The sequence below is a fragment of the Aedes aegypti genome, chromosome 2 (assembly GCF_002204515.2).
Source record: "Aedes aegypti strain LVP_AGWG chromosome 2, AaegL5.0 Primary Assembly, whole genome shotgun sequence".
Lineage (NCBI taxonomy): Eukaryota > Metazoa > Arthropoda > Insecta > Diptera > Culicidae > Aedes > Aedes aegypti.
Genome location: NC_035108.1, coordinates 454701081 through 454837100, shown reverse-complemented (window position 1 = coordinate 454837100; position 136020 = coordinate 454701081). Strand labels below are relative to the sequence as shown.

The 136020-nt window shown below is 38.3% G+C and overlaps 4 protein-coding genes and 1 long non-coding RNA gene across 10 annotated transcripts; 3 read left to right on the top strand and 2 right to left on the bottom strand.

Moving 5' to 3' along the window:
* Positions 1 to 17828: 17828 nt before the first annotated feature.
* Positions 17829 to 19317, bottom strand: LOC5570855 (cyclin-dependent kinase 1). The gene is made up of 3 exons (XM_001653317.2): positions 19159 to 19317; positions 18857 to 19021; positions 17829 to 18792 (listed from the first exon to the last, which is right to left on the bottom strand). Exons 2-3 carry the CDS (start codon positions 19003 to 19005, stop codon positions 18045 to 18047), a joined length of 897 nt encoding a protein of 298 aa, XP_001653367.1. The 5' UTR covers positions 19006 to 19021; positions 19159 to 19317; the 3' UTR covers positions 17829 to 18044.
* A 2438-nt stretch (positions 19318 to 21755) lies between these two features.
* Positions 21756 to 23111, top strand: LOC110675247. The gene is made up of 2 exons (XM_021839697.1): positions 21756 to 21892; positions 21953 to 23111. Exon 2 carries the CDS (start codon positions 21963 to 21965, stop codon positions 23109 to 23111), a length of 1149 nt encoding a protein of 382 aa, XP_021695389.1. The 5' UTR covers positions 21756 to 21892; positions 21953 to 21962.
* Positions 23112 to 23938: 827 nt separating this feature from the next.
* On the top strand, positions 23939 to 24738 carry LOC110676082. 2 transcript variants are annotated; one of them, XR_002500055.1, is made up of 4 exons: positions 23939 to 24101; positions 24165 to 24252; positions 24326 to 24459; positions 24528 to 24738. It is a non-coding gene; the product is annotated as an uncharacterized LOC110676082 (long non-coding RNA). The 2 variants fall into 2 exon arrangements; XR_002500054.1 differs by having other exon boundaries at positions 24323 to 24459; positions 24528 to 24737.
* Positions 24739 to 29199: 4461 nt separating this feature from the next.
* On the top strand, positions 29200 to 30752 carry LOC5570854 (eRF1 methyltransferase catalytic subunit MTQ2). Its single transcript, XM_001653318.2, has one exon. It carries the CDS (start codon positions 29252 to 29254, stop codon positions 29927 to 29929), a length of 678 nt encoding a protein of 225 aa, XP_001653368.2. The 5' UTR covers positions 29200 to 29251; the 3' UTR covers positions 29930 to 30752.
* An 11187-nt stretch (positions 30753 to 41939) lies between these two features.
* LOC5570853 (guanine nucleotide-binding protein subunit alpha homolog) lies at positions 41940 to 96832 on the bottom strand. 5 transcript variants are annotated; one of them, XM_001653319.2, is made up of 7 exons: positions 96395 to 96832; positions 95920 to 96304; positions 66861 to 66999; positions 56330 to 56535; positions 43099 to 43230; positions 42880 to 43019; positions 41940 to 42824 (listed from the first exon to the last, which is right to left on the bottom strand). In XM_001653319.2, the coding sequence occupies exons 2-7, from the start codon at positions 96118 to 96120 to the stop codon at positions 42467 to 42469; spliced, it is 1176 nt and encodes a 391-aa protein (XP_001653369.1). In that variant the 5' UTR covers positions 96121 to 96304; positions 96395 to 96832; the 3' UTR covers positions 41940 to 42466. The 5 variants fall into 5 exon arrangements, with proteins under 5 accessions (XP_001653369.1, XP_021703771.1, XP_021703772.1 ...); XM_021848079.1 differs by having other exon boundaries at positions 96455 to 96832; XM_021848080.1 differs by having other exon boundaries at positions 96510 to 96832.
* Between the last annotated feature and the right edge of the window lie 39188 nt (positions 96833 to 136020).

The window sequence follows — 136020 nt, the reverse complement described above, 5'->3', positions numbered from 1 at the left end:
CGGGAGAACGGAACCAGGAAAAGTTACACGAAACGAGGCTGACGGCGAAAACACTTTTTTATTTCCTTCCATGGAAACTGATTGTAATTGTTTACAATCCAGTATAGCCACATCAGGAATGGACCGGTTCTCAAAAACACCTTTGCCAGTCTTAATGTCTTCGCATGTCAGACTCGCGTCGATAATTTTCCCTTCCACCTCGACCTCTCTGGCAGGTATGTAGATAAAATACTCCACAGTAAAAGCCTCATGCTGAGCAATCTCATTCGCTGCTTTGTAACTAGGTGCAGTTACACGCAGCTTGGATTGCTTCACTTGGTGAATAACGGTCCCAGGATATTTACGCGTCAGCTCTCTAGAGATCGAGAGCACATTCAAAATCTTATTTTTGCGCCGGAAATAGACAACCCAAGGCCCAGCCGAAGACGGTTGATAAAACCGCGTTCGAGCAACGAGATCTTTAGGAGGCGTATCGCCTCCATCCGATTCGTCCATGCGGGATAAAAATCAACCGCAACCAAATAATTAAAAAAAAAAACAATAAGGTAAAAAAAAAAAAAGGTACAAAAAAAAACAAAAAAAAAATGCTTAAAGTTAACTTATCAGTGGACTATTTTGTACACACCTCCCCTATACGGGCAAAAAAAAAATAATACCAAAAAAAAAAAAATATCGAAAAAAAAAAACTTAACCGGTTAGGGCTGCTTTGTACAAGCCTCCCCTATTCGGGAAAAACTGGCACCGGGAGAGAGACAGAAGTGAACCGAAAAACAACCTTGAACTCAACCTTGTTTGTTCGGAGATGCGAAAGCAATTCAAAAGGATGTGGAGTAGGTATACAATTGATACTTATCCGTTCCCGTTCGATGACCGCAGCTGGTCTTCTACACCGTAGGTAGGCAGAAAAAACCGTGTCGTCGTTTTCGCTGCTGATGCAAACGGGGGATCCAATCACCGGGGGATGATGGTGACAATATCTTCTCGTGGCACGATACCAGTTGACCCTTGCCAATCTGGTTCGCTTCCTTCACGATGCGCGGTTTAAAGCACTACGGTACAATACTGCACTGGTAAAAACCACACGGGCGGTGGAAGAAAAAACCAAAAAACTACCGACTGCCAAAAACTGAACTGGCTTGTTCAAGCGCACAGCAAGGAATGAGCGGAAAAGCATAACTAATCGCTTTCTGCTGAAACGCCAGTTGCTTTCAATGAGGTTCGATGAGAGCAACCGCCTGTAAGACCACTTCCTGAAATTTGATCAGCTGGTCCGGGAGATCAAAGGTGCTGGTGCAAAGATGGAGGAGGAGGACGTCATATGCCATTTGATGCTCACCATGCCGTCGTCGTATGATGCGGTCACGACAGCCATGGAGGCGGTGTCGGACAATCTGACGATGGATCTTGTGCGGAAAAAGTACCTGGATGTGGAGGCCAAACAGCGTGGCCAGAAGATGGATGAAGTGGTGGAAGAAACAGCTTTTGCTGGCGGCAAGTCGAAGCCAAAGTTCAAGTGTTTTTCTTGTGGTGAAGTGGGGCACAAAAAGTCACAGTGTTCGAAAAGTAGTGCTAGTGGGGCCGGTAAACAACCCGGGAAGAAGCAGATGCAGAAGGCAAATGTGTCTAAGTCGGTTGCGTTTGTCGCGGCGGATGGTTCCGTTGCTGCTTCGAGTGCGGCGGTTGGAGAAAAGTGGTTCCTGGATAGCGGAGCATCGGAACATATGTGCAATGAGAAGAGTCTGTTTGAGAGTCTGGAAGTGCTTGAAAAACCAGTGATTGTTCAAACCGCAAAGACTGGCGTAAATCTTTTTGCTCACAAGAAAGGTCGTGTGAATGCTCTATCCGTAGTGGGGGATGAAGTAATAAACAAAAATATGGACAGTGTGCTGTACATTCCGGAACTTTCGTTCAACCTGCTGTCATTGCGGCGACTGGAAAACACAGGTAAGAAAGTCATTTTCTTTGGGGGCTGTGTTACCGTCGAAAGTGAGGGGGAGGTCGTTGCGACGGGCAGGCAGTATGGGCAGCTTTACAGTATGGATTTTGAGTGCAAACGGAGGGGTGACTGTAGTGCTATGGTTGGTATGGTTAGTCGAAAATTAGAACTGTGGCACCACCGGTTTGGGCACCTAGGGGAAGAAAATCTGAGGAAGCTGTTGAAGAACGATATGGTGCTGGGGATGAACATTGACAGTGTTGATCGGGATAATTCGAAGTTTTTTTTTTTTTTTTTCCTTGTCTGTAGAGCCTTTTACCCACTGCGTCCAATAATTAGGAATATTGTGGTATGACCCATATTTAATTTTGTGCTCATCAAATATCCTCTCACAATGGGCTCCCAAGACGACAATTCGTCCGGTGGGGTGTGCTGCTGTCGTCATGATGATGGTTGACGAGAGCAATGTCAAACCCATACATGGTTTCAAAACATTCGGAACAAAATATTTATTTTCACCGCTCAAGTGAAGTTATGCACGAAATTGAATGAGATCCAATGGTAGAGAATTCATTTATCTACCCAATGATATTTTTAGGGTCAGCGGGGAATGTCCCGAAACGTGTTTTATTCAAGCGCAAAAATCGCTCAGGCGAAAGTTCCAATGAAACTAACCTCACATATCCTGGTTTTCCAACCTCAAACTAGTGCTCCTACCAGCCGGATCTCAATTTTTAAGAAAGTAGTGCAATAATACAAAAAACAAACGTATGTAGAACATAGAGAATGGATATTCCTACCTTTTCCGCCTAACTATTTCACTGTTAACCGTCTTTAATCAGGAAAATAAAACATTTTTCCCCACAGCGGCATGTGATGGATGCGTGAAAAATCAAATCTCTCATCATCTGACTAGTTGCGCTACCAAAGTATAGATGGCTAACAGTATGTTGCGTTTCGCGATTGGGAGCGTATTGAGATGTGGTGGACAATGGTTGATGGAGCACGTTATCCCAACTAGGCTCAACTCGTTTTATAAAGTTTATTACCCTGTTTGGATTGCATTGCCAAACTTCGGAGGGCTCCAATAACCCTTTTCCAAATATTGACAACCTTTGATTGAACAATGCTCCACAGCTGCAAAGCAAGTGTTCAGCGGTTTCGTTTTCGTTCAAACAAAATCGACATTCTGAGAATTGGATTTTTCCAATCTTGTAAAGGTAATACCTGCTCGGGCAGTGACCAGTCATCAGACCGGTTATTACCCTGGTATTCTTTTTATTAAGATTTAATATGGCCCGGGCTTTTGACAGACTGGGTCTAATAAATCTTTTCGCTTGCTTGGCTGTATCCGTGGCATTCAAATTAGTTTCTACCATGGACATTTCCCAAGTTCTTAGTTTCATCCTAAGAGTACTCTCAGGAACTCCACAAAAAGGTTCAGGGCCGACGAAGCTCGAAGCTGCACCCTGTCTTGCTAGATTGTCGGCGATTTCATTCCCTTCAATACCACAATGGCCGGGAACCCAGTACAACGTTACTTCGTTCCTACTGGCCAATTGCTTCAAAGAGAGAATACATTCCCACACTAACTTCGATTGACATGTAAATGCCTTTAGCGCATTTAATGCTGCTTGACTGTCCGAGAAAATACAGATCTTAGCAAACCTGTAATTCCTTTTGAGACAAACATTTGTGCATTCTAAAATTGCTTGAATTTCAGCCTGAAATACAGTGGGGCTGCATCCCATAGCTATAGACTTACTAATACCGGGACCAAAAACTCCAGCCCCGGTATTTTCGCCCATCTTTCGAAGTTTCTGTGCGAGCCGTGTGTTACGGGGAGACAAACTCGCGGACCATTCCAATGTCGCACGGAAAAGCGCGCAAGCAGGCCATTAGAAATCGTCCACAGTGATGTTTGTGGACCTGTTACACCGAAGTCATGGGATGGGTTCCAATATTTTGTGTCCTTTACGGATGATTACACGCATATGGCAGTGGTGTATTTGATGCGGTCGAAAGACGAGGTCCTCGACCGGCTTACAGAGTATGAGGCCATGGCTACCGCACATTTCGGTGCGAAGATCTCTCGTTTAAGGTGTGACAATGGGGGAGAGTACACGGGCCGTGCTGTCATGACTTTTTGTAAGAAGAAGGGGATACGCTTGGAAACAACCGTTGCTTACACACCGGAACAGAACGGTGTGAGCGAAAGGCTTAACCGCACAGTGGTTGAAAAGGTGCGCGCTATGCTAGCGGCCAGCGGTGTGGGTAAGCAATTTTGGGGGGAAGCGTTGTATACGGCAGTGTATGTGTTGAACCGAAGCCCAAGTGTTGCAGTGCAGGGGGATGTAACGCCTTTCGAGGCTTGGTACGGCAGAAAGCCGGACGTTTCCAACTTGCGGGTTTTTGGTAGTGAGTGTTTCGCACACATACCGAAGCAATTACGGAAGAAACTGGACTCAAAGAGTGAAAAGGTTATGTTCGTTGGGTATGCACCGGGAGGGTACCGGGTTTGGAACGGGAAAAGAGTGTTTGTGGCTCGGGATTTGGTTTTCAATGAAACGGTTAACCCAAACTGTGTGGTGCGTGATGCCAAAAACGACCTGAAGACTGGACATGAGAACATTGTGATCATTGAGCAAAGAGATGAGCCAAAGACTGATGCGGGACATTGCGGGCAAGATTGTGACTCTGAAGACTACTTCTTTGAGTGCGAAAGTGTGACTGGAAGTGAAGAAGCTGAGGGTGCTGTGGGAGGTGAACAGCCTGGCGGCGTTCCTGGCGACACTGTGTCCAGCAACAGAGCACGAAGAAGCGGAAAGTGGTGATGCCTCCTGCATGGCAGAAGGACTACGATATGGATGTGTCGGCGTTTGCATTGTGCGCGGAGGAGTTCATAGACAACATTCCGTCGGACGTCAGTGAACTGAGGAAGAGGAGTGATTGGTCTTCCTGGGAGGAAGCAATAAAAGAAGAACTCAGATCGCTGGAAAAGAACAAAACGTGGACATTGGTGGAATTACCTGCTGGGAAGAAACTGGTTGGCAATAAGTGGGTATTCAAAATGAAGAAGAATAGTGATGGTGTTGTCGAACGGTACAAAGCAAGGCTGGTTGCTCGCGGTTTCACGCAGCGGCCGGGGTTCGACTTCACAGAAACATATTCGCCGGTGGCGAAGATGTCAACCCTGAGGATCTTGTTGGCATTGGCGAATCACGAGAATTGGAGTGTTCATCAAATGGATGTGAAGTGTGCGTTTCTCAACGGCGGCTTATAGGAGGAAATCTACATGCGGCAACCTGCTGGCTTTGAGAAGGGGAAGCACCTTGTCTGTAAGTTGAACAAAGCCATTTACGGCCTGAAACAGGCGTCAAGGAACTGGAATCAGAGGTTCCACGATTTCATCGTCAAGCTGGGGTATAAGCGGAGCGAACATGATTTCTGCCTCTACTATCGATCATCGAAGGGCGTCGTGACGTACGTTGTTATTTACGTTGACGACATTTTGTTGATGAGCAATTCGGACAAGGCGATTAAGGAGATCAAAGGTAAGCTATCTGCTGAGTTTGAGATGAAGGACCTTAAAGAGGTGAAGAGCTTCTTGGGGCTGAACATTCAACGGGATCGACAAAAGCGGATCATGACGATCGAACAGAAGGTGTACGTCGAGAGTGTTCTGGAGCGGTTTGGAATGGAAAATTGCAAGGTGTCAGCCATTCCGATGGATCCCAATCTCAGGCTGGAGAAAGAGCAGGATCCGAAGATGTTCACCGACAAGCCATACCGTGAGTTGATTGGCTGCTTGATGTACCTGATGGTCACATCACGACCAGACATTTGCGCGGCAGTCAACTACTTCGCCGGATTCCAATGCGGAGCAAGCGAGCAACATTGGGTGCATCTCAAGCGTATCCTCAGATACTTAAGAGGCACAAGTGATTTCAAGCTGGTGTATGGATGTGAGAATTCGGCGGAAGTATTGGAGGCGTTCACAGACGCTGACTGGGGAAACGATCCCAACGATCGGCGATCGGTTTCCGGGTTCGTTATCAAACTTCACGGTTCAACGGTAACATGGGCAACAAGAAAGCAATCGTCCGTGGCGCTGTCGAGTACCGAAGCGGAGCTGATGGCGCTGTGCCAGGGTAGCTGTGAGCTGATGTGGGCCATGAATCTGCTGGACTCCATTGGTGTTGCTGTACCGAAACCTGTCACGATTTACGAAGATAATCAATCGTGCATTTCGGTAACTGTCGAGCCTCGAAAGCACAAGAGGATGAAACACATCGAAATACAACATTTCTTCGTGCGGGAGCTGATTGAACGAGGACGTGTCCAACTGAAATATTTGCAGACTGGAGATCAAGTTGCTGATTTAATGACAAAAGGATTAGCGCAAATACGTTTTCGAAAGCTGCGCGACATGCTAGGAGTAAGCAATTGAGGCGGGGTGTTAACCATGAATTGGCACTGTTTGAATTTCCGTGTATTATCAATTGACTTACTTTGTTTTACCGTGTATGATGAGAGAGATGAATAAAGCTGTCATTAGTGTTTAGTATTCCAACTGGAACGAACGTGTTTGTTTTTCTTTCTCGAGAAGTCCGATTGTTACAGAGTGTCTACTCGTTCACTGAAATGAAATTCCCTGATATTTCCAGGTTTTATCCAGGTCTTAAGAAATAATTCCAGGCTCAAGAAAAACTCTTAACCCAAGATCGGTCGCATGCGTGTACTGAGTACACGCACCTCGAAAACAGCTCGCTCTTCATATACAACTCGAGCGAGGCGGTGCCGGCATTGGCTGAAAGCGCGACCGCTCTTGAGTTAAATACAAATGATTATCGAATTATTAATTTTGAATGAATTTGAATTTATTTCTAACAGAAGGTTTTAAATGGCTTCAAAACACTTGAACAAAAAACAATGATTTCTTTAGTTCTTTAGTGATTATTTCCCAAAGAATTCCCCCTACAATTTCATTTTAGAAACCTTAAGAATACAATATGGATTTTTCGAAGGAGAACCACAGAAAACACCTCAGAGACTTCATTAGGAATTCATCCAAAGATTCTCGTACAAAGTCTTAAGTCCTCTAGACTTTTATGCAATGATTTTTCCATTGCTTCCTTTGGGCACTCTCAAAAATACCCGTTTAGAACATCTAAAAAAACACCTCTGGGTCTTACTTAGAATCTTATTCAACATTGTTTTTCAGGATATCTTTAACATTTCAACTTGAAATTTCTCTATGGATACTTTCTGGATGTACCCTAGATATATCTTCTATGATTTCTTCTTAGATTACTCCAGTAATTATTTGAGATATTTCCAAAGTGAGTCTTCGAATATTTTTTTCTGACATTTTTAGAAGAATATCTCCGAAGAAATTTCATAAAAAAATTTCAGAAATTATTAAATAAATCTTTGATAAAAACCTGGACGAGTAATACTTTAGAAGTGAACTCTGATGAAGCTTGTGTAAGGTTAAAAGTACATAGCTCTTGATGAACAAGGATCCCTGAAAGAACTCCTGGACACTTGAGTAAGTTTTTGAAGATTATCTAGATCAAATTTTGAAATATTGAAAACAAAAATCAATCGAATAGCTTATCCCGTAGGATTTTCTGAATTATGATTCCTTGAGTAACATCGGTCGGAATCCCCAAAGAAGTTGAATTGCATAACCTTTAGAAGAGGGTATTTTATTCGAGTTATTCATTGGAAAACGTTTAAATGAAATGGTGAAGAAACTACTAGAAAAAAATCTATAGGAGCATTATGATGGATCGACGATAGAGTTTATTGGGAAATCCTTCCTTCCTAATAGATTTCCTCGAAAAACTGTTTGAGCGATTCCAGGAAGTAACCATGGATGAACTCTAAAGGAATTTACTTGAAAACCCGTAGGAGTTCTTGTGGGGTTTCTTGGTAAAATACCTAAGCGAATTTCTTCAAACTGTGGAATAAATCTTTGTGTGGTTTCTTGAAGAAATTTCTGTATATGAATCTTTGGAAAATTCTTTAGAACAACAACTGGAGGAATCGATTGAAGAATTAGTGCATAGTTTGAGATAGTTCTCAAAAAAAAATCGAAGAAATAAATGAAGAAATTACGGGAGCACAATCTGGAGAAACTCCTCTAAGCATCCTTCAAAAAGTCGCTGGATGAATTTCTGGGATAATTGGTAGAGAGAACTCTTTAAAAAAATATAATTCCTCGAAGGATCTGAGAAAAAATCTAGATGAGCCTGTTGAATTGTCGGAATACAGTCTCTGAATGTTACTGTGAATAATTTTGCATCGGGATTAACTGCAAGCAATATAATGAGTATAGTGACTTAAGAGGCCATTTTTTTCAAAACAAAGACTTTAGAGATTTTCCGTCAAAAATAGAAACTTTTTCAATACTTGCATTGAAATAGACACCACGTATCTTAAAAGAGACCTGCTACTAACTCTGCAAAGCACATGAAATGTTTTTTTTTGTATTTCATTAGAATTTCTACGAAAAACAGGAATGCTCAAAATACATTCTGAGAGCGGGCTCTAAACAGCCAGTCTGGTCTGACGAAAAAGGTCTATTCAGAAGCTCTATTAAAAATTATTCCTTTTAATAGGACCCATAGTTCAAAATTGTAATGTGCTGGAACATTTTCGAAACCAGCTTCAAATTCACCAACCCCAAATTTACTAGGAATTTGATTTGATCTTTGAAACATGCAGAAATGTAATCTTTGTTAAGCTGCGTAATATTATTGCTACCTTTGAAAATTTTAATCAAGCAGATTCATAATCTGCAACAAACAAGCATTTTTTCCGGAACTACGAATAATCGATGATTTTAGTACTTTCTGATAAATATATGGTGAATTGAAATTTGAAAGCATTTCACGGAAAACATCCAAGTTTACTCATGCAATGAATCGTTCAAGTAGCATTCTTAGGCGGCGCAGTCGAAATTTTTCATATTAAATAAAGTGTGCAAAAATAGTTTCGAAATAGTCAATCGTGACCATATTCAACCATGAATTATGTTTCAAAATTATTTCCCTGAGTGTGGCCAAAATTCCCTGAGAATTCCAGGTTTTTTCCAGGTTGAATAAAATTCCCTGAGAATTCCAGGTTTTCCAGGTTTTTCCAGGTAGTAGACACCCTGTGTTAGTTCCGTGGTGCGTGTACCACACCGTGTTCCAGTTGTCCAACCGTTTAGCCGACACGTCTGCTTGGTGCCCTCACCAAGACGTGTACCACCCGCCCGAGGAAGTGATCAACCACCAACGCCGCCGCTCATCGCGAGAATTTCCGGCACGTTTGCCTGGCTGTGCGCCCAAACGTGTATTTTCGAGAGGAGTTGGTTGTTCACTATTGCCGCCCAATCCGTAACGTTCCCGTGGTGCTCTGACCACAACGTGTACTGCAAGAGGAGCCAGCTATTCAATCAAGCCACCCATTTATCCGACACGTTTGCGCGGTACCCATACCGGGACGTGTTTCGCCGAGCAGAGTAGATTTGTCTCGCAGCCACCAATAATCCGACACGTCTGCACGGTACCCATACCGAGACGTGTGTCGCCCAGGAGGGAGACATTCGTTCCGCTGCCCAATACGAATCACTGACACGTTTTGTGACACTTTCCCAAAGCGTGTAGCAATAGGAGGAACCATAACCCGACCATCCGACACGTCTGCGTGCTGCTTGGACCAGGACGTGCATCCGCCACCGTGTTTGTTCGACACCCGCCAAACGCCGAAGAATCCCTGCTCAGAGTGACTGTTTCGACCCAACACAAATCCCAACGCCATGGAGTTCCGAATTTCATCAGGAGACGCTGTGCAGCACAATTGCATGCCGAAAATGAGATCCACTAAGCCGAACAACCAGGACGCCGCTCTGTTCGACCCAAACGCCGATTGGAAGGCAACCGTTGATCCGAACACGTTGAAGGAGTTTTCGTCGCTATCACGCCTCCGAACCCACGTGAGCCTGAAACTAGAGCGAGTACAAAGCGCACTTGCTGCCGCCACGAATCAGGTGAGCCTATCTCGACTTAGGACATATTTGAAGAACGTTGAGGACGCCTTTGCCGAGTTCACCGCCGTACACAACAAGGTGATTGCCATTGTTCCAGACACCGCTCTACAACGCCAGGAGGAAGTATTCGCCGATTTCGAAGACCGATACAATGTTGTACGCAAGACGATCGAAGACCTGACAGTCGCTCAAAGAATAAGTCCCGCCAGAGATCCGAATCCACAACACCAACCGTTCAACGACCCGATCCGTGCTGTCGATTTATATCGTGCCGACTGGACGAAGCTTTACTTCCTAGCGCCCGTAGTTAGGAGAAGCCAAAGAAGATGAATTGTGAAAACCCGCAGGACAACCACGAACTAGCGAACCACGTACAACCGAGGAGCCATTTGATTAAGCACACAATTCGAAAGTCATCCGATCAACACCCGAAGCACTTCCAAACAACAGCAGAGGATTGTTATCGATACCAGGTTCCAGATCCAAGTCCACCAATTAAGGAAAAGCACGAAACTCAATCCAACCCAACCGACCAACAGATACTGAAGCCAGCAAACACACTGCAGTCATCGAGCAAGAGTCCAGAATAGCAACAGTTCCAATCCAAGGCTATCCAGCTAGACTTCTGCCAATACGACCGACAGGAAGATGCACCACCTTCGAGCCATCAAGTTTCCGACAAATCGCCGTACACCATAGATCGTCCAACCATGAAGAAAATACCGATCGACTCCAAGAAACCCAGACCCAGTCGACAGGATGTGCACTCAGCTGACAACCTCTCCGAACGAAAATTCCGCTCACCGAATCCCGTCCAATATCCAACTAGTAAAAACGATGCGAAAGAGTTCCGACTTATCCGACCCAGATTCCGCCCGCCGAAGAGAATTACCATGGAGAACCACAAACCCGAAATCATATTGTTGAAACTTCGTGTCAACCGGGGGGAGTATGTTCCGTACGGATCGAGCCATAAACATGTCCGACTCAAAGTGTGTCCGAATGAGGCCCCTTCTCGACCCACCCTGACTACGTCACTGAGTGCAGAAGTATCAACAGTGAGCGTGAGTACCATGTGAAGTACCAACAGGAACTCAAGTACCGTGAGTTCCTTATGAGTGTATCCCCGACGAGAGTTCCAGTGAGTTCCGTCAGTGAGTGCTGTTCCATAAGCTTCGAGAATGAGCACCTTCGAGAATGAGAACCGTCGAAACTTCTAGAACAGGAATGCACTGATATAAATACGCGACCGCTCCACCATGGGAGTTAGTCTTGTTTTAACCCGCCGCGAGTATACATCGAGTGAATAGTAAAGTGAACAGTAAAAAGTAACAGTGAAGTACAGTGAACAGTAGTGTAGTGTAGTGTAAATAAAGTACAGTGGACTAGCAGAATCAGTGGTGTTGTTCCTTTCATTCCGAAAAATACAGTCCACCCCGACCCGACCGGAGTTGACCACGGTTAACGCGCCAACAGATATTAAGCATTTGCTATTCGGAAATTTTGCAGATTTTGTTATTATTGTTATTTTTTACGTGTCAATTTTTGTTGAATACCTTTTTTCACAAATGTTGGATTGCTTCGCGGTGTTAGGCAATATTTTTCATTGTATCATCAGAATCGTCGGACTATACCTTGATCAGGTCTCTCATCTGGCTCGGACGGATCGAGTAATTCATCAGCTGGTGTTTCTTCGAAATCTAGCCTGACAAAAGTACGTACCGGTGCTAGCTTCTTCGCTTGAACTGGTACTGAAGAGGATGCTTCTACATGAAACGGTTTGCTGATGGAAACGACATCTCGGAACTTGAACACCTTCCTTGTGGCAAGATCGTATAGGCGGTATGGCTTGGTGTTTTCGTCGAAACCCACAAGTATAGATTCCTTCGACTTAGCGTCTCACTTGCGAACCTTCTGCTTTGGAATGTATGCAATGACCCCGGCACCGAACACACGGATGTACGAATCCTGCTTGCGACCGCTCCAAGCTTCTTCTGTCGTCCGCTTGTGCCCTTTGGTTGGGAAACGATTCATACAGTATGTTGCTGCTGCCACCGCTTCGGCCCAGAACGCCTTCGGTAGATTCGCTTCAAACAGCAAACATCGAGCCCTCTCGACAATTGTTCGGTTTACGCGCTCTGACAAACCGTTTTGCTCTGGGGTATACTCCGTTGACGTCTGGTGCTGGATGCCTAGTTCCTTCAGCCGTTTCTGGAAAGATTTATTAACATACTCCTTACCACTGTCTGTTCGCAGATTTTTCAACTTGCATCCGGTTTGCCGCTAAGCCAGACTGTGGAATAGACCATTTCCATCAGATCTAATCCCTAGTTTTTGTATTTTTCTTCGAAAGACAATCATTTTTAATGAATATTAACACTTTCAGATTTTGTTTATATGTAATCCTGATTTTCTCACAAATTTTTGAAAACATGGATACTCGCCACATTTTGAAAAATAATTCGAGATGCGGCACAGTTTGTTCAACCCTATGGGTATCAGCGTGGTGATTTTGCAACAGTGTTTCGATTCCACCCCTGCATTGGGATGCTTGTTTACATTTGGAAACGTCAAATAAGGTGCGCGCTCAAACTGACCGTGATCCCGGTCAGGGCGCCTCGAACAGGAGCGCCAACGAAACTAAACTGAAATTACTCAAACAAACGTTTTTGAACCAGGTTGGAACTTGCGCAACTCGTTCTGAATCACAGTTTCAACCCCAACCCGATTCAGGTCTTCCTTTAGGAAAATATATTTTCCTCCACAGATTCAAAATTCAAAACCACCCCCTAACAACAAATCTCTCATCCACCCAACAGTTACCGTACCGCTAGTTCTATTCGCGATGACGGAGGCACAGTTGACCCTATGCGTGAAGCTCCGATTTCTTTACATGGCAAAGCATAACCGACCGATGCGGTGAAGGTGGTTTCCGCGGTGAATACGGAGACTTCAGGAACCGTGAAGTAAGGAGGGAGCAAAACCAGCGGAGCCCATTAGGGATCGCTCAAATATTACGTAACGCAACAGGGGGAGGGAGGGGGTCTGACATATGGTTACGCTCCATACAAAAATTTTAAATTGTTCATACAAAAGCTATTATGTGGAGGGAGGGGGTCTGAAAATGGCAAATTTTGCGTTACGTAATATTTGAATCACCCCTTATGATGAATGAAAACATAAACAAAAATCATCTGGTCATGCCAGCTGATCTTAAATTCACCACAATGTGGTGGCAAAACCATAGAGGAAAAAGGGGTCTGCATTTTTTCAAGGTGAAACAAATTGTAGGAGACCGAGGGGTGAACTAACGTGCCGCAAGTTTTTCATTGTTTTCTAATAGTTAAAGGCTCCAAAACATATCGGTTCCTTAGGAAAGTTTGTTAAGTAAATTGACAGAAAGCATATAAGCCAATACATTTTTTTCACGGAAATGGTCTAATTTGCTCAATCTCTTTTGTGATTGGGTCCGGGTTTCGGGTTCGAAAACCTGACCATCTCTACTATATTTCTGGGAGGGAGGCACCGATATTACACACGAAATATGACACAAAGTTATTTCGAACTGCAAGAAAACTCCAGCTTGCCAACGACAATCAAGGCAGACTTGATGAAAATCGCTAGTTTTCTTTTGTTGTGTTCCATCGATCGTTCTGGACAAAATGGAAAAACGGCTAAAATTTTCTATGCATTTCATGTTCGTTTTTATTAGAAAAAGTAAAATGAGTATTTGAATACTTTATATTCAATCAGAATAAAAGGTGTGACATTATACTTTTGAATAAGCATGAATAGCTTTTCAATCGATTTTTGTCACATTTGGCAAAATGCAAAAATATGTTTTAATCAGGCCCATGGCACGGGACGACTTTTAGCGTAGTCAACATCTCCATGTGTTTACTCATTTTCGGGTAATTTGAATCGAGAGTGCAATCAGAATGCGAAGTTTTGTTTAATGTTTATGATCCATAATCGAGCAAGTGTCGTAATCAAATCACTGATTGCTTGCTTGGAGGCTTGCAGGATGCCTATTAATGTTTGCTCTCCTTTTAAAACCATCGAAATGTTAAATGTGCTTCAACTATTTGGCACATTATCAGCTGATTTAACAATATCAAAAATTGATAATCAAACCATAGCAAACAATTAAACAAAACAATGGTCTTTATTTTCACAGTCCTTACAACTGACAGTGGGCGATATGAGCTTATGCATGCCATAAAACGTTTGACTTTTACTATGCGCCCTGTTTTCAAATTGCCCGTGAGATAGACCACGTTCTGATTGATGCTCGGCACTTCTCCGACATTATCGACGTCCGGACCTATCGTGGCGCTAACATCGACTCTGACCACTATCTGGTGATGGTCAAACTGCGCCCAAAACTCTCCGTCGTTAACAACGTACGGTACCGACGGCCGCCCCGGTATGACCTAGAGCGGCTCAAGCAACCGGATGTCGCAGCGGCATACGCGCAGCAACTCGAGGCTGCATTACCGGAAGAGGGTGAGCTGGACGAAGCCCCTCTTGAAGACTGCTGGAGAACAGTAAAAGCAGCCATCAACGATGCAGCTGAGAGCAACGTCGGGTACGTAGGACGGAGTCGACGGAACGATTGGTTCGACGAGGAGTGCCAGGAGGTTTTGGAGGAGAAGAATGCAGCGCGGGCGGTCATGCTGCAGCAAGGGACCCGGCAGAACGTGGAACGCTATAAACGGAAACGGCAACAGCAGACCCGCCTCTTTCGGGAGAAAAAACGCCGCCTGGAGGAGACGGAGTGCGAGGAGATGGAACAGCTGTGCCGGTCTCAGGAAACGCGTAGGTTCTATCAGAAGCTCAACGCATCCCGCAACGGCTTCGTGCCGCGAGCCGAGATGTGCAGGGATAAGGATGGGAGCATTCTGACGGACGAGCGTGAGGTGATCGAAAGGTGGAAGCAGCACTTCGACGAGCACCTGAATGCTGCTGAGAGCACAGGCAATGAAGGACGAGACAACGGAGGAAATGCCTTCGTCAGTACTGCGGAAGATGGAAACCAACCAGCCCCCACTTTGAGGGAGGTTAAGGATGCCATTCACCAGCTCAAGAACAATAAAGCTGCTGGTAAGGATGTTATCGGAGCTGAACTCATAAAGATGGGTCCGGAAAGGCTGGCCATTTGTCTGCACCGGCTGATAGGCACAATCTGGGAAACAGAACAGCTACCGGAGGAGTGGAAGGAAGGGATAATCTGCCCCATCTACAAGAAAGGCGACAAGTTAGATTGTGAGAACTTTCGAGCGATCACCATTCTAAATGCGGCCTACAAAGTATTATCCCAGATCATCTTCCGTCGTCTGTCACCCGTAGTAAACGAGTTCGTGGGAAGTTATCAAGCCGGCTTCGTTGACGGCCGATCGACAACGGACCAGATCTTTACTGTGCGACAAATCCTCTAAAAATGTCGTGAATACCAGGTCCCAAGGCGGCATACGACAGTATCGACCGCGTAGAGCTATGGAAAATTATGGACGAGAACAGCTTTCCCGGGAAGCTCACGAGACTGATAAGAGCGACAATGGAAGGTGTGCAAAATTGTGTGAAGGTTTCAGGCGAATATTCCAGTTCGTTTGGATCCCACCGGGGACTACGACAAGGTGATGGACTTTCGTGCCTGTTGTTCAACATTGCGCTAGAAGGTGTTATGCGGAGAGCCGGGCTTAACAGCCGGGGTACGATTTTTACGAGATCCAGTCAATTTGTTTGATTCGCGGATGATATGGACATCGTCGGCCGAACATTTGAAAAGGTGGCAGACCTGTACACCCGCCTGAAACGCGAGGCAGCAAAAGTTGGACTGGTGGTGAATGCGGCCAAGACAAAGTACATGCTAGCTGGTGGGGCCGAGCGCGACAGGGCTCGCCTAGGTAGCAGTGTTACGATAGACGGGGATACGTTCGAGGTGGTCGACGAGTTCGTCTACCTTGGATCCTTGCTGACGGCTGACAATAACGTTAGCCGTGAAATACGGAGGCGCATCATCAGTGGAAGTCAGGACTACTATGGCCTCCAGAAGAAGCTGCGGTCAAAAAAGATTCACGCCCGCACCAAATGTACCATGTACAAAACGCTCATAAGGCCGGTAGTCCTCTACGGGCATGAAACGTGGACGATGCTCGAGGAGGACCTGCAAGCACTTGGAGTCTTCGAACGTCGGGTGCTTAGGACGATCTTCGGCGGTGTGCAGGAGAACGGTGTGTGGCGGCGAAGGATGAACCACGAGCTCGCCCAACTCTACGGCGAACCCAGTATCCAGAAGGTGGCCAAAGCTGGAAGGATACGATGGGCAGGTCATGTTGCAAGAATGCCGGACAGCAACCCTGCAAAGATGGTATTCGCTTCGGATCCGGTTGGTACAAGAAGGCGTGGAGCGCAGCGAGCTAGGTGGGCGGATCAAGTGCGTATCGATTTGGCGACCGTGGGGCAGAACCGAGGATGGAGAGATGCGGCCACGAACCGAGTATTGTGGCGTGAAATTTTTGATTCAGTGTTATCTGTGTAGATGTTAACTTAATAAATGAATGAACGTCTCACGTTACTCGAGGTGAGAGCGCCGCACAGAATAAGCACATATGTCTCTATTCGTTTCTGACTTTAGTGACCATTTTACTGAAAAAGTGACTCACTCGCTTAGACCTTAAACCTAGTTCAACCACTATGGGTACACGTGATTTACGGCTTAAGCGAAGTTGAAGATCGACCATAAGTAACTTTTTCTCTTTAATGAATGTTCGAATCCTCTGAGCAGAATCTCAAATAGAGAAACTTAAAAGTAGATGGAGTACCGTGTACCTTTTTATTCCGCTCCGTTTAGGAGCGGAATTAAAAGGTACACGGTACTCCATCTACTTTTAAGTAACTTTTTGTTGAAAATGGTTGGGTTTGTTCTACGACTGGCGTAAGGTGAGAATTGTCGGTGTCGTATAGCGAGGTGACTACTCTCGACTCGAGTGAAGTGACTCTCCATTTGATTTACACGGCGAGTCACTTTACTCGAGTCGAGACTTGTCACCTCGCTATACGACACCGACAACTGTCACCTCACGCCAGTCGTAGAATAAGCTCAAGTGACTTCAGTGACCTTGTTGAAAATAGTGACTAAGTGTGCTTCTACTACAGGAACAGACAGTCAGTATTGTGTTGATTACTTGGCAACTGAAACAAGTGCTTGGCGACACTACCGATACTACTATTTAGACTGATCTGAAAAGGAAGTATGGTTGATAAATTTCTATGTACCCAACAGCTGATTATAGGCCCAATTTTATAAGTCGAGTCGACCAAAAGCGACTCGACTGGAGTGACTGTCACTCGAGTTTATCGACAGTTGTCACTCTATGTGACTGGATTACTATGGGAGTGGACGGGTGACTTCTGAAATATGCATGCTTACTTTGATCGACAATGACTTCAGACGAGTCACATGATTCTGCTCGATTTACAAAATAGACCCCTATGTATAAAACTAGGATCAAATACAGTTAACTCTCCCTAACTCGATATCAAAGTGACCTTTGAGTTAGAGAGGTATCAATACAAGGGACCATCGAGGTAGCCATGAAAACCAATTTCACTGGTTTCCATGGTCACATAAATAACACGGCACCGCTCAAAAGTCAAATAGTACACCTGTGCATCGATCCATAGTTCTCCAACTCAATATTAAGTAAGAGAGAGTTGCCTGTATATTTTTGATAGAAGACAAACAAGTTTACTTAAAAAATGTTTATTTTACGAGAAAATCTGCCATCGAAAACCCTTAACTACTAGCTCAGAAATTCGAAATGACAATTCACCACGGTAGAAGCCATATTCCGATCGAATCTGTTGTCTGTATTTACATCTAAAGGCGCGTTACAAACTAGAGGTGAAAAGATTCATAAAAGATAGCTCTTCGGCCTGGCGGAATATTTACATCCTCCTTAGTTTCTACTGGAAATGCGATCGCGGAATCATACAATCGTGAAAGGTTACGAAAATGAAATATCTCTAGGATTATAAATTAAAGTCACCGAATAAAATGCCCCCTCACTCGATTGGGGCCGCTCTCCGTTCGAATCCATCGAAATACTTGTGCTCGAGAATCTTCTTGGCCGAAATTCGATGAACCGGATCGTAGATCAAACACTTCTGCAACAGATCAAGCCCCGCTGAGTCGAGATTCTTCACCTGGCTGGTCAGATTGTTTTGCGTCCAGCACGGGAATGTCGGTTTGTAGTCGGGCAGCGAGGTCACTCCAGGCCAAATCTCCTCCGTCGGTGTTTTCAAGATACGGAACATCCGGAACAGTTGATCAATCTCCGAATCGCCTTGGAAGAGTGGCTTTCTGGTTGTCATTTCGGCGAAAATGCACCCAATAGACCAAATATCCACGGGGCATGCATATCGTGGCGATCCCAGCAGAACTTCCGGTGCCCGGTACCAAAGCGTAACAATCTCATGCGTATAGTTGCGAACCGGAATGTTAAACGAACGACCCAATCCAAAATCAGCCACTTTGATCAGTCCTTCCTTGTTGATAAGCAGATTCTGTGGTTTCAAATCTCGATGCAGAACCCTTCTCTTGTGGCAGAACAGCAAAGCGGCCGTTATCTGATACATGTAGCTCTTGACCAGATCCGAATCCATCATCTTCTCCGGCGGCAACGTGTCCATGTACTTCTTCAGATCCATCGACAAAAACTCGAAAATCAAATACAGTCGATTCTCTTCCATGAGGACATCTTCCAGCGAAACGATGTTCGGATGTTTCAATTCCTTCAAAAGAGATATCTCCCTAAAAAAAAAGTAAAAACCGTTATTTACCACCAACACATTCACGATTCCACAAATCGACTTACCGAATGGCAGTGGAAGGAATTCCCTCGTCCTCTGATTCCAAACGAATCTTCTTCATGGCCACTATCTGCCCGGTCAATTTGTTGCGGCCCTTGTACACCACCCCGTACGTTCCTTCACCGATCTTTTCTATCTTTTGGAAATCCTCCATCCTGAATCCAATCGACCTGCAATGGAAATCGGGACAGTGCAAACTAGGTTAAGGCCAAACCCTTCAAAATCGGACTAAAATACTGCATTTATATCACAATCTTAAACCGATTCCATTCCCCAAAACATAAATGAACAATTCGATAAAACTTACCTGTCTAACTTCACACAATTTCACCAATTTTAGTAAGAATTTTCACAGAAAACCATCGACAGTAAACAAAATTCGGGCGGGTTTTTGGCAGTTGTTCGTTATGCTGACGACTGATTTGAACGAAGAGGCAAACATTTAAACAGCCGCCTGGTGCAACATGACAAGCCGCCTTCGATGACGTTTTCTCGGACGGCTGTGCGATGTTTTTGAAGCGCGCGCGCACGTGATTCCCGGTAATGAAATTTGAATTGAATGATTCAAACACTCTAACAGAATTCAACTCAAATTCTGCATAGGGTAAGAGCGGTAGATATGTTTCAGGAAACACGCCATTGCTTGTTTCCTCATCAGGTTTGAAAACTAAAATGAATCTGTTTAAGGGTTTATTCACAAATTTCATAACGCTAAAAATGGCCATATTCGACACCCACCCACCCCCTCGTAATAATTTTTGTATGAATATTTCATAAATTTTGTATGAGCCGTAACATCGCGAAGTCACCCACCCACCCCCTTTAGCGTTATGAAATTTGTGAATGGGCCCTAAGTCCCAAGAATAGAATCCATCAACGCATATGCATAGTGAAATATTAATCACGGATATGCATTATAATGTATAAAATATAATAATCTGGTGCTTATTATGTATGCATCAGGCATTACAATGTCATCTGATCACTTACATCAAAAGATATTATAGTACAAGATAGAGATTGTCGCTGTCGTCGCTGTCGGTAACATGAATAGAAATATTAGTAGTAGAACGCTAGTGGCGTTGTTGTCACAAAATTGATTTTAATAATTATTGCCTTAAATTATGGGTTTTTATTGTTTGTTCAATACCATGTTATTGTTTTGGTTTTGAAAATTATTCTGACACTTTGAAGCCCGGTACTCACGCTGTCAATTCATGGCAAACTATATGTTGGTAACACGAACAGCAGCGACATTAGCATTCTTAGGTTAATGCTTCTACTGTAACATGCCGGGCGATAACTGTCAAACAAATTGTACTTTCACGCTAAACTTGCTCCGCTCAAAAATGAGTGACGAGAACACATTTTTATTTTGCTTCTGAACATCATAAACATGCTTCTAAAAAACTCCAATTTGATATATTGTTCAAATATTTTCTCATTCGAATTGTCGAAGCACTTCCCAACTTGGGGAAAATAATAGACCATTTCCGTCAGATCTAACCCCCAGTTTTTGTATTTTTCTTCGAAAGATAATCATTTTTAATGAATATTAACGCTTTCAGATTTTGTTTATATGCACTCCTGATTTTCTTACAAATTTTTGAAAACATGGATACTCACCACATTTTGAAAAATAATTCGAGATGCGGCACAGTTTGTTCAACCCTATGGGTATCAGCATGGTGATTTTGCAACAGTTTTTCGATTCCACCCCTGCATTGGGATGCTTGTTTACATTTGCAAACGTCAAATCAGGTGCGCGCTCAAACTGAGCGTGATCCCGGTCAGGGCGCCCCAAACAGGAGCGCCATCGAAACTACTCAAACAAACGTTTTTAAACCAGGATGGAACTGGCAAAACCCGTTCTGAATCACAGTTCCATCTCCAACCCGATCCAAGTCTTCCATTAGGAAAATATATTTTCCTCCACAGATTCAAAATTCAAAACCACCCCCTAACAACAAATCTCTCATCCACCCAGCAGTTACGGTACCGCTAGTTCTATTAGAGGCTATTTTTTACTATTCATGCCGACAAATGTCTTAATCTATCTGTTGGCTGTTGATCCGGAAGATTTCCGCCTTGAGGCAGCAACAGCGGCGCAAGGAAATTTTGAGCGGCTGTTGCTGCCTCTAGGCGGGAATCTTCCGGCATATTCAATCCCTTCAATCCTCGTCGGCACAAAGCAGAGACATCAGGCATCTGTCGACTACAATCCTTGCGTTACAGAACCGGCCGAAGCGGTGAAGGTGGTTTCCGCGGTGATTACGGAGACTTCAGGAGCCGTGAAGGAAGGAGGGAGTGAAACCGCAAATGAGCCCATTATGATGAATGAAAACATAAACAAAAATCATCTGGTCATGCCAGCTGATCTTAAATTCACCACAACGTGGGGGCAAAACCATAGGGGAAAAAGGGGTCTGCATTTTTTCGAGGTGAAACAAATTGTAGGGGACCGAGGGGTGAACTAACGTGCCGCAAGTTTTTCATTGTTTTCTAACAGTTAAAGGCTCCAAAACATATCGGTTCATTAGGAAAGTTTGTTCAGTAAATTGACAGAAAGCATATTGCCCTTTGCGGCTCTTATTGGACTTTTGCTGATATTCCATTGTCGCACTTATCGGAGGAAATTAACGGTTGCCAAAAATTAAAAAGTGTGATTGGAATTATTTGGAATTGATATACTAGATTTAAAAACCGATGAGTGTGAGTTGGAGAGATATAATTAGGATAATAGATGCATAAACAAACAAATAATATATTTTAGTACTCTTGTAACAATTTAAATAAAAAAAGAAACACGATTCCGTTGGTTTCAATAGGAATGAAAATCAACAATAAATATCGAATAAAAAATAAACCAATCTGGTAGCCCTTCCCACGGTATGACATCTCTCTCACCATCTTCATCAAAACAAATCGTTTGTTTTTATTCTTGTTCGCTATCGATTTCATATGCAAAAGAAAGAAAAGTGTTTTTTGCAATGATTCAGCTAGTTGTTTGTTTAAATATTGCTATGTTGTGAAACCTCCAGGTAAATACATTAATATAGAACTTATGGAACCGATTCCTTACTTGATTTTCTTACTACCAGCTCCTAAAGAATGAATTCTCCCGAGGGTAATGTATACTCGCCACCTTCAAGTGACGGAGCGGAAGAAGATGGATACATTGTGGAGGCCTTGGACGATTATACTGATCCTGAATATGTATACGATGGCGAGATGACTAGCGAGGATTTGAATCAGGAATCAGGACCTAACAATGCAGAGGGGGACAGTGGAATCGACCCGACATCAATCCCAGGCTGCTCGACCAAAACCAAGAAGATTAAGTTGAATGCATCAGCTGCTAACTTCACTCTTAACGGGCAGTTCTACAGACGCAGATTTGTTGGGGAAACATCTGGAGGATTAGTTGCAACCAGACAGATTTCGGGAAACACTGTTAACGAAATCTTAACAGGCATCTGGGAAACGTCTAAAACTGTTTTGTGTCGCGAAGTGATTTTTATTGAAAACAACGGAGTGCAAGTTCCAACATGGGCTGATGAAGAACCAGTGTTCGAGGACATGACCAAGTTCATTGTTCTTCAGGACCAAAGCCAGAAAAAGCGAGTGAACATTGAAAAGGTGAATAGCAAACTACTTGCTAGCTGGAGATCGAAACAAATACGCATCCACGTGCATGTTTATTCTACCTCAATTTCATGCAAGTCGCTGTGGGAAGTTGTCGAAAAGCAGCTGGTGCGTCATCAAAATGCGGATAGGTCAGGTGCGCCAAACACCCAGGCTTTAACTTCATTGGCTGAGGAACTTCGACGTAAACATGATCATCATTTTCAAGCCCAATCAAGTGCGTGGAGATTGTGGGCGAACTACATCCATGCAGGGCCGGCACACGAACGCGACCATAGGATGTCTCAAATGCCACCACAACATCTTCTAAAATTCTTTCGGAGCGTTCCGATTTCCGAAGCTGTCAAGTTAGAGTCTGTTCGGAGTGGCTTGACTGTGGCCAACACAATCAACCAAGGGTTTGTTTCGGCGTTGGAAGCACTGAAGGAAGATGCTGAACAGCTGCTGTTTATGGCACAGCGCCTGAAAAATCGTGTAGTGGATTTGCGCACTCGAACGTCAGTAAATTCAAGCCTTGTGGATGCTATGAGTTCTGCAGTAAGACCCGAAGAAAATGAGTTTAGTCGCATTATTTCTGGAAACGTTTCGGATATGTTAGATGTTGATCATATGTAAGCATCGGGGGGATACGCATCGGAACAGAATCGAAGGAAAACTTTTTTGATTTTTCCGTTTAGATCTGATCCGAAACAAATTTTTGCTTGTTTTGATCCGATTTGTGATAGTCCCGCATAGAAAAATCCAATTTGCCGTATTGTCAAAACTATAAACTTCTTCCAACTGAAAATGTTAATATACCGCAAACTGTTGTCATTTTGTTAAACAATACGTAACCAAAATCAGTATACAATTAAGAACAGCTTAATTAATCCATTTCAAATTGTGACAATATACTAAACTACTCATATACTGTTGAACAATATGGGGATGTAAATCTGTTGGAAATGGTGGAAACATTTACCGCCCATTTGTCAAATTGTTTTCGCATTTATTCGGAGAACCACACTTACACACCTGCATTTTACTATTTAATACCAAAACTTAACAGTTTGGCAAACTGTTACACAAATTGGTATTTGTAATAATTTGTCTCAGTTTTGGTAGCACGCTTAAATATTGTTATAGAGGATATATGGCTTTAACAAAATTATGAATTGAACATTATTTTATGCGTTCGTACATTTCGACAAACAATGTGAAATAACTTGTTTTTTTTTGTATTGCTGCTTATGTTTTAGTCCCGATAAGGGCCTGTTCACAAATTTCATAACGTTGAAGGGGGTGGGTGGGTATCTACAAAATGTTACAGCTCATACAAAATTTACAAAATTTTCATACAACAAGTGTTACGAGGGGATGGGTAGGTGTCAAAAATGGTAATTTTCGGCGTTATGCAATTTGTGAATAAACCCTAAGTAAAACGGAATCATTTGTTGTTTTTTTTTAAATTTAATTCGTAATGGTACTGTGTACGTTGTTTTTAGCGTCCGATTCGATTTTTGTTTTGACAAATCAAACCGGTGTGAAAAAAAATCCGTCACCGAAATTTCAGAATTCAGCTATCTGAATGGGTTTGCTTGACCTCTGCATAATCGTAATCCATTGGTAAGTGCTTGTATTAATTGCCTTAAATTCTTTCGATTTTGTAAATTCATTCTTCTTCCCCAGAGCATTGATGATGCAAAAGGAAAGCAACATACGGGCGGTTCCTGAACAATCGCTTTCAAGTCACGTTAACTTGGCAGCTGCAATTACGGTAAGTAAATAATTTTGTAATATTCGAAAAGATTCTCGAATAACAAGTATCGATTCAACAATATCCATAGAAGGCTACGGAAAGATGTCACGGATGAAACCAACGCTGTATTTGGTGTCTATTCCAAATGTCCATATACACGATGATGGCTGTTCCGGTGAAGTGTTGTAAGCGATAGGAACGAAGATAACGATATGCTTAATGAGGGTAGGTACTCCAAGATTAATTTGTAAACTTCTTATATATAAACAAAAGCTCATTTTCATTCCCTACAGTGGTTTGCGCGGAAGATTTACAATGTAGAGTCCAGTAAAAGCAGTTCAATACCAACCGAAAATCATCCGGTATTCGGATTCGATCATCGAACCCATCTACAAGCGCGAATTTCGAGCTACATATCATCAACATATTGGCGAAAATTTTTAAAAAGATTTTGAAAGTAGTGCAGGTAACTCTAAAAAAAACAAGTAATATTAAATTATTATTATCAGAAATGGACAAAAGTAAAAACATGGAATAAAACAAATAAAAAAAAAGAGTACCTAATTTCCTATTTTTTCGTTCCTCCGTCTATAGTTTTAATGTAAAGCAACAGTACAATATACAGTGTAAATACAATAACGCACCGTAAACATATTATTACACAAACGTTATTTCTCTTGATTCAAACTTATAGTTTAACTATTTTGAAACTGTTTCTATTACTGTAAATTTGTCGAAATATGGATAATATATCGACCATTACGCAAATTGTGATGGAAAAAAATTGTTCGAGAAAATCGGCGTTTTCAAATGGTTATTGCGACTTTTGCACCCATTTAGACTCACCCCGAATTTCTTATTATCACAGTCAAATCTCGCATACAATTCCGCAGTGCAAATGTATACAAGCAAGGTCTGTCATAAGATAGGTTGTTTCAGCTTTTTGACAGTTGGCCAGTTGGCCTACCTAGTTTAACAGATCTTGCTGTGCGCGATTATGTGATTTGTGCGCAATAAACCGTACTGTGATAATCGTTGAGTCTAATCGGGGGAAAATGTCGCAGCGAAATCATGCTTGGAGATATGTCAAAATTATCACAGAAATCTAAACACTCGTGCAAGACCCAATACATAACTTAACCGCCTATTTCCCATATTGTACTTTTTCCAAAAACCATTCACCGAACTGTCAAAACCGTTCATGGTAAGGTGGACATATTGTTTTTTTGGGTGTTATACGAAATTATTCAGATACTGTAACATATGGTATGGATAGTATTGGAAACAGTGCAAGTATGGTTCATATTTATGCGGGGTAGCACAACGACCACGAAGGCATACACGCTAAAAAAATTTTCGATAGGGCCGGTGCTAATTTATCTTTTTTTTTTTAATCTATCTTACTTCCTTCCCTTTACGGTCCGTAAATAGAGATCTTTTTATTAAATTACACAAAAATGCTCATTTTGTAAACAAATTTATCGAGCTGTGAGAAGAAAAAATAGAATGAAGTGTTTGGGAACTTGCGTAGTTCATGTTATTTTTTTGAAGTGTAGCCTACAAATACCAATGTATTCTACAGTTTGTCAAATTGTTCAATATCGGTTTCATATATTAAAATGCATGTGGACGACTATGGCGTTCAAATTTAGGCACAAACCGTTCGACAAAAGGTAATTTCACATTGTCACTATTTGTCACGAGCTAGCATTCCCAAATAGTTTTACAACACATGAACAGCATAATGTATTGTCAGCATTTGGCATGCATTACTCAAATAGCTTTTAACCGTTCTCAATTTAGGGTATTATAATGTTCAACAAAAAAGTAACCGTTTGTGATAGACTAACATTAATGGGTAAAAGATATTTAATGTTTGGATAATAAGGTGAATTGTATTTTACTATGCGGGTACCCACCAGATGCAAGGATGGTTCGGCAAGGCAAACACTAGCGACAATCTCTATCTTGTACTATAATATCTTTTCTTAGATCATTTTTGGATGGTGGAGATCAAACCAACGGAGGAATTCTCAAATGCAAATGCAAGTGGGACACCAACTGGCATCCGTGTTCTCCGTTGTTGACCACGAGGCGAAATCCTTGCGGTGCTCGCTATTTCCCCAGCTGAACGGCAATCAACATCAGATGCCTGAACAGTTCCGTATCACCGGTCGTTTCATCTTCCAGCATTGGGATTCTTCGTTTCGGAATCACCAGGAAATGCAAATTCGTCGTCAGTGTATGTTTATGCAAAATTTAAACATAAAAATGAAAACAATTAATCGCAAAATAAAGCGTATATGTTTATTTGGTGTACATATTGGTAATATAGTTTCTTGTTAAAAATATCAGAAATGAGATCATAGATACTACACGCAAACAAATGTTGTTGTATAAACTACCGAATCCATGGTAGAATTAAGAACTGCACCAACGATTTTCAACCGACTACATTAATCTGTTAACTCTACCAAAACATAGTCAACATCACTAAACAAGAAAATTTCTTCTGTTGATTTAACCAGAGTTGTAGTATTTTTGAATAAAAACATTCTAGATTTGAGAAGTTTAGCATCATACTTTTGACCACACTGTGTTATACGGTGGGTGTCACGGATGGAAATACAATACTTTGTAGTGTAGCTACTATGGACATTGTCAAATTTACTGCACTGCTCAGTGATTTTCACCAGATTATAGTAAACTTAACAGATTTTTGTAGTCGGTTGAAAATCTTTGGTGCAGTTTTTAATTTTACCATGGATTCGGTAGATTATACAACAAAATTTTTTTGCGTGTATGAAGGAATACAAGACAGCTGTTGATTTTACTACTTTCATAGTAAAACTTGTCGATTTGTAAGGTGACTAAAATACCAGAAACATGGTTAAATCTACAGAAAACCACAAGCATTTTGAAATAGTAAAAATTACAGTGGTTATAGTAAAATCATTGTATTGTCTGCTGAAAATTGCCGGTGCATTGCGCTTAATTTAGGGGGTAAATAGTAATTTAGACTGCAACCTTTATTTTGGCGTGTAAAGGCCCAAACGTAATGATAGCGGAACGGCAACGGAAAGCGGAACCGGTTCGCCAGCATGAACTACAACAAGCTTGTCGACTCAGCGTTGATTCAATTTCATTTGTTGTCAGCTCAGTCGAAATGGCGTGATTCATGCTGGCGAACCGGTTCCGCATTCCGTTGCCGTTCCGCTATCATTGCGTTTGGGCCTTAACTGATTGTCTTCCAGATTCAGAATGATCAAGGTCTTTGCCTTTTGATCCTCTTTCGACCACGCCGCAGTCACTGTCATTGTTGTTCATCCGAAACCGTATGTCACGGTTCCGGGTCATTTGGCCGAACGCCGTTTGGCCGAATGCCGTTTGGCCGAACGCCATTTGGCCGAAAGGGTCATTTGGCCGAATGCCATTTGGCCGAATGCCGTTTGGCCGAATTTGAAAAAAATAGTGAACTACAATTAGCATGCATTTTGTAATTAATTTCAAAGCTGATTTTCAAAGAACAGTTTAGAGAAACATCCTAGATGTAAGCAATTTTTCACTTCTTTGCTAGCGGAAATGACTGCCAGCATAGGTTTTCGCATGGCATTTGTAGTCAGTCAGCTTTCGACAGTTACTGCAACGGTTTACGACTTATTCGTCCTTCTGTAGCATCAGTTTGCTTCAATCATTCTGATCATACTTAGTAAATTAATTAATTTCTAGCAATCACAAGTTTGGTTTCTTCTCCACAACTGTGAAACAGTGAGCTATTTGATGTAAGTATTTTCCGACTCGTCCGGTTAACTGATATACGCAATCAACGGTGCAAAGTTCAGTTAACACTTTGTAATATTATTCTTGGTGGAGAATGACATCACATCATCCCTTGTGTTAAAAATTATATGTTTTTAATAAAACTCTTTCCTTAGACTGAATTCCAATAACTATGAAAAATATTCAAATATGAAAGAACAGCATATGATCAAAAGAAGGAAAAATCTCTTATAAATTTCAAGCAAGTGTAACGCAAATAACTGTTACATCAGTATAACTACAAAGAGCTGCCGATGATTTAAAGATGGTAAAATTCCCTTTGAAAATATAAGCTAAATTATTTCCAATAATAATGAAACCAGTACAAATCGAAAGAAAAGCCTATGTTTGAAAGAAGGAAAAAAACCTGATGAAAATATAAAAAAACCTCCAAACCCTAGCACACGGTTGGTAATCTACAGCTTAGTCTTGACGCGAGTTCACAACTTCGTCCGGAATGAACGGATCGTATTGATTATGCTCTTGGAGCACTTATATATCGACAAACATGATATCCCGCCTCATCGTAAAGATCAACAAATTAATTAGTTGATCAATTATTGGGCCACACTTATGATAATGCTACACATCAGTGTTGAAAAAAAGAGATATTTTTGTTCGTTATTCGGCCAAATGACCCGTTCGGCCAAATGGCATTCGGCCAAATGGCGTTCGGCCAAATGGCATTCGGCCAAACGGCGTTCGGCCAAATGGCCGGACACCGTATGTCACAGATCGACACTATTTAGCAACATTGCGATCTTCGCCTTTCACGTTTGATAATTTCGATTAGGGCTTGTTCACATATTTCATAACGCTGAAATTGGTCATTTTGGACACCCACCCACTCCCATGTAACGCTTTTTGTATGGATATTTTTCAGTTTGTGTATGAGCCGTAACATCACCAGGACACCCACCCACCCCCTCAAGCGTTATGAAATTTGTGAATGGGCCCTTATGGCTTTTAGGGTGAGATAATAAGTTATGCGAGAAATGTTATGTCGGTTTGTCCACGGCGAGTTCTTAATTTTTGAGTGGAATTTTCTAACCGTGTTTGTCGGCGTGCAAGTTATTTTCATGAACGGGACTTGTTGCAATGTTTTTACTTCTTGACAGTCATGGCGATGTTTTGCCCTAGCGGCGAAATGGATGCAGTGCAGCATAAGCATAACCAGACGTAAACAAAGAGCATAAAAATGCAAACACCGGCGTACAAATTCCAGCCGGAAGATTACGACAACGTTTACGAACCGGCCGAGGACAGTTTCCTGCTGCTCGACGCTCTGGAAGATGAGTTGGACGCGATCAAACTGCTGCAGCCGGCGATGTGCGTGGAAATCGGTCCCGGCAGCGGAATCGTCATCAGTGCCATAGCGAAAGCTTTGCGCTCCAGTGGAAGTTACTGCATGGGAGTGGACATAAATCCTCACGCTTGCCGGATGACTCAGAGAACAGGTCTGCTGAATGACTGCCGCCTGGAGGTGGTCAATATGGATCTGTTGGGAGGTTTGGCGGATGGATGCGTGGATCTTTTAGTGTTCAATCCGCCCTATGTTCCAACAGCTGAAGAAGACAGCCGGGAGCTAGAGGAACAGATAGGAGAGTTTAGGGAGGATGGACATAATCTGGTCAAGTCCTGGGCGGGCGGGTTCGACGGGATGGTAGTCACTAATAGGCTATTGAAGGATCTGGATAGGATTCTTTCTGAGCGTGGGGTATTTTATTTGCTTCTGCTCAAGGAAAACAAACCTATGGAAGTTATTAACTGTTTAGGGAAAAATGGTTTTTTAGGTAAAGTTGTTAAAGAGAGGAAAATAAGGGGCGAACATTTGTTCGTGATAAAAATAAGTAGGAAACAGAGCTTGATTTATTGAGTTTATTGTTTTTCATTTTGACTGTAAAGTATTTTTATTACATTATAGAAAGATTGTTTGTAACGTATTTGTATATACACTTAACATATAGCAAAATAAAAATAGCTTTTACACAAGAAAAGAACTTTCTGTTTTACCTTCTGGATTTTATACCATTTGTCTAAGATAATGATGTCGATTATTTTACATACTTTCGATTCGTATAACGGTTTTGTATGGACTTGTTCGATTTGTTAGATAATAATCATTCGAATGTACACATTTACTTGAGTTATACTTCCACAAATATACAAATATTATTTTCGGGGTTTTTTGTAACATTGAACAACAACTAATAAAACATAAATTAGCGTTAAAATTTGAAATCCTCTAAACTCGTATCTAATCAAAAAAATTAATGGTATAAATAAATTACATCCATTTCCCATCGCGCGCGCCGAACCAGTTCTGATTTTCTGTCTTTTTCCTCGATGAGAGCGATTTATACAAAGTAAAGCTCATGGCACGTTGGTTGTTTCTTCGCTTGCTGAACACCCGAATGGCGTTCTGTACTTGATATACCATTTAGATGTGCCACCAATGGAAAAGTTGTTATGAGAAAAGAGTGGGTGAGTCTTGTTGGAGTTTAGTATTTCTATTTTACGATTGTTTTTGTCAAGGTTTTTCAATCGGTTACGTTACGACCTTCTCCAACTGCCTGAGAGGACAGGTGAAACTATCGATTGGACAACTGGAGAATGCTGCGCTCTTCACAGGTCGCTGAAAGTAATATTCTACAGTCACTCAAATTCATATTCGTACAGGGCAATGAGTTGGAGGCATGCCAAATGTAATTTATGTTACGCTTTGTAATAGATGGACCTTCATAATTGATGTAGTGTTTTAAATTCGATACATCATTCGATAGTTTTTTATCAACTTGATCCGAAAACAGTTTCCTGAACAAATATGCAATTGAGTCTTCATAATATGAACTGTTTCGAATGGCATTTCCTCTCTACGATACTATCCTGTTTTAACATTAGTTCGTGCATACTTTTTTTTGTGTGTGAAGATATTGGTGTTTGCTGCTAATTTGGCATAAGCTACTTCCTAAACATAGAGGTGTGGCTAATAGGCGCCCACCGAACACGACACCGATCTACTAAAGTTCAATAGAGCTTCATCGAAAAGCAATGTATAAATTGTAGCAAAAAATCCTCACTATTAACTACAGTTGTTTCAAGGTATTCGTCTGTTCCGACTAAAATCGTTTCAAAAATTTTTCTCCACTCTGACCTCAACACATAACTAGCTGTATACAAAAGGGGTGAAAATCAAGTCTTATTCGGTATCGATCAATCTTTTACGCGTTGAAGCTTCTTATATGTATACTTCCAGTGAGATTACACCTGACAAAAAACGAGGAATCCTCAAAAACAATAGTAAAAGGCACAAAATTAGCCTTCACAATTGATTCCTAAAATATGGGCGCAGCTTGTTGTTTGACTTACACATATAGTTATACGATTATCGTTTATTTTATTTGTTTCTAGATTTACGGCAGAAATATCCTATAGCCGAAAGTTAGAACATGTGATTGTTGTAGGGGGCTTGTGTTTCTAGAGAGGAGGAGCAGGAGGGAATGCTGATGAGTATACTGTAGTTTTTCCTGTGTTACTTTTTTGTTCCTGTGCGTATCTAAATGCTGCTGTAAAATGTGTTCTTATCCCGTCAGTGGTAATACCATTCGGTTTAGGCGCGGTTTTATTATTCGAGTCTGGTGAGTTTTCGAAACTTTCTCACGCTAAGACTCACAGAATGAGTCCTTCTGGATTATTGATACTTCTGGTTCTACTTGTTTCATTCTGTTTATCGGATTACTTCCACTGTTCAGTAAACGCGATTCGGTTCATATGTACACTTCAGTTAGATATAGTTTGCAAATGTTGATGGTCTTGTACACTATTTTTATTGTATTGGAGATTTCTTCTATTCGATATTGATTTCATACACTTAGATAAAGCATTTCTGCCCTCGTGACGATTGCGTCGTTTCGCAGTGATGATGTTTATAGTTCGATTTCAGGTCAGTTAAAATTATTTTTTGGTTTCATTAGATTGTGAAGTTGTATGTCAATGTAATGCATTGATGTAGGGTTTTGTCATCTGCCTCAAATGAAAAAATAATTCGTTAAATGAGATAGGTACATTGCTAACTCGATGAACAAATAATGACTGGAGCAAACCGTTCCCAATTTCGAAAAATATTGTTCATGAAGAACGATGTAAAATGCATTCATCAAGAAGACCTTGAGAATCCGCTTTATTTTGAAAACCGACTAAGTTTATACATACATACAGTATCTAAACTTGGACATATATTCCTAGAAAAAATCTAATTTTGCCTATAGAATTTGATACAAATCAGTAGCCTGATGCTTGAAATACATATTTTTCCAATGTGTTATCCAAATTCCCAAGTATTTTCCGTGTTTTTCCCGGTCATTTTTAATTCACGTGTTTTTCCCGGACAGGTGGACACACTGCCAAAAAGGAACCAACGCTATAAACAGTTATCAAACTGGAACCAGAAGAAACAAGTTTTGATAAGAACTTCTCAGATAATCCGACAAAATATTTCTCTAAGTAAGAGATCTTTGGGATTCCGCGTGACATTTACAAGTATTTTTGCTCGAATCACTGCACTGCCCATAGCTGCAAAACAGTCACATTCGACATTTTTGACAAAATGGAGTTGATACCATGGAGAGTCATCAAATGACAAATACTTTCGATCAACTTAATCATCAATCAATCAGTCAATCAATGAATCAGTAAGTTGATCGAAAGTATTTGTCATTTGATGACTCTCCATGGTATTAACTCCAAATTGTCAAAAATGTCGAATGTGACTGTTTTGTAGTCATCGGAAGGCTGCACTGTAAGATTTTTTTTATGATTGTGTTCAAAAATTTCATCAGAAATAAAGTCCTTCTACGGCAATTTCTTCAACATTTTCTGAGGTTAATCCCCGAAATTACAAGCAAGTACGACATCAATACGGGCAATTCGCTTCCTGTAGTTCCTGTTGTTTCCAGAGTACACGAAGAATTGTCAGGCTTAGCTCGATGACTGACTCTAAAATTCGTCGTGTTCTAACAGACTTCCAACGCACTTCTGACGATGTTATGATCTACTACCAAAACGCTGGCGGAATGAATTGCGATATTAATGGTTACCTTTTGGCGACTTCCGTCGATTGTTTCGACATTATCGTTCTAACGGAAACATGGCTTGATTCCCGTACTGTTTCCAGTCAAGTTTTCGGATCTTCATTTGAGATGTTCCGATGTGATCGTAGCGCCAGAAATAGTACCAAATCTGTTGGTGGTGGCGTTCTTGCAGCGGTCAAGAAAAAAATGAAAGCTCAACCTATTGATAACGACTCTTGGGCTAGTACACTCAAAATAATCCAAACGTCATTGTTACGTGAAAACATACGTGGTTTTTTTCCATCGCACTTTCCACGTAGCTCTTACGTTAATCATAGGTAGCCCAGAATGAACGCATGAACTTTTGAACTTCGTCCATTCCACCGGTGCTATACGTAAGAGCTACGTGGATTTTCCGGTAGCCTTTACGAAGCGTTTCAATAGGACCTAGATGGTTTTGCATTAAATTTAACTGGAATAAAGACCAACCTTATCTCTAATAGGAAAACTAATTCCCAATTGGTAAATGTAAACAGACCTAAAAGATTGTGATATTTTTATATTCAATCTGAGCATTGTGAATCCTGTTTCCCAAATGTTGTGCGTTTGTTCTGTCTTGTTGTAGCCTTCGCCTTCGCGTGCTATAATTGATAGAGGTTATAAATCAGGTATAAAATATGAAGTAATGCAGGGATTCTTCGGTATTCAAAGCATATTTACCTTGAAATCAATCTAACTCAGGGTTTAAAGTTCAGCAGCTTCTGAAGTTCCTCAAAAATCAAGCGGGCGCCATCTTAGGATTTGTGCTCAACACCGAATGTACGTACAACATGCAGATGTCAAAATGAACTTAGGCCCCTACGTGAATTTCACGTAAGTGCGATAGGTAACCTCAGTAAAAATTACCGATTCACTATTTGATGGTTATGAATGGCTTAGTGATCTTTATCTTAGTCAGGTAAAGTGGAGGCAAAATGAATTTGGAGTGATCTACGTGATTTTTCACGTAGCAATGACGTTTGGATTTTTTTGAGTGTATCGAGCAAGTGTGGGTGAACATCGAGTTCTTCGGTCGTAACCTATTTTCGTGTGGGATTTACATTCCCCGGACCGAACGCGAGATATGGCAGTCCATAATTCATGTTTTTGCAGCCAAAGTCGAGATTGTTGTTGTTGGCGATTTTAATCTTCCCGGAATATTATGGCAAACTTACGGCAATGCAGCCAAATCCTGGCCGTTCTTCTATCCATACCGCTGCGGACGATTTCCTACAGCCTGGAAAACTGCTACTATGTTTCCTGTGCATAAAAAAGGCGATCGTAAGGATGTAAATATTTATCGAGGAATATCAGCACTTTGTTGTATTACTAAGCTCGTCGAATTGATAAGCATGAAACCAATGCTGTCCCACTGTAAACTTTCCATTAGTGAAGATAAACACGGATTCGTATCGGGGCATTCCACAACGACCAATCTGTTGTGCCTTACTTCACACATTGCTGACAGCTTTGCTGATCAAGCCCCGACAGAATGTGATCTGTCGCTGCGCTGTTCGACAAAATAAACCACGCAATAACTGTCGCTAATGTTGCGCTGGTTCAGCTCGTATCTGACTGATCATCGCTTGACTGTGGAGTTGGCAGGATTCTTTTCCGAAACTTTCACGGCAACTTCTGGAGTACCTCAAGGAAGCCATTTGGGACCCCTGATTTTTTTGCTGTACTTCAACGAGGTCAACACAGTAATTAAAGGACCTCGATTATCTTATGCAGATAATCGAAAACTGTTTCTGCGGGTCCGTACCATCGCCGACACTGTTGCTCTTCAACATGATTTAGATGTTTTTGTAGTTTGGTGCAACATGAATCGAATGACAGTTGATCCTGAGAAATGCTCTGTTATCTCATTCTCACGCAAACTGCAGCCCATCCTGTTCTGTTACCAGCTCAAGGGAAAGGTGCTTCAACGAGTACAAAATGTTAAAGATCTTGGCGTTATTCTGGATGCTCAGGTGACGCTCAAACACCATCTGTCCTACGTTACCGAGAAAGCCTCCAGTACATTGGGTTTCATCTTCCGTATTGCCAAGGATTTCACGAATTAATATCGCCTCAAATCCTTGTACTGCTCATTGGTTCGAGCTGGTTGTATTCTTCAAGGTACCCCAGGAACAAAAATCCTGAAGGAATCGCCTTTGAAAGATTATTAACAAATTGCTCTGTGGACACTACATTCGTCGGACGGAATAAAACGAATAAAACGCGATATTAATTACTAATAGTAAACCGAAAACTTTATTTTGTCTTCTTCGCAGTAGCAACAATTTCGAATGAACTGGCTCTTCGCTATGCCATGAATGTGTGTGTGTCAGAAACTAGTCGTCGAGGGGCGCATCAATAGTTTCGGCACGACCCCACAGAGCCCCCTCCAGTTACACCAGAAATCTGATGCGGTGACCAGATGGGGTAACTACTGTTTTCTGTGGATCTACTGTTCCTTCCTGAGCTACAAATGCTGGTTTGATTCTGTCGATCGTAACTCGTTGATTCTTACCCTTTATCAACAGATCGAAGAACTTCTCGGTACGGTCCAGTACTTTGTATGGTCCTTGATACGGTCGCTGCAACGGTTTTCTGACCATATCGATTCGTACATATACGTACTTGCAATCCTTGAGCTGTCGTTGAACAAATATATTGATGATGTGTTGGATTCTTCGGTTTCAAATAATCAAAGACACGATGAAGCTCTTTTGCGTATTCACTGCGGTCCAACTCCGTCTTCGGGGCATCAAAAAACTCACCTGGTATACGGAGCTGCTGCCCATAGACGAGCTCTGCTACTGAACAATCCAGATCTTCCTTAAGAGCAGCTCGGATGCCTAGCAAAACCATTGGTAGTCGATCTACCCAATGCTTTGAATCAACACACATTAAAGCACCCTTAAGCGTCCTGTGGAATCGTTCTACCAAGCCATTAGCCTGTGGATGATAGGCAGTAGTACGAAGATGCTCGGATCCCAGCAGATGGTTCAATTCTCGAAAAAGATCAGACTCAAATTGTCGACCGTGCAACCCACGTAGCAGTGAAGGCTCGTGCAACAGTTTCGGCTGTCATATCCGAAATAGGGACAGCTTCCGACCAGCGCGTGTAACGATCAACCATTGTCAACAGATATCGATAACCATTTGAAGGCGGAAGCGGACCCACTAGGTCCATGTGTATGTGCTGAAATCGGCTCTTTGGAAGATCGAATCGGCATATCGGAGACTTGGTGTGTCGTTGAATTTTCGATTGTTGACAATCCACGCAATGCTTGACGAATTCAGTGACGTCCTTGTTCATAGAATTCCAGAAGAAACGATCCGCTACAAGGCGACGGGTTGCCCGAACACCAGAATGTGATATGCCATGCATAACTTCAAGGACACGTTGACGGTGCTGTGAAGGAACGTATGGACGAAGCTTTCCATTCACGGATGTATCACAATACAAAGCAGGACCGCCAGAAGCAACAGATCGCTTTTCGAATTTCAAAGAAGGGGATTGAAGCAGGCTTTGAAGTTCACCGTCACCGATCTGATCAGCCGCAATGTCTTCGAAACAAATCGCAGCAGGAATGAAAATAGTATCAACGCGAGACAATGGGCCGTATGAATAAAATGTAGTAAAGTTGAGTTTACTACTTTCTCGGTAGTAAACGCTATATGTGGAACACGAGTGGAACATGTTTGTGTCATTTTCCTTTCTACACCTTTCGAACATACTACAAACAACGCATTGCTATGAATAAAGGTAGCATTTACTACAAAGCTACTGGTAGTTAGCTTCAGAGGTGGAATGGAATAATTTACTTTTGAGTAAAAATCATGGGAAAACGATATAAGTTTTGATATTTCGGAAGATATTTTGAGTTTTGCTTAGGAATTTTGAGGTTTCGAAAACATTCGCCCCGCCAATGCTGAGATTCCGGTATGATTACCGGCAGTAGCAATTTGTAATATCCGTGTGAATTCTGGCATTACGATAATTATGTTATTTTCTAGGAATTTTAGGATGTTGGTAGGAATTCAAATATTTATAATGTAATTCTGAATTTTACGTGTTAATACTGACATCTCAGATTCTCAGATATTCTTTGGAATTCCGGAATTCCTGTAGGAACTTTGGGATTCCGATAGGGATGTCGGATTTCCAGTTCCATTGGAATTTCAAAGCAAAGCTTTAATATAAACCTTTTGAATGTCGGTAAATATTTTAAAGATTTCAATGGGATTTTTTGTGAAATCGATAAGAATTTTAATTATTTCAAAGGTAACCCAGGTGTTTAGGGGAGATCCTCATTGAATTCTAACGACTACCAATGGAATCACTACAATTCCCATAAAAATCTCTACATTCTAAGTTCTAGAAATTTCAAGGATACTATCAGAAACCCCACCAAAATAACGAGAATATCACAGAAACACTTAGAACTTCCGAAATTCAACATGCTGTTAAGAACACAAACGGGGAGCATCAAAATTCCACCGCAATCTCACCAGAATCGCAGTACTGTTGCTAGAAAATATGTGGTTCCTAATTTGATAGCTGTAATCTCAAGATCTCCTCATAGATGTTAAGCTAATATCGAAAAAAAAAAAAAAAAATTGGCGTTGGCGAAGACCGAAAACCAACCAGAAAATTCTTTGATGTACCATCATCATAAAATCATAGACATGAGGAGAATACCAAACTAATCGCAAAATTACACTACAAATATTGTCAAATTACAGCACCTTCATGATTGTGTGCAAATTGTCGCTTAATCGATTAGATTCCATGCATTTCCTTCATATGCGTGATTGTATTAATTTTAAGCGTCACTCTGAATAGATTGTTCTTTACGTGCAGAATCACTCTGCATTCTGAATGGAAATTTCTTAACGTGCAGCTTCAGTCACCGCTCATGTTCGAAAGTAGTAAGTACAACATGTTCGAAAAGTTTTTTATTCATACCAAAAGTGTAGTAAACTTTGTGGATTTTGTTTTTGAGTAGATGCTACAAGTAGTAAAGTTCAATGTTTTTTATTCATATCACCCAATGTATCTGCTACAACATTATCTTTACCACTAATATGGCGAATGTCTTGAGTGAACTGCGAGATATACTGTAAATGTCGATCTTCATGTGGTAGCCGGGATGGCGAATTCGAAGTCATCGCGTGCGTCAATGGGTTGTGGTCGGTGAAGATCGTGAATTTTCTGCCTTCCAACAGATGACGGAAATATCTCACGGACATTTTCATTGCAGTCAACTCTCTGCCGAAAGTGGAATACTTTTGCTGTGATGACGAAAATTTCTCGGAGTAGAATCCAAGGGGTTTCCATCCTCCATCAACGAAATGCTGTAACACTGCACCTGCTGCAGTATTCGATGCATCTATCATCAACCCTATTGGCTTTTCCGGATCTGGATAACTCAGCAACGCAGCTTCTGCTATTGACGTTTTACAAAGTTCGAATGCGTGTTTTCCTTCTTCGGTCCACAATAACTTTTTTACCATCAATGCACGTAGCTCGGCTTGTTGGTCAGTTGCTTGTGGGATGAAGCGTTTGTAGACGTTGACCAATGCCAAAAACCGCCGAAGTTGTTTCACGGTCGTTGGAAGCTCGTACTGGCGCACCGCTTGTACTCGATCTGGAAGTGGTAGAATTCCGTCCTTATCAATTAGGTATCCCAAAAACTCAACCTGGCGTTGAGCGAACTTACATTTTGCTAGGTTTATGACGAGTCCATTCTCTTTAAGGTGTTGGAATACTATTTCGACGTGCTCTCGATGTTCTGTTGGGTTTGAAGATGCGATACATATGTCGTCGATAAAAACTACTACGAATTCAATATCGCCGAATATGCGATGCATGTATCGCTGAAACGTCTGACTAGCGTTACATAATCCATTTTGCATAGTAAGGAACTCAAAGAGTCCAAACGGGGTGATCACAGCGGTCTTGGGAATGTCCTCTTCCTGAATCGGAATTTGATGATATGCTCTCTCGAGATCTATTGTATATCTACATGCTCTTACCCTGAAATGCATTTAGTAAATCGTGTATATGTGGGACATGGTATCGATCCGGGATTGTTACCTTATTGAGGGCACGGTAATCACCCACAAAACGCCATTGTCCGTTCTTTTTCGGTACGCAGTGTAACGGACTTGCCCAAGCGCTAGCAGATGGACGACAGATACCTAAGTCGGACATGAGCTGGAATTCTTTTTTCGCGGCTTCAAGCTTGTCTGGAGCCAGTCTACGAGCTTTGGATGCGACTGGCCCCCCTTGGTTTTTTTTTTCCTCTGTGGGGACATGATACCACTGCGACCATTAAGTTGATCTATTGTGGTGTGATGTTTCACATCTCTTTCCTTTACAGCAGATCGCATAGTGGACGGGAGCGTTATCTCGCGGTATTCCAACAACAAATCCCTGAACGGATGATTCGAATCCACTGTCGTCACGGTGTGAATTTCAGCCGCCGATAGACCACCCAATGATTTCAAGTTGGTCTTCGCATCGATTAGACGTTTATTTTTGAGATCCACGAGCAGGCCGTAGAACGCGAGGAAATCCGCTCCAATGATTGGCACACCGACATCAGCAACAACAAAATTCCAGGGAAACTGCCGGCGGAGACCAAGATCCATGGTGATATAACGGGAATCATATGTTTTAATGACGGTTCCGTTTGCAGCGTGTAAGCGGAATGATGAGGGTCCCTTGTTCCGGTCTTTCTTTGAAGCCGGCACGATCGACACATCCGACCCTGTGTCGATCAGATATCGACAGGAAGTTGAACGATCATAAAGCAAAAGACGGCGACTTTCACAGATTCCGTCCACCTTCGCCGTTTCAGGTGAACTGCTGCTTAGTTTTTTGGGACATTGTAGGCACATGGCTCACGGCCGTCCGTACTTCCGATGATACCAGCAGATTGTTTCTGCTGGAGCTGTACCTTGTCGGACTCTAGATGACGATCGGCTCCTGGCGCCGGATGTTTTTAGCCGACGTACTTCGGCTGTAAGCGCTACTATCTGCTCCTTAAGGCCGAATCCAGACACAGTAGAAGTGGATGCGACGGATGGAGATGATATTTCAACCATCTTATCAGCCATTTGTGCCAACTGATCGGACACATGTGAAATTATGGATTGATCCATTTTACTGATAATGTGGTAGTACTTCGTTTCGTCTTGTACTACCCCAGCAAGCGCAAACTGGGCTTCCGCTTGGGCGAACCACATCGTAGGGTCGCCCTTCCAGAAGTCTGGAAGCTTCACTGCCACCGCCGCGGTAACAGCATTGTTTTGCTGATTCTGATTTCCGAACGACATTTCGTTCAAGATGGCGTCCAATGTTCGAGAACAAGAAAATCAGCTTTTTCATTGCACTAATTGTTTCCTACGGTCGTTTACGTTTTGTTTTCAGCGTCGCGGGTCACCAATGTGGACACTACATTCGTCGGACGGAATAAAACGAATAAAACGTGATATTAATTACTAATAGTAAACCGAGAACTTTATTTTGTCTTCTTCGCAGTAGCAACAATTTCGAATGAACTGGCTCTTCGCTATCAATGTGATGGATTTTACTAAGGTGGCGCAGATGATTGATGCGTACCACTAGTTCTCTCTTTTGTTCTCCCGCTGTTCTTATGCAGCGCAAATAGTGACGTCACTATTTGCGCTGCATAAGAACAGCGGGAGAATGAAAGAGAGAACTAGTGGCACGCATGAATCATCTGCGCCACCTTAGTAAAATCCATCACATTGCTTCGCTATGCCATGAATGTGTGTGTGTCAGAAACTAGTCGTCGAGGGGCGCATCAATAGTTTCGGCACGACACCACAGTTCAATCAATTCCGCTCAACGAAAATTGTGTGAAATTTGTCTTGTGGGAGTATCTGAGAAATCGCACTCCTATTTTGAAGGGTCTCCGAATCAGACTCAGCACTGTACCCCGAAAGCCCTAGCTACGCCACTGCTAAAAGTTAGAGTAGAATCTTCTTCAATTGAAGTTTCCTTGGGCATAAAGTAAGAATGCATTACCACACGTTTTACATGAATGCAAAAATGGCAACTTTGGTAAAGAAAGCGTTCACCTGATAGCTTTCGAAGTGCTTATTGGAAACTATGCAGATGAACTCTGCCTTTCTACGCATAGGTATTTGTCCCGCAGTCCAAAAGGTTTGCATAGAATTAGTAGGTCACTTTAGATTTGCCCAAACGGTGCCACGATTTTTACAGTGCGAAAATTTTCAATGACTCTCCCTTACTCGATATTTCGTATTTCGATATCGAGTTAGAGATCCATAGAAAAAGTTGGTTTTCAAGGCTAACTCGATGGTCCCTTTGATCGCAGTTGCACTGGTTTTGTGTTCTGTTACTCGATACCTCCCTAACTCGGTGGTCCCTTCAATATCGAGTAAGGGAGAGTTGACTGTACTAGTAAAGACTCAGACGTAATCAAGGATGAACTAGAAACTTCTCATCAAATAGCTTTTTTTTTTGCATGACCATATTTCTTTTTCAAATTGAAGTTGGAAAATGGAGAAAGAAGTTGGCACTATGAACCATAAATTTGGCTAAAAACAAGATTTTCATTTTTACAGAAAGCAATACCTATCGATTGTAAAACGAGCGTAAGATGAAATTTAAATATGGCAGTTCCATAGAAAAGAGAGGAGATTCGATACCTATGCTCTTGCATACATACGTGTCAGGGTCAGGGTCAGCTATCGTCTTAGTCGTCGTCAATTCAGTAACATACAACCCAATTTCCGCTTTATCTGTGCATACATTCTAAACTGTATTGTTCCTACTATTCAAATGCGTTCTACATACTAAGATCTATACGTTTTCACTTTTCTTCGATCGAATATTATTTCATTACCTTCGAGCTGAACAATATTACTACTGCTAGTTCAACTGTACTTTATTCGCTAACCTATTTAGCCTATTGAATACCGTGATGGAAATTCTGAATTTCCATTCTATTTGTGCATGTGCGTTTCTCGTTTGCGGAAGAAAAACAACTGAAATCTCTTCCAGAGGAAACAAAACGTAAAAACAATGATATACGAGGGGAAATAAATTACACCTTTTATGCGTCCATACCGCACTTACACGCCATTCCGCATCTAGGAAACATCTTTCTGCAGGTTACCAATAATTAACAAACAAAAAACTTGTGGCGAATACTTTGGGGAGTTCTCTACAGGACGAAACCTAACTCGCTAATAATAATAATCAACAGAAAGCACACCCGTTGTAAAGCGCAATGAAGCGTTCCGATAGACACGTTCTACTGCAACATCAGCGCCGACAGGTTCCGCTGCAGGATCGTGTCCTTGACCGAGCTGAACACGACCTGGATGTTCTGGGTGTCGACCGCGTTGGTGAAGTGATGATAGATGGGCGTTTTGGTATTCTTGCGCACGTTCATGAACATCTGCAGGATGAAGTTCTGCACGTCCAGGATCGAATGCGGGTTGCCGGTGAACTGCGGATAGTACCAGCGGATGTCCGTGTCCGGGTTCTTGACCTTCTGCGCTAGCAGGTCCGTTTTGTTCAGAAACAGGATGATCGAGATGCCCTGGAACGTGGTGTTATTTACAATCGTATCGAAGATGTTCCGGGACTCCTCCAGCCGATTGGTTTTCCTGTAAGTGGTTATAGAATTATGATACGTTCAAATCTTTTCCGTAGAATACTCACCTGTCCTCGGCTAGGACCTGATCGAACTCGGATGTGGAAACTAGAAAGAGAATCGACGTCACCGAACAGTCGAAGCATTTGGTCCACTTTTGTCGCTGCGTCCGCTGGCCGCCAACGTCGACAAACACGAACGGAATGTTCTGCACAAAAGATTATTCAAATTAAGAATCGGTGTTAGACGAGTTGGAATTGCGCCACACAACAGATGATATTTATTACCTGTATTCTAATTGTAAATTCAAATACGCCCTTGGTTGCCTTGCGACAGTGCAGTATATCACGATGGGTGGGAACGTAGTCTAACCTTGATATCCGGTCTAAATCGTCTAAGAAATAACTAACAGAATCACTCTGCGAAGTAGAAAAGAGAAAAAATAAAAATGTTTCGATTATTAAAATTGCATGAAACTACGCGACGACGCCGACGTTGAGGAGTCGCCATCAAGCCATCAAGTAAAACCACAGAATCATAAATCGAGACTGCGAGTAGAGGAACCAGTTCATTGACGGTGACGAAGTTGTGTAATTGGATCTGCATGTTAGCGCCCTTAATTAATCCTGCTGCTAGGGTGTTAAACTGTTTTCACGGATCAATTCCTCAACGCGCGTCGGGGTCTCTGTGTGGCATTTAAGCGTTCCGAGAAAACATAGATATAATTTCCACTTACTGGCTTGGGCGAGCAGTACTGCTTCAAAATATCATTCATAATCGATGCTCAAATAAGGTGCCCGTTTGTAACAGCCTGCAGCGTTTTAAGCCGTTGTCGCATTAGTGTACGGTGAACAAACCAATGCACAGCTCGTTATTTGCACCCATTCGCCAGATCAGGTAGGTTGTTTGTTATATGGATTTTTGCAGCTTAGCAGCTCTTGATCCCACTTGCAAGAATCTCCCACGCGGTAAAACATACCCTCTAATGGAGGAGATTTACTGGCTCGTTTAGGATGGTGGGTGCAATATAAACGTCTACTGAATGGGCTCATAAAATAATGCAAAAGTCACTCACATTAGATTAATTTAGTGCGACTTATATGCACCACGTTTATTTTCTTGGTGAAGTATAATTAAGGTCTATCAGGTATCAGGTATTAGAAGGCTGCAGGGTGTCCATTCAAAATCAGTTTTCCAATTCCCGGATTTTTCCCGGATGCCTAAAATTTCCAAACCGTACTCAAGATCCTTCAACTTGAAACTTTCCACCAAGTTTTACCTTTGTCAGGAAGAGCTGATATTCGATTTGACATTCAAAATATTTGTTTTCAAATTCAAAGGATTTTTTGTCGTCAAAAATCTTTATACTTTTTGGTCACATTAGAACATCATTCCATTTTTTTACATATAGATTTTCAAATAATCGAAAATATTAGCAATACCATTGCAGTTACATATAAGATTAAATAGAGTAGAGGATTCAATAGGTGTTGAAATCTAATCACTGGAGAGCTTTGTAAATTCCACAACTGTTTGCTTTAGGATGTTGAGTAGTACAGAATTAAGCGAAGCATATGCCACTTTTTTATTTTGTTTTCATACCAAATGTTCAAATTTGGAGAGCTTGCTCTTAGTTATTTAGGAATTATTTCAAAGGAACCCACACCATAGATTATTGGTTTAAATTCCGAAAGATTTTCGGACAGATATGTGTTAAAGATTTATTGGAAAATCCAATAGATCAACACTAAACAACTAAGAACTCTGGCTCAAATTATTTTTAGACTAAGTCATCGATTTTTTTTTTTAGATAAATCAATTCAAATTGTTGGTAAGTAATCACTACAAATTATTGGATCCGGTGAAAAACAGTATTTAGCATGGTGAAAATAACATTCCAGTATTTATTTTCAGTCGTGAGAATATCTAAATGTTGACTATAGTTCTACAAAAGAGAAAAGATCAATAGCCAATCCAATCTTTCCTAGGAAGGCCTTACAAATTATACGTTATTTCCAGAACCCATAACCGTAGAAAATTCATAATCTAGTGAAATTCTCAATTGATTCAAGGAAGTAGGGAAGTAGCTGAAACGATATCTCGCCATAAGAACATTTCAACATAGAATTTGCATAAGGGCTTATCTGCATTCATCGATTTTTCTTCCTTCATCATTGCTCTGTTTGTATTATTGCAGAAAACTGATTTATTTTTAGTAACATGTTTTTGTTCTGTAAGAGAAATAATCACTTTATCTAGTTTCCTTGTTCATATTGAAATATAAAAGATTTATTTTGGCGAAGTTATGAAAACAAAAAAAAATCGATGACGAGAAACCGCTCATATCAAATGAGCTTTTATGAAGGAAGAACAGTAAATCGTTGTTCCTCTATGAAGCTTATCAAAAAATGACATAAATTCATAACAGCATCCTTCAAGCAATCCATCTACCCAAGTATACCTAACCAAGCGGTTATCAAGAATAAGAATCTCCAAAAATCCACCATACAGAAAAAACAAATAATAATAAAATGTGGGCTTCGTGGCCTTGCGGTTAGCGGCGTATTGTGCCACGGGGTGTGGGTTCGATTCCCGCTCCAGTCGATGAAAACTTTTCGTCAAACTTAAAATTCATCGCTAGGCTACTGGGTGTTTCATGTTTTCCGTTGCCTAATGTTAGTGATCGTTCAGTCTGTGCAGCCTATGTGCTGAAGACGCACAGAGGAGTAACTAGAACAAATTCGTGGCCATAATTTCAAATTCACAAAGTTGAAGTATTTGATTCGAGTATATTTTTTGACATACCTGATAGATTCCTTCATCATGTGGCATGAATAATAAGTCGTCAAAATTGGTTGAATAAATGTGATAAATTTCGAAAATGTGACATCTTTTTGAACTATTTTGTGCCTTTTCGAAACATGTCTGACAATATCGCCTTTTGTAAATTATTCTCTTATAATTGCAAAAATATTTTACTGCTCTTCTTTTATATGACTATTGGAGCCACTTCTGAACATATTTTATAAAAACTAAAATATTTTTTCCGGATCTTTGAAGCAAGTCAATTAGGTGTTATTTTTTTCATTTTTAGACTACTTTGTAGATGAAAAAGTTACTTTATACGGCAAGATCCGGCAAATTTCTGTAGCAGGATAAAAGCTACATATGTTTACTCTTCATTTCATGTTAAAACCTTCCGCATCTGTCCGCACTTGAAATTTTAAGCGATTTGAAAAAGTGCATTTTTTATCAATTGTAAGCATTTTTTTTAGCGTGCATTACAACAACACTTCGATATGTTTCCACGTGAAAGCTATGTTTTTTTATTCAAAGCGCTCAAAATCATAAAACAACAACATAAAAGGGGGTCTTCATGAGCTACGTGAAGGGTCAAACAAGGATGGTCATCATTATACGCTTCCAATCGCAAACCGCAACATACTGTTAGCCATCTATACTTTGGTAGCGCAACTAGTCAGATGATGAGAGATTTGATTTTTCACGCATCCATCACATGCCGCTGTGGGGAAAAATGTTTTATTTTCCTGATATAAGACGGTTTACAGTGAAACAGTTAGGCGGAAAAGGTAGGAATATCCATTCTCTATGTTCTACATACGATTGTTTTTTTGTATTATTGCACTACTTTCATAAAAATTCAAATCCGGCTGGTATGAGCACTTGTTTGAGGTTGGAAAACCTGGATATGTGAGGTTAGTTTCATTGGAACTTTCGCCTGAGAGATTTTTGCGCTTGAATGAAACACGCTTCGGGACATTCTCCGCTGTCCCAAAAATACCATTGGGTAGATAAATGAATTCTCTACCATTGGATCTCATTCAATTTCATACATAAGTGAAGTAAGCGGTGAAAATAAATATTTTGTTCCGAATGTTTTGAAACCATGAATGAGTTTGACATTGCTCTCGTCAACCATCATCATGACGACAGCAGCACACCCCACCGGACGAATTGTCGTATTGGTAGCGAATTCATCGCGGCTTACGCAATCAATGAAAAACTCAATGAATATAACAACGCTTCTTGTATGTGTGTGTGATTTTGGTTTGAAGTGATCTGGGAAACCATTTTTGACAACTTTAGTCTATTGTGATTAAGCCCAGGGCTAAAAATCTCATTAATAAAGATAGAAAAAAAGCTTCAGAGATGAATAAAGAAGGTATGTAAATATATTTGAGCTTGACATCATACACTGAGCTTTTTCGTGTAGATGAATCGTATTAGTAGGAGTTTTGGTTTAATTGTTGAAATTAAATTATGATATGATGATCTTTTCATTCATAAACGATTTCTTACGTTCAACTTTATTGCTCTTTTAACATTCGTTAATGAATGAGTTTCAAATGAATGGAAACAAAATAAAATAGGATATGAATCTGCCATTGGTTGAAAATTCATTTCAATTTGTATTGTTGTATCGACAGGCTCTGTGGAGAACTACAAAACTGTCAAACGGCGGTACATGTACACCTTAATCAGGTCCGTCCAACTCGGGCTCAGATTGGGTACCACTTCTAGTACTGCATTTGGTCCCTCGGTAGTGCAAAAGGTACCCAAGTTTGACAGATCGCAGTACACTTTTCACGGCATTCTAGATTACCTTATGAGCCATAAAATTTAGGGCAACTACAAGGGACATGGAGGTCTTTAATTTGTCTTTGCCTTAATGCTCCAATGCAATGGAAAGCTTGATGAGATGTTTAAGTTTATGGAGGATGAACTTATAAAAGAACTCAAATGTTCCAAGAACGATATGCCCATTGCGAAGCAACATTTTAGAAGATTCACAGCAGATTTCAAACAGAGGTGGATTCAAGCTGCATATCACCAAAAACGTTTTCTTCAAATTCAATCTAATTGGTTAGACGGTTCTATGCATTTTCCATTTGAAAGAAGGGTAGTTAGCTCCGATGCTGGACGACCGAACATAGAATTTTCTGAGTCGAGTGAGCGAAGCAAGCGGCGTAAAACGCAAGAACTTCGTGAAAATGTACCTCTTGAAGAGTTAACATATGCTACACAGATGAGTTTGAGAGGGTCCGGGAATACCGCAGCTGCTGAAATTGTTAAAGATATCAGTAAGATTCCATCACAAGCAGGGGTACTTCAAAAAGCATTGAAAGAAATTGAAACTCCCTCAGCCAAAAAGCATTCTCCTTTGGAAGCCTTAGCTCTCTTCATTGAAGTCATTGGGGTCATGGTATGTTCAGTAATCCTTGAAAAGATTGATCTAGTGTAATTTCAGGAGATGTCTCTGGAAAATTTTCTAGAGGAATCTCTGAAAGAATACCAAAAGGAAACGCTTGAAAAATTCCAGAAAAAATCTCCGGAGTATTTTTGGAAGAATTCCTGAAACAAAGAATGGAGAAATTTCTAGAGGAAAGATTTGACTGAAGGAATCTATGAAGGAATCCAAACTGAAATGATATACATTGCTTGCTAAATCTCTAAAGGAATCGCTAATGATACTTTCTCCTGGAGGAATTGCTGAAGGTATTCATTGAGCCCTTTCTCATGGCGAATAAACTTTTTTTTATTTCTGAAGGAATCTATGGACAAATTGCTGTAGGGATTACAGTTGAGATTGTCTTGGAGGTTTCATGGAGAAATCTCTGGCAGTCTCTGGAGATATTTCGAGAGGAATTTTTGAAGGAATTTCTGGAGGTTTTCCTGAAGGAACTCCTAGATCCCCATTTAAACTGGAATCAAAATTGATTTTGCTGGCAAAAGTTATAATTCGTCAGCAATGAAATGTCGTTGGACTTATAGAAAAAAAAAACATTGTCGAAATATTCCTCATATTATAACTATTTTTTGTAATTTGGCAGTAAAGGCCGTGTTTTTCGAGTATGATAATTTTATGTTTGGGAGGCCCACCCAAGTAACATTTTTAGTTTTTTCATTTACTACAAGCTGTTGTTACCACCATATCGTTAAAACTCATTTTAGAACTTATTAGTCTTAATAACCTTAAAAAACCTTTGAAAAAACTCCGTTAAGCCCGAAAAGGCCCACACTACAGGAGGTTGTTAAGACTATACCTTAAAACCGTTTCTAAACTTCTTAGTTTTATATCGTATGAATACATCTACCCTTGTAGTATGCTATAAAACATTCATCAGAGCTATTGTATAGCCTTTTTGAGCTCAACTAGCGGTATTAAATCTTTTACGATATCCTAATACACGGAATAAAACCAATGTTAAGAGCTTATGATTGAACAAACATCAACCAATAATTTGTTTATAAACCATAATCTTTTTTTGATATTGAAACCATCATGATGTCTGCCGACTCATAATAATCAATTAAAATAATCATTTTTTGCGTGGCAGAAAATTTCCTTACGATCGCGTGAAATTCCTGCCAATAAAAATTTACTGGTGGAATGGCATAAAATTTTTCGATTTACAGCAACGCGCCACAATTACGACATCATTATTGGCTATCCAATATTTTACTCCATTCCATTTTCAGAATGATTTCATGCTCATCTCAATCATAAATTGAAATTTCCCACGCATATTGTAATTATCAATCCAAAACGGCGACAATAAAAATGGATTCCATCCAGTTAAATCTTGCTGGTCTTGTGTGGGATGGTTTAAGATCAATTGGTTATTATTCCGAACAATATAATCATTCATAAACGCTTTTGACCTTAAGAACCCGTGCGCAAAACCCTCACTGGCTAAAATATTCCTAAATCAGAATATTTGTTCTGCACTAAGACGAATTGGTTTTTTGGGAGCCTTGACATAAACTTAATGCACTCAGGAAAGCTGATGCTGTCAAAAAGGTAAACAAATCGGAAGATTCAATTTTGTGATGCGATTCATTTTATTAAATTTGTGTCGTTATGTGTCTAACTGTGTAATTGGAATGAATTGTTATAATAAAGCCCGTCGTGCTTGATCGGTTGTATTGATGCAGAAAACGGTAAATGATAAGTGCCTGAAAAATGAAACCTTTTTTCGTGTAGGTCAGCTGTTGTGTCCAGCATAGTTGTCCCACTAGAACGGGAAGTTCAGGCAAGTATGGGGAAAATATGCGGTAGTCTGTTAATTCTTTGAGAGGAATATTTGTCATTTCTATGTTTGCGTTCTGATAAATCCATAATTCACTACGTGATTATCATTATCAACATAATGATATTGATAACCACACGCAGACTGCATTCCAATAACATGCATCAGATAGTTGAGTTTTAAGAAGGATTTAACATGACTTAGCGTAGTCTTAGAAGTTTTACTTATGCCTTGACAAGACAAGCAAAATGAGGTTTTAAGTATAGGTTTTAATAGACACTACACAGCTCCTTCGAAATACAATTTATTATCAAAAAATGTGGCCAGCAAATAAGTTTTAACGGGAGCTCTTGTAGATATCTACAAAGCATTTTAAAGTGGGTTTTACCAAAAAGAACGTTTGGCACTTTGCAATGCTTTATTAAAACTGTTAGGAATGAATACATCTCTAATAAAACCTCCATAAATAACATCTAAGATCAAAAAGCACTGAAATTGTTACTTGGGCAATAACCGTAGCGGTTAACGCGCAACTTTTCAGCAAGACTATGCTGAGTGAAATGGGTTTAAATCCTACCGGTCGAGGATTTTTTTGGATTGGAAATGTTTTCGACTTACCAGAGTATAAAGTATCTTCGCACCTGTCACACGATATACACATACACATACACAAAAATGGTCAAAAAATAAAGGAAGCTCTCAGTAAATAACTGTGAAAGTTCTCATAAGAATACTAAGCTGAGAAGCAGTCTCTATCACGGTTGAGACGAAATGCTAGAAACAATGAGAAGAATAGTATGTTTGATTGTTGGCATGGTGACTTTCTAGATCTGGTTCAAAATCATAACTTTTGAGCTGTCGCATGAAGGAACAGGTTCCGGAATACTCCGACCAAATCCGGCCAAATCAAATTGTTGGTTCTCTTGGTGTTCTTGGTTATCGGAATGGAAACCATGACATTTGAACCGTCGTACATACATGCGTATGAACTTCTGAATATGATATGTGCCAGTTGAAACAGGTTCCAGGTGCCCTTGTGACCAGAATGGCCTTACTCACAAAAATACATAGTAGGGTTCCATACCTTTCATATAAAGCTAAAAGAATCGGTTTAAAAATGTATTTTTGAGAGCTTAGCTTAGCTTAGCTTAGACTGACTACACATATCAATGGTTGCTATTCCGTGATTGACCGAAGTCAGTGAAAATGCACAAAGAATCAACTAGAAGTTCGGCTGGGATTGGCCATAATCTTCTTCAGTGTGCATAATTCAGTGCCTCTATTTATACAGGGTCAATAACGGCGCCGGCCACGTCCTTGCAGTCAGGTGGGATTGGGGGAAGGAATGTTAGTGTGTAACCTTTGCTATTTGGAGACCGTGTTTGCCTCTGCATCTCCACAAAGGTTACTGGGAGGGATGTTTGTTAATGGTAAGGATCGTTGGGTCACAGGATTCACTTTGATAAGCGATTAGACCATGATAAATAATGATTTGTGAGATATATACATGCTTATTTGTAAATATAATATTTTCATTTTATATGAACAATTTCTATGTAGTGGAAAATTATGCCGACACTTGATGTGACGAACCATTCAAAGTTTGTTGAACAAATACCTAAATGTAACATTCCTACAGCTGTCAGGACGAAATGTGTTATTATATTTTACTTATTTGAAAAGAAACAAAAAACTCGATTGGTTGGAACATCATAGAACACTCTTATTCTTATGCCGACACTTACAGTGGCGAACCATCCAAAGTTTGTTGAATAAAGTGAACCTTTCGCAAGTCTACACTTGTAGTGTCGAACCATTCAAAGTTTTTTTTTAATTACAAAAATAAAGGTAAAAAGGGGTGTTCTGTTTTGAAACGAGCTCACCAATTGATCCTTTATCCTTCACTGTGCAGCCACAATCCACTCTCAGCCTCACTCGTTTGCTCGGCTATATAAAAGCACTCAGAAAAAAATAGGCGCGCGACCCGAAAAGGAAAAAAAAACTTGGCTTTCTTGACGCACTGCCCAGCAGCAAGCGTCAAGGTCAAAGGATCAAAAAGAACTCCCCATCAAGTCGATCATTACGATAAACAAAAAAGTTAGGATCTCTTTTGAGTTTAGATCCAGGTTTTAAATACATTTCGGTAATAACTGCTATATGCACGTTATTAACTGTAAGAAAATTAAACAGCTCGTCCTCTTTACCATTCAAAGAACCATCATTCCAATTTAAAATATTTAAATTATTTGGATCCATTAGAAAAACGTAATCCAATAACAATTTGATTAGTAAATTTTACACCAACTTGGACTGCTTCAGTCATAGTGGTGGCTTTGAACATTGCATCAATCATTAGATTCAATTGTTCAGTCAGAAAATTAAAATCAGAGGCAGACATATCACTTGAAGTGGATACATTATCTGATGATCTGGAATTTTCGGTAGACGAAGAAGCAGAGTAGGAGTTACCTGTGGTGGTAGGGTTTTTTTTTCATTTGATTTGAAACAAGTAGAATGGGTACTCATAGTACGAATAGGGGAGGAGTTCAAATTACCTGCTACGATATCGGCAAAGGATTTTCCGTGGGTAGATACATTCGAAATTGAAAGATTCGAACGGCTACCCGACGGATTAAAATTTGTTTGTGAATGAGCATTACTATGATCTTCCTTAGCCGAGTGGTTAGAGTCTGCGGCTACAAAGCAAAGCCATGCTGAAGGTGTCTGGGTTCGAATCCCGGTCGGTCCAGGATCTTTTCGTAATGGAAATTTCCTTGACTTCCCTGGGCATAGAGTATCATTGTACCTGCCACACGAGATACGAATGCGAAAATGGCAACATTGGCAAAGAAAGCTCTCAGTTAACAACTGTGGAAGTACTCATAAGAACACTACGCTGAGAAGCAGGCTCTGTCCCAGTGAGGACGTAATACCAAGAAGAAGAAGAAGATGATCTTCCTGATGGGTATGATTCCTAATCAAGCGATCGTCAACTGAAAAATGAGTATTGTTCGATACTCTACCAGGCAAATTCCGGAAACGACCGTTATCGTAACGGATATTATCTTTCATCTGCCTGGCGCCTCAATAACTCTCCTTCGCGAAGGACAATCCCAAACATTGGACTTATGATTGTTCCCGCAATTTGAGCATATAAACTTGGTGGTATCTTCCTTCACTGGACAGACGTCCTTGGCGTGAGAAGAACCTCCGCAAATCATGCATTTGGCATTCATGCGGCAATTTTTTGTACCATGACCCCACTTTTGGCACCGACGGCACTGTGTGGGGTTCTGGTAATTTCCTCCAGGTTTCTGGAAATGTTCCCATGTCACACGGACATCGAACATAAGTTTTGCTTTTTCTAAAGCTTTAATATTATTTAGTTCTGTTTTGTTAAAGTGAACTAAATAATATTCTTTAGAAAGCCCTTTCCGAACAATGCCAGATTGGGTTCTCTTTTTCATAATGATTACTTGGACTGTGGAAAATCCAAGTAAATCATTTATTCCATTTTTGATCTCTTCAGGTGACTTATGGTCATTTGAGAGACCTTTCAAGACGACTTTGAACAAACGTTCAGTTTTGTCGTCATAAGTTAAAAAATGTGTTCGCATTCCGGAGAAACGTCTTTTCTTCCCACGTTTAGTGACAGTTTTAAATACTACTTTTTTGGAAGGAAGTTGTGAATTCAGGGATTGGAAGGGTGCTTCCCTTAATTTGTAGTTGCAACCATGTTTAGTGAAAAAAAAAACGAAAGCAGACGTGACCTCCTAAGAGGTTTTTTCCCAAGACGGTGTCCAAGAAGGATTACTATCGCTAGTTTTCGCCAACGGGTCCAACTAAAAATCGAAGGCACGGGTCCATACAAGGATCGTAAAGGGATCAATAGTAGAAAAAATAGTACTGAAAAGTACTGTTTTAATAGCACTGGAAAGTACTGTTATATCGCTTAAGGTAGTTTAAAAAAAAATCAAGAGCAGAGAGAATTCGTGTACGCACAGCACGAAGGTACGATGCGCATTACATGTATTTAATTGAAGCAAGCAATGTATACATTAAATACAGTCGAACAACAATACAAATTAGTCTCAAAAGGAAGGTCAGCAAAAATTATCACCGAATGAATGTTTAAAAAATTAGTTCGACTCATAATCGAAGCAATACATTTTATAGGGCATTACACGTATAAAGTTACACAACGATTCTCGTCATATTGGACAATGCTTCAACTCCTTTCACAATACCCCCAGAGATAACAAACAAGAATTACAACGCAATCCGGTACCATTTCGTTTTAATCCCCGCGATTGGTATCTAAAATGGCCCAAGCAAATACCCTGACAATAATCCGCCACATCGCAATCCAAATGCAAGGGTAATCGTTCAATATTGCCGTTTTAATTAGTGCAATTGAAGTGCCAGTCTGATCGAAGCGTGGAGCACTTTTCCTACCGCTGATCACAGCGAATTGCATTCTGAACGAGTACGGATTCCTGTTCGATTGAACCACGACGCTTGTAGTGGGTATTGCCATTATGCAGCAGCAGCAGTAGCAGAGCAAATCCAGCCGATTAAATGTGTTTACTTTTATTTTATTTATTGATACTTTTTACAACCTGATGCTATTGGCCGCCGCCGCCGCCTGGTTGTGTGTGAGCACTCTCGAGTTGACGGCGAACAATCCACGAGTGTAAATATTTGCTGTTTGTTTTGGGAACTGCCAGCCAAGAGTCAAGTCAGGGCAAAGCCGGGCGCGTTGTCTGGTTTACTGGAAAAGAAAACAATTGCACCATTTTCTCCCGATATGGGCGTGAGAACCCCACTTCTGTCAGACGGGAATTGATGAATTGTAGGTCAAGGGCGGATATCCAATTGCAGGGCATATAACAAACCGTGAATATTCAAATATGGAACTTCAAAGATCAAATGATAAAAATGATCCAGATTGAGTCGAAATTATCAGAAATCTGTCGGGCAATCCTATGAAATAAGTCTCACGGCATATCTGCAATGATCGGTTTTTACGGATTGGACGTTACGCGAAGTTCAGTTAATTCAAGCATAATATTTCAAATCGGCGTATCTAACAATCGGGAGGATTCGAGAAAAATGCGATGCAATATATTGCAAAGAATTTTAAATCCTGTTTAAAATGTTTTGCATTTTTTCTATTGCTAAGTTTTTCAGTAAAATCAATAGTTTCATAGCAAGAATTTTCATAATTATAGTTGCATATAAAACTGATACGCCCTTTTTTAAATTACCCGTAAGCCAAAATGGTCGCATTATCTTGTAAAACACGTATTGTAGCATACCGAAAACATGCGTTAATTTCAGTCTCAATCAAAGATGGTCGAATTTCCGCGACTGACCGATTTGACATGGAATTCGTCAAACCAGATCTCAGGTTTCGGTGAGATCAACGAATTGCCGGAAATGTAACCTTTGAAATTAGAGTAATTAATTTCTTGTTTGCCTAGCTCTCGGGTGGCAAGATTGTGAAAATAATCACAGAGCGGCGGGAAACCGCGCTCCAAATACCCACTATAACTATAACGAACACAAGACCCGCACAAAGGCATCACCGCCAGCGAACGGGGCGGTATTAAATATCATTACTGAGTTGGTTACAGTTTTGCGTCGCAGTTGGAAGTCATCAGCTTCGATCAACACTGATTTCCCACTGCAGCAGTGGAAGGGCAGCGAGCTGCAACACTCCCCCGCGACCGAACGCAGCAGCACGGGTTTCGAATTTGTGCTGCTAGAATTCAATTTAGCCTTTCTAAACCAAAGCACTTCAAAGCAATCGGAGCTGTCCGATTATCGTTATTTACAAACCAGCGAGTAATTAATTTCATAGGATTTAGCTGCAACTACTGGGGATGCGGGAGGTCTACCTACTACTATGTGAGCTATCATATTTAATGGAATTTTATTGGGGAAGTTGGCAGCTGGCCAGTAAGGAAGTTGCGTATTTCAAAAACTGCTTGGCTATTGTTTGTCAAAACACGATAACCCGATAAATAGTCAGTGACAAAAGTTAGTAAACAAATGCTGTTTTAGCATACAAAGTACCCATGTTTGGGAAGTTCGAATTGACTGAAAAATGAATGACGAACTACAATTAAGTAAGTATTTAAGTAAGAGTATGTTAGGATGTTTTTTTTAATTAAATCAAAAACGAAGTCGAGTCTAGTACACGTCATTGAAGACGGCTTTACAGTTGATGTCGAAATACGCGTATCTGTCAAAGGATACAAACTCTAAATGGAAAATGGTTTAGTACAAAATTCAGTTTTCATTTACTTATAAAAAAATCAGGTTATTTTTAATTCGTCATTCAAATTTTCATCCAAATGCAGCTACCAGTAGCTAAGATGCACAAATTGAGGCATTTTGTATCGAAAAACAGCATTTGATAACTAACTTTTGTCCCTGACTGTCCTTCCAGCTATATACTTACAATTTGAAACTCTCTCCGCCGATCGTAGGCCCTCCGGATGGCTCTGTCCTGCCAAAGCATGGCGATTAGTGGCACGTATTGGCGGAACTGTTCGGCGATCAGTATGCCACTGTGGAAAATCACCGCCTGGTTCGCGGCCAGCTGGGAGGTCGGATTCTCCCATGGTATATCTAGCTTATCCCTAGCGTCGCACAGCACTTGCATGCCTGAAATAAAGAAGAAAAGAATGATGAGAATTTGGTTGTGGTGTAAATTCCTAAATGTTGGTAATGGAAAAACTTCAAAAATCATCGGGCAATACTTGGATCTGGAGTTTATCTTTTTCTTTTTGAATAATATAGGATAGGATGAGTCCAAAATTGTCAGGCCTTCCTTAGCCGAGTGGTTAGCGTCCGCGGCTACAAAGCAAAGCCATGCTGAAGGTGTCTGGGTTCAATTCCCGATCGGTCCAGGATCTTTTCGTAATGGAAATTTCTTTGACTTCCCTGGGCATAGAGTATCATCGTACCTGCCACACGATATACGAATGCAAAAATGGCAATTTAGGCAAAGAAAGCTCTCAGTTAATAACTGTGGAAGTGCTCTTAAAACACTAAGCTGAGTAGACGGCTCTGTCTCAGTGGGGACGTTGAAGGCAAGAAGAAGAAGAAGAAGAGTCCAAAATTGGCCTTCACTATGGTCTGGATTCATTTTTGAAAACGCACGAAGTTGAAAATGCTACTCGTAGTTTGTGCATTTCATGCATATGATGAGTAGTATTTTAAACTCTGTGTGTTTCATGAATCGCGATGCGCAACTCAAATCTCAAATCTAAGTTGCCTAGTTCTGTGTTTAGTGAAATTCTAAAATTATTCGCTGAGGATTTTTTTCCAAGTCCTAAAACATCGTCTTGATGTTTATTAGATTGTAAGATCTTCTTCTTCTTCTTGAAATTACGTCCTCACTGGGACAGAGCCTGCTTCTCAGCTTAGTGTTCAACAGTAACAGTAATTAACTGAGAGCTTTCTTTGCCAAAGTTGCCATTTTCGTATTCGTATATCGTGTGGTAGGTACGATGATACTCTATGCCCAGGGAAGTCAAGTAAATTTCCATTACGAAAAGATCCTGGACCGACCGGGAATCGAACTCAGACACTTTTAGCATGGCTTTGCAAACAATGTAAGTGCTGCCAATAAATTTTCAATATAATAGCGCTGAATACCTGGTCGACTATCAATATTCGGTGCATCGTTACTATTCATGAATTACATTTTGCAACATGTACGTTGATTTTTCAATCGACTTTTAAAACATTCATAGCTTCTGAACAATGTGTATAATCTGAAGAGTATAGAAGTCCAAATAGCTTTTGCGATAAACGCGTTACTGTTAAGCGCATGGTGAGAGTCGTGGGTTCGATCCCACTGTCCGAGGATCTTTTTGGGTTAGAAATTTTCTCGATTTTCCAAGGCATAGCTTATTTTGTGCTTGTTACAGTATGGCAAAAAAAAATGGCAAAAAAGCTATCAGTAAATAACTATGGATGTTTTCATAAGAATACCAACTAGAGATTAGAAGTAGACTATCCTATTTATGACGTCGGACAAAACGCGGACAGAAAAAGAAGATCCAAGAAGGATTCTTGGGGTAGCTTTTCTTAACGCTGAAAAAATCGTGGTAGGAACTCTAGTGCGATTGCCTGGAAAAATCTCTGAATGTTTTTATAAACTCCGGGATAAACTTTATTAGATCTTTCTGGGAGCATTGGAAAAATTGCTGGGAATATTTGGAAGAATTCCTGTAGATTTTTTTTGGTAAAATTCTTGAAGAAATCCTGATCGCTGATGAAATTATTGTAGCAACCCATGTGAAAAATACTGACGCAAACAGTATTGAAATACTGTACGGTTTTGTTAATGTAAATTCTAGAAGTATCCCTTAAGCATCCTTTTGAAGAATCGATGTAGGATTTTCTGGACGATTTTTTAGGAGAATTTCTGAAGGAATCGCTGAAGGAATTTTAAATGTATCTCTGTAACATTAACTGGAATAATTCCAGGAGAAACTGGAAGCTATTTATTTAGGAATCCGTAAAGAAAGTCTTGAAGACACGTAGGAATCTCTAAAGGCCAGGGCCGCATTTACGGGGAGGGCGAGGGGCCCCCACATTTCAGGAGCCCCCTCAAATTTCGACAATCATATTTGTAGTTAAAATTCTACGAATAATTACACTTAGGCACATGGACTATTCAAATACATAGGAACCACTTATGAAAATTCGCCACAATAAATCGTGTTGAAATTCATAGCTTTGCCTTTTGAAACCAAAATTTTAAATCAAAAAATGTTTTCGCGGCAACCTGGATTCGAACCAAAGACCTTGTGATCGTTAGGCCCGTGCATACACCACGCGCCTATTGACGTCTTGATGTGAGTTTATGCTAAAACGACACATAAAGCGTTCGTATAGCAATAACCGTTCCACCTTTCATAAGGCAAAATGTATGCATTTCGATAGTTTAGTTCACAGCGTGTAGAATCAATGCAATATTACATACTTTTGTGATTTGACAGATACGGAATAATGGGCGAGATTTGTGCAAATAAACTCAAATAAAATTACTAAAACAAAATATTAGAACATTCAATGTGGGATTTTATTGACTTTATGAGAAACAAGAAGATTTGGATAAACAAGTAGAGTGCAATCTTTTGCTTAAATTCTCAACGGTGACATTCCAACTGTAATGAAATCTTTCTAAACGAAGTTTAAGAATAGGTTCAAATACAATGTGTATATCTGCAGATCAAGTAATAGAACTTATTTTTTAAAATAATTATTTTGAAAATGACTATCGATCACACTGCTGGGCTGGTAGTGTTTAAGTGCCTTGAATATAGGAACTTCGGAGACCTCTAGCTTGGAGGAAGACACCAGTCAGGACCAATCTCCTATTTTTTTAATTATTTTCCCTGGAATTCATCCTACAATTTTCCTAGGAATTCCTCTAAGAATTTTGTTTTAGATAACTCAAGTATATAACCTGGATTTTCCCAAGAATAACTATAGGAATTACCTTACAGATTCCAATCTGGAGAATTCGATTGCAGGATTAGTGAAAAAAATCTGGAGGAACACGTAATATGGCCCATGGAAAAAATCGGAGTAATCCCTGAGGAAACAACTGGAGGTAGCATCGTTGGAGTGCTCAAGGATTTATTGAAGAAAATTCTGGGAGAATTGGTAGAGGAATCTTCAGAAGAATTTCTAGAGAGATTCCTGCATTAGTTCTTGAAAGTATTTCAGATGAAATCTCTGGCCAAATCAATAAAAGATTTCTTGAAGTTTTTCCTCGAAACTTGTGAGACGAAATTCTTGAAGAACCTATTGAATAATCACGGTCAAGTCTTTGAATTATTTTTCCTGTAAGGAAGAATAAAGAAAAAAGAGACTTTGGAGACAATTTTGATTAAAATAGGAACCTATCAATAGAAATAAAGGTTTTTAAAAGACTTGCATTAAAATAGAGACCCAGTCTCTAAGGCAATACATGTTACCTATCCTACACCAATTTCTGCAACTCACTGTTGAGTAAATCTGTATGTTCAACTTGAATATTAAAACATGAATAGAATAAGCATAATTCGAATTAAGGTACCAATAAGAAAGGGAACATTAAATGAATTTTGTTGTTGACGAATAACATGTAAACATAAACATCTACAAAGATGTATAGAATATTAAAGAACATATCTAGCGTAACATTTGAAAAGGGCCTATCTGCAAAACGTAAACATTGAGAAATTCTCAATTGAAGATTCCGTACCATATTTATAATTCCTATTTTAAACCCATTCGCATTTTTACTAGTTCCATACCTGTGTTCGACACCCATTAAAGTCTGTTGCGTGGCCCATTATGTTTCTAATCTCAAATAACACAACAACTCGTAAAAATTGTTGAATTTAAACATCATCGGCAGATAGGCCCTTTTATGAATCTTCAAACCAGTTAGGCCCTTTCAGTTAGGCCCTTTGATTGAACATGGTTTCAGTTAAGCCCTTTTATAATATGCTAATTTTATTGATTTTTGAATTGGTTTGCATAAATCTTGAACAAAATTTAGCGATTGTGTGAAAAAACACTATATAATAGCTAAATATTGGAAATTTTCGGTTGAAGATTCAGTACCATATTGATTATTCCTATTTCAAACCCATTCGCTTTTTACTAGTTTCATACTTGGGGAAGATCCAAAAATGACGTCCATCGTTTTTCGGGATTTCTAGAACCCTTCTACCCTCTGTCACGCTTTTTCTAATACCCAATCCTGTCACATTTTCGTACATCCCCCTCAAGAGGCCTCAATTGATGGACGTCATTTTCGGATAACCCCTTGTGTTCGACACTTATAATGGTCTATTACGTGGCTCACAACGATTTGAATTTGAAATAGCACAACAACTTGTAAAAATATTTCAATTCAAACATCATCCGCAGTTAGGCTCTTTTACGAATTTTCAAACCAGTTAGGCCCTTTTTGAATTTGCTAATTTTATTGATTATTGAAGTGATTTGCATAATTCTTCGACAACATTTAATGATTATGTGAGAAAACAACACAATATTATACAAGCTAAATATTGGAAACTATTCTATACAAAATCAGCAACATATTGATTATTGATATTTCAAACCCATTCACTTTTTTACTTGTTTTATACTTGTGTTAGACACTCATTATGGTTTATTATGTGGCCCAGAACGTTAGTAATCTCAAATAGCATATCTACTCGTGAAAATGATTGCATCGTGAAAATGGTTGCATTCAAATATCATCAGCAGTTAGGCCCTTTCAATGAATCTTCAAACCAGTTAGGCCCTTCGATTGGACATGGTTTCAGTTAGGCCCCTCCAGTTAGGCCCTTTTATTAAACATAGTTCCAGTTAGGCCCTTTTGGAATTTATTGATTTTATTGCTTATTGAAGTGATTTTCATAGTTTTTAAATAAAATAAAGCGAGAGAAAAACAATGTAATAGCTACATGTTGGATATTCTCGGTTGAAGGTTCAGTACCTTATTGATTATATCTATTTCAAACCCATTCACTTTTTTACTTGTTTTATACTTGAGGGCCTTCCTTAGCCGAGCAGTTTAAGTCCGCGGCTACAAAGCAAAGCCATAATCTGAAGGTATCTGAGTTCCATTCCCGGTCGGTCCAGTTTTTTCCGTAATGGAAATTTCCTTTACTTTCCTGAATATAGAGTACCTTCGTACTTGTCACACGATATACGAATGCGAAAATGGCAACTTGTCAAAAAAAGCTCTCAGTTTATAACTGTGGAAGTACTCATTGAACTCAAAGCTTAGAAGCAGGCTCTGTCCCAGTGAGGACGTAATGCCAAGAAGAAGTATACAGGGTGTCCATTCAAAATCTGTTTTTTAATTCCCGGATTTTTCCCGGATGCCTAAAATTTTGGTCTACATTAAGATCCTTCGATTTGATATTTTCCAGGCCTTTGTCAGTAAGTGCCGATATTTGAATTCACTTTCAATATATTCGTTTTCAAATTTAAAGGATTTTTTTTTACCGTTCAAAGCCTTTATACTTTTTATAACATGAGAACATTATTTAATTTTCTTACATTTTGACTGTCTACTATTAGAAAATATTATCAATACTATTGCAGTTACATATAAGATTGAAAAGAGTAGAGGATTTAATAGGTATTGAAATCAAATCACTGAAGGTTTTTTTTTAAATTCTGCCACTGTTTGCTCTAGGATGTTGGGTAGTACAGAATTAGGAAAAGCATTTGCCACTATTCATTTTGTTTTCATACCATAAGCAAGGTATGCTGTTCCGCTCAAGAAAAGAAAAATGTCTGCGGAAGAAATGGTCAAGAAATGTTCTACAGTGAGCTCCATTTGAATTGACATTGAGCATTTCGTGCAAGGAATTTCCCACTCATTGTGATAGGCTGTGATTTTCTTTTCAGGTGCATAGTCCCTAATCTAAGTTATTCATTTATATTAATGATATTTCGAATACACTTTGGGTTCAAAATTATATTGCTTTAAATTCCGAAAAAGTTTCAGACAGACATATATTATTGGAAAGTCCAAAAGATCAGCACTAAACACCTTTTCAGCAAACTTAAAAAAAAGTAGAACTAAAAGAAATGTGGCCTAAATTACTTGTAGGCTAGGTCTTCGATTTTTTTACATAAACCAATTCAAATTGTTAATCAAAAAACCACTTATAATTTTGGATCCGGTGAAAAACAGCATGGGTGGTCAAAACTACGGAGAATATCTAAATGTGGACCATAATTCTACAAAAACGAAAGGCCTAATATCTAATCTAATATTTTCTAAGAACGCCTTACAAATTATGCGTGACATGGCCCATAACCCTAGAAAAAAAAATCTTAATCTAGTTTCGTAATTCTTATTGGATAAGATATTTTTATCAGAAACGATATCTCGCCAAAAGAACATTTCGACATAGATTTTTCATAAGGCTTTATCTGTATTCATCTATTTCTTTTCATCGTTGCTCTCTTTGCATTATTGCAGAAAACTGATTTACTTTTCGTAATACGTTTTCGTGCTGTAGCAAAAACAACCACTTTATCTAGCTTCATGAACAAGAAATATTACAGATTTGTTTAATTTGACGAAGTTATTAGTTTAAGAGAGGATCGATGACGAGAAACCGCTCATGTCAGTTAAACCCTTATGAAAGAACAGTAAATCGACACTTTTTTTCCTCTATGAAGCTTACTAAAAAATTGACATAAATCCTTAACAGCATCTTTCCAGCAATCCATCTGCCCAAGAATACTTAACCAAGCATTAACCAAGAATAAGCATCTCCAAGAATCTGCTAAACTTAAAATCTGAATAAATCCGCCCATCCTTTCAACAGTAGAACCACATAGATCTCCCTAGAAAATTTAACGAAAATCTTTTCAGATTAGCTTTCCACCAACCGCTTGAAATCTGCTAAGAATAAAAAAAGGGTCAAGATTCTTTTATAAAACCTACTTGACGTTTTATTAGTGATTCACTACTTAACTTTTAAGTGATTTTCCAAAGCACCTTCAATTGTGTCCCGAAATGTTTTAATAAATTCTTGTTTTTATTTAATAATACGAAAGAATGTGTTCTCACAAATACTCTAGCAATTTTCCAGCTCAAATAACGACTATTGACTGTTTAAAGAAACTTGCGACGATGAAAGCGCCACCATACTTCATATAACGGAGGGTATTAGAACTAAATTGGAGGTGATGATTTCGCGATTTGGAAGTAAACATCACCTCCAAACATTAGCGATTTTGCAGTAAGATGTTGACATTTGATCACGATAACATATTAAAACTTTAATTTAAAAAATGATTCCAAATATGAACCTTGACACTTTAGATCATGTTTGACGTTCACTTTGTTGACAAAAAATCCACAGGAGTTTTAGTTTTAACGCTGGGGTTGTTCCTAACTGACATTTCGGAAGGGTCACGGAAAACAAAATACACCCAAAATTTTTGTTTAATCCAAGGGGTGTGACAAAACCTCAAAAACCATAAAAAACATGTTTTTCTGACTTAAACCAACGAAAATCATTTAAAAATTTAGTAACATGTGTTTCTGACCTAAACTTAAGCGTTTGGTACTAAATTTAAAACAGGCCTTTGGACCCTATAATCTGTTTCATTATCGCCTGGATTCCCGTTACGATTACTGTAATAATCTTATTAAGAATTTGCTATGAATCTTAATAGAAATCTATCAAGCATCTCACCAAGAACTATGCCGGGAATCTCCAAGTGCCATTCTAGATTTTTTCAAGGATAACAGTGTTTCAAAGATTTCCTTTTAATTGCCGCCAGAAATCTTTGAATCATCTCACAAAAAAAAGGTTTATCGGAGAAATTTTTGGTATTTTTTTCTAGTTTAATTTATTAAAAATTTCTCCAAAATCCAACAATTTTTGTTTATTAGGAATACTAGAAACCGTTGAGTATTCCTTTAGCATCTTGCCAATAGTTCATCATTATGCGAAGTTTGAGTTGTCAAACATATTGTGTCTAATTTTTTTATTTTTGTCCACAGTACCTACTTAAAATTTCAACAAATTGGTACTCTTATATTCGGAATACATATTTTTTCCGGTGTGTTCTACAATTTCCCGGTTATTTCCCGTATTTTTCCCGCCCAAATGGAATTCCCGTGTTTTTCCCGCTTTTCCCGGATTTCCCGGATGGATGGACACCCTGCAGTATAAGAAGAATTCTTGCAGGGATGTTACAAAAACAAACGAATTTGTTTTTGTGAAAATCGCGACTTTTGGAACTCGATCCACAACTAGAGGCAAGAAATAAAAATTAACAAATAAAAATTATTCAAAATTTTTAATGTAATTGATTTTTTTTCAGGATAAAAAATCAGTTTTTCATAGATTGAACGTTACGTGGCCCAGTAATAGACTATGAGTGTCGAACAAAAGTTTAAAACTATTAGATAGCAATGAGTTTAAAATAGTAACAATCAATATGTTACAGAATCTTCAATCGAGCATTTCTCAGTTTTTACGTTATGCTGATAGACCCTTTTCAAATATTTCACTAGGTTCCATTATGTGAGAAAAACACTATACAATGGCTAAATATTGAAAAATATGGAGGAAAATTAAAAATACACGAAAGGGCCAATCTGATTTTGATGGAAATTTTCAGTTAGGCCCTTTTATGACCAGTTAGGCCCTCTTAGTTTTATCATTTTCAGATAGGCCCTTTTAAATTTGAATAAAATTACCATTAATAATGCATTTTGCATGCCCGTAAGATTATGTAGGAGTAATTTACGTAAAAAATGATACGAATAATGAATAATCAAGTTTGTTTACATTTTGCAGTTAGGCCCTTTTCAAATGTTACGCTAGATATTGATTACATTCATTTCATTATTTATTGTTTTATTTTACAGCCATTTTAGATTTAAGGTGAAACATCACGGAATTCAAATATGACCGCCCCAATAGCCGACTCGTGCCCCTACTCACGTTTTTAAAGGCACTGAACTGGAATAGTTGGAAAACGTTTCTGAACTTTTTATTTCAAGCTTTCTGCTAATGCACAAAGCCAACATAAAATGTGCACTGTTCTGGGATGCTTTCTTCGCGAGATTTGTGTTGTGTTGAAGTTTAGATGCAATCTTAGAAGTTGGTTCCAAACTGTTTCACCCTAAAGCACTTTCTGAATGTTATAAAATAGTTTGACTTCTCATAATGAAAACCTTACAAAGAACATTTAAAATATCTTATCTTTTCTAAAGTGTGAATATGTTTTCTGAGAAAGGGCCCCCACAAGACAAGGGGCCCCCACATTGCTAAATTCGACTCTGCTAAAGGCCCTAGGATATGGGGCCTTCCTTAGCCGAGTGGTTAGAGTCCGCGGCTACAAAGCAAAGCCATGCTGAAGGTGTCACGGTTCGATTCCCGGTCGGTGCAGGATCTTTTCGTAATGGAAATTTACTTGACTTCCCTGGGCATAGAGTATAATCGTATCTGCCATACGATATACTAATGCGAAAATGGCAACTTTGGCAATGAAAGCTCTCAGTTAATAACTGTGGAAGTGCTCATACGAACACTAAGCTGAGAAGCAGGCTCTGTCCCAGTAAGGACGTAAATGCCAAGAAGAAGAAGAAGGAAGGTCCCAGGATTTACCCCAAGAAATGATTTTTTACTGAATTCTAGCAGAAATTTCATCTTGGTTACTGAAGATATTTTTCCTAGAAAGTAGTTCTAGTTCTAATGAAAGTTATCTAAGAATCTAATCCTATCTTATTCTAGAGCTGGAAATCCCGTTGATGGTACCATAAATTTACCAAAAACGAGAAAAAAAAAACGATTAGATGTTGCGTTTTGTATTTCGCGTATTACATCTGTTTCAGACATGCTTTCAGAAAATTTTAAAAAAATTCTCTCAAGAAATCTTTTACAAATACAGATATTATTATAGAAGATTCTGTAGAATATCCTTCTAGAAAGTATCTAGGAATGTAGGAAATTATCTAGGAATCATAGCTTTCTTTGATATTTTTTTAAATGTTTCTTGCTATTCTTCTTAAAATTCACTGAAATGTTCTTCATGAAAAACTTTATGCGATTTATTTAGAAACGCATTCAGAATTCACTCTTAAAATTCTTCCAGGAGTTTCTGCATGAATTGCTCTACAGATTTCTCTCGAAATTGTTCCTCGGATTTCATTTGAAATTCCTGTGGTGATTCCTCTGGAGATAGCTTCAACAATTTGTAAGATTTCCAAGAGATTCATGCAATCTCCAGTAGATTTTTGAATGAATTGAATGGATTTGTAGAGCAACTCTTCATTAGTTTAATTTCTTTATTAAGATGAATTTTAGCACAATGAAGTATAACTAATTCCTCACCCGCAAGCACTTCGTCATTCCCAGGCGAACTGAATCAGTTTAGGCTCCATTTCGTAATCTTAATACTAGACAAATAAATATTTCACTTACCTTTGACTATATTTTGGTAGATCACATGTTGATACTCCTTAACTAGTTCGGGTTCGAATTTGATCCCGTGAATAATCCGCATCTGCTTGAGGAAGGTGGACTTGCCGGATTCTCCCGCACCTAGCAGTAGCAGTTTGACCTGTTGAAAGGAAAAAAAAGGAACAAACCAGATTGCCAGAATTAGTCGAATTTTCGTTGTTTTACCCTTTGTATATTGTTGTTGCATAGTCTCGTCTCAGAGCTGTTGTGTAGTACAGACAAAAAGAAGTTGTGATTTCAACGGAAAAAAATAACACACCGCACCAAAGAACACTATCTGCCATCCCCCCAATATCTTTTTGTGGAACACAGATTCACCGGAAGAAAAACAACGGCGAGAAAACATACTGTGGATACATGTACCTAGTCTAGTCGAGGAATTGGACCGGGAGAAACCCAAAAGCAGGTACACGAGAAAGATTAGAGTCGTAAAAATCAGCTTAATGGTTTTACTGCTGCAGTGGATCGACCCGATAGCAAGTCCCGGGTCTTGGGCAAAAAAAAAAAAGAGTTACATCACTGACCGCGATGGTTTCGAACAAGGGGATGACCGCGACAAAAGGTTTTTGCGGCTATAATAGAATGAAAATGCTTCATAGAAAATAAAAAAAAACTGCTACTGATAAATGAATAACCGAATTTAGTACTATACCATTTAATTCCACTAGAGTTTACGCTATTTCGACCTCAACTGTAAGGCCGTCTTCAGTGTCATGTACTAGACTCGAGTTCTTGAAATCAGTTAATAACTGTCGAAATGCACATAGAGCACTATTCTGAGAAATGGAAGTTTAAAGATTTTTGGAATACATTTATACTGTCTATGCTTCAAATGACACAAATTATAATTACAAATAATAGCTTTTATTTGTCAATGGAGCATTTTATTTCGGTATTGGTGCTTGAAATAGGCTGCCGTTGACCGCCTTCTCGGTGTTGGTTCACCATGTTTCATGTTGGGGAGATTTTTTCCAGCAAATCTGTCGCGCAATTTTTTTGCTCTTCACGGCATTCTTTACGAGATTAGGAATGAGACGGGAAAGAAGACATGTTGTAAAGTTTGACACCTACCGCTTCGGATATCGCCTTCTAGGGAATCTAAATTCGGCAAACAAGCCTGGAAACAACAGTTTCCTGTGGAGCCGGTTGTTCTTTTGGGAACGGATTGGAGAGATAGTTTTCTTTCGGGTGAAATTCTTTTGTGCTTCACGTCATGCTGACGAAAAGCAGGTGTACAATTTATGGCACGTCGTCGATGACGACGTTGTCTAGCTGGATGTTTTTGGAAAGTAGAGACAAGGTTGTAATGGCTCTCGTAAAAACAAGCATGGAGTGGAGAGACACGCAAAAAAATACGCTGCAAACGGCTACCTGAATTGTCAGGTCAACAGTCTTGAATGATCCGCTGGAAGATAAGCATAACAGGTTGTTCTTAGGCCGGCAGTACATGCATTAGATTTGGAAATAATTCCAGAAGAGGGTTGATTCGAATTTTTCTTGTCCGAACATCTGAACTGAGGTCGTTTCATTTTACTAGCATTCTTGATTTGTAGTCGTTGATCTTTTTATAGTTTCAAAAATTTCCCAATATATAAATTGACTATATCACAAAATAATGATTTAATTATGGAAATTTGGATTTAATTCAAATTTTCATCTTCTTTAATAAAATTTCACATCCGTTTTGACCAATAACTTCCAAAGTCTAAGGCTTATGTCATCGTATTCGTTTTGGTGGAGATAGTTTAGTGATCTGCAGATTTTCGTCTTCGAAATGTAAAGGCTCTGATAAAAATCTGGCCTATAAAGATAGTGGAAAAAATACCGACAAAAAAGGTCACTCTAAACCTTTAAATGAAAAAAGTAGGTACTACGTGCTTCCGCACCTAAACACATCCGGGGCGACAAGGCCAGCTGGTTGACGCAGTTTCTCGTTTATTTTATTATTCTTATACTGTGTGCACACTCATTTTCTACACAATTTTCGCAAACATTTTTTTACTGCGCATGGCGAACTATTCTTTGGCATAGCTTCCGTCCCTGTGACTCATGTCTGTTAAAGTTGTACAAAAATGGAACTATATTTTCATATTGAGCCGTAACATTTGAACCAATAATCGAAGCTAGTCGAACGATCCGATAACATAGATAATATTCTCGTAATAAATGAAATTAATACTGTGTAAAGTATCACTGCAACTGTTCTCATAAGAGTTGTGAACTTGGGCAGAGATCTGTGTAGCTGAGCCTGCTATGCGATCAGTGGTGTTAGTCATTATTTTTTGTAATCTATGCGTTATAAGCGTTGGAGCAATTCTAAAAGAAATATAAACATTTAAAAGTAGGTACCGTGGGGTAACATTGGGCCAAGGGGGTGACTTTGACTGCCTCTTTCGATGCATCTCATGGGTAGTAGGAACGCTAAAAACTAATATAGGGTCAGTGTTCCCTTAGTGGACAGTCCCCTATAGTCGGCTTTTTACGGCCGTTTTGTTATGAATCTTTTCAAAATATTTTTTGAAATGAAGGTCAGGAGCTATTTATCTAAGTACCATTGATACACAGCTTGATTTTGTTCAAAAAATGATCGAAATATTTAGTTTTGCTTAAAATTTGAGCTCCCTTGCGCCTATAGTTAACCTATTGTTCCTATAGTAGCACTACTGAGAAAAACTATTTTTTATTATATGAAATTATATGAAAATTATATGAAAGAATTAAGTACTTTTTTTACATCAAACAAAAAAAAAGCTTTTGATCCACACTTTCAAGGAAAAATATAAAAGCTTTGTAAAAATACGGTTTTGATTAGTATATTGCCAACGCCGTAATGCTAGTGCTACTATAGGAACAGAAATTAGAAATAGTGCTACTATAGGCACATGTATTCCTATAGTGGCACAAGCGATAATAAATGCAAACATATGAGTTTTCGCAGTTTTCATATTTTTCTCACAAAACCAAGATAAAAAGCTTTCAGATGATGTAAAAATAATGACGCTTGCGTTATTTTTAGATTTTATACGAATATTTGTTCTTAGCTATGCGGCTATTGGTACATCGACCCTATGACCATCTATTGGCTATTTTTAACGTATTCTTCAACCTTGACACATTTGATTCATTATTTTGGCATTAGTTTGCTGTTAAAATATTAGCCCAAAGTCACCCTTATGAACCAATGTCACCTCGCACGACGGTACTCCAAAATTCTTTGGGTTTTATACCATGTTCAAGTGGTTTCTGAGCTGGGTTGGAACTTGGAACTACCTGAGAACGTAAAAAATGATTCGGAATGCTCTAGTTAGGTGGTGTTAGTGGCTAACAAGTTTGATCTTCTTTAACTTTTGACCCTGAATAGAAAAGGGTAGTAGTTTTTCTGATCTTGGCATTACGTTCGCCGTTAAAATTTGCGTCCCTGAGCTATTTTTACAATCAAATTTTCGTGATATGTTGGCTCTAATTTCCATAATTTTCAGCCGATTTCAATAAAATTTTGACACAACGCCACAACACTATTCAAGTTTCTTGATCTGTACTGGGAGTGGAAAAACTTGAAGATTGATGTGAAGCATGATGGGTTTGCAATCATCTGATTGATGTCTTCCTCCAGGGTTCCGGAATCGGCTCTCGAACATCCTGGAAGTACTTTTAAGTGATCCAATGTTGCAACAAATTACTAAATATGCAAATATGCTCCAGGCGAAAAATTTTGAAGATTGATGTGTCACGTCATATGAATTGCAACCAGCGGATTGATGTAGTTTTGTTTGATCCGTACAAAATAATTATGGAAATGTCTCAAATGACCTTCGGACAGACCCCACGGAACATTCGTCTAAATCCGGAACCGACCGTCCGACTGGGATTTCCAGTACATATCAAGAAACTTTAATAGTGTTGTTCTGTTGTGTCAACATTTTATTGAAATCGACTGAAAATTATGGAAATTAGAGCCAAAATATCACGAAAATCTGGTTGTAAAAATAGTTCAGAGACGCAAAGGTTAAAACAAACTCTGCTTCTAAGTAAAGAAGTTCTTACTAAGGGCTGTTCTGAGAGCTTCTAAGTTGCGAAGAATCCAACAAAAAATTTAAAAATTCTTCAAGGTTTTTACGATTTATACAAGCAAGTCTCTCGTAACTTTTCAAATGAACCTATGAAACAATGAGAGGTTCTCTCCTCTATCGCTCTCTTTCGATCATAACAGTGCTTGAGCTTGAGCTTGAGCTGAATTGGCCGCCCGTGGTTGCTACTCCAGTATCACCAGATCAGCTGCACTTACACAAGGAACCAAACCAGATGACTGCTTGGGATTAACAGGCAGTGTATAAGTGCAGGTGATCTTCTATTTTTAGGCAACAATGGTGCCTGCCACGTCAGAATGCAGACCAATGAGGGAAAGGGGAAGGAATTGATGATGCATTCAACTGGCTCCCACGGTTGACCGTATATACCACTGCGTCAACGCCAGTTCATGCGGGAAGGGTGAAAGGGTGGGGTAATTTTTATGGCAGAGAGGCTTGCAGGTTTGGTTAGAAGACTGCCTATGTATCAGGCGTAAAGGAAAGCATGATATAATGATGAACGATTGGAAGCGTAGGGAAACGGTTTATTTCTGTCTTTGGTTCTAGCAAATGCTATGAACTGTGATAGATAATACATCAACTGTGATATATTGAGAGTGGTAGATAGAAGCAAGTGAAAGATACAACTACAAAGTACGAGGAAAGGGACGGGCCTGGGATTGAACCCATGACCTTCTGCTTATGAAGCAGAAGCGGTAGCCATTAGACAATCAACCCCGTCTATCTTTCGATTATAACAGTGCAATACTAAACATCAAGTTGGGGAAGTTTTTCACTATAGATCGAAATACAAAATACAATGTCCTTGGCTAGCATTTTATATCAAAAAACGCAAAAGAAGAGATATGTGGCTTAGTTATTGATTGAAGAGAAAGTAAACAAGGCTCGCTTTGTCTGTCTGATAGGTCTTTTTGAAAAGTTACGCGAGTAATCTCCAGGGAGTCAGAGATTTATTCAAAAACTTCTTAGGCGTTCCTGCATATTTCAGATGGATTCTTTCGCGAATTCCATAAGGCGCCTTTTAAAAATAAATTTCTCCAATTATTCCTCAATGTATTCCTTTAATGATAGTTCTATAGATTCTTCCTGGCTTCTTCCGAGCATTTTTTAGGATGTTTCCATGGTGTGCTAATAAAATTCGTGAAAGGATTTCATGAGTGTTTCTTTTTAACTTGTACCCAGGAAATTCTTTAGATTGGGGATATTTCCAGGGATGATTGCTTATATGATGCCTCAAGGAAGGTTACTTCAAAGATACTTCGTCAAATTTCGCATGGAATAGCAGATACTTTTTGCAGGATTACTTCAGAGTGATTCAAAAGATATTGCTCCGAGGAATTCTCAAGGATATCTTATCTAAGAATATTTCAAAGACGTTTTTGTCAATTCCTTCGGACATAAGAACAAGCAATACATTTTGTATTTATGTATGCAAGTTTTCATGATGTTGTCAGAGAGTTTCATAAGAAATTAATCCAGATTCAGAAGTTACTCCTAAGATTTGTTCAGGAATTTAATCAGCTATTCTTTCCTCCAAAAAATTTCATATTAGATTTTTCCAAGAATTTTGTTTTGGAGATCTCAGGAATACAACCTGGTTTTTTCCAATGAAAACCACAGAAAATACTTCAGAGATTCCAAGAAGATACTCCAGGAATTTATCTGTTGATTCTCCCATCGATTCCTCAAGAACATACTCCCGGTTTAGAACATCCTACAAAACTGTGCTTCATGATTTTTTAAAGATTTTGATTTGGAATTTCTCAAAAATATCTTCAGGAATTATTCCAGAGATTTCTCCTAAAATTTCTATAAGAAAGCCTCATTTTTTTTATAATTCTCAATGATTTTCGGCATTTCTCCAGGGTAATGTAAAAAAAAATCAGTAATAAAGTAAATACTTGAAAATAAACAAAAATTGTGGGAGGTTTTCTTGAGCTTGAGCTTGATTGGCCGCCCGTGGATGCTACTCCAGTATCGCCAGATCAGATGCACTTACACTAGGAACCAACCAGATGAGAGCTTGAGACTAACAGACACCATAAGTGTATAAGTGCTGGTGATCTTCTATTATTAGGCAACAATGGCGCCTGCCACGTCAGAATGCAGACCAATGTATGGAAGGGGGAGGAATTGATGTTGCACTTATACTGGCCCACTGTAGACCGTGGAGTCCGACTGCATCTACGCCAGTTAATGCGGGAGTGTATGGGTTGGGGGAAAGGTATGGCAGAGAGGTTTGCTGTTTGGTTAGTAGACTGCCTATGTATCAGGCGTAAGGAAAGGCGTGCTATAAAGATAGAATAATGGAAGCGTATGGAAACGGTTTCTTGTCCGTCTCTGGTTCTAGCGTTCGCTATGAACGAACAGTTTTTGAGAGTGAGAGAGTGAACGACAGTAGTAAGTGAAAGATACAACTACGGGGACGGGCCTGGGATTGAACCTTCTTAAAGACACGGACACCGTCTTCAGCTATTTAGCTGTACAGACTGTAACTTAAAACTAGACAACGGACAAGCATGCTCCAGTGGCACAGCCGAAAAACATTTCTGACGAAAAGTTTCTTTGGCTGAAGCCGGAATCAAACCCTCACCCCATGACACGATGCGCTTAAATGCCTGACGACACTAACCGCACGGCCACGAGGCCCTGCTTATGAGGCAGAAGCGGTAGTCATTAGGCCACCAACCCCTTCAAAAAAAAATGTGAGAGGTTTTTGAAGAAAATCTTATAACTTCTGTGTAACTTCTGAAATCACCTGAAATTCTGATGAATAAAGGATTTCTGAAGAAAGTCATATACTTCTGCAGAGGTTGAAGAACATCGTACGGAATTCCTGAAGAATTGAGTGTAGATTTTGCTGGAAAACTGGTATGGAGCATTAAATAAGCTTTTAAAGATTCTATGAGGATTTTTTCGAGTAATTTGTTGATAAAAGTTCAGAAAAACTACAGGACTACGGGACAACATTCTGGAAAAAAGGAACTCAATGAAGAATCATAGGTCGAATTAATTGAGAAATTCTTGGAAAAATTTCTAATAGATTTTCTGGGTTAGATCGAGGAATTTTTGAAGCAACTGCTGGGAGCAACAGTGGATCAAAGGCGTAGGAATTCTGGTAGGGCTTTTTAGATGATAACACTGAACGAACTTATTTAAAACATCTGGAATAAAACTTTGTGGATTTTCTTGGAAGAATTTCTGTAGGAACCTTTGGAAGATCTCCCAAAGCAATAACTAGAGTATTCGGTTGAAGGATTAGTGAGACAGTACCTGTAGGAAAATTCAGGATAGTCTTTGAAAAAAATAATAGTAGCGTTGGAGTACTAAAGGATTTCCTGGAGTTAATTTTGGAGGAATACCTCTGAGCATCCATTCAAAAATTGCAGAAGAATTTTGGTAGAAGTATCACTAGAAATTTTTTGGTGAGATCCCTGTAGGAGTCCTGATAATACCAGACGAAATTTCTGTACAAATCACTAGGATAATTCCTGAAGTTTTTTCTCAAGGAATCTGAGAAGAACTTTTCAAAAAATCAGTTGAATAGTCGCGTAATAGTTTCTGAAGATTTTTCTGAAGCCTGTAGAAATTTGCATCAGAGTTAACTACATAATTGAGACTTTAGATACCATTCTTTGAAAATAGAGACTTTAAAGAGACTGCAAGTATACCAAGCCTCTACAAACAGAACAACTACCAGCCCGGTATGAGCGCGATTTCTCGTTAGGTTTACATTCAAATTTTGATCAGAAATAGCGATATTCATAGTTTTCATATTCATAAGTAGATGAAAAAAAACAAATTTAGTACTATACCATTTAATTCCACTAGAGTTTGTATCCTCTGACAGATACGCGAATTTCGACCTCAACTGTAAGGCCGACTTCAGTGTCGTGTACTAGACTCGACTTGATATTTGATTTTCATTTGTATTTATGTTTATGATTGGATCGAAGTTCACACCAAGCTTTGTTCATGAAAGCTGTTTATACAAGATTATCAAAAGGAACATGAATATTAATTTAAGGAATTTTGAGATTTGAAGGTTTTTGTGGAAATACCGTCACGATTTTTTTGAGTTTTTGCAAAGACTCCTTCCAAAAATATATTCAAGGATTACCTAATAAATGCTTCTTTTCCAATAATTCTTGCATTCTTCCAACAATTTCTACTGCATCCAGTAGGTAGGCATATTACAGTTAGCTCTCCATAACTCGATATTGAAGGGACCATCGAGTAAGGGAGGTATCGAGTTATAGAACACAAACCCAGTGCAAATGCGATCCAAGGGACCATCGAGGTAGCCATGAAAACCAACTTTTACTATGGTTATCTAACTCGATATCGAGATACGGAATATTGAGTAAGGGAGAGTTAACTGTATAATTATTTATCATTATTGATGTGGCTTTTCACCCTTCGCGAATTTGTTACTCATGAAATGGTAGGAAGAAAATAAAAGTAAAAGAATACATAAACTCCTCTATCATCGGTAAGTGAAACCATACTCAAACAAAGAGACCGTCTACTCCACCGCTATCCGCAAGAACGAATGCCCTGAAAAGACACCGAAAGTGCCGACAACTGCCACTTTTCTACAATTTCCCTAAGAAAGTGAAAATTCCTATCCCGTGACACACGGGGCCTGTTTGATCATGAACATTCTAGTACAAATGATCGCAAATTACCCGCGGCGGTATTTGCTCTTTCAGCATCCATAATCCAACTTTCAATAAAGCTGACTCCTCTTCCACGCGGACTTTGCCAATCGGCATTGCGAAGATCGTGGCGAGGCCTTGGGTGAGGGACGGGTAGGCTGGCGGATTCCCGTTTGGCGTAATTAACATTGTTTACAAGGTGTACCGGCGAGAAAGGGAGAAAAGCGATAGGGTCGACCTCACGAGATGCCCCTTGTTGTCTCAAGAAGCATAGAACCACTAGGGTGTACTAGAAAACATCAATTTTCGATAAGACGTGGTAGAAAAACCGAATTTAGTACTAAACCATTCAATTCCGCTACAGTTTATATCCTTACACACACGCGTATTTTGACCTCAACTGTAAGGCCGTCTTCAGTGTCGTGTACTAGACTCGAAATGCGCGTATTTGTCAAAACATTCAAACTCTAGCGGAATAAAATGGTACCGTTAAGTCACCAGTCACCGTGCGGGCTCCATTCACCGTGCACATATACAAATTCCTACAGAATATTCATACAATTTTCACAAATTATTCTTTTGTCAGCAAAATAAGATAAAACTGATAAAATGAAGTAGTTTTTGTCACAAAGCATTTTGAAAAACCTAGTTTATGTAGTCAAAATCATGTGAATTCTGTTTGATAATGAGATTTTTCAACACTCTTAGTAGAAACGCCAAAAATTACCATTTTTCATTTTTAACGTAAGAGTATGAAATTTTTCAAAATTTCCACAAGTTTACACTGTGGATACTACTAGTTAGATGTATTTCATCGTATGAGCAATGAAATTTTATGCAATTTATAATTTTTTATTGTGTTTCAGTCAAAACCCAAATGCACGGTAAATGGACCCTTTTCAATATGTATGGTTCCCATTACCGTGCATTACCGTAAAAAGCTTGAAATTATTCGGTTATATTAGATTTATTGTTATGTTGTGATTAAAAAACTTCATATTGAGTGTTTGAGTGAATATGAAATGATTTGGACAATACAGTCAAACCTCCTATAACGATTTTAATGAAACATTATTTATTTAGTTAATTTTTCAACTTTTTATGTTTTTTATTATAAATGAAGATTTTAATACTCTTAAAAATCAGTGCGCACACTACTAGCAACATAGCTGCTCCATTACCAACGTTTCTTCAAGATACAAAATTAAATCATGACGAAAACTATATGCACGGTGAATGGTGCACTGGTGTGCACGGTAAATGGTGACATAGCACGGTACGAGGCGACCTTAACATTACATTTTCAAACATATTTTTAGAGTATTTTTTGTTATCCAACACTAGTTTTATATTTTTTCCTGAATTATTATATAATTGCACGCTACGTAGTGGTATTTTAGTACGCATTAAATTATTTGGCAAAGTTATACAATTTATTGAAGTGCAAATTTTTTTTAAATGCACGGTGAATGGTAGCTTGACGGTATAGTACTAAATTTTTCATTCGAATTTTCATTTGATTAATTTTTAAATATTAATTGCCATAAATAAGAACATGTGCGAACATTGATTTTTTTTCTGGGACACCCTAACAACCACTCTCTTAGTGGTGTTTTATGGCTCCATGTGCGCGCGAGAAAGCGGGTGAAAGATGAGCAAAAAGCATTCCATACCAGAGGAGCAGTGTGGGTCAATGTCAGTCGATGCCACTGTCTCTTCGAAGCCATTGTCGATCATGGTGCGGTAGACGATAATGATCGTGAAGACGCTTTCCGAGATTGCTAAGATTGTTCGACGTGGCTCCGATAAAAAAGATTATACGTGCACACATCGAAAGACCTTGAGGCAGTCAGCGATCAGCAGAAACGCATTTGTCATCTATCAATTTGGCGCGCGTACGCAACTCGGCAAACAGCGAATGAGTGATGATCTTCGGGGTAAAGCCGAAGGTCTCTCAACTCTTTTGAGCGAAATTGAGACTGATAAGGAAACAGTCAATTACTGCCGATGAAAGAAGTACATGTTGCTTTGAAATTGCGAGATGAGATGTGGAGGTTGAATGTATGAATGATTACTTATTAATCATCATCTAGTTAACATACTTTCTATATGTTGAAAAACACACTAAATTTGCCTAACTTTTTTTTTAAATAAATGAGAATAGAATTTAGTACTATACCATTCAAATCCACTAGGGTCTGTATACGATGACAGATACGCGTATTTCGACCTCAACTGTAAGGCCGTCTTCAGTGTCGTGTACTAGACTCGACTTCAAGTACACGCCACTGAAAACGGCCTTACAGTTGAGGTCAAAATAAGCGTATCTGTCAAATGATACAAACTCTAGTGGAATTAAATGGTATAGTACTAAATTCAGTAAATCATTTAATTATAGGTATTTCACTAAACAGATCGAAGATTTATTATTATATGTTCTTTGTTTCTTGATGAGTTTATTTAAAAAAATAAACCTCTTATAGTTCAAAATCTAGAAAATTTGTGGAGTATAATCCGTAACGTAACGTAACTCTGGATCTCCTAAGTCAGAGGAAAATTTCAAAGGATCTTTCAAGATTCCAAAGGTTAGTTCTTCGGTGATGTTATTCACAAGATCTTCCTGAAGCTGTTTCTGGAGGAATATGAAAAGATATTTCTGAAGAATAATCAGCTAAGAGTCTGTGATGTTTTCCATGCAGTCTCTAGCATTTTGCACTTTTTTTTTACTTTTAGAGAATTTCCATTTGAAATAGAGATTGTCAACAAAAATATGACCGAGTCTTTAAACAGAGAGCTGTTACCAGTCCTGCATATACAATATTAATAGCAATCTTCGAGCATTGCTCATTCACAGCATTTGAGAACAACAGCAAGCCATAGTTCATTGTTCGTACTCAACCGTCGTCCGAAAATTTTCTTCCTACTTGTCAATCAATCACTTCACTTTCACTGCTCACTCGCCTCGGTTCCATTGAATCTATTAGCAAAGTGTTGCGAATACACCCTACATTTGCTCTGGTTCCATGATCTCTACCAATTATCACGTCCAGGTTTTGAACTCGAGCCTCGAGCTTCAATAGACAGTCTTGGTGTCCGATGTTCACGCATTCCAAAATCTACGCAGAGAGAGAGAGAGCAACACGAGGCGGGCATCACTTTCGAGCAGATTTTTAAATCGATCAACGCTCAGTTGCCTGATAGTGTTGCTGCCCGTACACTCTTCATACTAGTTCGCGGTGTGTGCCGATGATAAATGGGGTGCTAATGGATAGCTAATGAACCAATTGCGCGGAACGAAAGTCGGTCACTAGTGGGGTTAGTGCGAACCTCTACGACAGGGTTTCCTAACTGGCGGTGCACAGTGGTTCCTCTCCATACAATAGTTGGAAAAAGTCCTAAAAGTCCTTTCATTGTGACAACATGTCTACTTGACGGTTTCAAATAAAGAGTTATTGGTTAATGTGGAAATATTATTAGTTGAGCTTTGAAAGCATTAGGAGAAACTTCCAAGAAAAAAATATCCAAACTTGCAGGCTTCATCCTTTGGTGGAGAGGCCTGTCTCATCCGCAAACAAAGATTTATTACATCCCTGAGGTAACTGAGGTAGGCCAGATGTGAAAATGTTGTATAATATTGGTCCCAAAATGCTGTCTTAAGGAATACTAACTCTTACAGGAAGTCTTTCAGATCTGGAGTTCTGATAATTAACCTGATGTGTACGATTTGACAGATAACTTTGAAATTATTCTAACAATGTATATGGGAAATTTTTTTTTTTTAAATTTTACAATAAAGCCATCATGCCAAACACTGTCGAATGCTATTTCTATGTCTAGAAGAGCAAAACCAGTACAGCAGCTTTTAGATTTGTTGGAACGAATCAAAATTGTTACACGTAAAAGTTGATGAGTGGTCGAATGTACATGTCGGAATCCGAACTGTTCATTGGCAAAAACTGAATTTTGACCTTTTCAAAAAAAAAATTACTGATGGAGGAAAGTAAGCTGATTGGAGATGGCTGGAAGCTTCTGTAGGATTTTTGTCTGGTTTTAAAATTGGTACAACCTTAGCGTTTTTCCATTTGTCAGGAAAATATGCCAACTGAAAATGTTTGCTAAATATATCAACCAACAATAAGCTACTCTCTGGAAGTTTCTTGATGAGGATGTAGAAAATTTCATAATCACCATGGCTTTCATATTTTCGAATTCTCTAGTAATTGCAATAGCTCTCACTTCTTCCAAATCAGTCCCCCAAGAATTTTGCAAAACGTTCTCTTGATTGAGAATGCTTTCGAAATCCTGAGTAAGTTGATTAGGCATTTTTAGAGCTCCATGAGATGTTTGTGAAACTTTTAAGAGGGGTCACACCTTCAAAAAGGTTGGAAACCACTGCTCTAAGACATTGACGACGAGGACTCTGCCATATTTGAGAAAGAGTGTTGTTGAATTTACCTGAAAGCCCCTTTTGATGCACACAATTTGCGCGCATATCGTATCGATTGGGAATCCTTTCACCCTTGATAGGCGCGCTATGAATGGGTTCAAGCTCTGGTTGGGCGAGCTAATATAATGAGAGGTCGCTGGCTCGGACACGGATCGAGTTAAATGGGTGTTAAAATTGACCAAGGTGGAGCCGAAATTGTTTCGCTTCCTTTGTGTTTGGGATACGGGGCTTTGTTGACTGAGTGAATGATTTGAATAGCTGGCTGAAATTACCGTACAAATTCGCTTGCTGTAAAGAAGTATACTTTCGTGAATCCATCAATTTAGAGACTGAAGGCTACGTTTATTGCTTGCACAGCGATAAGGTTGAACTATTTTAGAAATTTTATCGAAATAAGTTGCCTATCTTAAGTCATTTTATAGAGTTTATAGTTATTTTGAGAAATTGGTTGTAATTCTTATGAACCAGACATTTTGTTACGAGTGGGGCAAGAAATTTTTTAATTTAATTTGAAAACAAATGTTATAAATGTCATGGTGGTTAGAATACTATTCAAGTAAGCGAGTTTCACTCTAAATATAGAAATAGATAAGGATTTGGAAAAAATATGGCTATTTGTTGTTTTTAAGCGTGAAAGTTGTAGTTTTAAGTCGAGCTTTCATTGCTGGGAACAAATTAAACAATTATTTGATTTCCTATCTAAGGCGTTTCTAGGCCTATTGTAAGGATGATTTGAGGTGTATTAGTTTTGCATAAATGGTTGGAAATCATTTTTAATCCATAAAGAGCATAGTGAGGCTAACGTTCGAATCAGAGAGGCATTTCGACTCATATATTATCTCGCGTAAATAATTGCAAATTGCCTAGAATCCACATATTACCTGATCGTGCAAAACAAGTCACCAACATTTCACTTTTTTACTAAGTTTTGCGAAAAATTTCCTTTTTCAGGTATATAACAATTAAACCTGTTTGGGACAATTTGTTTTATGCAAATTTAGTGTACATTTCTTTGCAAACATAAGCTGGTATAAGGTATGCCTATCATAAGGACTGTGCTGTTTCTTCCTGAACGCCGTTTCCACGAACACCAGTTCGCCGACTGATCCTTTTCCTCGAATGACATTTCCCCAGAAGACCCGTTTCCTCGAGAAGTGATGCAGTTAAAACAGACCAACAACAGTCTTCAATGACAGCGTGGAGTACTAGAAAGAACGATAAGCAATCAAAAGAAAGTGATATATAATCATCGTCAACTAAACACATATTTCTAAAGATGACGAGGTCGGCGAATTTTGAAATTTAAACAAAGAAGGACGAATATCATATGAGTAGTTCGTTTACCACCCTGAAATGTATGAAGTTATTAAATTTCTGAATACCATAAACTTTTCGGGGAAATGGTATATTCAGGGAACTGGCGTTCGGGGAAACGACATTCGGGGAAAAGTAGCACAACTGTCATTAGAGTACCGATATTTTGTGTTTCAGCCAGCGAACTTTTGCCTCACACTAGCTTAGACCTCTGTCCCATCGGTACACACTTAGATTAAAACACAGAATTCGGTGAAATAATCCACAGAGTCTGAACTGTAAAATACGCTTTTACGGATTTTTCTGTAAAACACTAATGTTTTGATTAGAACTGTCAAATATTTACAGAATATTCTGTAAAGCAGAAAAAGTACAAAATTCTGTAAAATTTTCACATGCTGTTCGGTGAAGATGAAATATTTCATTGTTTGCACCGAAAATCTGTGAAATCAATTGTCTATTGCCAACCGCGGCTTGAACCAAAATTGGTGCTGTTTCGAGTGAAAAAGTTAAATAGAATAAGAACCAAGTGACTATTTTAAATTAGAAAATGGGCATCCAAAATAAGTGAGGCTGATTAATATTTGTATGGTAATTGTGAGGAATGTTTTAAAATCCCAATAAAATTAAGGTGCACATGCGTAAAAAAGGGAATAAAAATATTTTATTTCGCAATCATCATTAAGTGTTTTGTTTCAATCAATTCGTTTAACCCGTTCGCGCCATTCATTGTGTAGGTATATTTAGAATGCAGCAAGCGCTTCGAAATTATTGCAATAATACCAAGTCATCAAAAATCCAAAAGGAAACTTCTTCTCTTTTCACAGAAGTTCTGTAAAATTACACAGATTCAATCGGTAAAATGCCAATAGAATAACAAAAAAATCACAGTAAATCTGTAAAATATCACCAAACTGCTCAGTAAAACCTCCAAAAGCAATCAACAATTCCACAGAAAATCTGTAGAAAATCACCGGTGCTTTTGACAGATGAAATTTTTCAAGATTTACAGATCGTTCGGTGAAGTAAAAAATCACCGAACGGATTAGCGAAAAATCTGCTGTTGAGAATTCGGTGAAATTTCACAGATATCTGTGATTATTTCTAAGTGTGTAGAGCAAATGTTCGCTTAAGACAATCAATTTTAAAACAGTTTCAACTAGAAATGAGTAAAAATATCGATACAAGTTTGTGCATTTTGCAGCAGCATAATTGTAGCCAATATGTTTAAGGTTCAGGGGGCCCAGATAGCCGTAGCGGTAAACGCAATTTTCTCGATATCCCAGGGCATAGAGTATCTTCGTACATGCCACACGATAAACACATGCAAAAATGGTCAATTGGCATAGAAAGCTCTCAGATAATAACTGTGGAAGTGCTCATAAGAACACTAATCTGAGAAGCAGGCTTTGTCCCAGTTGGGACGTAACGCCAGAAAGAAGAACAAGATGTTTAAGGTTCACTGTGTGGCATTTTTTCTTTTTCAACGTCTATAGTTTTTCTAGAAACATTGAGTATTTCAGTAAGGTCTTTTGTTCGACCGTACTCTATTCTTCTTCTTCTCAACTGTATTGTGGATTTGTTATGCTTTATATACGGTCATAAATATATTTTGGACAGAGCAATGGATTGGAAGTTTTCTAGCATACTATTGAATCCATCTACTGCAGTATATGAAAAATATAAAGTAACTTTCTTAGGGTTCACATTGAACCATTTGAACAATTTGATTGAGGGTGTTACTCGGGATACTCCTAAGACACTGTACGAGTTTATCTTAGAATTACATCATAGAACATCAACTAGACATACGATAATATCGACCGCGTAGAGCTATGGAAAATCATGGACGACTACAGCTTTCCCGGGAAGCTCACGAGACTGATAAGAGCGACGATGGAAGGTGTGCAAAATTGAGTGAAGGTTTCAGGCGAACATTCCAGTTCGTTTGGATCCCACCGGGGTCTACGACAAGGTGATGGACTTTCGTGCCTGTTTTTCAATATTGCGCTAGAGAGTGTGGAGAGCCGGGGTACGATTTTTACGAGATCCAGTTAATTTGTTTGCTTCGCGGATGATATGGACATTGTCGGACGAACATCTGAAAAGGTGGCAGACCTGTACACCAGCCTTAAACGCGAGGCAGCAAAGGTTTGGACTGGTGGTGAATGCGGCCAAGTCAAAGTACATGTTAGCTGGTGGGGCCGAGCGCGACAAGGCTCGCCTAGGTAGCAGTGTTACGATAGACGGGGATACGTTCGATGTGGTCGACGAGTTCGTCTACCTTGGATCCTTGCTGACGGCTGACAATAACGTTGGCCGTGAAATACGGAGGCGCATCATCAGTGGAAGTTGGGCCTACTATGACCTCCACAAGACGCTGCGGTCAAAAAAATTCACACCCGCACCAAACGTATCTAAATTCTCCTAGAATCTTCCGTGTTATGTTGTACACGGGTTTCTTTGAAAGCTAACCAGATACCCTGTATGGGATTCCCTGGAGCATAGTTTGCCAAACTGTGGGTCGCGTCCCCCTGGGAAATCGTGAGCCAGTATCAGTATCAATTGTTTCTCATTAGTAACCAACACAATAATTTAAAATTATGCGGAGAGCTACAGTGAAAATTCTATGACTCAATATGGACTCATAGAATCACACTAGAAACAAAATTTCATGGTTTTTATGATGGTTTTCTCAAACAACTTTCCCAAGAAAATCTGTTCCATGAGTCGATTGTCCCTTCAGAAGTCGGCTCAATAAGGTTTGACTGTAGTTAAGTTTGAATGGAGGAAGCATAAGTTTTCAAGTCCTGACAAATCGATTTTAAAGATTCTGAAGGATTCTTTTTACTTTAACGCTTTGCAAAAAATCTATTTTTTGAATCTTGACAATTCGGGTTAAAAACGGAATATTCTTGAAAGCGAGTCAGCAACAAAAAAATATATAAACCAAAATATACTCAAATTATTTCCAACAATTTTAGTTGCTGAAAACGTTTGTGAATATTTATCGATACACCAAATAATATTTAAGGTTTCCAACAAATGTCAATGATTTTAGCTGGCTAATGTATTCTCCAATTATTCTATGTGCCCATCGATACACTCAATAATATTTGCAGAATTGTCAGCAATATTAAAGCAATTTACAGCCCTTAAATGCATGTGAGTCTCAAGTTTGTTGGATCTTCTATTAACATGGGACAATTTTGCGTTTGGGGGCAGTTTAGTTGACTGGAACATTCTCCAAAAATCTGAATGAATGAGCTAGGCGATTTAGTTCAAAGCTTCATTAAAAAAATATGTTCTCTCAAAAATCTATTGTCGATTTAGAAAAAAAAATGTGTATGCAAATAATTTTTATCATGCTCAATAGTTTTAGTCGACTGAACCATTTTTCCAAAAACTCAACCGAAAATTACCGAAGAATTAGATATACGCTAAATTTCAGTTAGATGAATTTTTCTTCAATAAATTCTAAGAATCATAAATTGGCAGAAATATTCTTCAACAAATTTTCAGTTACCATCGATATTTCAGAGATTTTACACTTACACTCTAATTTATTCATTTTTGATACACTTTTTTCAAAGCTGTAGCCTTGTTTCTTGTAGAAAAACTATTGAATGGCTTACTGTTATTCTCTGGTGGGTCGCGAAAAATGAACTTGAGGCTACGTGGGTCGTGCAAGAGGAAAGTTTGGGAAAATATGCCCGTGAGGACGTCCTGAATACAGTTGTACTTGAAATGCTACATAATTTAATAAATGGAACATATAGTCCTAAAATTGAATGCTAGATTCATCTTAAATTCTTGAACTGAACTTACTGGCGAAAGTCCTAAAAATGACTAATTTTGCATACTTCGATTATAAAGCAAAAATTAACGACAGAAATCGCATATTTGTTTCTGAAATTTATGAGCAGATGGACTGAACTCATAACTGCATAATTGTAATATTCGATAAAAGTAGGCAATGAGTAAATGGAATACAAAGTGTGAATTTCATGGCAGTATGGGAACACACAAAAAATTCTAAAAAAAAAACCAATAACTCAAAAGCGGTTATTGGTATTGTTTTTCGAGTTTTCTAGAACGATCTCACAGATTTCGGAGGCGTTTATCATTTGATGATTCTCCACGGTATTAGCTCGAAATAGTCAAAAATGACAAATGTGCAATTATGGGCAGTGGATTTGACGTTAGGGAATAGTCACTAATATCACTATTGATTAATTATTATCGTCCAACAATTTTCAATCATTCATCATAGAATCGTGTTTTTTGTATAGAAATAGTTGTCTAAAGCCGTATAAAAAAAAACAGTTACAAGGGTTCATCAATGGAAAATTGTATTGTTTATTTGTTTGGTTCCTAATGTAATTTCTGATGATGATTTGATGATGTTCTTTCAGAAAGCTGGTTTAGTATTTCTTCTAAAGCCGTAGATGACTCAGATCAGATATTGGTCCACGTTTTCCAAAATGTATTGCTGTGTGCGTTTGAAAGATTTTTCACAAGCAATGCGGTGTCAAAGTTTGCTTTTCTTTGCTAGGTAGGCGGTGATATCGATGACTGTTGCTATGTGTCCTCTGACTGTTTCGCCTTACCGCATTTGAAGCACAGTTAGTCAAGATTTGCACCTCAAATGCAAACAGCAATAATACATTTCGGATAAATTCATCCCAAAGTTGCTTTCTAAGTTTTGCCAGAATCTTTTCCAAAACTTTTACCAGGAATTTTTTACATTTTCCGTTGTAAATGTCTACATAATATTCACTTGATTTCTTCCAGAAAGTTAGCCGGGAGAGCCTATTTTTTTTGACACTTGTACAACTTTATAATAACAAATATCTATTTCTTTTAGTTTGTATTTGAAAATTTGACCCAGCCTTAAATTTCATGACCATCAATCACGGAAAAAGTGACTTTAGTGACTTTTTGTTGGAAATAGTGACTTTAAAGTGATCAGGTCGAGAAAAGTGACCAAGTCACTAAAAAGTGACTTCCTACCAACCCTGCAAACATAACCTGAAAAGCGCAATGGAAAATAAAAATCTCCGCTCCCTAAATAAGCCCTTACGTAACTAATGGACGAACCCATGCTTTATAGAAGCGGACGTTACCACTCTAATCTAGCTACAAAAAATGTTAAACTAACAAAACCCGGTAGGATGCATTGGGCTGCTCACGTCACACGATTTCCGGAATAACGACAAGCGCTGATCAGATTCATCAGAAAACCCAGAAATGTAGTGACGTTTTCAATATATCGAATTGTGGCCAATCTATGACTATGAGTTATTATTCCATGATGCCACTCTGTCCTTGATAATTGATTCTACTTTGGCTATTTCATTCAATAATCTACTGCAACTTAACCTGATCAGCTGAACTGATAACCTTTTACCACATAACTGCTTGTAATCGTTCCACTCCGTGTCTTAACATAATGTTGCAAAATTGTATTCGACGAAAAAAAATGCAAAATTTTCTATGATCCATAACCGAGATCCGCCTTGCTAAACTGCGAAAAGGAAAATTCCAAAAAATATGCTTTTAACCCCTAATCAAACCGATCGCTCCACCGAATGACCTAGTAAACTTGTTTACATCATACACACACCTCACGCTGCCTGTCTGCCTAGTTCCTGTTCGCGATCTTGCATCATATGAACGCCTCTCGCACACACATCAGCGTTCGCTGCGCCGTCCTGTCCTAGTCATCGTCTTGCTCTAGCATAACGTGTGAAAATGTCTTTAGTCGAAATTGTAATCTAATGGGATTTTATGCAGTTCGTATTAAAAGCATTGCTATCAACTCGTATCATCCGTGATCTACCAAAGATAGGCCCTTCAAGTCAGAGCAACAACTAGGCCTCTCTCGAATGCAAAGAAACTAAATTGAGAACAATATCTTAAATAGGCCCTTTGGTATGTTTATTACATTTTTCATGATTTCTTGTTCAATGTGACTTCAACTTGAATCAATCTTAACATATAATTAGTGCAAACGCTTGAAAACTTGCATGCTACTAGAAATGTTTCGAGACATGAATTTCTCGATGTTTACGTTTGGCAGTTAGACCCCTATCACATTTTATGCTAGATATGATGATCGTGCCCTGTTGCTGATTCGAGCTTCGACTGACCGTCCAACAAGAAGACACCACATCGCTTTGTACGACACACTGTGCATGATAATAACAAAGCAAAACGGACTCAGCGAGCTGGAGACGTCATCCACCGCGAGGAGAGCGTGTATTTTTAATTAGTCACTTTGCCTAATAATAAAATCAGCATTATTCCGTCGCGTAGGTATCTACAAACTTATGTTTATCATACCATAGCGTCCGACGAAGCCGCAGCGGGACAGAAATGTGAAGTTATTCAACCGCGCAACGCAATAAAGGAAAGTTATTTAGTTTCCAGCCTCCACGCACTGCGAAAGCCGAATAAGCACGCAAATTTTTGTCGTTGTCGTTGCACAATAGGCCTGTCCAAATTTTGGAAAATTTTTAATAGTCCACACCAATACTTTGACTGGCATCTTAAAAGAATTCACTGTTCCTAATTTAAGCTGACATCATTTAGACTAAGTCGTGCATCCAATCGGGTTTGGACTATCATAACTGAAAACAACCGAAAAATATAATTATTTAGGCTCAAAACGATAGCTTTAGCTGATAGCGACTTCGTGTCTTGAAAATAACTTTAAAAAACATTTTTGCGTGAGAAAAGAGATTAGAAACACACTAAAAAGAAATCTAAGAGAAGGAGCCAGGAGATCTGAGTTTGATTCTTAATATCCCGGGCAGTCGGGAATTTCATGATCATATCTCGAAACGAACAAATTTTGAGCTCATATCACAATCTGATATTGAAAAGATATGCGAAAAAATTGTAAAATTCAACGATGTAGTTCGACATCTGCAAATATGTACACCTTCACCGTGCTTGATAAGATTTTTTTTTTATATTTGGTAGAAGTCGAAAAATCAAAACCGATGTGATGTACCTCGTAATTTTAATGGAACTTACTGAAACCTTTGTAGGGGTATATGGTGGTATCATCATCAGCTGAAATTTGGACCAGAGACTTCTTTTAGGATTTCCGTCAAAATACTGTTGTGGACTTAAAAATTTGAGAACCTTTTCAAAATGTGTACAGGCCTATTGCACAAGTTCGGAGTCGTCAGCTGTTAGTGGAGACGACTCTTAATAATGTTCAAGTTCTCCTGCAAAACGAAAAAAATTTGGTTTCAGATTGATGTATATCCATTTTCCGTAAAGCATAGCATTAATTGATGCGAAAGGATCGTATTTGTCATTTACGAAACATCATTATGAACATGTTCGGAGCAATTTCGCACGATCCATACGAGGCCCATAGGAGGTTTGAAAGTAGTTGGTGTGTGTGCAATGAAAGATCAAGTTCCCTTTCGAAACTCCGCATATTCATACTGTATACCAAGACTTGGTATCTTTGACTATCTCCGTTTGGAGGCTGACTGTGATTGACTGCCATAATAAACATTCATCGAGCAAACGATTGCAACTCACAACGACGGACATCTCAGCTGCTCGACTCGTCAATGTTGATGAACGAACATACGGATCTATGCAGCGGCATCATTTGCGAACTTCTGGTTTATGAGCAACAATGTGATATGGGAAAATCCAATGTTTATCTCACATCCTCCTTGGGGTAGTCGTGGTTGCAGTCGACGAGTATCACGAAGCAGGCGAGTGAATCAATCCGTGAGATGAGGGCGAGTGAGAAAAAATTGTTGTGCATTTCATTCATTGATGCAAGCGTGTGATAGTGTTGGTAGCGAGCGCAACACAAACAATTTTTCGAGCAGCAGTGCTGCCAGAGAATGTGCTTCGTTCAATGTAAGAATAATCAGCGAGATGACATGAGTTTCTTAAAAAATATCTAATTCTCGCTTATTTTATGATCTCGCCCTAAAAGCCATTGGTTATCGAGTGTGTAGCTCGTTATTACTGAGTAAAAAATGTTTCGATGAAAAGAAGATCCTTCTCTATCTTTCTTACAGTGGGGATGGTTTTCATCTTGGTCTATTCATTTGCTGAAATACAACGAGTCACACACTCGGTTACCAATAGCTTTTAAGCCGGGATCATAAGTTATGCGAGAATAATTCTCAAATTTCTTCTTCTGAAATCCATTTAGAATTCAAATTAACTAAGAGTTGCGGGAGCAATTCCAACAAAAACGCTGAAATCATTGATGGATTCTTGAATTACTAAGATTCAATCAGGAGTTTTAATAAAACACGTCAAAGCATTGTTCTAAAGAGGTATTTCGAAGGAAATTCTTCTACAGATATTTTCTAGAAGTCCTTTAAAAATTTGTGAAGTAGTTCAAAGTTAATAAAGTTTTGTTTATATGAATTTCAAGAAGAACACCTGAGGAAATTACTGTGAGCATATATAGGAGATGTACCTAGGTAAATCTTTCAAGATATCTTGATGAATCTCTGAAAGAATTTCAAATAGTCGGAGAAATTCTTAGACTATTGGAGAAATTACTAATGTTAATTCTGACTAAATGCCGAAAGGTTGGCAGTAAAAATATTCTTCAGGGAAGAAATTCGTAGATAAATTTTTGACTGAATATGTAACGATATACAGTATTGGACAAAACATTTGCAACTTTTTCGATTTTCCATACAAAATGACCAACTTTGGTGAGCTAGATCTCAGTTATTTATGGACCGATTTGAATGAAATTTTCTAAGAACATCATATATAACTTGAATTTTAACATATATTTTTGAATAATTTTTCCTATCACGAGTTTATAGGTAATAACGGTTTGACTAAAGTGCAATTTTCGACGAAAAATTCAAAACTTTTTATCTCAAAATCTGATAGCCCTACACAAAAACTGTCTTCAGCAAACTTATTCATCTCGTCAAAATCTACAACTTTGCTGAAGATACCATGAAGCTATTCCTTCAATATGTTTAATTATGTCAATTATAAAAAATCGTCAAAAAATTCACTTTAGTCAAACCGTTACTGCTTTTCAACTTGTGATAGGAAAAATCACTCAAAAATATATGTTAAAATTCAAGTTATGTCTGATATTCTGTGAAAATTTCATTGAAATCGGTCCATAAATAACTGAGATATAGTTTATCAAATTTGGTCATTTTGTATGGAAAATCGAAAAAGTTGCAAATGTTTTGTCCAATACTGTAAGCCTGGAAGAAATATTAATAGTTCCAAAAAATATTTAGGGATTTCTCCAGATATGAATTGGATTCAAATTGAAAGGAATTCATAAAAAGCTCGTATTGGTTCCTGCTTAATAGTTGGCAGTAGAGTAGGAGTTCCTGTTATTTTTAGTGAAGCAAATGAGCAGGTCATTTCATGTTGAACAGACCACATTCACATATCTAATAGAGCTACGTTCATTGAATCTTCGAAAAATTTCCAGAAAATCAGAAAAATATTTAATTGTCTATACAATTGCAGCTCTTGCCTACCTAATTTAATCAGGATGTTCCCAAATTGCCAGGTCGTCACGTCATTGAAGAAAGAATCTACGACTATCTTCCTTCCAAAATAGCCATGGAACGAATTATTCTTATTTTTTTGCTCGTTTTCATAAAAAGATAAGCAGCATCCATTTATTACGTAACGCTAAAATTGAAAATTTTTGTGTGAGCCGTAACGCTTGAGCCTACTCGTCCACCCCCTAGAGCGTAACGTAATTTGTGGATGCCGCCATAGCGTTTGTTGTATATTCGCCAAACGATGAATGCCATCGCAGAATTCTTGGCAATTGGACCCGTTTTCCTCATAGTTCTACAATAGTTTTGTTAGTATGCGCTTGGAGTTGGCGATTAAGAGATTGTTTGTTCAATTCCGACTGCGTTTTGTTTTTGATTTATTTTTTTTTTTTTCAAAAAAGTCTGGATCTGTCGACGACCCAATTATTATTTTTAGTCGGCTCAGAGCTCCCGAACGAAGGAAAATTATTTGTTCGTTTGACGGATCACTGCAGTAAATAGTCATCCACCGCTGGTCGAGTGACGAAAACGATTCTTTTTTCTGTGTCGTCGCCGATGACTTTTTCTATTTGACGGCGAAGATTGTGTACGTTGTATAGAGCCCTTAAATATATAAAAAAAACGCCATCCTCAAGATCAGAATTCGAGATGTCATATTCATGGGGAAATACTAGGAGTAGTTGATGAATACATCTACGAATTGAATCAGCAAATGACTGAAAGTCTCGTTTATAACGATAATGATAGGGTAACCTGGCAAATTAGGATACGTTTAATTTTTACATTAGTATGTTGTTTTGAAGTGCTCTAATGTACTGTCATTTAGCATTGTTTCCAAGCTTCTGTAAGCGACAATAATTATCTAATCTTCCTTTGATATTTTATAATCGAGTCCCCCAAGCCTAAGCCTTTATTTGACCATATGGTTTTGATATGTCTATGCATTACTTGTGCTCAACTAGTTTGAAAATCACAAAATATGTGCTTTTAACGAGCACTCAGTGTATTTCAAGAGCTCTACCCTGTGAAAATTATAGAAGTTGCAATATTGTTCGATGCTGCCTTCGTTTCTGTTACGATCAAGAGAAAGTCTTAGAAAATATCTGAGAAATAAGGTAGACCACAAAAAAAAGAAATAATAAATATTTGAAAATAGTCGAAAATATGTAACACCACCAATTGAAGTATTTTTAGGAAATCAAGTAGTGCAGAAGTGTAAAATTGTAAGGGATTTGGGCGTAATCCTAGACACTAAACTCACTTTTGTAGAACATTATAATTCCATAATAAACAAAGCAAACAGCATGCTTGGCTTCATTAAGAGGTTCAGCAACAATTTTCAAGACCCATATACTATTAAACTATTGTATACTACATATGTAAGACCAATTCTGGAATACTGTCACCTAGTATGGAACCCGTATCATGTCGTACACGAAGAACGCATAGAATCAGTACAGAAGCAATTCCTTTTATACGCCCTTCGGAAATTGAATTGGACTGTGCTGCCACTTCCGTCGTATGAAGCACGCTGCATGCTCATCAACTTGGAAACACTTAAGCAACGCCGGGAATTCGCAATGATTCTCTTTATAAACAACATTATTTCGAACCGTGTAGACTCCGCTGCACTTCTTTCTCAACTAAACTTCTACACACCCTCTCGGCATTTAAGAACAAGAAAATTATTTTCAGAAAAATCATGCAGAACGCATTATGCTCAAAACGGACCAATAAACCGTATGATGCGTCAGTATAATGTACATTGCGAATTCATTGGCATTACTATGTCCAAAGAGCAGCTTAAAACACAACTAAAGAACAATAGAAGTAATCCATAGCATGTAAGAAAGTATTGTAATTATTGTATGTAGTCTACCTATGCTTGACGAAATAAATAAATAAAGTGACACTGAATGTCTAAGAAAAAAAAAGCATCTCCTTAAATACCACAGCCGATTATGGACACAGCTTTCCAAAATAGTTTGACAATACGAAACAAAAAAAAAATAGGTGCCGAGCTCCTGGAGAAATTAAAAAAACTGGAAGGATCCCTACCGGAATCCTAAAATAAATGTATTTCTAGGAGGAATAAATTCTCGTTTAATTTTGATCTTGTCCCAAAAGCCATTGATAACGTAGGGTGTAGCATGTTATTACTGAGCAATCGAACGGATTTACATGTTTTTTTTTGTTCGGATGCGCCACTGCGACCAGTATTTAGATCTATTGTAGCATTACCTGTATCCTTAGTGTATAGTGCATGTCGCATTACTCCATTTCTATCGATAGGTAATGAAGCATCGATTTCTGTAAGTTATTGTTTTGATTCCTCAGATATTGATACAAATCGACTATGATGAAAAGGTCCCGCTATTTACACCCTTTATAGAAATTTACATCTCAGCAAAGGCGCGCCCCTTAGCAAACATAATCGATTAAATTTCTGAGAAACCAAATCGGTACTACTAATATTTGACCATGCAACGGAACTCCTAGTCCCATCCTTGTTTCGCTTTTAGTTTAGTCCCAGAAAAATACTAGAAAAAAGGGGCTTTATGCTAGCAGCAAAACCGAATCAAGCTAGAAAATTTGTTTAGTAATAAGAATTCATTTTCAGAAACTGTTGCCAGTAACAATGACTTTGTATCGCGAATCCTTGAATTACCAGAACATATTACCCTAGCCCGAAAACAAGATGGGACTAGGGTTCAAGTTGGTAGATATTACCCCGTAACGCACCACGAAAAGGTGATCTACCCGCGTTACGGGTATTTACATGTTATTAAACACATAAGTTTCTCCTGTTTCTCTTAGTAGTTAGTTTTTTTTTTTGGTCCATTCATTTACTTAAAAACAACGAGCTACACACTCGGTTACCAATGGCTTTCAAGGCAAGATCGTAAGTAATACGAAAAATACTTTAAAACCCTAATTGGGGGATGTCTGGAGTAATTCCCATAGGAAAAGCAGCTGAAATTTATCTGATATAATTCCAGGATGAACTGAATGAAATCCTACTATAAACCAACAGTCGTCTACAATAAGGAATTCAGGATTACCCCAGGTCTCTACTATGCCAGGATAAAAACATCGGTCATTGGGACCGCATCCAATCGAATCTTTTGACTTTTTTCAATCCAAAATTGTTCAATTCGTTAAATGGGCCTCATGTTTGCTGGCGAAAATATCTAGTCGGCATTGATATTTCCGTCAATTTCAATTGGAAATTCCTGCCCGACAAAACACTTGGAATGTGAAAGACGTTAACATGAACAGTTGGTTCTAGTGAACTATATCTGCAATATGGCCTGCAGACTACCGTCAATATCGGTTTGCCTTCTGATCTGCACGAATGCAACGCGACTCTCATGTAGACGGAACTCCCTGCTTCCAAACAGAGAGTATACATAAGATTGTATTATTGTATTAGTCTGTTAGGTTGCTAAAGTATGTCAAGCAGTAGTAAAGAAATTGTTGTGACGGACAAATCCTGGACTTAACAATTTTTACCCATTTTGGTGTTGACCGCAACTAGGGCCAATTTTCATATATGTGATTCTACTTAAACGGTTCTAATGACCGATATAATTTCATTGCCTTCCTTCTACACCGCCTCCCGTTTGGTAGACTTCATTTGTTCTAATCCCTTATGAAATGTCTAACTTTCACATTCAAGTCAAGGAGGACTTTATAATCATTCGATTGATTGCCCATGAGCTCAATGACAGAGATTCAATCCTGGGATTGAATCCGTGCAAAAATCGCGCATGCTGAGATTTGAAAAATCAGGATTCAAAACGATCCCGCTCATTGAGATGAATTCAAAGCATGCTTGTTTGAATCTTGGAGCAGAAGGATGCTCTTAGAAGACTGAATAAAACATGAAATTTGCACGTACAGTGCCCGTTCGATTTTACAAACTTTACTGTTCAATTTTGGCAACAAAACCGTTCAATTTTGCAAACATGGCATGTTGCCAAAATCGAACTGGTGCTGTTCAAAAATATGAATTATGGGAAATCACCAATCCCAATCCTGTTATTTTTTGGGCCATTCCATACGACCATGTTCAAAATAGGTAAATTTAATTCGTAATCATCATTACGGTGATAGGAGCTTTAATAAAATCAACCGTTCGGGTTTGGCACAGATCAATTTAGGCATCCTGCAAATTTTTGTTTCCAAAAATCCAAAACAATAGACAACACCTTCATTATTGATGTAAAAAATTCCGAAGTCGATGTGTCATTTAAAAGTTTTCTGTTTTTTGCCAACTTGATGCGAAAACAGTGCCCATCTACAGTACGAATATGAGTTTGAGTCACTGTAAATTCTCCATACCAAGGCTGTTACGTGGGGGAGGGAGGGATTTCGCATACCGGAAGTCGACATCTTAGATTCCAAAAAGGAATCGGACATCGATTTCCAACTTCTACTCGTCGGCACCATCCCAAAAATACCCATATTGCATGCATGGGTTCCAAGTGATTTCCACAAACCGCAAGTCAAAAAACCATCGAGTTATGGAGAGAAATTTGTCTCGCATATGACATTATGAAATATCGAGTTGTGGAGAGTAGATTATATTACAGCACGCATGGGCGTAGCCAGAGGGGGCAATGGCAATGCCTTTTATTAAGTGTTAAAAATCGATATTACCAATATAAGGGAGCAGGGAGCCCCTGATAAAAAAAAAAACTGGCTACGGCCATGTCCATTGCCCTTTTAAAAGTCCATGTAACCATATAAAACGTCAAAATATTAAAAACAGGAACAAAATAAAATGACCCGATTTTGTCAGGTTCCCCATTTTGTCAGCCCAAAATTCATCGAGGGGCTGACAAAATCGGGTCCTTACTGTATAACCATCATATTCATAATTCTCCAATAATTTTAAAGGATAAATACAAAGCAAAATACTACACAACGCAATCATTATCCATGTTCAACGGTATCGAACCATACCTGTCTCCTAAAAGCATGTTTATCTTTCTCGAGAAACTTATCGATTTCCCGAGATTTGTAGCGCTGCTCCAACTCCTCCGGACTGACCCGTAGCCGCAACAAGTATCCAAATAAATCGCCACAGCAGGACCGGGAACAGGACAGCTTCGATAAGGTGCCTTCACCGGTTCCCCCGCCCCTTCGGTTATTCACTGTTGCCATTTTTCAAAGGCATCACATATCAATCATTAATGGCAGCCGAACTGCATCACGACATCCCCAAAACAAAACTCTCTTGATAACAACTCCAGAAAATAATGCACAATTTCAACACTGCTCGATTTACGTTGTTGCACTGTTAACGAGATTGATCTTCTTTACATCGAAATCACCAACACTGCTTCAGCTGTAATCAAAACAAAACAACACAATATCAAGCAGCCGCACCTCCGAAACTCGAGCACTTATTTCTCCTCCCCCTTCCGCTGTTTCTCACATCCACAAACTCAACGAAAGCAGAAACTTTTTATCACTGCTGCCGTGTTTCGACACTCACGGAATCTTCTCGTAGTATTGGTGTGATAATCCACCTCATTCACACATACACATACACAATCTAGCAGCCCACAGAAAACACACCCGAGTAGAGGAGAAACGGATCCAACAAGAAACGTCACTCTCGCGAAAGGAAACCCGTCGAACGAAGAAAAAAGATCTCGACGGCGACCACTTTTCTGGGGCGGAATTTCCTCCGAAACCGAACCGGAAATGGGCGAATTTCACCACCCGGAGCAGCAAATCACATTCAGAAGCACTTTCCGTACACTTACGATACCGATTTCGGCCGAAAACACGTCATAATCAGTGCAATTTCTCACGAGCGATTCCACTTCGACACCGACCGAGCCGAGCTGTTTCACGTATACTAAACGAAGCAGTGCTCGACTCGAGGCGAACTGCGCGATCCGAATGCCCTATGCAAATGTCGAGCAGCTTTGCGTGTGTGAATCGACACCTCCGAAAGGCTAGGGAAGTGTGCGCGAGTGGGTGATGAACGTCTCATGTTGAAGGAAAAATGAACGCAGACGGTCGAGTAAAAATGAACTGGAGATGGATTCTAGCATTAAGCGACAGTGAAATATGGATTTTTTGAATACAACAGAATAGACGAAAATTTTCTTCAAAAATACAAATCCTACGCATCAGAGATCTGATGATCTGATGATTTATCGTACCATGAACAATGTTATAGTGGAATTATAAGCTGAAACTAGTCATAGGGGATTTTTTTTTATTATCGTACAAATTGGGCCGAAGGGTCTCAGATTTTCATGAAACTTTTTCCACAGGCAGGGCTCATGGATATATGAATAAAAAAAAATTGAGAAAAATTCAGGGTCGCCTATTTTTCCGGAAAACTCAGGTGGAATTTTTTTGTTTTCCCTTGACACTACTTATTTTGAAAAATCATAACTCAAAAACGAAGCATCGTAGAAACAAAGTTTTAAGCAAAATTTAAGCAAATTTTCTCAAAAATCCAAAAAAAATATGAGCTGGAAAAAGTTTTCCACAAAATTTTCCATCGTTGGGAAAATTCGTAAAGAAAAGCCGGAAAAACTATGCCCAAACTCGAGGAAAATTTTCAAAAAAATATTTTCGGGAAGGTAATTTTATAAGCTTTAATCACTGAAATTTTTGGAATGCACTTTTTTTTTCGTTTTTGAGTTATGGCCAATTTTGTGAAAAATGTCCAGATGATCCATATAAGACTTTTCTTTGAAAAATCATAATTCAAGAACGAAACATTGTAGAAACAAAGTTTTATATGAAAATTTAAGCAAATTTACTCAGAAATCCAAAAAAAAATATGAACTGGAAAAAGTTTTCCACAAAATTTTCCATCGTTAGGGAAATTCATAAAGAAAAGCTGGAAAATCTATGCCCGAACTCGCGGAAAATTTTTATTAAAATATTTTTGAGAAGGAAACTTTATAAACTTCAATTCTAGTAACTTTTAGGATGAACTTTTTGTTTGTTCCTGAGTTATGGTCAATTTTGTGAAAAATGACCATATTAGCCTTTTCTTTGAAAACCCATATTTCAATCGAAGCATCAGAAAAACAAGGTTTTTTTATCAAAGCAATTGCAAATTTTCTAAAAGATCTGAAAGAAACGATATGGGATTGGTTTTAATGAAGTATAAGTCGGATTGGATTATATTTTTCATGAAACATTGCACCGTTAAGCAAAGCTGAAAAAACTGTTTCTTTTCCATTCCAAGGGATTCTTTCTTTTCTATGGAACAAATAAGATTCTTTTTATATTTTTCTTTAATTTTATTTATTCAATTATTCAGTACATAACTTACATTTTATCTTAAAGATTTTCGTTTCTTTGTAGTATTAAGAACAAAGCATGCTGTATTTTCTTGGTTTTCATGTGCATCTGAGAATTCACTCGCAAAAATGCTTCGTTCGTCTTTTGGAATAAATGAATGATATTTTTTGTTCCAGGAATTGGAACAAGGTTAGAAAATCTCTCCTGAAGTAATTTTTCAGCCTCTGAATAGTCATTTTCAGTTGCATAGATGAATTCCCAATCTTTTTTAAATTGGTCTTTCACCTTTTGCGACACAGCCCAGTCAAAAAATTGTTTGGCGTTATTAATTTCCGCTGACTTTCTAATACTAGCATCTCTAGCCATTCGCTTAATATTGCCACCGATACCATCACATGGACCTTTTCCATGTGAGGCTGGGAAAAAGTGCCATTCTGTTCTAATTTTAAAATCATTTTCATGGTTGCATACATTTTTGAAATTTGATTTATTTTTGTACTGCTCTCCGCAACCATCAGAAAGATAAATGATTTTTTTCAAGCTCAGGAAATTTATTTTTCAATCTTGAAATTAGTTTTGTTTGAAAAGCATAAACTGATGTCGTGTTATGCTTTTTTATGTCAGCAATTACAACAAAATTTAAGACTTTGATCGAAGATTTGTCTTTGCAATAAATTACAAATGGATGTATCAAGCTTTTTACGCTGGTTTGCTATAAACTTGAATCACCCCTTTTTGACATGTTTTGGCAACACAATAATTTTTTATGGTTGGATCTAAGCAAGTATCTCGAGGTTGAAAATGTTTCATGTTGACAAAGTGATGTCAGAAATTTACGTCTTGAATTTGAAAAATGTGTATCGATACTGTATTTTCTTATTTTATACAAATGTTCTGATTATTTTAGGTTGGCAGGCAGAATAATTGGTTTCGAATAATGCTTGAGGAAAAAAAATCATTAGGGTGCAGAGCTACATGGGCACTTTCTACTTTCAATTGTGTGGAGTTGGAATAGATGTGGAAACAATTTCGCCATAGCTGAATTTGAGCTTCTACTGGAAAAAAATGTGAATCAATAAATTGACTTTTTAAGAACAAAATAGCCCTAGGGACGATTCCCGACTGTATGTAGTTGGTGCGCTTAGAGAACATTAGAAAATGATGTCCATCCTTTAGTGTAGGAGGGAGGTTTATGAAAGTGTTGCATGTATTACAGATGGGAGTGATGGGGGACTCTAGAAATCGTAAAAACGATGGACGTCATGGAAAGATTAAACCCTAGTGAGTCGTACCGATAGAACATACAAACACCTATAATCTACGCTCAATACTTTAATTTTCGTTCCACAAATGTTGGACGTTATTTTTGAACAAGCTCTTGATCTGGCAGGCTGCAGACGGGCACGGTCAAACCAAAATGCTTGATGTTCATTAACGTCGTAGACCTCGGCAAGAAAAAATATATGAACATCTCGTACCACCTCTTCTTTTGTAAAGAAATTGAAAGGAATATGATTTTTGGGCAGCTAAGTTTTTCTAGCCTTGATCGAAAGCACAGAACATTCGAGCCAACAAATGTACTAAACGATGAAATTATATGTTCAATTGAATTTCTTTAAGTAAATTTTTGACAGTTATATAAAATCACTGCCTACTAAGATTAAACCATAAAATCTGCAGGCAAGAAAAGTCAAAATCGAATCACCCCCAGCAGTTTTATAGCTAGGGTAAAAAGCTGGATTGTTACTTGAGGTCGTACAAAGTAATGGCTTTAATTGGAATCTTGTATCACGCACGAATAATTTTCCGCGAAATCCATCTGGCACATTATTTCTTTGTTTTCAACTAGTGATTCCTTTTTAGCTCTTATAAATTTATTTTGTTTATCTACTTTGAATTGATGCACAAGAAACTTCTCTGTGAGATTTTTCAAGTTTTCTATAAAATCATTTAAATTTTCCTCTTTGTTGATAATTTCACAACGAGGAGAAATAATCCAAAAACAATACTTAACTTCTTCAACGTTGTTTTCATCTAAGCGATTGGCAACAAAATCTAATTTCTTTAATTTACAATCCTCACAGGACCTCAAGTAACAATCATCTGTACTATCTGGACATATCATTTGACAAGTCAAAAAGGTGTTAGGTTTTTTTTCTGTATTATGAACTTCAAAGCAATTAGTTTTTTTTTTTCAATGCATCAACCATGAATTTCATATTCTCATGTATCATGCAAACACAAACATTCATGGCCGATGAATCCTTTGTATAAACACATTGTTTTGGTTTAAGTTTCCAGAACGATGTGAATGAGACAGATTCCTGTTCACTCTTACAGGTTTCCAAATATTGTTTATATAAAGTATCCAAAAGGTCAAGCAAAAGGCGTTTTTGAACATTTTGGCGCACTCCATTGGGTAAATTAATAGATATGGTATCTTTCAAGCCAGGAAATGACCGACTGATATCATCCCTTAGGTAAAAATTTGAAACTATGTCTTGGACATCTGATCCATGCGAGGGTCGTCCTACTTTTGAAAGTGGTTGAATCCCTAAATTGTATTTTTTGATTCAGTTATAACGTGTTGAGACACGTCAAAATGAGCTTTAACTTTGGCATATGACCAATTCCTAGGAAGTAATTTTAGAAGTTCAATTTGCTTGTCAGGTTCGGTTCTTGTAACAGCTGAGTTCAAATTAATAAAAAGGAATTAAAATCCTCTGTAACATCGACAATATTAGGCGGAAACCAAGTCTTGCGCATAGCATTGCGATAGTTACTACTAGAAGCATCCAAACGTGAAGATTTTACTTGAAAAGAAATTTCCAAGAATTTAGCAAGCTCTTGTATTTTTTGTACATTATTTATAGAACCAACTGACTCACCCGAGGAAGGAGTTTCCTTTGGCGACGCCAACGAATATAGTGGTGAAACTTGTTCCTCAAACGCCATTGCTTCTGGAAGATCCGTTACGAGAGCCTTCTGGTCACCGGTAATGGAGCACTTCACGCAAATTTTCATCTTTTCCGTAATCCACCGAACTCCATTCGAATGAAGCTTACTGATGAGGCCTTGGCTGATCGATCGTAGATTTGTCCTTACTGATTTGTGGCCGTCCAGTCCGAAGAGGTTACAGCATAAAGAATTGTATTCGTAATATTGAACTTTGTCCATTTCAACAGCTTCGGGAAAACTTTTTTCACTTTACAAAAAATAATAACGAAGAATATACAGCTGATAGACAACACTTGCACTTTCTCACTGCTCTTTGTTAGTTTTTGGTAAACTTATGATTCTCAAGCCATTTCAACGCTTTAAACTTGAATTGGTAAATACCTATTTGTCATATTGTCTACCCATTTATTTAACTGTCAATTTTGTAGTTACCTAACAGGAAAAAATTGCCTACATTCTGATTGAAGAAAACTTTGTTTCTATGTAGTTTCGTTCTTAAGAAATTTTGTTCGGGTTTTTATTATTTGTTTTCATAAACAGTGAAAAATGTCTTGGGAAACTGATTCCATTTCAAAAATTTCATATTTTTGAGATAATTTGAATCCGGTTCGACAAGTCATGATGACTCTTGAGTCATGATTTTTAAACGAAAAGGCATGTATGGCAAATCTTTGCATTTTTTACAAAATTGACCATAGATCAGGAACTAAAGAAAAGTACATCCTAAAAGTTACCAGAATTGAAGTTTATAAAATTTCTTTCTTAAAAATATTTTATTAAAAAATTTCCGCGAGTTCGGGCATAGATTTTCCAGCTTTTCTTTATAAATTTCCCCAACGGTGGAAAATTTTGTGGAAAACTTTTTCCAGTTCATATTTTTTTTGGATTTCTGAGAAAATTTGCTTAAATTTTCATATAAAACTTTGTTTCTACAATGTTTCGTTCTTGAGTTATGATTTTTCAATGAAAAGTCTTATATGGATCATCTGGACATTTTTCACAAAATTGGCCATAACTCAAAAACGAAAAAAAGTGCATTCCAAAAATTTCAGTGATTAAAGCTTATAAAATTACCTTCTCGAAAATATTTTTTTGAAAATTTTCCACGAGTTCGGGCATAGTTTTTCCGGCTTTTCTTTACAAATTTTCCCAACGGTGGAAAATTTTGTGGAAAACTTTTTCCAGTTCATATTTTTTTTTAATTGTTGAGAAAATTTGCTTAAATTTTCATATAAAAACTTTGTTTCTACAATGCTTCGTTCTTGAGTTATGATTTTTCAAAGTAAGTAGTGTCAAGGGAAAACAAAAAATTTCCACCTGAGTTTTCCGGAAAAATAGGCGACCCTCTATATTTCTCAATTTTTTTTTTATTCATATATCCATGAGCCCTGCCTGTGGAAAAAGTTTCATGAAAATCTGAGACCCTTCGCCCCAACCCGTACGGTAATAAAAAAAAATCCCCATAGAGGATGAAAAAACCCCAAAGTTTTTGCTATTGAGGGAAGAGCGATACATTCTTCTTTGAATTAGCCAAAACTAAATTAAATATCTACAAAATATTCTGTATGTTTTTCAATGTTGTTTATGAGCCGTTTAAAAACCAATTTATTCATTAGGAGTAGGATGTAGCTTTGGACGAAGCCCCCGTGGGCTTCCGATGATTATTAACATAAATCGTATGGTATTATTTAGAACTTTTCATTCCTCTCTCTCATCATAATATTTTTTTTACTGTAAGGAATGGTACACAAATTATGTCACGCTAAATTTCAACTTTTTCGACCGCCTCCCCCCCCTTTGTCACACTTTTTGTATGAGTTATCCGAAAATTTTGTAAGGCTTGTCACGCTTGGCTCGACCCCCCTCCCCTTGGAGCGTGACGTAATTTATGCATGACCCCTAATGTTCAAATTTGTTTTTACCGCTAGAAACAAATTTGAACATTACAGTAGAAAAAATATTATGATGAGAGAGAGCAATGAAAAGTCATAAATGATACCATACGTTTTATGTTACCATGCCCACACAGTTACGGATCACCCACAGTGACGGATCACTTTGGCGTTCAACATCGGATAACTCGCTCAAAACATAAACGTTGACGTAAAACATATTTTTCCCATGTTATACTATTTGTCTTCTACCATTTGTAATGTTAAGCACAACATTCAACCGCTAAATAAAGGTGTTTTTGACAAATGTTTAGTTGGTACCACACAGCTATTATTATATGGTCGTTTTCTGTAAGAAGTGCCGTCAGCATTCATAAGCTCCCACAGGTTGTAATTTTCAAATGTTATAGCATGTTTTATGCTCGTTCGCTTCGATGTAGTATGAATTCATCTTTGAAAAACATTTTACTTGAATTTTTATTCAAAATACCGAATATTAGCACTTCTAACTAGTGATCCATAATATGGACCAGGAAATGATTGTTTACCACGGTTATGGATCACTTCCAAAGAATGTAGATTTCTGCTATTTTATGCATTGGATTCGACATTTTAAGACAACAGCACTAAGGATAAAACTAATAAAACATCAAGGTTTGTAAATTTCATATTTTAGCAGACAAAAATGGGTGGAAAACTTGGTGTGGAGCGGAAACAGTTCATGTCTCAGTTACTACAATGCAGTATCACAATAAAAAGGGCATTTTCCCTTTGTTTCCAGCTCTAACACTGCTATTTTTGCAGTAATATATGAAACATTGTTAACTTTCGCCATACCATGCAATACAGATGCATTGAGTTCAAAATCTCTTGATTTTGTGCACTGATCCGTAATATGTCACAATTTGATCCATAATATGAAAATTGATCCATAATTTGGTTTTCAGGAACCGACACAATTTTTAATTTTTATGCAATCCTATGTAAATATTACACCCAAAAAAGTTTACTAACCGAAGTTGCAATTTGAAACGATTCGATTCGTGCTTTTTAATTACAGTTTTACGTTTTTCATGTCGTTTTATTGAATTTTATAGGTTGGACTCCACACTATTTGATCCATAACTGTGGGGTCATGGTAATAATCATCGGTATTTAAATTAATTTGTTCCTACCCGAACACAAATTAATTTCCACAGTTGACACGATAAGTACAGCTCCGATTTTTTTAACATGACATTGCATAGGAAGTTAATTTTAATGCTTGTGAATTATTTAAAACACTATTTAATTAAATCAGTGTATTAGGTAAGATGAGCTATAAAATCATCAATTTATTCAAATCAAAATATATGTCTATTAAATAGGCTATGTCAAAAGTCAATGAACATGTACCGAACAGATTCAAACTAACTATTGTACGGAACTACTATGTCTATTCTCATTCTCAACTACTATGTCTTTGTCATGTCTATTACCTTTTTGCAATTTCTCATCGTAATGAAATGGCCTACTTTCCTTCACTGAATTAAACAGTGCGGGAATAGTCATTACGTAACTGAAACCAATGCTGTAATGATTCATTACGCAACGCTTTCTCATTACGCAACTGTATCGAGTTGCGTAATGATTCATTACACAACAATTTTTCAGAAATTATAAAATGATGGTGAACGCATTCCGGCATCGAAAAGTTTTTTATTCATACCAAAAGTGTAGAAAACTTTGTAGATTTCGATATTGAGTAGAAGCTATATGTAGTAAAATTGAACGCTTTTTATTCATACCGCCAAATGAGTTTTGTTACTCTGGCCAGCACCCATTTGCTAAATTTTCTAGAGTACCGCAATCCGGGGTAACACCGTCAGTTTTTTTTTTAGATATTTCATTGCAAATTTTATGTGTTTAAAACAAGTACTGGCACTCATCACTCGTGACTATTTACTGTATTTTGTTTTCTGAAAGTTTAAAGCATGTTAAAATAATGTTCAGGCGATTTTTTGTTGTAGCTGATTTGGGGAAGCTTTGATCACGCATTGAAATGATATTTACAAATATATAAAAAATAACGTTTCTTACTCAAATAGGATCCTAAAGCCCTGACGCAATGTTAGTTCCAAACGCTGAAGTTAAGGCCAGAGCAGGGCAGACAATCGTCTAATTTGTCACCGACTGGTGACGAAATAAAAAAAAATGGTCATCCAGTATAATAACTCTGGCAGGTCGTCGTCTCGTCATCGACGAAAGAATGCACGACTAACTTGTTTCAAATTCTTCCTTCCGTTTGCTACCCTGCTCACAAGAAGAAGGCGTTTATTGTATATTCGCTTGCTACGCACCAAACGACGAATGCAATCACATAATTGCTTGTATTGGCAAGTAAACGCGCTATCCTCATGATAGCTATCGCGTGGATTTGAAGATTCAAAGATCGTTTATTTAATTCCAAATGTGTTTTGTTTTTTGATTATTTTTTTTTAACAAAATGCTCATAATCTGTCGGAGACTCGATTCATATTTTTACTCGGCTAAGTGCTCCTGAATGAAGATTCACTCATAATGAAGGAAACTTCTTTGTTCGTCATGACGCCGAACCTATGTGGCCGGATCTCTGCGGCAAATCGTCATTCGACGCTGGTTGAGTGACGATGACAATTCTGCGTTTAGCTTCGTCGCCAACTTTTCCCATTTAATGGTGACGATTGTCTACCCTGGGCCAGAATCACATGTTCACTAAATTGGTTTATGTCCAAACAACATTTTTTCACGGTTTTTGAGAATTTCTCGCACCCCTTAGTTTAAACTCAAATTTTGGTATATTTTGTTTTGCGTGTCCCTTCTGAAATGTCAGATAGCAACAACCCCACACTCAGAAACGCGGGAATTTTTAGTAATTTATGACTATTTTCTATCTGCCTCTCTTTTATCCTGCAGGGAATTTTATTCCTATTTATCAATTCACCCTGGTTGAAGCATCGCTAAGCTTCAACCCAGTCCTTTTAGGCATTCATGTTCACGGAGAAAAGTCTTGAAAGATTGACGTTACTTTTTCGATGATTGTTTTAACATGCCTGGATACAATCGTTACAAACATATTGTCGGTACTTATAAACTGACAGTATGGTTTGCCCAATCGCTTTTTCTTTTGTTTCTGTCTTCCATCACTTGAATATTTCAATTGTATTATTGTTGAAGCAGCTTTCCGCACATTATTACCTTGAAACGTTATGAGCTGAACCGCAAAAAACCACTGCTTACCAACAAGCCATGTTGGAGTAGTTGTAAGATAATGCGCTCTCACTCTCAAGTGGTTCGTATTCCTGCTCCCATATTTATTTACATTTTGTCGCATTTTTTCAATGTCGATAAAGAAGATCAGTGCCGGTTTTGACAACACAACATTAACAATAATACCAGTGTCATGATTGTATATCAATATTGAGTCAATCATATCTATGGTTGATTCAATTATTTTGTGAACTAATCATACCAAATAGTTAAACCAACCATAAATATTGGTGAATCAATTTTAATGTATGGTTGACTGAAATTCAATGTAGAATATGATTGATACACATGAAACTATACCGTGAAGTCAATGACGAAATCCATTTGGCTACCACACTCTCGTCATGTGGTTTTCCTTATTGCGCAAATCTGTAAGTAAGACACACGACCTTGACGTGACGATTTTTCTCAGTGAACCCAACTACTAGGGGCATCTGGGGTAATATGCGACTTTTTGGGGTTTCTATGAATATTTGGAAAAATTGATACATTTTCGTCAGATTTTTTTATGACAAATTGTTTGTTAGGGTTTTTTGCCTCAAGGGTTAGGCTGACCATAAGCTCACAGGATAAAAACGGGACAAAAAAGAACGAAAACAGTACATCCCAAGTAACCATGACGTTCTGTATCATTGCTTAATTAATAAGGTTTTATTACGCTAAGACAATCGTTAAAGTACTTTTTAAATTGAAAATAGGCATTTATACGACCTATAACAACATGAGCAAAGCAATTAAGAATCGATAGTATAACATAAGTGCATCAGTATTGTGGTACTGCATTTGTAATGGTGAGCTCATGCCTGACAGCTCTTGAACATTGCTGAATAGAGGCAATGCTACATTCAAAATGGTGTTATGCGGTAGATTAAGTGCAATAATATATGAAATGCTTGTGGTTAATTGGGAATTCAATAGCCACATAATCTGCTAACTTTGCAAAATTTAACGCGATGCAAAACGACCACACGGTGTTCAAGTTTCGATTATATCGAAGTTGAATGCTTTTCTGATCTTTTTCGACTAAGATAGATATCCTGACCAGGGCTGAAAAGCGTCAATGTAAATAGAGAGTGCCGAGCGACTTTTACATAGATGCTTCCCTCACTGTCATCGAACGGCGAGACGATGACAGAGATTTTGTTATTTTTTTTTATTTTTCCGTCGCTACGACTTGTTACGGAATCGTAAACTTGATAATTTTTAGTGTATTTTCTGGCATGATTGTTATTTATGTCACTGAATTCGTAGATATCCACTTAACTCATCAAACACATTTACTTCACCCCCCCCGCCTTCCAAATTTTACAAAATGAGAAAGCATATCAACATTAAAATTGCTATCGTGAGAGCTCTGTCTTTGCCACGTGACGAAGTGAGCACTTCGTCTAATGACAGTGAGAAGACTCGTGTTTTCAGTGTCGCAAGTCGGTCATGATACTTAACAACCCTGATCCTGACAAAATGTTTAAATCCACAAAGTAGAAAAATATTCTTTCAATTTTTAGGCTTTTCTCTATACTGGATTCGTTTGCTAATTTTGAAGTTAAATCTACTACATACAAAATGTATAGGACATTTATTGCCGCCAGATTTTGTTTAACCATCCAACTAAGAAGTTTAAGTTGAAATGCTGAACGTTTTTCGTAAAAACGCAACGTATACCTCATTGGCAGTTCAATAATAATCAAGATTTTGACACCATGAGTCAACATGCGTATATGCATTAAAAGTTTATTTTTTTTGGTTCTAACTCTAACTAAGTTTGAAAAGTTGGAAAATATACCATTCAACTTATTTTTTCAGGTGAGCAAATAGTTTGACAAAACATATTGCTTATGATAATTACCAATGATTTTTAACACGAATCTGAGATTTTAACGTAAAACCTTGTTTAAATAATCCATGATGTAAATTTCGATTTCAATTCCAGTGTCAATTTTGGGAAATGTTGAAAATGATTGTTAATTTTTCATTAACAAAATGTCGAACATATTTCAGTTAAATCATCATTATTTTAATCATTACGGGAGATTTTCTAATTTTGGGTCTTATAAAAAAATACATTTTTGATAATCGGTCGAAAATCGGCAAAAATATAGTCATTCTCCAAAATACGGGACAAATTGAGCATTTTTAATTAAACGGCGGGACAGCTAATCGAGGTTGTGAATACGGGACGTATGGTCAGCCTATCAAGGGTGCATATTACTCCAGATTCACTTATGTCTCTATTTGTCTCTGGTGGACCTGTCATAACTCTTACAAAAGTTATCATAAAAGTGTTGGAGATACAGAAATTTGTTCCTTCGGTTTTAGGATTTTTTGAGTCGATATATTCTATAATACGGTAATTCTATTAGTCGTTGGTCCCTTGAATATCAAGTTATAAAGAGTCGACTGTATAAATAAATTTGGAAAGAGAATTGAACTCAGTTTTACTTAAAAATATATCAAAATACAGAAGGCGTTGATTCTTGGCAGGGAGGAAACATTGTCAAAAAAGGTAAAAAATGTGAAATTTGAAAACCGCTTATATTTCAGAAACAGTATTACACCAAACTATACTTTCTTTGGTAAAGATTTGCAACATTACATTGGGTTAGGGCATTAAGTAGTTGGGGATTCCACCGCATGATGGAGCAATCACAGAAAACATCATTTTATGATCCCTCACATTCAATAATTTTAGAAATATAGTTTCAAAGACATTGGGAATAAAACATGCGTGAAACAAACAGCTCATGGGAACGTACCAATGTGTCAAAAAAGCACAAATTGATTTAATAACAAAAAGCCCTTCAAAATCCCAGAAAACAGACAAAGGGTTAAAGGCTCTTAAGATCGTCGTCACATGAATTTATCGCACACCGATCCCTTATAATGTACCGCAAATACAACGTTGAGAACCTGTGAGATTGCATTATTCTAGTTGGTTCATTCCTTCTCATGAATAATGATAATGAATAATGCATTCTCAGTCAGTTCCACTCATGGTTCATCTGAACTTCACCCTCGAGAGGGGGTGGGTGTTGGTGCACTGCACTCACATCACACGCTTCCTTCTTGCTTGCATAAACATAAATTGTGTGAGGGAAGGACGGTTGTTCCGTTTGTGTTAGTTATGTTTGTGCAAAAATAAAATGAGCCAGATCCTGATCCACACTAGCATAGTTTTTCTTATGTTGTTATTCTTCCTTCGGCCCGAATTTATTCATGCTGCTTCTGCTGATCCCCCACTAAGCGGAAAGCATCAACCAATTTTAAGTGTTCGCAAGAATTGAAGGGGACGGGGATCGGAACCCTACATGGTGCATAAAATTCATCCGCCTTCGAAGGATGAGTTGAGTGCAAGCGCCTTTTATGCTTTTATGATTTTTGCCATTTTTTTTTGTTATTCCTTGCTGCTGCTGGTTTAGTTTGCCGGTCGGTTACCGTCTTCTAGTCACTAAGGAGGACGGAGAGAAGATCACCGGTAAAATGGCAAAGCCGGAGACTAATAGTGCGGATCCTAAACAGACCCAACAGTGGATAGAGAAAGCGGTTTAGGAGTATTTTTTGTTGGCTTGGTCCCCGACTAAGCATGGATGAGAAGCATATTGTGCCCATAGTTTTGGGTCTGTGTCTTTGCTGTTTCTTCCGAATTGGGTTGTCTCTTTGCGTGGATCTGTTTTTACCGGGAATCGGACGGCCATACGAAACCAGCATGATTCGGATCCGATTGAGTTCAGAGGTGGGTCAGGTAAAATTGTTTGTTATTTCAACACTGCTTTTTTCTGCAGCCTGTTTCTGTTTCTGGGATGACGCGCATGAATCAGTATTTTTTTGCAGATATAGCGAACAAGAAACAAAATCACGTTTTGGCAATTATACTTAGGGTCGGTGTTCCCTTAGTGGACAGTCCCCTATAGTCGCACTAGTGACTTTTAACGGCCGTTTCGCTATAAATATTTTCAAAAGATTTTTTGACATGAAGGTCAGGACCTATTTATCTAAGTACCATTGATTTACATCTTGATTTTGCTCAAAAAATGATCGAAAAAAATATTTTTGCTTAAAATTTGAGCTCCTTGCGCCTATAGTTAACCTATTGTTCCTATAGTAGCACTACTGAGAGAAACTATTTTTTATTATACGAAATAATTGATGAATTAATAATTTTTTTACATCAAACGAAAGCTTAAGATCCACACTTTGTAGGAAAAATATAAAAGTTTTGTAAAAATACGGTTTTGATAAGTATTTTGCCGACGCCGTGATGCTAGTGCTACTATAGGAACAGAAATTAGAAATAGTGCTACTATAGGCACATGTATTCCTATAGTGGCACACGCGATAATAAATACAAACATTTGAGTTTTCGTAGGTTTTATATTATTCCCACAAAACCAAGATAAAAAGCTATCAGATGATGTAAAAATAATAACGCTAGCATTATTTTTCGATTTTATACGAATTTTTGTTCTTAGCTATGCGGCTATTGGTACATCGACCCTACCATTCATGATAATAAGGGTTTTATGCGGGATTCCCAGTGAAGCTTTTCGGGTTGTCTTTGGTCCTACCGTTTAAGGGAACGTCGCATAAAGATGATGGATGAGTGTGCATTAGGGCGGTTCAAAATTTAAAAATGTTTGAGAATCCAATCTCTCATATGTTATCAATCATACAATCCTTACCATAAAAATAGTGTTTTGTGAAATTTTCAGCTTTCTAGATGGTGATTTAAGGGTGGCCCAAAGACAATGTAGGTTTATATGGAAATTACTATGGAGAAATTTTAAGATAAGTTCCAAACACGCTAGTACTGTATTGTAAATACAAACTTATTATCCCATAGTAAAAACTCATTTTTAAAACCATAATAAAGAAATTAGCTGAAAAAAGTAATTGAATCTGACGAATGTCAGAAGAGATATTCATGAGTTTGTTTGCTATTATTTTGTTTAATATGGGATTAAAGCCCTGCAAACATGTACAAAAATCCCAAACAAAATTAGCTCAAAAGGGATTTGTTTCTTCAGCAACATCCTTCATTGAGGTTTGAGGAATGAGTTTTCAATATGGGATGATAAGTTTCTACTTACATTACAGTACCAGCGTGTTTGGAACATTTATCAAAATTTCTCCATAGTAATTTCCATATAAACCTACATTGTCTTTGGGCCACCTTTAAATCACCACCTAGAAAGCTGAAAATTTCACAGAACACTATTTTTACAGTAAGAATGGCAAGGAGCATATGGGAGATTGAATTTTCAGACATTTTTAAAATTCGAATCGCCCTAGTGTGCATTGCCTAAAGAAGATAACACGATGACGGATTAACTGAAATAAATACCGAAGGCTTATTTGAATTCTAACGAATTTAATTAAGCCCAAAATTCAGCAGTAGCTTCTTACTAGATTATTTTATGAAAAAGGGATTTTGAGTTTTAGAATTTATTTGAATCTTGGAGCTTCAAGGTGTTCATACTTAGACATACAGATATATGGAGAACATGCAGGGGAGCAATAATGGGAAATGGGAAATGGGAAATCTTGAAAGGACTCTTAAAGCAATCACTGAAGCTTTTTCTGATGTGATTATAAACAGAATTTAAATAGTAATTCTAGGAGGAAGGGTTGGTAGAATTCCTTTAGATATCATTTGAAAAGATTCATAGCAGAAAACCTGGATATCTTTGTAGGAAATCTTGAAGGAACCCGTCGAAAAGCTCCAGAAGCATTTCGTGGGGAAGCATATGGAAAATTTACAGAAAAAATACCTCTAAGAATTGCTTCAAGAGTTTTTGAAATTGTTATTCAATTTTAATTTTATGTCCGTTGGAGCCTATAGATTATATATTCATATTATAACGTTTTGGAAAAGATGAAGAGGTGTTGTGCCTCTTTGAGAAAGATTTCTATAGAAATCACTCAAAGGGGTTTTTCCCTCTTCCAAATTTTTGTTAAATAAATAAATAAATATTCAATTTTAATACACTTAATAACTTTTCTTGGAATGTATAATGAAAAGGGAAGATTTTTCATGGATATTACCAGTTTGTTAAAAAAATTCTTGAATAAAGTTAAGATTTCAGTTAAATATGTCAGAAACACAGGAAAAATCCAAAAATAAGAGAATGTTGGCATTTTTGCCAAAAGGTCATATGAAAATAGCTGCGCAAACATCAAACAACCCAACTCTGAAATGCTATGCAAAATTGACAATCTAATGGCCCAATGACGTAAATATACCTTGTAAGCAACAAACAAACGGACCGATGTTACGCAATTTCGCCAAAATTGTGCCAAAAGCTGAAACAACAATCATTCCATTAGAGTCGATGTATCTACTTGATTACGACAAAAACGGGGAACTCCCATGTTCCGTGACTAGTTTGACACGAGAAACAGATCAATTTTCTACGACAACAGCAGTAGCTCTATAAGTAGCAGCAGTCGATAGTTACTAGATCGTCTTAATCGACATTTACCACTGGGAAGGAGGTGCCACTCTGACGGTAATTAACATACATAATAACATCGTTCCGCGAAGTCAGTCGCCATCGCGTCGTCCGGGTTAGACGCTGTCCGACAAGCTTCATTAGAAATATACGTGTTATGAGGTAATAATCGACCCAGCAGCGGATTACATCAGATGGCGTTTCAGATGATGATGATGTTGGGGTTCTCCACTGGAGGAAGTCGTTTCCATGCTATACCTGTTCACCTTCCCGGAGAAAGTTTCCAATAAATCACGAGCATATTAGTGGGAATGGTCATGCAGATTGAATCGCACCATACCGTGAAACCGTTTCCCAGCGATCACTGCTTCTGCTCTTCTCATGTAGGGACATCCCGATCTGGCAAAACGTGTATGGATGGAGTCTCTCCCGCAAGTCTACTCGCCGTAGGGGAAGATGGTTCAAAATGATAACTTAACCTGAATCCCATTTTACAGAGAAATGAAAAATATTCTAAGAAACTTATAATGATTAAATTGATGTATCCCAAAGCCGTTCGACAAAACTTCAGTAATAAATCAATAATAATAATCCACCGGTCGAGGATGTTATAGGTTTGAAATTTTTTTCGACTTCCCAGGGCATGAAGTATGTTCGTACCTGCTATACGATATACACTTGTAAAAATGGTCAATTGGCAAAGAAAGCTCTCACTTCATAACTGTGGAAATGCTCTTAAGAACATAAAGCTGAGGAGCATACTCTGTCCCAGTTGGGACGTAACGTCAGAAGGAAGTGGAAAAAGAAGGCACTCTTGGACACTAGTAAACTAAACCGATTGAGGTAATGCAAAATGGGGACGTAATGAATTTAGAAAGTAGTCAGATGTCATTGAAATGTCTTCTATTAATTTTTTTTTGAAAGAGCATGAAGCTGTTCTAGCTGAAGGGACTGTAGTATATCCTGGACTAATTATGGGCCTTTTTAGAGAGATAGATATTATCTGAAATCTGAAATGATGTTTAATAAATTTCTAAAGCAATAGGAGAACCATTCTTCCCTTGTAAAGTTTTTAGAACCTGTACTGGCGCCTCTGGACGACGCCTCTGGAAGTCTGAATAATAATACTAATTCAGAAATTCTAGTTTAGAATGGTTTGCTTCTGGAAAATTATGATATTTTGTTGTTGTAATTAATACACTATTATCAATGATAATAATTTTTGAATTTATGCCTTATGCCAGACCTACATCCGCTCCTTAGAAAAAAGTGGAGGGTCATACCATTTTTTGTCCCACTCTTCCCTTGGAAGCTTCAAAAAGTTTGTAATTTGGTTGATTAGTTTCAGAGAACGAGCCTCTTGAAGTACTCAAATCTTGTTCAGAGCATTTGAGCGTTGGTGAGATCCAAGAAAACGTAATTAGAGCATGAGGTACATTAGGAGGAATTAGAAAAAAAAAACAATTCTCTTCTACGTCCAAATTAGAATCTGGTATGTCCCTTCATGAAACAATCCTCCAAATGGCCCTGAACATTGAATTGTTGTCCCTTCAAACCCACCACGGACTCGGACATTGATGAACTCACCCTAACCCATCATAACAGGCTGACTAAAATGCGGATCATGAAGTCATTAAATATATTTTATCTCACTGAAAAAATGTTTGGAAATGGGCAAAAATGGTAACAGGAAAAAGTGTAATATCACGACATTTTAGATGCACACAGAGGCGCCAATTTCATGAAAATGTTGACGGGGCAAAGTTTACTAGTCGAGCTAGCAAAGAATAATGTTTATTTTGTGTACTGTATTATTTTTACCGAATTTTCAACAACCCAACAGTTCGGTAAAACTTGAAGGTCTAATTATATTGTTATTTAAAAAAATATGTTAATATTTGTACAGTAGCTTTTTACATAAAGTCAATGCTTTTTGACTACTACTGTTCGGGCAGGATCGTGGTTTCCGGCTGGGATTGGGCTCACACACGGACAGGGTTGGACACTACCGGGGGTGATCACTATCGACGGAACTGGGCACCGAAAGAACCACCACTCAAACAACTTTTAACTTTTCTGGCACTTCAACTCACTTTATTTGCCTTTAGAAAGGATAACTTTATTTCTCGAATGTTCGATTTCAACTGACTAAAATTTATTGCCTTACATCTACTTTTAACCCTACGTTGTGTGAAATAATTCCATTTTGAATATACCATAAAAACTACCATAAATTTAAATATTTCAGGCTGCTGTCAGTCTCACTGACAGCATGGCATACCTGCTTTAAGCAGCTTTCAGTTTTGAGAACTGTCAACTACTTATATGGTGGACTGGTTTGATTTCAATCAATGTGAAATTTTTAATGAAATTTCGGCTGTTGAAAGTTTGGTCAAAATTTCTGACTGTGTAGCATCAACAGCGACATGATACTTTCTTCTGAAATTATTCAGTAGGCATGGATGCACATCATCTGCGTCTCAAATGTGGTGTCATGTTACTTTTATTTGCGAAATTTAAAAACTGATGTGGAACAAAATATTTATGGAATTAGGGAGATGTTAAAAAAACTAAAAATATCTGTGTAATCAAAATGTGATTGCTAGCGAGAATTACTTACCGTTTTGATTCATATTACGGACACTTAAGGCCTCAGTGAAGTATAGCACAGCATAGAACATTCAAAATAAATCATTCTCAGCGCTATCGAGCGCCGGAAGCCCTTAACTTTCAAATCGTGGGTAAAGAATACGCTTCCGCAACTTGAATAATTTTAAATAAATCGAAATGTATAGCCTTTTGATGATTCTTATTCCGGACGAGTCCTTATTTTTTCCTCATATTCCGGACACTTTGATTCGAATTCCGGACATCTAATGAAAATAATTAATAGAAAAGTCAAATCATCAAATGAAATTGTTAAACCACTAAAGAGACGTCTAAGGCAGTTGTGCATTATAAATTTGCATAGATTTTTATCAAAATAGCTTATTAAAACGAGCCTCGAAATTGTGAACTTTCGAACGGCAACAATTGAAACATTTCGTGTGAAATGTTTCCCATACAAAGTAGAGTGTCCGGAATTAAAAGCTGTCCGTAATATGAATCAAAACGGTATTAGAGCCAGTCTTCAAAGAGCATCCTTCTACTCTAAGAATTAAACAAGCATGCTTTGAACAAATGCCAATAAGTGGGATTGTTTTGAATCCTGATTTTGTATTCTCAGTTAGCGTTATTTTGCTAGGGATTGAATCCCAGGATTGAATCTATATTCATGAAGTGTCATCATTGTACCTCTGTATACTGGAGATGTTTGTTTCAATTTTTGGCTTGCAGTAATCAATCCTCAATTAAAAGGGTATTTTTTACAGTAGAAGAATACTGTTTAAATTAAGGATTCAAGAGTTTGAATGATCGATCTTATAAGCCCAAAAAAAAAACGCAGGATCCCTAGCAGGAAGAGAGCTTACTTGTTGTGGCCATTGATGCTTTTAAAATGCTGGATTTGTCTTATTTTTATTATTTTCATTAAGAGATAGAAAAAGGTTTTTCTACGAGTAACGCTCTAGTTTCTGCTAATGTGAAAAGGTTGAAATGCCTTAGAATTTAGGGACTTCTAGGGGTTTCAGTTTTGAATGTCGCTTGAAATTTAAGAAAACAACAAACAATTCTTCACAAAATCGTTCAATGATAATAATTTTATTTTCGACTTATTTAATGCATTCAATGCATCAATATTTTTACTGTCCAACTTCCTAGTGTTTTCTTAAAGACTCCAACTGAACAAGGAACGTCCGTCTTCCTAAAACCAACTCGAGTCAGTTTTGCTTGAAATTTTTAGATACGGATATCAAACGGTTCGAAGGCATCATAATTACGAATATGCAAACTGCTCCTTTTGGATCATTACTACCAAAATTTGATGCGTTGTGCTTAAAAGGACTCCAACAGATGAATTTGCATGAATTTGTCTGAAATATTTACACATTAGTTAGAGAATCTCAGATATGGATCGCTAGAATCAACTAAGTTTTCCCACCAACCTCACTGAAACATTCTATGCTTTAAAAAAAATACTACAGTAAGAAGTAAGAATATGTCTTATCAAACCAAATTATTCCTGACATCAATAATAATATGATAACTAGATATATTTTCATCGTTACGCCAGCGTGATCATTATCAATGTTTCAATCCTGGGATTAAATCCTCTCATACAAGATGCAAGATTCAATGCGTGCCTTGATCATAAGAAATTGAGCGTACGCAAACGCTCTTGCCTTGAAAGATTTGGATGACAGCAGCTCTTGGAGTGAGATTTTTTAGAGCAAGATACAGTGCAGAGTAAGAAAATATTTGGAGAGTTTAGTAATACTTGACAGTACAAATAACTTATTTTGAGAGCTGTGTTTAATACGAAAACAGCCCATGTACGGAAAAACTCTTGCTGTCAGATTTTTTTCTGATCATGCATCTGCTTTCAACGAATTTGTGATAATTTCAGATTAGTTATTTTCTAGGATTTGATAAGCGCAGAGGAAATCAATTATCGTAACGAATAAAGCGATATATTTTGTTGAATGTTTCGAGATATAGGAAAACGTAAGGGCTGAATGATATTTTTCCCTAATACCTATAGATTGTACCTATATTATTTCGGAGAGGACGACGTTCGGAAAATTGATAAACTCCATCACATTTCGCCAGTAAATGGAAGATCTTTGATGCAGCCCTTCTTCTTCTTTCTGGCGTTATGTCCCAACTGGGACAAAGCCTGCTTCTCAGATTAGTGTTCTTATGAGCACTACCACAGTTATTAACTGAGAGCTTTCTTTGCCGATTGAACATTTTTGGATGTGTATATCGTGTGTCAGGTACGAGGATACTGTATGCCCTGGGAATCGAGAAAATTTCCTTTACGAAACGATCCGCGACCAGCGGGATTCGAACCCACGACCCTCAGCATGGTCATGCTGAATAGCTGCGCGTTTACCGCTACGGCTATCTGGCTACGGCTATGCAGCCCTATCTTCTATCGAACAATTGATTAAAGGCTCCCCCAAACTAACGCAGACATTAACTGCAATTCTATTGTTGTAATTAATTCAGCTTATGTTATTTTCTATGAATACCTTTTTGAGAAACACAACAATGCAATGATTCCGTCACAGTGAACACGTGGCGAAATCGTTAAAGTCAGTTAATCAAAGCGAAGCTCGTTTCCATTTTGGAAAAACAAAAAATAATTCAAGTAATTAACTCATAATACAATTGAAGCATTTTAAGCGCTTTAACCCTAGCATTATATCTTATTTGAGAACATTTGGCTGAATGCCATTTGGCTGAATGCCATTTGGCCGAACGCCATTTGGCCGAATACCGTTTGACCGAGTTACGAACAAAAAAATAATCAATTTTTTTTAACGCTGATGTGTAGGATTCATAAGTGTGGCCGAAAAACTGATTTGCTAGTTAATTTGTTGATCTTTACAATGTTCGGGAAATTATGTTTGTTGCTATATAAGTGCTCCAAGAGAATAACTAAAACTATCCACTCATTTAGGACGAAGTTGTTAACTCGTGTCAAGACTCTGAACTCAAAGTTGGTTAATCTATGGGCTACCAACGGTGTACGAGGGTATGATTTTTTTTGATAATTTCATAAGAAATTCTTCCGTTTTTTAAACATAGGCTATTTTTTCAACTTGTACTGGTTTCATTATTATTGGGGCAATAATTGAGTTTATATTTTAACTAGGAATTTTACTTCTTTAAATCATCGGCAGTTTTTTATATTTACAATAATATATTTCTCCGTTGTGAAAAGAAGAAGCCAAAGTTGTGGTTGCTAGAAATTAATTAATATCAGAATGATTGAAGCAAATCGATGCAGCTGGCAGCTATTATCGTTAGCAAAGTAGTGAATAATTGCTAACATTTAGGATGTTCTCTATCACTATTGATTGACACTAAAGAACTGTATATCAATGATGATTCCTGTTTTTTTTTATAAGGACTTACCTGTATTCATCGATTTCTCTTCATCGTTGCTTTATATGCGTTATTGCAGAAAACTGATTCCCTTTTCGTAACACATTTTCATGTTGTAGGATGAAGAATCACTATATCTTGGTTCATTGACAAAAAATAATACAGATTTATCTAATTAGCGAAAGAGAGGATCGATGAAGAGTAATCGCTCATGTCAGTTACACCCTTATGCAGTAACAGAGCAGGTATATCCATTTTAAGAAAAAAAAAGTTCTTTGAAATTCATTACAAATGCATGTTAACTGTAGTTCACTATTGTTTTCAAAAGGCGTTCGGCCAAATGGCAGTCGACCAAATGACCCGAAACCGTACTACCGATGGTGTAATTTTAATAGTTCCAACGTCGTAAGTACCGTGAACCGAGGGTAAATTGATCACTATGGTAACGGTCGTATTATGGACCTTAGGAAGTGATTTTAGTTTTGTGTCCCAATTAATTAATTACACAGCGTAACCAAGTAAAGAACATGCCAAAATGTAGAGAAAAACTTCCTCTACGAGATAAAAGTGCCCATACGGTCATGTAGGATCCAAAAACGTCGAAAATAATTGAATTGTGAAGCACTGTATTTCATTATTTTGGACACACCAATACATTTTTGACCCTCTAACTATATATTTTGGACCCCCGGCATTTTTTATCGTTTGGCGACAAAGTCCACGACACTGGTTGTATAATATGCTTGCCTATAGTCTAATCAGTCGGTTGGCAATGGAAAACCGAAGAAATTCTACGCTTTTAGTTCAGAAATTTGAAAAAAGTTTTTGTTTATATTTGAAAAAAATCCAACGGCTTCAATTTCTGTGTGTAACGTGTCGTAACGGTTGCATGGATGAACCGATTAAATGAAAATAATTTCAGATAAAATATAAATGTTAAGATAAATGTTCTATGTGCAAACGGTTGATGCAAGTGCGGAATAGTCTTATCTTTCCAAATGGCATGCGAATTGAGTTGGTCTTTCGATTTAAACTGAAAAATTTTCTATATATTTTGGCCCAGGGGGTCCTTAATATATAGGGGTCCAAACTATATTGGTTACCCTATTTCGCAACTTTACTGATATATTTTCCTAATGAATTGGAATATTGTCAACTTAATTTTGGCAAAATCAGTTCATCGTTGAGCATTATCAATGCACGTAAGGTACCGTGGGGCAAGTGGGTAATAGAATTCGCATAGTTGAGATTCTTCGAATTCTAGAGACTTTAAATTGGAACAAATGAGGTCGTGTATATTTTTTAGCTTGACTCCCGCCAAATATAAGCAGTATGCTAAAATTGATTTTCATGAAAAATTGAAGAAAAAAATACAGGAAAAGTTTTTGAAAAATGCCTACTTACTTTTCACTTGCCCCATAAGTGGGGCAAGTGAAAAGTCAATCGTTTTGGACAATACATTTAAAAACAAACAGTTATATTCACGATTTATATTAGCTTTAACATTTGTTAAGGCGTCCCAATGAACAATAATATAAGTGACAGGTAAACAAACACAATTTTATTCTTTTCCCCTGATGTTTCTTCTGTTGAGTTATATTTGTCGAAATTATTCGACAACATTATAACTGCAACATTTACAATGTTAGTTCTTACATTAGGACAGCAATTGCATTTTTGCTCTGTAGAATTTCAACTGCTCGTTATTTGTTTTAAAGAAAGTCGGATATCACGTCGGATAACTCTTCGGGAGAAATCAAACGGAATCCTTCAATAACGTAATTAGAATCTTTTTTATGTGGATAGACCTATACCCACTTTTTATGTTTTGAACTAGCTTTATATAGACATTCCACGAGATTTCCGTGCGTTCTCTAATATTACATCTTTTCAGTTAACGTCTTCCTTTCAATGGACTGCCCGAAGTAGACATATTATTATTGTAATGTTTGGCAACCTCTTTTAGAGAAGTTCCATGATTTCTAATAGCTTTTAACGCTTTGTGTATAGTGTTTCTTGAATTATCAGCACGTTATGTTATTCTATGATAATTGCGAATCATGTTTACTTCTAGCTACTTGAAGAGAAAACACAAATTCAATCTCTAATGATAAACTTTTCACTTGCCCCACCTGATAAGAAAATTGACGGTGTTTCAATTTAGTTATATTTAGGTCTACGTTGAATTAATTCTAAAACTTTTTTTTATTTCAGTTTGAAACTGTCAGAGGGGACAACTAAGAAGTGGAACAGAAAATTATTTTCCGCAACTTTTTTCCGCTGAAAATATTAGAATAAGACGGGGACGAACCTGGTGTAGTGGTTAGAACACTCGCCTCTCACGCCGAGGACCTGGGATCGAATCCCATCCCCGACATAGTCACTTATGACGTAAAAAGTTATAGTGACGACTTCCTTCGGAAGGGAAGTAAAGCCGTTGGTCCCTAGATGAACTAGCCTAGGGCTAAAAATCTCGTTAATAAAGTCAAACCAACCAACCATTAGAATAAGATTGCACGCTGCCAACTTGTTCCGAAGTGATAGTTGACAAGTTAACAATCCTTCGCTCTATTATGCATAATAGTTCAGTAATATTCAGTAAAATACACCAATTATTTTCACTTACCCCATTTACCCACTTGCCCCGCGGTACCTTAATTGATTTTTGTGAAATAACAATAAATATATCAATAAACCAGCTTGATTATTTAAAATTAAAATCGACCCACTGGGACGAAATTGATCACCATACAGTGAACTTTGTTTTACTCGATATTCCGTGTCTCGATATCAAGTTAGAAAACCATAGTAAAAGTTGGTTTTCATGGCTAAATCGGTGGTCCTCGGAGTGTGATCCATTTGTGTTTTGTAACACGATACAACCTCCCTAACTCGATGTATTGTTAACACCTCCAAAAACGGTTAATATTTTTGTGCAAACTAACCTTAGCAATAAGGCTGATACAAATATTAATTTTCTTTTATGTCCGAGACCACTTGGAAGGTACGAGGGGGGGGGGGATAAAAATAAATAAGGAACAAAAAAATAAAAATGAAAAAAAAGTTTTTTTTTCGGATTTTTATTTTTAACGATAGTTGTTCAACTTTTTCCAATAGGCAAATATAATGCGCCACCGTCATAGAGGTCGCTGGGGAAGAACGAGTGAAATGTCACTGAAAATGTTTGTTTACGTCCAAAATTCAATTCTTCAACCCAAAAATTAGTTCATAATCAATCGATTATTGAACTATTTTCCATTGGCATACTCATTTTGTACCATTATTCTTGCCATACGTGTGATTTCACAACAAATTTAACCACTAACAAAGAATCCGGAAGTTTATAACCTATGTTGCCAAACACCATATTTCCAATTTTATCCCACTAATCGTACATGTGCACTGACCGGATCTGTACATTTTCAAAGGAAAAAAAGTTTATTCTGTTTCTCAATGATCTCTGATCGTCTACAAAATAACTATTCCGAGAAAAAGTGTAAATTGTGTTGTCCTTCCTATGCTGCACACGGTAAGTTCTCAACCCAACCTCTTTTTTGCCGGTTCTCCTACTAGCCACCAGATGTCGGAGTGATCGTTTAGCTTTGAAAATATTTGCCTATCGTCATCTGGATCATTATTTTACCTGGTTTTTACTCTAGAAATTAAAAAAAAACCTAACTGATGTCAAAAAAATGATGAATCTTTTTTTTCTCCCCTTCAAAATTTTCGGATTTTTGAAGGGGGGGGGGGTGACATAAAAGAAAATTAATATTTGTATCAGCCTAATAATCTTATTAAAATGTAAACTGGGGCCTTTCAAACCACTTTGCCCTACTCTTCTTGACGTCAAGCAGCTCCATCTTCGTCGTCGTTGTCATGATCGTCGGTCATGCATGTTTTGCCAAGAAAACACTTTCTCTTTCGTTCACAGCGACCTCCAGCTTTTTTCTCTACATCTACCTACATGCTCCCAAAGCTAAACATGCAACGACCGTCTTTGTCAAGGGCGTTAGCGACAGGGAAAGAACAGCAACTGTAGTACCGTAGACGCAGACTTCGTTTCGTCGTTCGCCCGCCGGATGATGATTTATGGCAGAGCTGGGAATTTCCCCGGTCTTGGCTGTGCTCTCTTGTTCTCTTACGTAGGTACAGTGGAACCGGAAGTGCGCCGCAAACAGAGATGTCGGCACATTCCGCGCCGACAATAATTTGTCTTCGGCGACTAATCGACCGCTCATTATTTGCGAGCCCCGACAATCGGATCAAATGTTTCGCACCTTCCACACTCGCTTGCCGGCCGCTTTGGAATTATTGGGTACTTTTGCTTTTCGCCGCAACTGTTATCGCACAGAAAGCCGTATGGTAATTTGCACCGCGTCTTCGGCTTTGGGCAGTCGCGAATAGCTACCGTAAATCGGGGGCAAATTGATTGTACAACTTTTTGTTGTATATTATCCTCAGGAATTCAGACAATCTCAGATTCATTTCGACAAAATCAGTACGTCGTCGATCTCGGTAAGTTTGCGCAATTGATTTTTTTTTTGACAAATAATGATAAATTGGAGAGAAATTGAAAGTTCTCTACACAATTTGGGTACGTATGACTTATGTAATTAACCATTTTGTTGCAAAATTAAACTTTGAAAATCTGCATAATACAGACATTTCCGTTGAAATAAGCACTTTTCGTTTTTATTATTGAAAACCTATACATGTGGATTTAAAAAAAATCATCATTGGACATCTATAAACTAGAAAACATGTAATATCTTTGATGCCAATGAAACATTCAGCACCCTTGGAAGGAAATTCTGTTTGGTACCATCCTGATCAAATTCGCCCCAGTGATCAAATTGACTCCGGATTACGGTACGCAATTTTTTTCGTTCGTTGCTTTGACGGCGTTGCCTTCCATCGCATCGTTGGGTAAAATTTGGGTGTCAGCTCAGCTGATGCAGAAAAAACATATGCTCAAGAGCAGCGCTGTGGGAAGAGGGTGGAACATTGCCGAAAATAGTTGAGTAGATTCGCACAACATGCAAAAGGGATAGAGAGTGGTAGTTTAATCTATGGAAATAAGTGAAATTTGCATAAGCAGCTGGCAATAATTGCAGGAAGAAGATAACTTCTAGGGTTCCTAGTACCGACCCCTTTTGACCGGTACCGGTTCTACGGTACTCTAACTCTCAGTACCGGTAGTACCGGTAAAATACCGGTACTGGAAGATTTTCTTTGCAATAAATATAAAGCATACAGTATCAGACAAAAAATCACATTTTTTTCTAGGTCGTCAACTAAAACATGTTTGTTGAAGCTGAATGAATAATATTTTGTACATTAAAACACTAACATAAAATGGTCCTAATATAGTAATGAGTAGACCCTTCTAACTCATGAAATAAACTAATATATGAGTTTAGATACAAGTTTTGTCTGGTATGGTGGACACCATTCATTCAAATCTATCCTTTTACCATGCACAGTTGTCCGTTTTATTGGATATTCGAAAAAGTTGCAGATGTCATGTGTAATATTTTATGTGAGTCGAAAAATCGTTCATAATCAACGGTTTATAGACGATTTTCATGTTATCATCTCGCTTTTCATTCAAAAGTTTGATTAAAAAATGCAAAGCATGTTCCAAGTTCAATGTTTAACTGCCATACGTGTGCGTATTTCTGTAACAAAGTTTTCAGACATTAGTTTTCCGAGTCTATCCGAAAGTTGCTCAAAGTTTTGTTGCATTGTGAAGTGTTAATAAATATTTCGCTTTTAACTTGAGAGACTCGTAATTCAAGAATAAGTCCGAACAATTTTTATCAATCTTTGTACCATAAATGAAGCACCTTTAAATGCTTCAGTATCATGAAACCTAGTTGTCCAGAAAACTTAATATTCACCATCATTTGTATTTGATAATCGATAATTCGTGCTTTTAAAGTTTTTATGCATGGAGATAAACCATCTTTAGTGCTGAAAAGATGATAGTAAGAATAAGCCTTTATATACAGTGAAACCTCCATGAGTCGATATTCAAACGATTATTACATTTTTCATCAGTACCGAAAATACCGGTACTGAGTGCTTTCCAGTACCGGTATTTCGGTACTAGAAATTGGCCGGTAATACCGGCACTTTCGGTACCGATACTCCCGGTACCAAAACCCTAATAACTTCATCATGTGGCAATTTAGCGTAGTGTTTGGTAACAATGTTTTTACGCTAGGTTTGATGAGATGATTAAATTTATTTTTTATCATTACCAGTAAGTAGATCGTAGAAATTTGTAGGTTTGAACGATCAAAAGAATCTGAATAAATCATAAGAGATTTGGCTGTAATTTCAAAAATATTCACCATGTAGATTAGGAAAACCTAGGAGTTTTAGGATCTTAAGTATGAAACAACAGTAGAATTATATGTTGGACAAATAACGCAAAAGAAAAAGCTAGATATTATTCATCAATGCAATTTATCAAATGGACCGACGGAAAGTCAATGAATTTTCCGAAACCAATTCCAAACTACCCAGTAATCAAAAACAGAAAAACCTGCTGAAATGACACAATTTACAATTGGATCTGAACCCACCCGGGCAAACAACAGTATAACCGAAGCTGTTTAATTACTTGTAATTGCCATGTTTCTGCAGCACAATGTTCGGCTGTCACTCGATAAATAATTGCAATCAAATCAAGTGGAAAGAGTGGGCAGGAGGCAAGACGGTATGGACGGATACCAAATGCTTCCATTCGAAACCGATTCCTTTCGCCTATAGTTCGAAACTGTACAGCAACCAGCTTCAATCGCGTGGAAAACTCGCCCACTTAATTTCAACCACCTCCCAACTGGAATCGCAAAGGGTTGGTTTGGTAGTTGCTAGTGGAGAGACTTGGACCACCGAAAGAAAATCACAAAAACCGGAAGGAGAAAATTAAGTGGGAAATAAATTTTCAACTCTGTTTCCTGTTTCTCCGAGTTTTCTCGTTCTCCGAACCGATCGCATTCTGTACGGTGTTCATGTCCTTTTCTTCAAAGAAGAACAGCAAACCTAGAGCAGTCGGTTCTAATTTCGCTGCGCTCTGCAGGAGCTTCCGATGGGTACTGTTTTTCAATTAATTTCAAGAAGCCTCTCAACTGCTCGTCACTTTTGTGAAAACATTCATCATTGCTTGGTAGCTCGTGACTGGTGGGTCGCTTCTCCTGGAGGAATTGAATCGAGAGAAAGCAAACTGCAAACTGCTTCCGAGAGATGTCGAGAAGATTGGCACGGCAGCCAAATTAACCATCATTTAAGGAAGGGGAAGACTCTGTGTCATAATAAATATGTAGCCAATAAAATAATTAGACACATGTAATAGTTTATGCAAAAAAAGATATATTCTATCAAAAAATTAACAAAAATATGCAATGATAAAAACTAATTTTAATGATTGGAAAACTAACAATAGAAACGATATTCCTATAAAATAATGGTAAATAAACAATTAAAAAGTTAAAAATAGAACGATGAAACTGAAGTATTACAAAGAAAAAAAAATTACTTTAAGTAATCAAAAAAGTTACAATAGAAAATTAAACACAGCAATGAGTACACAATAAAATATAATTGATATCTATAAAATTTTAAGCGCTGTATTTTAATTTTCATTTGAAAAACTTCTTATATTGCAGTGCTTGTTCTAAGTTTTTTCTTGGAAATATTTAGCTCTCACTGCTATTCTTTTTGCATTTTATTGCTATTCTTGCGAATTTTCCGGCAAAAAATTTTAAATTGCTTATTTATACGTACCTAAATATATAGTTTGTTTTGATATATTTTATGGGCTGTTCTTGAATAAACTAGTTACAGTTTCCTTTTCCTAGGGCATGATAATATTTTCCCCAGTTGGTACGGCATCGCACTACAAAATGCAACAAGAAACGAAGCCCCTTGAAGGAGATAAATGGATCGTTCAAAAGGAAAATGCTTCGGTTCTACCAAAGGAATTGTATAAGTGGAGCGGATTTAAAGGGGGGTAATTGTTTGAATTTAATTTTCGTATTTCACTTGAAGTTTAATTAGTTCTGATGTGTACTTGAAGATTGGAGAACGATTACTGCGTAGAAGGCACATCGTTTACATTCGAACTTAATTAATTTTCAATCAATTGGAATCTGATTAGGATCTTGAAATGTACACACGACTTGGGAAGAGGTCGAAGTTGAGTGCTGATATGATGTCAAGTATCCAGCATGGTGGTTTGCGGTAGGATACTTTGTGGAACCATTCTTACCGGTTCCGTGTAATTAAACTTCCGGATGTTCATACCGTCTCTTCCTTTGTTGTCTCAATTACAGGGGCAAATAAATGAGCAGCAATGGAGTTGTAATTATGATCCGTCTAAAAATTCAATTATAATCATCAAACCGAGCTCGGAAGCAGTGGAAAAGTGTCATTAAACCGCAGCTTTATCTTAATACCTACGTTTCGGTTGGTTTCCAAAAGAGTGGAAAAGATATGACGACTTTGGCGAGTAACGGCTGTATACCGAGGCAAATGAAATTCTTGTCGCTCATTGCTTCCAATGTGGTCTGGTTTTGCCTTGCTGGGGCATCATTTGCAGTGAGCTGGGGACTCAGCATGCTCTATCGTTCTTTGCTAGGGGGTTTCAGAACGTTACGGGTGCGTTTCTGTGGCGTGCACTATTTTAGACGAAAAGTCAGTAAAATTTTTATACAAAAATACGTGAAAACACCATTTTCTGGAACTATCGAGTGTTCTCTCCCTTTAGTAAAAAATAGAAGGTTATTTCTATTATTTTGAATTAATATTTAAATTTTCTGTTACTTATAAAACCTTACTGAAGAGAACTAAACAACATTGAATTGATGTCAGTTTTTTTATTTCTAGTATAACCTCCTAACTAAGTTTATGCCTGTTTCTTATTTAAGTATTTCACAAGTGCTTCTATACTTGTTAACTGAGAACCTATATTGTCAATTGAATATTTTTGAATTTTATAGATAGTGGCAGACTCGCGCAATTAGACAAAATAAACAGATCACAAATCGCAGATGTTAGATCGTAAAATGGCATCTCAGACGAATAAAAAATGCCATCTCTTCAAATTTTCTTCCAATAATATTCACGTTGTGCGCGAAATTGAACCTCACTCTTATGTCCAGCTTCCTACCTCAAGCACAATATTGAACAGGTTACCTCCACCTGCTCGTAGTCATCTGTGAGATTCTAACGAACTGGAGTGTTCGCTCTAGTTCTTCAAGCAGTTTTGCACACCATTCATCGTTGCTCTAATCAATTTGGTGAATGCTGTTCTAGTTCATGATCTTCCATAGCTCTACAATACCGCCTTGAAATCTGTGAACAGGTTGTGTGAGATCTAATACTCACGGTATTTCTGAAGAAAAACAAAAATCCGTCCGTTGTCAAGTGACCGTTTATTAAGTCTCCATGAACTCTGATTGCACAATAAGTAGTTCTCTCATTTCAGTTTGTCGCATTTTGAAGATAAAGTACACAACGCATTATTTCCACTTCTCCACTAGATTATACTTTTTTAAGATTGTGGCTGTCAACTGTTGCAGATAAGCGGCCAACCTTCGGACCCATTTTGATAAGTTCGGCTCCAGTACCATCCTTGCAGCTGCCTTGTTGTTTTTGAGCTGTTGAAAAACATCCTACTTTTTTTTTAGATGTTTTAGATCCAAACATTACTTTTATTTCTTATATCTAGGTGTTCTGTGTTAGACAACACTATCCTCCTAATTTGGTAAAAAAAATTAAGATTTTATTAACATTTTGTTAACAACATATTACATTTCATTTGCCGTAGCAGTTCAGATTATTTACAGGTGAGTTGATTTCACCGGCTTATAAGAGAAAAAACTACTGAACCTAAATATATAACGCATTAATCGTGGCAATACAAGATTTTAACGATTTTTGCCTGAAATTATTAATTATTTTATTTGACATTTGTTCCAATGTTTCAACTTTGGATATTCTATGCAACTCATTGGTACTATGCCAGGGAGGAAACCTCATAATCATTTTCAAAATTTTATTTTGAATTTTCTTCAGAGCTTTCTTCCTGGTATTACAACAGCTAGTTCATATTGGTACAGCATACAACATGGCTGGTCTGAAAATTTGTTTGAATATCAAAAGCTTGTTCTTAAGACAAAGTTTTAATTTTCTATTAATAAGGGGATAGAGACATTTTACATATTTGTTACATTTGGCTTGAATGCCCTCAATGTGATTTTTGAAAGTTATATTCTCATTTAGCATGAGATAGTTAACTTCATCTGACCAATTTATTGGAACCCCTCTCATCGTGACAATATGTCTACTTGAAGGTTTCAAATAAAGAGCTTTTGGTTAATAAGGGAATATTGTTGGTTGAGTTTTGGTAGCATTAGGAGAAATCTTACATTTTTGGAAGTATGAAGAAAAAATATCCAAACTTTTTTGCAATCGACTACAGATGATACGCAGACTTCGTCCTTTGGCAGAGAGGCCTGTGTCATCCGCAAACAAAGATTTTGACATCCATGAGGCAACTCAGGTAAGTCAGATGTGAAAATATTGTATAATATTGGTCCCAAAATGCTGCCTTGAGGAACACCAGCTCTTACATGAAGTCTTTCAGACCTGGAGTTCTGATAATTGACCTGAAGTGTACGATTTGACAGATAACCTTGAATTATTCTAACAATGTATGATGGAAAATTAAAGTTCTTTAATTCTACAATCAAACCTTCATGCCAAACACTGTCGAATGCTTTTTCTATGTCTAGAAGAGCAAGACCAGTAGAATAGCCTTCAGATTTGTTGGAATGGATCAAACTTGTTACACGTAAAAGTTGATGAGTGATCGAATGTCCATGGCGGAACTGTTCATTGGCAAAAATTGAATTTTCGTTGATGTGGACCACCATTCTGTTCAAAATGACCTTTTCAAAAAGTTTACTGATGGAGGAAAGCAAACAGATTGGACAATAGCTAGAAGCTTCTGCAGGATTTTTGTCTGGTATTAAAATTGGTACAACCTTAGCATTTTTCCATTTGTCTGGAAAATATGCTAATTGAAAACATATGTTGAATATATCAACTAAGATTATTAAGCTACTTTCTGGAAGTTTCTTAAAGGATGTAGAAAATTCCATCATCACCAGAAGCTTTCATATTTTTGATTATTTCAATAATAGTTCTCATTTCTTCCAAATCAGTTTTCCAGGAATTTTCGAAAACATACTCTTGATTGAGTTGAATAACATCCTTAGTATTCTCCACAGTTGGACTGCTTGGCTTTCACTGTGCGCTTTGCTGATGTAGTCATCATCTTCACTATCCTGACTTTCTGTGCCTGTATTCTTTCTCTATGCGATTCATGTGTTTATTGTAATGCTGCTTCCACCTTTGGGTCATCTTGTATCCGTTCTTCAAGATGCTCTTGGTCTTATCCCTACACATTTCGGCTTGGTACCACAAAACTATTGCAGAATACTTTGGCCATCTGGTAGAATAGCCCCATTTCCTGAAAACGTTATATCCACTGTGCTTCTTGGCAATTCACTTCTTTCAGGCCGCTCTTTCTTCCTGAATCGGATTTGATGTTCCTTGCTGTCGCATTGCATCCCGCGATTCATGCTTGTTTTCCAATCGATTGGTTCGTTGAAGAGTGCGGGACATGTTCGTAGCTAGGATTTCCATCAGAGGAGGGCCAGCGAGCTCAAAAACTTATAAAAGAATTTCTTGCAAAACGATCATTATACACAATCTTTTTGCATGAAACTATAAATTTTGTATGACATCCACATCCTTTTCCTTTCACAGTTAGCAGAGTACAGAACATGTCCTGGTTCAATTTGTTGTCTGAGTAATGGATCCATTAACGTCTTAAACAAATTTGGACTGGAAAATGCCTGAAAATTCGACTGGTAAAAGTCCCATTGAACGGCAGTCAAGCCACGGTATATAGCATTACATAAAGTTCATCTATGAATTCCCTAAAATGGATTTCACATGCATTTCATATAGGAATGACTTCCATAACTTACTCCAAACATAACTTAATTAGATAGAAATTCCACCGAAATTGTCTACGGATTCATGTAGAGACTTTTCCAGGATTTGGTTATTATTTTTCCTTTAGGTAATTTGTAGTCTTCATAAAGTTTTCCAGAAACTCCTCAAGGTAATTTATCGAATTTATTGCTTTAGAACCAGAAGACATAAGTTCCACACAAGATTTATAAATAGATTCCTCCAAAAGCCATTCCATTGATTTTTTTACCTATTTTTTTTAAGACTTCAACTGACAATACATCTAATTTTCTTACTGACAATTTTTCTAATTTTCCAATTTTCATAAGAAAATATCCCTTGCAGAATATTGTTGATGCCAAGAAGCACGGATTCTGTAGAAGAAGTTTTGATATACTTAGAAGCATTCATAGATAAATGATAGACAGATGAAGTCTTGCAAATTTTCTGAAACAATTTCTAATGCACATGTTAGAATATTTGGTGAAAGCCTTAGAAAAATTAAAAAAAGAATCTAAGAAAATCACATAATTAATTCTTATTTTTCCGAAGAGAATCTCATTAAGAATTATCGAAGAACTTTTAAGAGAACTGCCGGAAAATTCCAAAACAAAAACTGTTTAGAGAACTTTTTGCAGGAATCGTTATTTAATTTTTTTAAGAGCGCTTGAAAATGTACAGCATAATTCCTACACAAATTGCAATTGTGGTACTCTGCGAACTTTTTCATGATCAAAACGTATTTCTGCAGAAATTTCGACGACTGTATCCAAACTATTTAAAATAAATTACTTTGAATTGGAAACTTCTGGAAAAATCTTCGAATGAGTGCTTGGAGTAGTTCTAAGAGGTATTTCTGAACAAATTTTAGAATCTAAATTTGAATTTCATCAGGAAAATGTATAAAAGAAGAATTGTTACTTTTTGCTTAATTCATGAACTAATTGAAGTTCAATTCAATTCAATTTATTTCCGAATTAATACAATTAATGGTTACAACTACAAACCCTAATGAACTAATGTTCTTCTAAAGGATTGTTGGAGATATTATCTTATCAATCTATAGTACAATACTAGACTAGCTTCATAAACCAAGAAAAAATCACAACACTAACGCGTCGCACAATAAATCTATAGATATTGTTTTTGATGTACCTTATTAAACTGCGTTTGAAGCTACTGATTGTCTGAGTATTTTTAATATCTTCTGGCAGTTGATTGAACAAATGAGGTCCTAAATTCGAAAATCTTCTCCTTCCTATCTCTGTCCTGCAGCTACTGCGTTGTAATAGATGGGCGTATCGGGTTTTAGTTATTCATAAGTATCAAACAATTTTTAAAGGAATATCTCGAATTTACTAAGGAATAAAAGAAAAAACACCGTAGCTAGGATCATGCCCAACATTGGAGGACCAAGAAGCAGCACGAGGCGTCTTCTGGTAACCATATCATCGTCTATGCTGAGGTATGGAGTCCCGGCGTGGGCTGCAGCGTTGGGAACCAAACGTAACCGAGATAAGCTGGTAGGTACGTTCCGGCTCATGGCTATACGGGTGGCGAGTGTCTACCGCACTATATCATCGGAAGCAGTGTGCGTTATCGCTGGAATGATCCCCATCTGCCTCACTCTGGCTGAGGACATCGCATGCTACCAGCAAAGGGATACTAGGAATGTGAGGAACACCATTAGGTTGGACACAATGGCCAGATGGCAGCAGGAGTGGAATAACTCGGAGAAAGGAAGGTGGACCCACAGGCTCATTTCTAACGTGTCAGTGTGGACGGCCAGAAAACATTGAGAAGTTAACTTCTTCCTGATTCAGTTTCTGTCAGATTATGGATGCTTCCGGAAATATCTGCACAGATTCGGACACGCTGAATCTCCACATTGTCCGGCCTGTCCAAATATCGAGGAGACACCGGAGCATGTTAAATTCGACTGCCCTCGATTCAGGGATATACGAAGCGAGATGATGCCAGAAAACGCAAGGGTCCACAATCCGGACAACATCGGGCAGAACATGAGCCAGCATGAAAGCACCTGGAATGCAGTGAACATCATATCGTTGCTGCAAAGGCGTGAAGACCAGAGAGCTCCTCCGGGTGGCGATCGGAGTAGGCTAGATCCTCCGTCGGGGACTAGACTGAGTAGAGCGGGTATCGCGTAGTATCGGTAATAAGTCGTCGAGGCGCCTGCAAACCGGAAGCCATCCTCCTACCGGAATTGCAGAATCGACCCTGGCACTTAGCAAACCAACGTCGAGTCGGAGTAGGCTGAGTTCACCGCCGGGGTCTAGCTGAGTAATTCGTGAAATAGCACCGGCAAATAATCGTCGAGGCGCCTGTGAACCGGAAGCTTCCCTCCACCGGAATGTTCCGCCGCCGGATAGCATCGGATCCGGAGATCTTCCGCCGTCGGGGAAATCTTCGTCGGAGTAGGATAGATTTACCGCCGGGGAGTACTCTGAGTAGTACGTAGCGCATCACCGACTTGAGTCGTCGGAGCGCCAGTGAACCGGACCGGAAGCCATCCTCTAACCGGAATCGCAGGACCTACTTCGGCACTCCACCGGCCAGTACTGAAGCATGAAGAGGTGCGTAGCCGAAGAAGGCAGGATCCACCGTCGGGGACTAGACCAAGTAACATCGATCGTCACCAGAACGATTCGTCGTAGAACAACGAAGTGCACATGAGCGTCCAGAAGAAGTTCAACAGGGCTCTGACGCGAGGTCAGCCCAAGGGAAGTATGCGTCGTCGCACAGAAAGCTGTCCAAAGCCCCGGCGAGATCTTCAACTGGGCAAAACGGGTAGTTGCAGAGACACCGTAGAAATGTCGTAGAGAGCAGCGTTTTTGACGACATTAAGCTCCAACAGCGAATTAGCAGAACAGCTACAGGCTGAGATTGATGAAGTGCATGACCAGCCCTCCCCCGATGAAGTTGCCTGATGTAGTTCCGCGGGGGATCGAAGCACAGGAGCAGTAAGGATTTTTTTTAGTGGTTAAGACCGCCTAACGTGAGTCCCACACCGTGCAAACACACAACAGGCCAGGATTTTGAAACTTTTTTGTACCCTACTATAAATATATTGCTGTGTGCATTTGAAATGCAAATATCAAATGCGAGAACACCAAACGCGGTAAGATTTTTCACAAGTAATACGATGTCAGAGATAGATTTTTCTTGCTAAGGCGGCGGTGATTTATGTAATCGTTGCTATGTGTCCTTTGATTATTTTGTGTTACCGCATTTGGAGGACGTTTACTCAACACTTGCATCTAAAATGCAAACAGCAATAAAAAATACAGTTCTTCAGCTCGCTGACAGCCTTTTTAATCTCTCCTGCACAGAAAAAAATCCGTTCTCGTATCCGTGAACAGCAGACGTGAACTCGTCAACAAGCAAAAATACACCGTGAACTAGATCATGTTTATGCGTAAACATTATGGTAGTTCATGGTGTATTTTTGACAGTTCACGTTTTCCACAACTCTTTTTTGAGCGTGTGTAGTTGGTGGGTCCACAGCTTAGCCGTATACATCAATATTCATCCTGTTTATCGCCACATTTCCATTTTCGCCGTTCAAGAACTGCTGAAAGTGCTTGTTCTACCTGGCAACCACCGCCAGCCAGAAGGTCAGAAAATTCTTCTCGATTCATTGGGGCCACGGTATTGTGCCGTGCATTGTTAATCGTTGCATACAATCTCCGCATATTATTCCGGTTCATGCTATCTTGAGCTTTAGCTACCACACTTTGTTCGTGCTGCCGTGCGATAGATTCGCTTTCCTTCAGCTCTCGCTGCCATATATCGCTTTCTGTTCTGTAGGGTACCTGTCACAAGCATACGGCTTCTGGCGGTATTATTCATGTCTGCCACTCTCTGGCTCTCTGCATCGAACCAGTCGTTTGTTGGCAATGTGTTACCATTTGCACGAAACATTCTAGATATCGTGAATCAAGTTGATGTTATGTATTAAACACTTAACGCATAATTCCGATTTCGGTAACGTTTAGTAGCATTTGAATATTATGTACAAGTAAATAAATGAAAAAACGAATTTAGTACAATACTATTTAATTCCACAAGAGTTTGTATCCTTGGAAAGATACGCGTATTTTCGACCTCAACTGTAAGGCCATCTTCAGTGTCGTATACTAGACTCAACTATCAGTAAAGTTAATTGGTAAAATAAGTTCTAGGTCTAGTTATTATTATTCTCTTTTTTCTTTTATTTATAGTTTTTAGTTATTATACAATCCCCTTATCATTTATTTAAGTGAATACAGAATTGTATTGATTTGTACCGATGACGGGATTGGTAGTCTAATGGCTACCGTTTCTAGGTCATAAGCAGAACTGCCCATAACTGCATATTTGTTACATTCGACAAAAGTAGGCATTGAGTAAATGGAATACAAAGTGTGCATTTTATGGCAGTATGGAAGGAAACTAAAATTTCTAAAAATTACCAGGAATTCAAAAGTGCTTATTTGAGGCTTATATTTTGTACAACTCATATCGCATACTAGATGAATTGTCAGAAACAAATTTGATAGAAATTTCATTGCTATTACATTACGAGGCTCATTTATAATCTCAATGTGACTGTTATGTGATTATAATTACCAATGTGACAAAACAACTTGGTATTTTTTTCGAATTTTCTAGAACAAAATCACAGATTTTAGTAAGTTGATAGAAAGTATTTATCATTTGATGACTCTTCATGGTATTAACTCCAATTTGTCATAAATGTCGAATGTGACTGTTTTGCAGTTATGGGCAGAGAAGGTCATGGGTCATGGGACTCGAAGTCGAGTCTAGTACACGACACTGAAGACGGCCTTAAAGTTGAGGTCGAAATAGGCGTATCTGTCAAAGGATACAAACTCTATTGGAATTAAATGGTATAGTACTAAATTCGGTTTTTTATTTACTTATAGGTATTTCACTAACAGCTCGAAGCTTTATTATCATATAAAAGTATTTATTGAACTTTTCTGACTTATTCTGAACTTATTGTATTTTCTGCCATATGGTTTCCTATATGTCTTTTAAGCAAAACCATGAAAATTTCAAAAAACATTTGAAAACAGTCGTATAGAATATTTTTTTCTGAAAACCTCTGTCCTAGATTTTTTGTATAGTATTGC

Coding starts and splice junctions, on each gene's coding strand:
- LOC110675247 (XM_021839697.1), top strand. CDS start 21,963: ATGAATTCTCCCGAGGGTAATGTATACTCGCCACCTTCAAGTGACGGA.
- LOC5570855 (XM_001653317.2), bottom strand. CDS start 19,005: ATGGAGGATTTCCAAAAGATAGAAAAGATCGGTGAAGGAACGTACGGG. Junction 18,793..18,856: donor ATTCCTTCCACTGCCATTCG/GTAAGTCGATTT, acceptor CTTTTTTTTTAG/GGAGATATCTCTTTTGAAGG.
- LOC5570853 (XM_001653319.2), bottom strand. CDS start 96,120: ATGGCAACAGTGAATAACCGAAGGGGCGGGGGAACCGGTGAAGGCACC. Junction 43,020..43,098: donor AATTTACAATTAGAATACAG/GTAATAAATATC, acceptor TCTTTTGTGCAG/AACATTCCGTTCGTGTTTGT. Junction 42,825..42,879: donor CAGGTCCTAGCCGAGGACAG/GTGAGTATTCTA, acceptor AACCACTTACAG/GAAAACCAATCGGCTGGAGG.
- LOC5570854 (XM_001653318.2), top strand. CDS start 29,252: ATGCAAACACCGGCGTACAAATTCCAGCCGGAAGATTACGACAACGTT.